At 55.9% G+C, this 140,398-nt stretch overlaps 1 protein-coding gene across 3 annotated transcripts; it reads right to left on the reverse strand.

Moving 5' to 3' along the window:
* Nucleotides 1-6,096: 6,096 nt before the first annotated feature.
* Nucleotides 6,097-65,723, reverse strand: RUNX3 (RUNX family transcription factor 3). Of its 3 annotated transcripts, none has more exons than XM_086716074.1 (7): nucleotides 65,491-65,723; nucleotides 65,143-65,231; nucleotides 34,101-34,372; nucleotides 32,053-32,209; nucleotides 24,725-24,829; nucleotides 13,792-13,950; nucleotides 6,097-9,170 (listed from the first exon to the last, which is right to left on the reverse strand). In XM_086716074.1, exons 1-7 carry the CDS (start codon nucleotides 65,565-65,567, stop codon nucleotides 8,647-8,649), a joined length of 1,383 nt encoding a protein of 460 aa, XP_086572200.1. In that variant the 5' UTR covers nucleotides 65,568-65,723; the 3' UTR covers nucleotides 6,097-8,646. The 3 variants fall into 3 exon arrangements, with proteins under 3 accessions (XP_086572200.1, XP_086572199.1, XP_086572198.1); XM_086716073.1 differs by having other exon boundaries at nucleotides 65,143-65,290; nucleotides 65,491-65,606; XM_086716072.1 differs by lacking the exon at nucleotides 65,491-65,723 and having other exon boundaries at nucleotides 65,143-65,372.
* Nucleotides 65,724-140,398: the final 74,675 nt, after the last annotated feature.

Raw genomic sequence — 140,398 nt, forward strand, 5'->3', positions numbered from 1 at the left:
GTCGGTGATTTAGGACTGAGTTGTTTTCATGGAAAAAGAAATAGCACTTGTTTGAGGCAAGGTGAGACTGCCATCTCGGCCGATACTTGCCCTGTGTGCAAATCCAGGGCGAGCGAGCCCCGCCATGAGGAGGTCTGGGGCCCACCTCCAGGGAGGCCTCATTCATGGGGCGTCCTCTCGAATGGGGAAGAACGGGCTGGGGGGTCACCAGAGGGCACACAGACAGGGATTTCTGTCTTTCGATTTCGTGCTTCGTGGATGTCAGAACCACAACTCAGAAAGGCAGACACGTCACCCTCAGAGGCAAAGGGCCATAAAGCCTTGTGTCTTTTCTGCTTCTGCTTTTTTTTTAACAAAAGACGAAAAATTAGAAGATGATTTCTTTTTCCCTTTGACGATCAGCCTTTTCTTTTCTTTCTTTTTTTCTTTCTTTCTTTCCTTCTTTCTTTTTTTTTCTTTAAATTTTTTTTTTTTAACGTTTATTTATTTTTTTGGGACAGAGAGAGACAGAGCATGAACGGGGGAGGGGCAGAGAGAGAGGGAGACACAGAATCGGAAATAGGCTCCAGGCTCTGAGCCATCAGCCCAGAGCCCGACGCGGGGCTCGAACTCACGGACCGCGAGATCGTGACCTGGCTGAAGTCGGACGCTTAACCGACTGCGCCACCCAGGCGCCCCTCTTTTTTTTTTCTTTAAAGTTTATTTATTTATTTTGAGAGAGAGAGAGTGCGTGTGTGGGGGGGGCGGGGAGGCTAAGATGGGCAGAGGGAGAGAGAGAATCCCAAGCAAGCTTTGCTCCCAGTGCAGAGCCCGATGCGGGGCTCAATCTCACGAACTGAACCATGAGATCATGACCTGAGCTGAGAACAAGAGTCAGAAGTTTAACTGACTGAGCCACCACGGTGCCCTGATGATCAGTCTTTATGCATGTAGGAGTCGTGGGGCACAAACTCAGGTGTGCAGGAAATAGCACCTTTTCCCTAAAGTCAGTTCTTACTTTGACTCTGCAGTATCTTCAGTGGATGGAAAACAACCTTTTCAGGTATTACTGTGCCCTCATTAGGATTAGGAGGGAATTCTGTCCTTGTTCCTCACATTTCTCATCCATAAAATGGGGATAGTGATAGTACACACCTCAACAAGCTGAGTTAAAAATGGCAAAATATTTACGATATTGCCTGGCAGGGAGTATGGGCTGTTATTGTTGTTATCATTATTATTTCAAAGATAGAGGCACAGAGAAGGCACCAAACCCAGCATGGGGCTATCAAGGAAGGCTCCCTGGAAGAGGTGATGCCTCAGCTGATGTCAAATGAAGTGGTCCAAACTCAATCTTGAACTCCTTTGCTTGGATATTTATCAAGGTCTAGAAGTTTAATATATGATACCCCTAACAAATGTGCTCATTTTAGAGAACTTGGAAAACACTGAAAAACGTAAAAAATGTAAAATAGCTATAATCCTATCCTTCCAGTGATTTCATTCTAGATTACTTCTTTTTTTATTTTTTTATTTTATTTTTATTTATTTGATTTTTATTTTTTTTGTTTTTAAATGTTTATTTTTGAGAGAGAAAGAGACAGAGCATGAGAGGGGGAGGGGCAGAGAGAGAGAGGGACCAGAATCTGAAGCAGGCTCCAGGCCCTGAGCTCTCAGCACAGAGCCTGATGCAGGGCTTGAACCCACGAACTGTCAGATCATGACTTGAACTGAAGTCGGATGCTTAACCGACTGAGCTACCCAGGTGCCCCCTAGATTTACTTTTTAAAATTTATTTATTTGAGAGAGAGAGTGAGTGTGAGTTGGGATGGGGCAGAGAGAGAGAGGGTGAGAGAGAGAATTCCAAGCAGGCTCTGCCCTGTCAGCACAGAGCCCAATTTGGGGCTCAAACTCATGAGCCGTGAGATCATGACCTGAGCTGAAACCAAGAGCCAGAGATGCTTAACTGAGCCACTCAGGTGCCCCTTTTCTAGATTACTTTTATTTCTATCTTTAAAATGCATTAATTGATACACTGTATATACAGTGAATACCTGGCTAGAAAAGTGTTTATTCCTAGAAAAGTATTTATGTATTTATAGAAAATAAAGTTCTGGATGGGGAACAAAACACCCTGAAATGATTAACAATGGTTACCTTTGCAGGGATAGGATTATGGGTGATTTTTCGTGTGTGTGTATGTGTGTGTAATCTGTAATATCTCCTTTTCTCCCGTGACTACGTATTATTGAGTATAATTTCAAAAAATTTTAAACTGTTTATTTATTTTTGAGAGAGGGAGATAGAGAGTGTGAGCCACAGAGGGGCAGAGAGAGAAGACACAGAATCTGAAGCCGACTCCAGGCTCTGTGCTGACAGCAGAGCCTGACATGGGGCTCGAACTAATGAACCGTGAGATGGTTACCTGAGCTGAAGTCGGACGCTTAACCGACGGAGCCACCCAGGCGCCCCGTGATTTTAAAGTTTAATATACAAAACTTGGGAACCTCAAACTCAAGGTCTTATAACTATTATACTTTTGGGCCATGGAGGAGAATGGGGTGGCTGGGCCAGACTTTGAACCCTGAACCTTTTAGTCTGAAAGGCTACATGGTGTGGTGGTGAGGGGGTTGTCATGAGGCAGGAGGACATAAGGCTTCACTGAAAACCTGTGGGGGGAGGGTCAAGTTGAGGGCTGGGCTGTTGTTAATGAATAGCTGGCAATACCAAGAATGATGATTGTGGACTATTATTGCAACCTTGTCTTTGGTGACTCCATCAGATGCTACGAACCCTGGGAAAGTGAGAAAAAGCTGAGGTTGGGGCACAGGGTGCCCCCTGTGACTTTAGTGCTAAAGGTGCCTTAAGAATGTGGAGCTCCTCCCCCGCCAAGGCCTTTTCCCTCCTTTGCCTGGACTGTTGCAGTAGGCTGTGAACACGTCTCTGCCCCTGTAGGCAGCCCACATTCCATGCCACCAGGGCAACGTCCCCTGGAATGTGCTGCCACGCCTCGGCTTGGCTCCCCAGGGCTGCAGAACCAAATCCGAGCCCCTCGGATTGGCCTCCGGCGCCTGTGACCTGGGCCCTCTTGTCTCGCTATCCCGTCGCCGTTACTAGACCTTCCCCGCCGCCACGGCCCTGTCCTTCAGGCCTGTGCACGTGTGGTGCCCTCTGCTTAGAAGGCCCACCTGCTGCTCCCTGCCAGGTGAATTTCCTGATCCCTCCATCTTGTCTCATCCCCACCATGTAGCCCATGGGCCACCGCACCTGTTTTCCTGTCTGTCAGCCCTAGGCCTCAAGAGCACGGCCGGGACTTATCTGCCTTTTCTTGCTGTCTGGCAGCTGATGGTGTGTCGGGCTGTGGGTCTGCGCTTGGCGAATGAGCGAATGAACTCTGGCCAAGGCCTTGCAGACATCAGGCCGAGAGAACAGAGTCGGGGGTGTGTGTGGCCCAAACAGCTGCCACCCATCAGGACACCAACGAGGCCGCAACTGCTTCCAGCGGTCGGAGTGGGCACAAAGGAAGGGTGATTCCGGAAAGCTGGCTCTAGGGCTGATCCACTCCCCTGCGCCTGAAGGCTTCCTCCAGGCCGGGCTCAGGACAGGCTTTCTCTGCCGGTGAATATAAATATGGGAAACGGCACGAGTTTAGCGGCAAAACTAAAAATAGGAAGCCTGGAATCCGGCCCCCCAGGCTCCTGTAGCCGCCGGACCACACAGGTGTGCATGCGGATGTTGGGGGGTGCGGCCCCTCCCCCTGCCAGCTCCCCAGCCCTCGTGGGGAGGAATGGGGGGCACTCTGGGTTTCCACGAGGAACAGTTCATTCTTTCACGCTGGCCGCCCCCACCCCCGTTTGTCTGACAGCTCATTTCATTTACGGCCCCCAAATGAACCAACCCACTGAGGTCCCATTCCTTGCTCACGTGGCAAAGCAGGCGGGTGTCCGGTGTGCCTGGGAGCCGGCCCCTGGGCCACGCTGGGGGCACAGGGGTGCCTGTGTTTATGGGGTCTGCGTCCAGCCCCGCCCGTCCCCAGAATACCCGTGATGGCCCCACAGCTGTCTCCTCAGACCCCGGGCACACGTCACCATCTCCGGCCCCGTAAAACCCTGCCAGGACGTCCACCTCTCAGAAGAAAGGCCAAAGCCATCCCCATGGCCAGAATCCCAGCAGTTGCAGGACTGTTCTGAGGTGGGCGGTCGGTGCTCTGTCTGGGGGCCACGTCAGCCCTCGGGAGGTGCCAAGCACAGCCCCGTGCCCACGAGGTCACCTCCGAGGCCTGCTCTCAGCCCATCGCCAGGCCCGCGGCAGGCTGTGGGGTGGCCGTGGGGCTGGTGAGACTGTAGGCACCGCGCAGCCCAGAAGGACTCCTGGAGCCTCTAAAAGGGAATCCTGGAGGCCAAGGGTGTCCCAGACCCTGGGACAAAATGGCCTCCTCCAGTTGGACAGGACACTTCACGTTCTAAGCTCCTGATGGTGCCTCAGGGGAGGTGGGGGCGCCTGACCGGGGCTCCAGGACGCTGGGGTTGCCGAACTAGGTTTGTCAACCTTTCCTTCAAGCTGTGTAAACCCCTGTCCCAAAGCAGGGCCTTTGGGGATCATGGGACCTGTGATTCCACTGTGCACTTGACACAGTGTGTGCTCAGGTACTCTTTGAATTAAAAAAAGGAAGCTCAGAGGGGGGACAGGGACCTCCCACTGCCACATAGCTGAAGGGGGTAGGTAAGCAAATCCTTCTTCCCACGAAGACATTTCCCAGGCCCTTCTGAAGATGAACCTTCCACGGGTAGGAAGCTCCTTGGAACAACGACCCTGAGGGGAGGGGACCCTCGGTGCGACCCATCTGCTGCCACCTGCAGGCCACTGTGGTTACTGCAGCGCTTCTCACACAGCCCTCAAACCCTGGGACCCCTGGGGGGGGGGCAGGGGGGTTAAGTCCAGGACTTCTTCCTGCCTCAGTTTCCCGCCTGGGTGCAATGGTCTGTGCCTGCTGGGTGAAGGTGTGGAGCTTTGCATCAGGGGCTCTGGAGGCCACAGCTCCTCTCCCATCAGCTGTGGCCCCAGTGTGGCTGGTGGGGAGGGGCTTGAACTGTGGTCCCCTCATAATCTCCATCCTTCCCTACAAAGTGACCCAAACAAGCGCATCTATGGAAGCAGAGCCTTGGCCTGTAGATGCTGCTTCAGGCCCAGCCCCGCTCATCCCGGGCAGACGCCGCTGGGAGCACCCTTACAGAGAAATTCTGCAGCGGTGGCTGGGGCTGCTGGGAGACGACCTGCCACCCCCTGGAGCCCAGGGGGTGCTGCAGGGCAGGGGGCTGGGATCAAGGCTTTAGGCCGAGGAAATGGAAACTTCCTGTCGGGTGTTGGGTTTCAGGCAGACCGACCTAACGGAACGGGGGCAAAGCCTTGGGATTAGTTTTGAAGTATTTCCATTAGAAAATCGGGTCGGTTTGATGAAAATTCCCCTCCACAAGTCCCGCCTGGACGGGCACAGTGGGCCAGGCCCTTTTGCCGGCAGGGACCAAGTCAGGTCCGCGTGCAGTCACGCCCACAGCCCCCGTCGCCAGCCACAAACAACTCTGAGGAGACGTGGAGCCAGTGACACCCCCTCTTTGCACCTTAGTTGTGCCATCTGCAAACCGGGGGAGCTGATGCAGCTGCCTGCTCTGTAGTTGTGATTGCGGCTAAACTGCCTCCGTTCCAGCAAACACAGGTCGCAGCGCGGGCTCTCACTGAGGCTCCCACCCCGCCCCTGCCCCACTCTGGGGAGCGAGAGCCACATGGGGTACACGGCTTCTACTTGTGAAAAGTCACAGGCCACTTGTGAAGGGGGAAGAGGTGGTGGCATCTCAAAGGCCTGATGTCCCTCTGGGGTGCCAGCCACGGCAGGAAGGGGCCTCACCAGCTGCACTTGCCCAGGGTGGTCTCTGTGGTCATTACTGATGGAGCTGCATGCAGGGAGGCCAAGGCGCTGGGTGCGGGGGGGGGGGGTCTCCAAGGCAGGGGGTTTAGCCCTATTCCTGTCCCCAGGCCCCGCCCTGTTCCTCCTTGGCCATGGTGGGAGGTCCCCCCACCCCCGGCCCCCGTACACGCAGCCCTAGAAGTCTGGCATTGGGATCCTTCAACACGTCTCCGAGTTATATTATGGTAACAAATCAGTCAAAATTCCATTTTACAGTTAAATAGTACAGAAGACAGACAGTTTACTGTACAAGCAAGTTGTGCATTGAAAACAAACACATCAAGCAAATTATAGTGCAAAGCAGTTTCCACCCCTCCCCACCCTCTTCCCGGCTCTGGGACGGATTTACTGAAGATAGGTGTGTGGCAGGTACTAACACCTCGACGTGACAATATGTCACAAAGGATCTGTACCCGCCACCAACAGGCTTACAGTAACGTGGTATCACAACCCCTCGGTTTCCTTGTGCTTTCTCAATCAGTGTGTTTGCCTGATACAACTTTAAAGCAGCCTCGTAAAGAAGGACCCATTTTTAGCAGCCCCTGCTCTCTGTACCCACTATGGGCCTTAGAATCAGACTCGGCATGGCTATCATCACTTTCAGTCAGGGGGCGGAAGGGGGGATCAATTTATTTCCTGTCTCTGCCCCTAGCAGGGCTTGGCTATCAGGAAGGGCTAGTAATCCAGAGTGGGGCTACAAAGTGCTGGGCGCTGGGAACCCGAGGGTGCCTCCCCCCCGCGGGCCTGGGGGCCGGTCTGTAACCACAGAGGACAGGAGTGAGCAAGGTCCAAAGGTGATGGGTCTGTAGCTGCTTCCTGAGAAGGGGTGGAGAGCCCCCCTGGGTGTAGGGAGTCAGCAGGACACCCCCCGCAGCCATCGTCAAGAGATGGAGACTGCTTTTTCCAGTGAGGACAGGACGAAAGAAACTGTAGCAGGGGAGGTCTGAGTAAGGTTACCAGAAGGACTTCCTAACTTGCCGGAGTGTGTATCCGGTGTGCATCATCTGGCTGCTGTTACAGGTCGGGGGCGGTACGGCAGGCCGAGAGCTATTACAGAGACGACAGCTAAGGAGGGGAGATTGTCACATCCACAGAGGATGTGGCTGAAACTGACGAGAAACCACATGCTGTCTAGCCCTTAAGGGTTTTCTTGTCCTTTTCCATTTACGCCTTTTTAGAATTAAACTCAGACATGAGACTCTATGCAGCCTGAACCCCGAGGCTTCCCCATTTGCAAGCTAAAGGGGCAATACTTCACCTCTGAGCCCAGGGGGTGCTGGGCTGAGGCTGCTGGGCCCTTTGTGGCTTTTCTGTTCCGCCATCACGCGGCCACGGCTCTCCACCCCTACAAATGTCTATGAGCCACGGATGTGAATTCCAGCATCACCTGGGTTTTCCTCTGGTCCCCACCAACGTGGGCCTTTGGTGGAAGTCGGTGGGACGCTTGCTGGAGGAGCATGGCCTCTGGGGGAGGTGTGGAGGGCTTAACAGTTCCACACTCTCAGAAGGCAGAGGGGATGTTGTTTGCTACGATAGGGCTTTACCTGTGACAGACAGTGTGTCTGAAAACATTCGAGGCTTCTTTTTCTAAAATCAGCTTTCGAAACTGGTTTTTGTTCCAGACCGCTTTTGGAGCACAGACTAGTTAAAGACGGAGAACTGTCAGAGGCTCTGGCCGGGCCTGCCCACAAGGTTGGGGGTTGGGGGCGCACAGCTTGGCTGGACCTACGTGGGACAGGACGCTGAAATCCGGCCCCACGACCTCTCACCCAATGTCTTCTGCTAGGACCTTTCTGGTCCCTGCGCTCTCTCCAAAAATGGCAATTTCGAGACCAGCCTAGAGGGAAGGGGGGATCCCTGGCCCTCCACCAAGAGAACAGAGGGTGAATGCCTTGGGCTGGTAAAGTGCATGGAGGACCTGCCTGCAGGTGTCTTTCCTGGTTTTAGGGACCTGCTGCCATTGGCTAGTCTACTCTGGGGCCTGGGACCCACAGACAGCTGGGGTGGCGGGGGGTGGCTTTGGGCTGCTGGGAACTGTAGGGAAGCAGAGCTGGGTGGGGAGCTGGCTCGGGGGTCTTATCATCTCATCTCTGCCAGCGACTTCCTGGGCCGCTCGGTGGGTCCCTTCCCCATCTATACAACGAGGAGAAACCCTCTGAGGGGTGGGGAGGCCTTCCAATTCTGACTCGGTTTGTATGAACGTGGAGGGAGGGCTGGGCCCGTGGGGTGGGAGTGGGGGTCTCTGAGGAAGGTGGGGTGGGGGCGGGGAGGTCTTTCCAGGGCCCCGTGGGTAGGAGGCCAAGCCATGCGGGCAAACGTCACCTCTGTCTGGAACAGAGATGGTCTCCGCCCCAGGGGACCTGGGCCCTGTGACAGCACCGGGCGTAGCTGGGGACAGCTAGGTCATTCCGGGGGAGGCGGCAGGAGACTTTCCCCACGTGGGGTGAGATGATGAGGATCTGGGCCGGGGGCGGTGACCTGACGGAGGTCCCCGCCTGTCTGTACAACGACGTGGCTGGACTACATGCTCTCGGAGCCACCTGCCGGCTCTGGAGCCCAGGATTCGCGGACCCCGGGCCCGTGACCGGCCCGGAGCGTTAAGTCTCATTCCCGTCCGGGGCCTCAGAGCTGCGCCGGCCACTTGTCGGGAAGGTTCGTGGGGCCCCTGCCTCCGTTGGGAGCAGTGGGCCCTGACCCCGGGCCGGTCAGTAGGGCCGCCACACGGCCTCGTCCACGCGGCCCGGCGTGCTCAGGGCGGTGGGGGAGTTGCTGTGGCTGCCGTCCGCCTCCACGCTGTCGCTCTGGCCGCCCAGGCTGGGGTTCATGAGGTTGCCGGCGGCGACGGAGGCGCCGCTGGGGCAGGAGGCCAGCATGCGGGTGGGGGAGCGGTCGCCCCCGCTGCCGGCCACCATGGAGAACTGGTAGGAGCCCGAGGACGCGCCGTAGTAGAGGTGGTAGGGGGACGGGTTGGCCTGGAAAGGCCCGCTCTGGTTCTGCGGGGCCCCCGGGTAGGGCGGCGGGAGGTAGGTGTGGTGGAAGCGGCCGGTGGCCGGCACGCTGGCCACGCTGAGGCTGCCCGAGGGTGTGGCGCTGTAGGGGAAGGCGGCCGACATGGCCCCCGGGTAATGCATCCTGGGGTCGGGGAAGCGGCTCTCGGTGAAGGTCTGCAGCGCCGGGAAGGAGCGGTCGAACTGGCGGGGGTCGGAGAAAGGGTTCAGGTCCGAGGTGCCTGGGGGACAGCAAGGGGGACAGTCAGTCGCAGCCTGACACCACCCCAGAGGCTTCCGGCGCACGGGCCCTTCGCGGAGCCCCTGCTTCTAGATCTGCCTCTGCTCTCACTGCCCTGGGCTGCTGGTGGGCCGGAGCCTGCCTGACTCCGAGGCCGGCCCCGGCAGGGAGGCGGGCGCGAGCAGGTGCCCGGGCCACAGGTGGCCCCGGGGGCCTCCCTGGGCGGGCGGAGAGCGGGGAGGGCTTTTCTCTCTCCTCACGGAGTTCTCTTCACAGCCCAGCTGCAGAGGCCTGCCGAGGGGGTGAAGGTGGCCCCCACCTGGGGAAGCGGCTTCTGCCTTCCTCCCTCCCTGTCAATAGCTGGTAAGACCGTGGGTGCGCAGACAGTCTCCAGTGACGCTCTGAGCTTGGGAGCTGGGGCTTGCTTTTACAGATAAGGAAACTGAGGCAGAGAGAGAGAGAGAGAGAGATTGATTTTCCTGACGTGGCGCAGAAAGGACTAGAACTCATCGCGAGGCCGCTGCTTCCCGCTCTCTGCTGCTGGGTGTGCGAACCTCTCCTGCCCAGGTGGGGCTGGTTAGCTTACCTGAGCTCCCACCGGTGTGTGTGTGTGGGGGGGAGGGGCGGGGCTGGGTCCCCAGCAGCTGTCTGTCCCCCACCCTCACATCCCTCACCCCGGGCCTGTGTCCGCGGGGCTGTCCTGTAGGCCGGAGCGGACTGAAGGCCAGACAATGATGAGATGCCACCCTCCCTGCCTCAGCAGCAAAGCGAGAGGGCAGCCAGAGGGGCTTAGCGGCCTGGACCCTGTCTTAACCTGGAGAGACCCAGAGTCCAGCCCAGGCGCTGCGCTAGCTCCCCCGAGGATGGCTCCCCGCTAGACTCCGAGACAAGGGCATCTCAGCCTCTGCCCCCTACTCTTATAGTCACAGACCCGCCAAACCTCAGCATTCAAAGGGGCTTCAGGACGGAGTCTAATCCCTTCAGTAGGAAAACTCAGGCTCAGAGAGGGTGAGGCACTTGCCCAAGGGTCACACAGCACATCAGACCTGGCACAGAATCCTAGAGTTCGGGTTCTGAGCCCTGACAGGTGGCTGACAGGCAGGCAGCTGTCCCATCTCTGAGGCAGCACAGCACCTGTCCTGGGTCTGACACTTAGTAGCTGTGTGTCCTTGGGCAGGACACTTAACTTCCCTGTGCATCAGTCTTCCTACATGAAAAATAGAGACAATAATAGCTCCTGGAGTTAATGCACGTAAAGTGCACAGACCGGACGCAGAGCAGAGGCCCGAGGAGGGTTGCTGCAGTAGCTGTGACCCTCTGTGGCTCTGAGTACCCAGGAGAACTGGCCACTCCAGGGGCTGCAGAGATAAGGCCCTCCCCCTGGTCCTTCCTTGTACCCTGGCCGAGGGGGTAACTCTGGACAGCAGCAGAGAGGCGGGTGAGCCCCTGGCAGTGGTCCTGAGGGCAAGCCTGTCTGGTCCCCACCCCTCTATGCCACCCACCAACTAGGACTCAGGAGGAGACCAGTCGCTGTCACCCGGCCAGCTCTAGGCAGGCACTGCCTGCTCTGAGGACGGACAGCTGCGGGTACCCTCGCGCCTCTTGATTCCCCAGATCTGCCCGACATGCCGTGTGATGTCAGGTGAGGCCCGTAACTTCTCAGGGCTTTGGGGTCTTCCTGACTCCACTGGGGAGAGCTGCCTTAGCAGCGGGCTCTAGTTCTGGTCCTGGCTGTGAATCAGAAGGGAACAATGCTCCCAGGCCCGAGGTGGGTGGATGTGGGGACAAGGGTCCGGATGACTGCAGCCTTCTGGAACATTCTAACAGGTCCCTTGGCTGGTCAGTGCTGCCTTAAAATGTAAGGGGCCAGAGGTGCCTGGGTCCCCACCCTCGTCCCAGAATGCCAGTGCAGAAGGCCCTGTCGGCAGTGCCTGGCACCCTGAGCAGAGCCAAGTGTGGGGTTGACAACTCGACTCTGAGCCCAGGAAGTGAGTGGTGCCCACCGGATGGGAGCCGCATTCTCCAAACAAAGGAAACCCGAGCAGGGGCCCCAGGATGTGACAGTAGGGCTGCAGCCCAGGACACACAAGGCTGTGCAAGGTGGCCCCGGGTCCGGTGCGTGTGGCCTGTGGAGACCACGTGGCCCTCGGAGTTGCCTGGCCTGCCACTGTCCTCTCCTGCGTCCCTCCCGGAGCGGTGGGGGAAGCGTCTGCCCTCAGCACCCCTGTGGCTGCTGCCCCCCCACCCCACCCCCAGCCCAGTAGCCCCAGGAAACCGGAGCTGGCCAGCTGTGGAGCAGCCAATCCCAACACTGGAAGGAAATGTTTATTTTCTTCTCCAAATTGCCCCAGCTGCTGCATGGTGGCTGAATGAGCCCTTTGAGCTGTGAGAAGCCCCCACTGTGGGCCCACAGCTGAGGGGGCCGGGGGCTGGGGTATGGAGGGCTGGGGGCCTCGGCACTGCTTGCTAGTGACCAAAGCCAGGGGGGTCAAAGGGCACAAGGGGCATCAAGAGAAGCGGTTGGGGGGGGGGTCCTGAAAATGATCCCAGGATAGATTCTGAAGGCAGAGGCTCATCCCACCAGAGGGGGAACACCAATGAAGGGGCCCCAAATCTAGCCCTGCTGACACCCCTCTGCGGCCAGTACTTTCTTCCTCCCACATTACAGATGAGAATACCGAGGTTCAGAGAGGTGAAGGACTTTGCCTAAGATCACAACCGAAGCCTGGCACAGCCCCTAGCCAGGTCCACCTGACTGCAAAGTTCATGCTCCTTTCCTGGTCCCGGTCATCAAGGGCCCTTCCTTCCACTCCAGAGAGGACAAGCCCGTGGATGGGGAGAGCTGGCTGGGGCAGACGGCCACAAAAGGCTGCTGTGGATGATTAGGGAGGGGCTGGGGGGCCCTGCTTCAGGATGCAGTAGAAGGGGAAGGACCGGGTCAGCCCTGCCCCCAGGGTGCAGGTAGGGGTTCTGGCCTGGCCCTCAGGCTCCTGTAGCCACATCCACACAACTGTGGCAGCGCGGAGGAAGGCTTTCCTTCCACAGGAGCTGCTGGACAGGAAGCCACTGTTTACTCTCACCTTCTAGATTCCGGGGCTCCCTGGGTCCCAGCTCTGCCTGTAGCAGGGAAAGGCCTAGAGTGTTAGGCTACTGTACCTTGACAAGTGCTGGCCTGTGGGAAATGGAAGCATGCACAGCTTTGGGCAGGGGTGGGCCATGAGCCCAGAGAGCAGAGTACCTCCCACTGGTTCTTGAGGTCAGACCCTTGTGCAGGAGCCCCCTGGGCTCAAGAACTACTGAGTGTCTCAAACTCACCAGCCCATGGGTCTTTCCCCACCCTGGGGGCTCAGTGTGGAAGCTTCCCACACCAGAATAGAAGGGATCATCTCTTCACCCCGAGGGACTATCGTAAGTCCCCCTGCCACTGCATCGTGCCTGGCGGCAAGGTCCCTCTTAGTGGAGAGCCCCGGGAAGCCCTCATATCAGCCTGGAGCATGGAGAAGGCAGTCAGTTTGTGCCCCTACCTGGGCTCTTCCTGCTTGGGGCCCCCTTGTCTGTGCCCTCAGAAGTGCAGGAAGCTCCTGGGGGTAGGTGCAGGGGGGCCCTTGGACCTGGTCAAAGGTCCAAAGTTTTGGGCTCTGTGACCCAAGAGTGGCCCTTAATCTCTTAAGCCTCAACTCGCTCATCTGCCAGATGGGTTCTAAGCAGGCCGAGAAAGAACAGTCACATCAAGCAGCAGCAGCTGGCCCTCCCGCCTCTGTCCAGCACTGCTGACCAGGGCTCTCGGCCTCTGCCTGGCCAGGGGCCAGCCTCGCACGGTCCTCTGTGCCCCGACCCGCTGGCTGAGAGGGCCCGGAGTGCAGAGTAAATACTCACCACCCAGCCACTTAGTGGGCACCTGCCATGTGCCAGGCATCCTGTCTGCTCTGCAAGGCCCCATCGTACCTGCTGCGTCCACCCAGGCAATGGGGACAGACACACGGTCTGGGGCTTCGGCCTAGATGCCTCCCTCCTCTTCTGTTTGGAGAAACTCCCTGGGGCGGGGAGGGGGTTGGGGGAAGGGAGGGCTTTCCCCAGGGGGTGCTGTGTGTTTCGGGGGCTGCCACATCACTTTGCTGTTTACGAAGGTTGTCTGAGTGCAGCCCTGGCATTTGAACATCTGACGCCCCGGGGCTGAGGCAGCTACCACTGCCTCTCTTTCAGACGACACAGCAGAGGCTCCGGCGGGGGCCACTGGGACTGGTCTGTCACAGGCTCCTTAGACAAGTCGTGCCCCAATTTTAATGGGTACACACACGGTGGGATTAATGCCCATCTCCCTCAAGGGACAGGGAGTTCCTGGAGGGCAGGGACCGTGTCTATTCATGCTGACCCTCCAGGCACGGCACATGACCCGTGGTGGGTGTCAGTAAGCGTCTGCTGAGTGAATGAACGAAGGGCCCAGCCCAGGTTGGGGCACATCCCTAGGAAACACCTGTAGGAGCAAATGAGCACCAGCGACCTCCTCCAAAAAACAAGGCGGTGCAGCGAATGACCTTCAAATGAGCTTTCGGTCCAGAGGCGCAGGACCACGCCCCGGCCCCCCGTCCGCCTCCCCACTGCCCTTCCCGCCAGTGCCGCACCTTGGATGGGGGTCTGGGCCTGGCTGCTGAAGTGGCTGGCAGTGCTGATGGAACCGCGGGGACTGGGGGCGCTGGGCGTCACGCGCATGCGCAGTCGTTCCAGGTCCCCGAAGCGATCGGGGAACGCCTTGGTCTGGTCCTCCAGCTTCTGCCGGTGCCCTGCAGAGAATTGGGGGGGGGGGGGAGCCCGTCAGCAGCTGGTTCCTGAGAATCTCAGGGGGACGGAAATGCCTCACTCTGCTTGGGGGGGGGTGGTGAGGTTCTCCCTGACACCTCTGCAGGGACAATCCTCAGGTTACTACCGACCTCTTTTCTGAGGTTCCCCAGAGACCTCGTGCACAGAGAACAGTCATTATGGGCTGCCCTGGGGCTGCCGTGATGGCCCGCCTCACCCCTACCTGCTGGAGCAGGCATATGTGCTCTTCTACCTGGCCTGCCTCACCCCTACCTGCTGGAGTAGGCATACGTGTTCTTCTACTTGAACCTCAACAGCCCACTGTGCAGCACAAGCGTAAACTGAAGCAGCAGCCGTGTGAAATGGCTCAGGTGGGCTCCCGTGGGCGTGAGGGAGAGAGCCCGGGGGCAGGGGGTGCTGCCACCCTTTACCTCCCCCCCCCCCTCGCAAGAATAATTGGCCCTGGCCCGGGACAGCTGGCTGCTCTAGCCCTCAGCCGTCCCGAGACCCCCCAGCACAGCCCTTGTCCTCGCCGGGCCCCAGACAGAAGGGAAAATTCACCGGGACGTGTGGAGGAGGCATGGGGAGGGCCCGAACTCCCACCTCTGAATGGGAGCTGGGGACAGGGGACCGGGGCACCTGGCTTGGGGCATTACACGCGGAGAGACTGCTAGCATCTGCCACCACTTCTCTGCCACAGCCCACCCGGGGAAGGGCCCCAGCCTCGTCTCCTAGGCCCCAGAGGTGCGGGCAGGGCTGCGGTGGCCATGTGCCTGCCTCTGTGCAGCTGGCTGAGGGCTCCCCGCATGGCTTCTTGAATGACATCGGGTTTGTGGGGACCACCCCTCCCCTGCCACACCACATTTTCAACTATTCATTTTCCATTTCATAAGCAACACATGAATCTCTACAAAAACAAACGCACTGCAGAATTACAGAGAAGGCTAATGACTCCTTCGACCCACCCTGAACCCCTCCCCAGAAATCTCCATGTGATCAGTTTGGGGGTCTTTCTTTCCAGCCTCTTTTTGGTTTCACATGCATGGGAAACACAGAGCAAGTTTCTCCCGAAAACCTCTGGAGTGGTCTCAGGCTGGTTTATCATTCTGTAACTCGCTCTTCCAGCCAGGTGGACCACCTGTCTCCTGACCTGTAAAATGGGGGGAGTAACCCAGCCCCACAGAAACAACAGAGCTCCTGCTGAACCCCGGGGGGCCTCCTTGGGGCTCGGTGGGGGCTCAGCAAGTACGAGGAGGGCTGATCACTATGGCGGCAGATGTCCCTTGTTCCTGCTGGTCACAGCCCCTGGTGGCTGCCACTCGCTCAGCCAGTCCTCTAGGATGCTTAGGTCGTTTTGAAATTTTCTCCACTCTCCTTCACATGCAATGTCCCCGTCACGGCCCAGAAACATCCCTATTCACACCTCTTTGTGTCTGGGGATCTCTCCAGGCACAGACACTGGCATGGGCTGACCAGTCAGACACTAGCCGTGAGCCTGACACCCGAGGCTGGCCTATTCCACTCCAATCAACCCTGAGGGAGGAGGCCAGGCCAGGCAGGGAGGCTAGGTTCTCTTTTTTACCAAGAGAATTGCAGCTCAGAGAGGCGAAGAGGCTTGTCTGCAGTCACACAGTGAGGAAGAGGGAACGATGTTTTGGATCCGGGACCCCTTGGAGAAGAAGCATGGGGAGGGGCTGAGGGAGAGGGAAGGCTTGCCTGAGTCCTCGGGTCTGCAGGGGCATGCCGAGTTTTCTAGATTGACAAGGAGAGAAGAAGAGGGAAGTAGGTAGGGAGTGAAACAGAACTCCTCACCATCCCTCCTGAGGCCTGGAAAATGGCATCCTGGGGGCCTGAAAAAGCATGAAATGACTGTTGACCTCCCTTGGGAATGAGGGGACAGAGTTGGAGGCCTCAGAACAGGTTTGACTTCTGATTTCCAAAATGGGGATGCAACGGATTCTGGCACCACAGACGCCCAGGCTCCCTGCACACCCCTGCCTCGCACGGGCATCTGAGGGCTCTTGGGGAAGAACTTGGAGTCCCGGGAGCCACGGTGGGCTCGGCAAGTCACCAAGGAGCCGGGAACCCCCCTTCTCCCCCCAGGAGGCCCCAGGCCTGGAGCCCAAGGGACATTTGTCTGCCGCGGCCTCCCAGGACCTTTGGCAAGGGGGGAAATGTACGCTGGGTAAGTTCAGCTGGAGCCAGGGCTATGGGCTCTGAGGCCTCTGGGGGCCGGCAGGCCACGAATGAGGCACTCGGGGTGGGTGGGGAGTGAGGCGGACTGGAAGAGGGAGTCCTTTGCAGGAGGGGCAGTTGTCCCCCGGGTCCAGCCGACGGGTGCCCTCGTGGGGGTGGACCCAGTGTTGCCAGACCCACCAGTTTGGCAGGAGAACAATAAACTTGCTTTTATGTGAAATCTCCCATGCTTTCTATGCTGGCAATTCACTCCAATACCGAGAAACCAAACAAAACAAAGAAAAGGAAAGAAACATCCCAAACCAAGTCATAGGATGTGTCCTGCTCAGGGGCTGCCAGTTTATAGCCTCCAAGTTCGAGATTTCAGAGTCCGGTTGGTTGTGTAACCTTAGCCCCTGAGGACTGCTTCATGGCTACCCCTCAGGAGGTGGTCTCGAGGGGGGTGCCGCAGGGCTCGGCCCTGATAAGCCTCGGAAGAAATGTTGTTGCCGTTGCTGCTGCGGCCACCGAAGAACCAGCAGGGTGGTGTGGACAAGCTGGAGGACAAATGAATTCAGAACGATCTCAACAGGCAGGAAGTCGGCCGGATAGACGTGGAGACTGCAGACTGACCTGACAGCAGCTTGGGTGCAAAGATTCTGGGTGTCTTAGTCGACCACAAGCTTGAAGTGAGACAACGGGGGCTGCACAAAAACTCGTGCGATACGTCCGGCCTCCTGATGATCGCCATTGTGGAACGAAGCCCCGTTTCTGAGTCACGCTGTGTACGCGGCATTTGTGGCCCAGCGGAAGGAGGGCAGGGTTCACAGCCAGCCTGGGTTCGAGGTTGGACCCAGCCACTTGTGCAGCTTGGTGGCCTCACTCAAGTCACACGCCCTTTCCCCCACCCCAAGCCGCAGTGTCCCCATTGTGGCCACACAAGGTCTATAAATGCCCTCCAGCTACATGGGTTACTTCTGTACCCCGGCTCCTGCCAAGGGAGGGTGAGATTATCACCCCCACGTCAGAGATCAGGACACCGAGGCCACGACGGTAAGTGTGGGACAGAAAACGGGGACAGCAGAGCCAGCACTGGTGTGCAGACCCCCGAGACCAAGTCCCTTGACACTTTCCTTTTTGCTCCCACTGTACAGATGGGGCTACTGAGGCTTCCAGAGGAGATCTCGGCTAGAAGTCAGGTAATCTGGCCCCGAAGCATATACTCCACCACGCGCTGTGCTGCCGTCACAAAGGGCCCGCCCCCTGGAGTGTGGGAGTTCTCACAGGGCTTTGGGAATTGCTTCCTTGTTGCTGGGGAACAAGGGAGGGGCAGGGGGAAGCTGAGGTGGCTCCGCGTGGCCCGGGCGCCGGAGAGTCTCAGAGCCACAGGGCCCCGGCCTTCACACTTGGAGCAGAACGGAACTTCCTGTGCCCGAGGAAAGATGGGCCCACAGAATAGACCTCTTTCATTTGGCCACCCACAGTGGGAGCCGGTGGTGGTGGTTGTGGTGGGCGGGGGGGGGGGGGGGGGGGGGCTTGGCCTCGCTCACTGGGTCATCTGGGGCTCAGCCCTTTCACACCGTGCCTCAGTTTCCCCTCTGCACAGCTTGCTCACTGGGGCCCCTCTAATCTTTGAGAGTCCCTGGCTTAAGATGACCACTACCGGTGGGAGCCACCGGCCATACTCGGGCCTCCAGAAGAAAAGGAGGCAGGGTTGCTTGCTCCATGGGTCACCCACCCCCCACGCCCCCACCCCACCTCTCTCCTCTTGCTGCTGCTGTTCTTAGAGTTTCTCAAGTATGCTCTGCCTCTCACACTTCAGAGCCACAGCTCAGGCACAGCCCCCGCCAGGAATGCTTTCCTGTCCTTTGGGGCTCACCCCAAGAGCCCCTCCCTGGCAGGAAGACCCCTTGTCCCAGCACCGAGCCTCTGCAGCACCCCGTAGGCTGAGAGCAGCAGCTAGCGGTGCCGGAAAAAAAAACAGCAGCCCCTGCTTGCTGAACGCTCCCTCCACTCCGGCGTCTAAGGTGTTGACATGCGTTGCCTTGTTTCACCCTGCATCTTCTCACTGTCCCTACTTTACAGGTGAGAAAACTGAGGCTCGGTGAGGGGCAGTGACATGTCTGAGGTCACACAGATGGCTTGAGGCCACCTTCTCTCCCTGGAGTCCATCCTGAAAGCAAGGAGCCTGGGTTTTGACAATCATGGGCTCCAGATAACGGGTGTTAGGGCCGAGCCCAGGCCCAGGGCCCAGGGCAACTCTCTGCGGGCCCAGGAGGATGGGCCTGGGAAGAAGAGGAGAGGGTCTCAGTGGACTCCACCAGGAGCCCCGCCCTGCTCTGCAGCTCAGTGCTGAGCGTCCAGCTCTCTAACCACACTTTGCTCTGACCCACCAAGTCTCTCTCCTCCTCTGGGCCTTAACCACCACGACGGTCAAGTGGTTTTCTTACTACCTAACCCCCAAGGTGAGGATAAGCTGCAGGACAGACCCTAAGTGTTTAAAAGTAAAACACTTTGCAGGGAGGATGGGGGCCACCTGGTAAGGCCCCACCTTGGCCCACCACACCTGTCAGCCTCCAGTAGCTGAGCTGAAGTCACTGCCGGTCCCTGCAGCATGCCTCGATTAGTGCTGTGACCCTCATTTATAGGAGGCCGAGGTCCCAGTGGCCCAGGACTGGATGAGGCAGTTCTCACCCACTGGGGATCTTGGGCAGGTCACCTTCTCCCTCTGGGGCTCAGCTGTCTCATCTGTAAAATGGAGATCACATTGGAACTCCAAAGGGTGTGGATAGGCTGCAGGAATTAAACAGGTGGTCTGGCCTAGGCCCTCAAGGAAGGCGTTCTGGGCGCCATAGTTCTTCCTTAACGTGTCTATACGGTAGGCATGCCCAGCCTCGCAGGTGTAGGAGAAGGGCCAGAAGCGGGGGAAAGGAATACTGTGGCCCAGCCACGCTGAGTGATTCACCCAGGGTCACACGGTGCTGGAGGAAGAGAACGAGGGCTGGATTCTGGGCTGGGGGCTCCCTTCCCACCAGTCCCTAGGCATCCTTCATCACCACCAGCTGGGCCGGCACGGGGTCCCTGCACCTGCCAAGTACCTGGTGCTTCTTGGGGACCGTCAGGGCCATCCCCCTGCCTTCGTGCTGCCCCAACACAAGTCCCCGTGATGAGAGCGGCAACCACTTTTGCAGGCACCTACGAGGGGCCAGGCACCGTGCTAGGTGAGCCATGCATATCGTTTATAAGGGCCATAACCCTCTGAGGGGCTGCTACCATCACCCCCATTTTACAGGTGGGAAAGTGGAGGTGCGAGGTCAAGGTCAAACCTGGACCGGTCAGCACGTTGCACGAAGCTTGGCGGCCGAGGTCTCGGCTTCCCAAGCGCTCCGAGAGAGGAGAGCTGGGCTGACTGGCGGTGAGGTCTGACTGGCAAGCGACCAGCTCGGCGCTCGGCCTCAGCTGGGTGGGAGAGGGACGGGGAGGCAGGGGACAGGGGACAGGGAGAGGCAGAGCCGGGCACAGGAAGAGCGGCGGCTGCCGGGAACAATGTGGGCCCCAATTACGGGGCCCTTCACCCATCCGAAGCCACTCAGCTGCCTCCTCGGCTGCCTGGCCCGGCTCTGGTGCGGTCACAGCCCAGACACAGCAGCCACTGTCCGCCCAGCTGCGGGGTGGGGCCCCCGGGCCCCAGGCCCGCTCTGTGGCCTGTCAGGAGATTTACACCCGACTCTTAACAACCGCGGGGAATCGCAGGCGGGTGCTGGGCCCCGGGTGGTCTGCCTTGAATCGGCCCCCTGTGAGCAGATGAAAGCCGGTCGGTGGCTGGGCTGGGAAACCGGCTGGCCGGGGGCCAGCGGGCAGGGAGGCAAGCGGCTCCCTCCCAGGGCCGCAACTGGGGCTTCCAGCAGCCTGGGGTTGATTAGGGGAGCCCGGGAGGTCTGACGTTAACCCCTTCCCTCCTGCTGGGTGCACTCCCCTGGGGACCTAGGGGGTCCTGGGAGTACGGGCCTCTCCTCAGCCCAGGCCTCCCTCTACCTCCCCACACCTGGAGCGGAGACCAAAATTGTGGCAACTCTAGGACCCTGGAAGGCCCCGCTATGGGCTTAGGGTCACGCTTCCTGCCCGTGCCCTCCGGAGCCTGTTTGCTTACTTCCTTCAGGCCTCTCTGGTCAAATGTCACCTCCTCGAGAGGCTTCCCCGGTATCCCCTCCCTGCCCACATCCCATCCCTGTGCGCTCTACCCCTCCCCCCGGCTTTGTTTTTCCCCATAAGACTTCTCACAACCTGAGATTAAGTCGGCTAATCATTTAGGTACTTCATTTATTCAACACGTATTTACGGAGCACCTACTAAGCGCTCATGTCTGTATTCCAGGGTCTATGCCCGCACGTGGCAAAGCAGAGGAAAGAACTTCTGCCCCACGGAGCGTATGTTAATAGTGAGCGGAGATGGGAAATAAATGACATAAATGAGTGAACTCTATTGCATCTTGGAAGGTGATCAGGGTTCTAGGTAAAAATCAAAGCTGGTAAGGGGTGGGTGCGTGTGCACGATTTGAAACAGCATGACGGTGGTGGGGGTCTCACTGAGAAGTTTGAGTAAAGCCTTCATTCAGGGTGGGAAAGTACAAGCCACGCATCTGGGGGTGTCTGTGTTTCAGAGAGAGAGAACAGCAGTGCAAAGGCCCTGAGGCAGGGATGTGGCCGCCCAGTATGAAGACCAGCCAGGAGGCCAGGGTGGCCAGAGTGGGGTGAGCAAGGAGGATGTCAGAGAGGAAGTCAGGGGGTAACGAGCACAGATCACGTGGGGTGCTGTGGCCACAGGGACAATAGAACTATTTACACCATCTTTCCCCACCTCTAATGTAGAAAACCCAAGTGGGACGGAGCCTGTCTATTGGGCTCACTGTGGCATTCCCAGTTTCTAGAACAGTGCCAGACACATGAAAGGTGCCCAGGAAAATATCTGTTGAAATCATTCCATGTAATTTTTGGGAAGAAAGGGCCCACAGGCAAGATGCTCAACTGTCCCCCTTTGCCTCCGGCCGGATTAAAAACTTGGGTCCTACCCTTTCAGGTGCCAGCACCTGCTAAACCCGGAAGATGGGGTGAGTGGTTCCATGCCAGAATCGCCAGGCACCGGACTGCCTCCTGCCTGAATCCTGGACCCTGCTCAGCCACCTGCTTTTTAACCAGCCCCCGGTGACTGTGAGGGACACCAGCATTGAGAACCTCAGAAACCAAGGCCACACAGGCAGGAAGCCACCAAACTAGCCTTCAAACCCAGCCAGCCACCTGGCTGCGTATCGGGCATGCTCTGCAGGGCACCAGAGGGGAACGACCCAGCCACAGAACCCACAGCTGGGCCTCAGGGATCTGCAGACTCCTACTCCTTGGCTCCCAGGACCAGCCCCTACTCCCACCCCCACCCCACACAAGGCTCAACCCTCACATGGGGTTGGGAGTCACAAAGCAGGAGAAAAGCCCAGAAAGGAAATCCTGTGATAATCCGTGAGGGTTTGGGTAAGTCCTGCGGGCTGTGCAGCTGCAAGCTCCTTTAACGCTCAGGGCAACTCCCCAGAGCAGATGCTACTATCCTCTCCATTTTACAGATGAGGCACAGTGAGGCAGGAAGGCCCTTCCAAGTAGCCCTCACTTCCCTGAGCCCCAGACTGGAGCCCATGGGGTGCACTGAAACTCACCCTTGGGCAAGTGGCTCTGCCTCCTGGCCTGTCTCCTCCCGGGTGGTTGCAGACCTGTTAATGGGGACCTGGCACACGAGGAGTGCTTGGTGACCAGCAGCATTGATCGGGTCTCTCACCTCTTACAGGTGGGGAAACGGAGGCCCGGAAAGGAGGAGGATTTGTCCAAGATCACAGACAAGGCCAGGGTGGGGATGGCAGCCAGGGTGCGGGTGAGACCTGACCTGAAGGCCTGGTGGGCGGGGGCACAGGCAAGCAGGCCCTCAGGACGGGAGACCTGGAGAACTGCCTCCTCCCACAGCTGCTCTTTTCTATAAATAAGCTTCTGCAAAGATTTTGTTTGAACAAGTCTCGTTAATGAGACTTAAAGGCCTAGAGAGGGGTGCCATTTGCCTCGGGTCACACAGCCAGCCTGGCCTCGGACTCCGGCCCATCTCCCGGGGCTGGCTTCTCTTTCCTTCCTCTTGCTGTCTCCCCTCCCTCCGGCCTCGGGTGCCTTGTCCTGTGCAGTCCCCTGCCGACCCCCGCCTCCCACTGCCTTCCCCTATCAGCTCACCCCCAGAAGGGCTGTCTCAGGTCTGGGGACCCCAGGAGAGAAGAGCCGGCAGGGGATTTGAACTGGGGGCTCCCAAAGGCAGGGCCACACCCCTGCCCTTATCCAGGGCCCTCAAGGCGGGGCGGGGGGGGTGGGCAGCTCTGGGCTGAGAACGGCTGGACATGGGGGGTTTTGAGGGATTCCAGGCATTGCTGGGCCCCTGGGAACCTTCCTAGCAAGCTCTAAGACCCCCTGCCACATGCCTCTATGGACTGGGTGCTCACTGCTTTGTGGAGTGGCTCCTAAGTGCTGCATCATCACAGTGAAGCCGACTGTGGCTCCCGTCCGTCCCGATTCTGCCCCTGGAGACAGAGTGGTGTGCCACTTGTTTGATACCTTTAGGGCCATGGCTTGGGCTGCCCCCCTGCTGCGGACCAAGAGTCACCACCCACCGATGGTGCTCGTGGTGGAAATGCACGGTGGTGGCCAGGTGCTGGGGATAACCGAACACCATGGCTCCAGTGACTCACCAGGACCCTCCCCCTGCCACAGCCAGATGCTATCCACATGCCATCACTGGTCTCTAGGCCTGTGGTGTGGATGGTAGCACCCCAGTTCCTGGAGGCAGGGGGGCTGAGGCTGAAAGAGGCCAGCAGTTTCCCCAACATCCCCAACCAGGCAGGCTGTCTTCTGCATCCTGGTGGCTTAAGGCTCACAAGGGTTTCCCAGACATCACCACCTCGAGACTCTTAGGGTCACTGACTCAGTTCACAGGTGACAAGACTGAGGCCCAAAAGACAACACGACTTGTCCAGGGTCATGGATCCCAAGGCCAGGGGCATGGACCCATCCACATCCAGTCCCGGCAAGAATCTGGCCAGAGCAGATGCCTGCCTTTGGGTCTGACGACCATATGAGGGAGCTAAGGGAGGCTGGAGGAGGGGGCCCTGAGGGCCTTCAGGGAGAGTCATCCGGGGACACCAAGCCCAGCTTTAAGCCTTCCCCAAGTGGCCAGACACCGGAGTGGGCCCCGGAATTGGACAGATGGGGAGCTAGGTCAGTCTGATTCCCCAGGAGGAGGGGCCAGCCCTGGGTGGCCCTCACTGACGACACCCTGGCAGAGCCCCATCTGTTCTGAGCCTCCTGGGCTCTGGTCCCCACTCTGTCTTCCTGCCCCAAGTCCACCCAGCTTGGAATGGAAATCGACGACGACGACTTTCTCTGGGAAGACAGGGCCCCTCCCAGCACCAAAGGCCATGGGAGGCCCTGGCAGGTTCTCAACATCCCCTGGCCTGGACTCTCTCCCCACTGGAACTGGGGTGACCCTTTGGCTCTGCTGTCGTAAGGATCCCAATGGACAATAAATGTGAGAGGGTTTTCTAAACTCTAAAGGGCCACGAGTAGGAAGGGAAAGGCAGGGTAGCTCCTGATACCACACTGAGCATGTTACAAGTTGGGGGGTGGGGTGGTCCAGAATGAGCACTCTGGTCAGGGCTCAGAAAGCAGCCAGTCCAGAAATGGCCAGCTGGCCAGCTGGTTCTCTGTTTCTTTCATTCATTCATTCATTCATTCATTCACTCATTTAGTGAACACAGACCTCTGGCCCATTCTGTGGCAGCTGCCCCTCAAGTGCCCATAATGTAAACCTGCAAACAGCATTATCCTTCAGCAGGCAGAAGCAATTAAACACAAACTCTCTTTGATGCTAAAAGGCACACATCAGGACTCCCTGCGCATAGTAGGTGCTCAGTAAATATCTGCAGAACCAAGTTCGCATTCTTGAGTGTGGGTTGTGGGGTCAGAGTGCCCAGGCTGCGTGTGACTTAAGTCACATACTGAGACCCAAAGAAAGTTTCCAAGGAGGGGATGTGGCCTCACAGCCAGACCAACTCCTGTTTTTGATGGCTCCCTCCCTCAGCCACTGGCAGAGGAAGCTGGGACGGAGTAGAGCAAACCTGGCCCGACCTCCCCCCACCCCCAACACTCACAAATACCCTATTGGAAGACTTTTCCATCTAGTTCCTTTCCCTAACAGATGCCAATCACAAATCCATACTCTCTCAGCTGGCTCTCAGTGGGCAGTCCTGGGGGGGGGGGGTCAAGCTGATTCTGCCATTACCCCTTCCTATGGTCCTTGCTGGCCTCCAGCAGTCCAGGGATAAGCACAGAGGGTTTGGGTTTATTGGCAGGCACCCGGAGTGTGCAGGGATGTAGAGCCCAGGAGTGCAGCCCCCTGATGAGAGCGTTTCAGGGGACCACTGCCATCTGTCTGACCTCGGCTGCTGCCCTTCCCCCTGCTGGACCCTCCTCCCCACTGCCCAGCGGGCTCAGTGGCTCGGGCACTTACGTCTGGGTTCCCGGGGTCCATCCACGGTCACCTTGATGGCTCGGTGGTAGGTGGCCACTTGGGTGGGGTTGGTGAACACGGTGATGGTCAGTGTGAAACTCTTCCCTGGGGGAGGGGAGTGGAGAATAAAGGCAGGAGGTTGGCACCTGGAGCTGTTAACAACACCCCGTCTCCCTCCCAGAAGGGGCAGATCTCTCTCCTTCGAACATGGGCAGAAGATGGGGCTCTGGGTGAAGTTCCAGCTGCTGGCCTTGGCATTCGGGGCCCCAGGAGGTCTGGCACCAACTTTATCACCTTCCCCCTCCCCATGCTCTGGCCACCCTGCTAATTTTCTCCCTGCTTCCTGGCTTTTGTGCTGTTCCTTCTGTCCAGCGACCCTTGCGATTTGGGGGTGGGGAGCACCCCACGTATAACTACAAAAATATGTATAAAAACATATTTTTATACATATTGTTTCCTAAAGGTAATGAGTGATCTTTACGGAAAATTTGGGGAACACAGAAAAATCACCCACGGTTCAACTAGCCAGGAATAAACACTATTAACATTTGGGTGTTTTCTCCTCTAATCCTTTTTTGTGTGGGTTATGTGTATTTACAGAGTTGCAATGATACCAAAATACATATTTTCATACCCTGGTTTTGTTTTCTTTCATTTAACCTCACATCATAAGCACTTTCTCATGTCGTTAAAAATTCTTCATAAACTTCATTTTTAATGGCTGCAAAATATTTCAACTCACAGAAGCCTCATCTTTTATTTATCTCTCTTACTCTCTGACGCCCCTGCTGACTTCTCACTGGTGTGTGCAGCTGGGGCTGAAAAGGGGCTGATTTGGGAGCTGCCGACATTTCATTTGTACACGCAACTGTTATTTCCAGAACCCTGTTCTATTTTTAGACAGACATTTGGCTCCAAAGTCTCCATTCAAAATTCCTAAGAGAGGAAAAACTTTTAAAATGATAATTTTTTTTTAACCAGTTAGAATAAAATGAAAACGACCTTTCGTTTATAAAAATCTTTGTCTCCATCTCTGCTTATTTCCTCAGAAAAGATTCCAAGAAGTGGTGAGTGATTTCATCGCAGTCAGAGGGTTGGGACGTATTCAGGGGCATTGATCTCTCTGGCGAGATGGTGCTCCAGAGAGTCACCGTGACCGTGACAGCTGTCAGCGCGGTGCCATCGGCAGCATGGCCGCCTGTCAAGGTGGAAGGAAGATCTTACTGCCCCTGACTCCGTTTGCCTTTTGGCCATGCCCAGTGAGACTGAAAGTTTTGACACGTTCATCCTCTGTCCCAACCCAACGCCAACTATCGCCTCGATGTTCCTTTATGCTTTCCTATTGGCATTTCGGCGCCTTTGAGAGATCGCTCTGCAGTAGCCTCTGAGCGCTTTCCCCGCCCTTTGTGTGGCCATCAGTTTCTCAGCTCAGTGGCCTTTCTGTCTTGAGATTTGCTTTTTGCCTTCTGACCCCGAGCTGGTTTGCATTTCCAGTGCTTCCTCTCGCTGGTGCTTTCTCCTACTGTCTTATGTTGAGGCGGGTTTCCCCGTGTAACAAGCGAATCAAGGCTTCCCCTCGATAAACAGCCTTCTTCTCTACCTTCTACCTCTAATTCTTTGGCTCTTCTGGGGGTATAAGTGGTGGGTGGGGTATGAGGTCAAGATTCTCCTCAAAGGGCAACCCAATTCTCCTCTCACCTTCGCTGAAGTGGGCCTCTCCTCTCCTGCCCTCTTCTCTAGTAGCATCAAAGCCCCCACACGGACTGAGACTGGGGAGGGTGCGAGGGGAGCCTCGCTGATCCCCTAATGCCGGCCTCCTCCTTCTCTGCCCCTGAGCATCCCTATCTCTGCACCCCAGTTGCAGACCCAGGGGCTCCCTAAGGGCAGGGGCCTGTGGGCCACGGGCGGGCACCGAGGGAGGCAGCCTGAGTGGACCCCTCTGCAGCCCCTGTACTCCCGGCAACTCTCCAAGGCAGGCAGGCAGCCAGTCTTGATGTCCCCGCTTCACAGGTGGGAGAGGAGCTCTCAGGGCAGGGAACGCTGCTTAGCGGTTCTCTTTGCACGGTTGGGTCCAGTGATCCATGAAAACTCTAGCCCCCGAAACAGGAGATCCAGAGCGGAAGGAAATCAGGCTTCCAGGGCCCCGGCACGGAACCCTCGGGCTTCTGAGACACCAGGGGGTGGGTTACATTGAGGTGCGGCTCAAACTGGGGAAGAGTGGGGCCTCTCTGGAAGAATTTTCCTGAGCCAGTCCGCTGGAGGCAGGGACGGAAATGCAAACAGCGCCTGCTCCTGGACTCCAGGGTCCGCAGAAATCTAACCCCTCACGCTCAGACCACAGGGGCACTTTCCACAGTTTCTGGAGACTGGAAGTGCAGAAGGTCTAGGGAAATGCCAGGCCGCAGGCTCCCTGCCTACCCCCTCCTGGGACCTGCCTTCCCTCACTCTTTGGTCCCTTTTCTCCTGGACTCCTCCCCCTCCCCAACCATCTGGGCACTTTCTGGGGGCGGGGGGGGTCCCCAGGCCTCTGCCACTTCCAATGCCTCCTTGAACTGCCGGGTGCCTGGCTGGATGGACCCCAATTATTGAAGTGCTCCTGCAACTCTCTCTGGACTCCACTGAAAAGTCACCTCCTCCGTGAGGCCCTCTCTGGTCACTTTATCAAAAGCAGGCATCTTAAACCTGGCCTCCGAGGCTCCTTCTCAGAATTAAGTGGGCCCGTGAGCAGGGACAGGAAAACAAAAATGACAATTGTATCGTCCCTAACCTCTGGCTGCAATTTAGCATCTCCCTCAAGTATGACTGTCGGCAGCAAACCACAGAGGTATTACAGAAGTTCCTGTGACCTTGTCACCAACAGACGTCACAGGTATTTACATATCACATTACTGACGTTGCAAATTTCTCTAAATATCTTTTGTGCTCGTCACGACCTCAGAATCGTGGTCGTCATCAGACCCATTGCCACATCTTACCATTTAATACGCTAATAAAGCAGCACATTTATCTCAATTTTAAAAGACATTTTGCTAACTATGTTTTATTGTCATTGGTTTCCATTGCAATCCTTTGTGTTTTATTTGATTCGGTAAAACACATTATTCTGAAACTGTCAGGCGGGCCATAGGGTAAAAAAAAAAAGGAAAAAAAAAAAGGTTAAAGACCTCAATCTGAAGCATCAGAGACCCTCTCGCTCCCACCCTACCTTGGGAGGGAGCTGCTTGTCCCTTGTTCACTGCTGCGTCCCCAGCCCCAAGGATAGCATCTGGCACAATAGGAGATGCTCAGTAGATGTTGGTTAAATTAAGGGAGAGACGACCGTTCCCATTTTGCAGATGAGAAAACTGAGGCTGATAGAGGGGCAACGAGTCATCCACGTCACACAGTATTTGGGCAGGGCCCAAAAGGTTAGAATGTGCTGGGGCCTGTGCCCCCACCGCATACTAAGGACCCGCTCCTGGGGAGTGAGAAGCCCCCACTCTCACCAGGCACTAAACGGTAAGCCATCCCTGAGGTCATCGGCCCTCCTCAACAGTTTCCCCCCACCTTTCCAGGCTTGGCACCATCGTCCCGGGTACCCAAAGAGAGGAGGGAGGGAGAAGTAGCTGCCCTGTGGGGCCCTGAGTGACCCCAGACATTCCCGTAGGAACGGGGCGGGGGGTGGAGGGGGGCCCTGGACCAATCAGCACAAACAGCCAGGTCCGGGAGTGTGGCTTTAGGCAAGTCCCTGTCCCTCTTAGACGGGTTCTTGGGTCATAACCCCTACCACAGGGGGATTCATGGACAGCAGGAGGGGACAAGTCTCAGGGGACCTCGGGGTTTTCTCAGTGTTGGCCAACAGGCCCTCTGTCTCCTCTCCCAGCGGCAGCCGGTAAGCCACACCCTCATCTCTCAACCCAAGCCTCTCTCCACAAGCTCTGGCTGCTTTTTAACCTGCCGGTGATAGTTTAGGAGCTCATGCTTTCTTCATTTTCACCTAGGCCGGTGGCTGCCTCCTAGAGGACGTTTAGGGAATTTGTGGCGTCTGGTCCTCCAGAGGGGGGATGTGGGGGGCGGAGGACGTAGATGTCCAGCACTGCCCAGGGCACGGAGGCAGTCATTCTTCCTGTGTGTGGAGAGCTTGTTACAAGGAGTCTCTGAGCCACGAGCCTAACTCCATTTGACATAAAGCGAAGGTTTTTTTTTCCATGCTTTTAATATCTACTGAATTGTCCAGGATGGGAGACGGGTTTTTTTTTGTTTGTTTGTTTTTGTTTTTAACCCTGCCAAGAATTGCTCACAACTTCAGAAAACTATGTCATCGACAGCGATGCTGCGTTCAGACCTCGGGTCCCGTGTGCCTGGGCTGGCGGCGTGCCGTCGCGGGCACGGGGTGTTGTGCCAGGCACGCAAGCGCCCACTCAACCCACAGTGTAGTCTTGCCCAACATTTACGTGTTCAAATGGATATTTTATCATAAATCACTTTCTCCTTTCTTCCCCGTTATAGTTATGGAATTGTATAGGTTTTGAAACTGCGCGTAAGTAGGTAAGTTACATCGTCTACGCGTTTCACTGTAGGCTGGTGAAGGGGGAGGAACAGAACATTCGTTGTAAGAAGGGCACTGTGTCTGGTGGGGTGGGAACCTCGGCCCTACTGGCTGCAGGAGACACCGATGGCTTGGTTTCTTTCCCTCCCTTTTCTTGGGCCCCACGTTCAGGCTTATCGCGAGGGCTCTGTGGCGGTGGTGGTGGGTATGTGTCCTTCATGGAAAGCTATTTTCCTAGAATTAAGACAGAATCAAGGAAACAGGCAGAAGTTTCCATCTGGCTTCTCGGTCTTGGCAGAAGTCAGAGGGCCAGGGAAAGGCTCGGGGTCCCGAACTCCAACCTGTCCCAGCTCCCAGAGTGACCCACTGTCTGTGTCAATCGCTGATGTGTCCTCTCAGTGGGAATTTCCCATTGGGCAACATGGGCACAGCAGATACGCCGCTCCGTGCCACCGGACCCCGGCACCCTCCTTCCCCGCTGCCAGCCGCCTCCACTTCTCCCACTCGACGATTCACACCTTCTGGGTTTCCCCCACCCCCGGCCAAACCGCACCACAATCACAGAATCAGTGACTATACCGCTCAAAGCGACTTCAAAGATCTCCAGTGGCAGGCATCTGAAGTAACAAAATCTGTAACATGTATCCCACTCTCGATGTGTGCAAAGTTGACACGCTTGTGCAGATTTCCTTAATCCTCACAAAGTCTCAACAGGGAGGGATCATCGTTGTCCCCGTTACCCAGATGGGGAAACCGAGGCACAGAGAGGTGGAGCCACGCGCCCCATGTCATCCAGCAGAGCTGGGACTGAAATCCAGGGGGCTGGTTGTTGAGCCCAGGCCGTTCAACACCATGAGCCTCTGAGGTCTGAAAGTCTCATCAGGTTCCCTAAGTACTGGATCTCCCATTCAGGCCCCCTGCCTGTCCCCCGAGTCCCACGAGACTGACGGGAGAAGGGCAGTGAGAATGGCTTACAAACTCAGCTCCCTGCGTCTCCCAGATGCACAACTTCAGCCTCCAAGAGCAGGCGCCTGAACACTAAACAACGTTTGGGGAACCCGACTCTCTCCCCCAGGCCCTGCAGGGTAAGCGCAGGTCTGTGCGCACAAACGGCATAGAGAAATCATCTTCCGTGGCCGAGTGGCCAGCTGGCCGGCCATGCCCTCGGTAACTCTGGGAATCACAGGGTCCCCTCTTCCTCCCAGGACAGGGAGCAAGGTGCCACGTTCCTGATGCCTTGCTGGCTCCGGGGACCGACCTCTCCTTCTGCCAGCCTCATCAGGGGCCACAGCTTCGGTGGGCCTCCCTCGGCCTCCCCTACACATCCTCGCCCCACCTGGGCCTGCACACCTGGCCACCGCCCCCAAGTCAAGCTGCATCCCGGCGGGCCACCACCGACAGGTGGCGAGTGACTCTCCACTCAGGGCTGCGGCCAGGATTAAGTTGCAAAAGGCCTGAGAGATTGGGGATGACAAAAGGGGCTCGGAGACTAACTAGGAGCAGCAATGAAAGCTTAATTCATAAAAGCAAACATTTTCCATCCATCAACCTGCAACCAGTTAAGGGCAACGTTTGAAAGAAATCTGTGCATGGGGAAGGGAGCCAACAGGAACAGGAAATGTTTGAAAGAATGTAAACTATTTCAGTTTCATAAAAAGTAACAAGTAAACAGTTATTACATGCAAATAATGCCCTGGTTTTAATTAATGCTGAAAAGTCAAAATATGTTTGACATTTGTATGTATACATTGAACGGTTGGAGAGGAAAAAATGGTGCCCAGATGCCCGTTTCTGAGCAGGGCTGGCGGCTCAGAGGGAACTAAAACCTTGAGAAGGTCTTGTTTATTGGTGATGAAAAGTACAATTCTGCCTCAGCCTCTGTTGAGACTGGCGGCAGAGGAAACCTAGCCTACTTTCTTAGCGAAGCTGGAGGGGCAGGCTGGGTCTTGGGAAGGGCACTCCCCACTTTTCAGCAGGCTGGTCTTAAAGGGCCAGCGAGCCCTCAAGCCACCATTTCGCTGGGGCAGGGTTTCTAGGACTTCTCCACCCACAAGTGATGATGGGTTTCGGGTCCCAGAAGCCTCCCACTCAACAGCCCCGGGCGGCAGCCACAGTGGCCGCGGCTGGTCCTGCCTTCCTCCTGCTTCCAGAGGCAGATCACATAGGCAGGGTGGCGGACCAGCCTTGATTCTGGGGTGGGGGATGGCGGCTTTCCAGCCGCGCTTTCCAGCATTCGGCATCCTGCACTGCATTCACCTCTGTCTAAACCACCCTAAGGCTCATGGGGCTGGGGAAACTGTGGCTTGGGGAGACCACAGCTGGGGAGAGGCAGCCTCAAACCTCGAAGCTCTGGGAGATCCCACCCCCGTGGGGAGGGTGGCTGGGGTGCTCGCCCCCCCCCCGCCCCCGTCCCGCAGACCAGCCATTTGTCTAAGCCAGCTGCTAAACCCGCCTGCCACAAAAGACCTACGAGGCTGTTAATCCACGATCTGCTCCCAGCATCTTTTATGAGACCAGAAGACTCGAAAAAGGGGTGATGTGGATGGTTTTGAGAGTCAGTAAATCCCAGAAACTGGGAGAGAATTGTGTCTTTCTCTGGCAAAGGACCCTAACTTTCTTCACATCCTCAAAGGGGTCTGTAACACCCCCATGGGGTTCCAACCCACTGTTCTAGACCAAGTCGGGCCTGGAGACTTGTTTCTGGGGCTCCCATTGGGACCCCAAGGGATTGCTCTCAGCTGCCTTCCCCCCCACCTCTGCCATTGCCAATGTCAGGGTGCGCAGTCTCCCTTCGGCTCACCTCGCCCACTGCGGCCCACGAAGCGAAGGTCGTTGAATCTGGCCACCTGGTTCTTCATGACTGCCGAGGCATTGCGCAGTTCAGCAGAGTAATTCTCGTCATTGCCTGCCATCACAGTCACCACCGTCCCATCAGGCACATCCCCCAGCGCCACCACCTGAGGGCACAGGGGCAGAGGAGCAGCTTAGGGAGGTACGGGGGACGCAAGGGAGAGGTGGGGAGGGGCCGGGCAGCTCCCCTAGGTCCCAGGCGCACTGCAGGATTTCTCAAAGGCAGAGCGGACAAGAGGCTTAAACACAATGGACACCTTCCCCCCCAGATAACAAAAGCAAGAAGCCCAAAGCTCTGCCTTCCACACCCAAATCCTAGATCGACTGGTTAAGCCGTGTCCTGAGAAATTATTCTTTCAATTAAATCCAAGCGAGAGCTGAGAATGAGCTCCATCCCTACAGCGTGGGGTGCAGTTCCCTCTTGCCTTCGGCTTGAGCAAAAGAGGAATCGACATACTCCTAGCAACAAAGTCCCTAAATAAAAATAATATCAACAACGGTAATGACGGGGCTCCTTCCCAAGCTCAATTAATGCAAGAGCCGTTTGGGGTATGAAATTTGGTCCTGAAATGTGGGCCAGGCCCAGGTTATCGGCCTCTGCAGAGCCTGAATTCGTTATGCAGGGAAAATGCACAATGTAAAACAAACCGGTGTTTAGAGGGGGGTTGTACAGAAAACCCCTTTAAAATGAGAGAGGGGTTTCTGATAGCAGGAGGATGCACCTGCTGGGAACTGCAGGATGGGGCTGGAGATGCCTTCCTGATTCGTCTCCCCCAGCCCTCACCCCAAGCAGCGGGGAGAGGCAGATGCCTTTTGAAAAGGAATCAGACTGCAAATACAGTCACAGCCATTTAAACGTGGCCACCGCGTGCAGGGACTAAGGGATCCAGATGGTAAAAATTTCAAGGAGAAAATGTTTGGGGTCTGATTAAAAAGGCCAGATTTCCTGTCAACATCCTGTCTTCTTTTAATTTCAAAGATTCCTTTTAAGCTCCAAGTGACAGTAAAACCTCCGATCTGGGGATTAAAGTCACACGGGCCTCCCCCTCCCCCTCCTCCCCGGGAGATTTTCCCCACTGGCATTTTAAGATGTCACCCGGGAGACCTCCAAGAGCCACTCATCCTTTTTTTTTTTTTTTTTCAATTTGGAATCGTCTTAATGGGAGCAAGGACGGCCTCAGCTGACAGAAGCCGCGGTTTCCAGCCACCTCGGGCACCCACCACCCCCAGCGCTGGCCCTTCCTGCCCTGCCCTTTCTCACGGCAGCTGTGAGAGGTTTAGGGGAAAACCAAGGCGTTTTCGTTTCATCTCGCTGCCCCCTTAAAAAAATGAAAATGAAACAGTCGCCTACTCCCTAGCAAAGGGAAAAAAAAGATCCTCTGAATGGCTGGGGTCTGCCAGGGGTGGGAGCGCCCCCCTCCCCATTTCGGCCTGACATTCGGGATTCCCGCCCGCAACGGTTTAGGGTTCGGTGCCCCCTTCTCAGCCCTAGAGTCGCCCGGTGTAAAATTTCAGAAGCCAGAGGTTGAGGGTGTGAGCAGGAAGTGTTTCTGAAGCGGTGCAGGAGGAGGGGTGCTGGCGGTGAAGGGTAGGCCCTATCCACCCTCTGCACCCCACCTCCGGTGTCCTCGCCCCGGTTCCGGGGCTCTTCGTCCCCTTTGCCCGCAAGGCTGTGTCCGCGGGGGTCCGGACCGGAGAGGAGCGAGGCCCCTTCCGCCCGTTTCCGCATCAACGTCTTTCAGCAGGGCTCCCCGAAGGTGGAAGGGGCAACCCTCCCAAGAGTCGTCCGTGCCGGGTGCCTCTGAGAGGCAACGCCAAGGTCCCCAGGCGGAGCGCGCGGCGAGACCGAAAGCGCCCTGGGCCCGGCTGCTGGGCTCTCGCCGCGGGGTGGCGGGCACGTCCCCTCCCTTCCCTTGCCTTCCCGGGGCCCTGGCTCCTGCAGCCGAGACGCCCGGATCCCCAGGACCAGGGGCCGCCCGCCCCGGGCCCGGCACTCACCTTGAACGCGACGGGCAGCGTCTTGTTGCAGCGCCAGTGCGAGGGCAGCACGGAGCAGAGGAAGTTGGGGCTGTCGGTGCGCACGAGCTCGCCCGCGTGGTCCGCCAGCACGTCCACCATCGAGCGCACCTCCGGCCGGGCGCGCCCGCCGGGCCCCACGGGCGCCTGCGCGCTCAGCGCGCCGCTGTTCTCGCCCATCTTGCCGCCGCCGCCGCCGCCGCCGCAGGGGAAGGCCGTGGAGGGAGGTGTGAAGCGGCGGCTGGTGCTCGGGTCTACAGGAATACGCATAACAGCGGCCGTCAGGGCGCCGGGCGGGCGGCGGCGGCGCGGCTCCCCCGGGGGCGGCCGGCGCGGGCGCCTCCTCGGCCGCCGCTGCCGCGAGAAGCGGGAAAGCAGAAGCAGCCGGGCCGCGGCCTCAGGGCGCAGGGGGCGGCGCCCGGGGACGCCCCGCCGGGGCCCGCCCGCAGCGAGGCCTCGCTGCCCCGACGGCCGCGCGCAGCCTGCCGGCTAGCCCCGCATCTTGGGCTCCCGGCCCGCGTGCGGCCGCCCCTCGCGGCGGGACGTCTGCCTCGGCCCCGGCGGGGCCCGCGCGGGCTGTCGCCGCCGCCGCCGCCGCCCGCCCCCGCAGCCCGCTCGCGGCCGCCCCACCGACCGCGCGGCCGCAGCCCCAGGACAAATCCTCGAGAATCAAGTGGCGGCGCCGCGCGGGGCCGCGCGGGGTTACTATCCCGGGGCCCGCGGGGGCGGGGCCGGCCCGAGCGACGCGTCGCTCAGCCAATCGGAGCCCCCATCGCCGGCACCTCGGCCGCGCTCGGGGAGGGGGGGGGGGAGGAACGGGGACCGCCGAAGGCCGCCCAGCGGGGAGGGGCGGAAGGCCCCGCCCCAGGGAGGACGCCCGGGTCGGGGGCCTGGCGCGTGAGCCCAGGGCTCCTCGAGAGTTCTGGGGCGCCGGGGCCAATGCTAAAAATTTGGTGAGAACGCCCGGGACTCTGCAGGGGGCTCCTTTGCCGTTGTCTGCAGGGCCGCGGCTCCCTGATGCGCGGGTCGCAGGTCCCCTTCTCGCGCCCTTTCCCCGCCGCCAGTGGCGGCACGTTCCCAGCTCCAGCTGCTTTCGGCCTGTGATGCCTGCACGCTCAGCTGGGGGACGCGGGGGGCTCCCAAGGCCGGTGACATCGAGCGGGGAGCTGCCCCAAAGAGGTTTTTCACCCTTCCCTGGCCCCTTCCCGCAAATTATTTTGACCCATGCGCTTGCACCGCGCACGAGATTCCGCGACCACCAGCGGCCTCTGCAGCTCCCAGCCTAGTGCGGCTTTGGGCCCGGCCTCTTTGGCCCCGTCGCCAACCGGGGACAGACGGAAGTGTGTCCCCTGCGGGCCCGTATCTGGCTTGGGGGTGACTAACCCCGTTCCCTTCCTCTCTGCCCTCAATGCAACTTTCAGCACCGTGCAGGCCCCTTGCCTCGTCGTTCTTCGTTGTGGCGGCCTTCGGCCTTCGCCACATTCTTTGAAAAATACGATGGGGGCTGAAAAACGCGAGTGTTTCCCCCTGATTTTTGCCCGGCGCATATAGCCACTGTTCTGCATGGTGCAAGAGGACCGAGTCACGGACAGAAGAAAACTGCGGAGAACGCGGGAATGGCTGCCAAGCTAAGGGCGCCGGCTTCCAGAGGAGGCAATTTTCTTCCTCTCTGTGGATGCAAACTGGCCCCCGCGGGCCCATGGCCTCGTCTTCCCCGGCTGTGTGCTGGGGCCGCGCCGCAGGGACACAGACCGCTCTGCCGAAGCACTGTCGCTTCAGTCCCGGCCGCGCGGCCCAGCGACTCCCAGGGCATCACAGCAGTCAATCCTGTCCTCCTCTCCCGCCTCCTAGGCCAAACGAGCGGGCCTAGGGAGAAGCTACAGCGGGGGGAGGAACTGGAAAGATCGAGCCCCCATTCATTCTGGATTATCGCCCCAGATGCGCTCCCTGGAGTCTAGGGAGCGAACGAACGCGTGCGGAATCTCCCCGCCGTCTTGGAGATTGGGCTGAATATTCGTTGTTCCCGGGCTTGACAGGTGCAAAACGACGAATTCCAAGCTTCGGATACCAAGAAGCATAGGATCCGAAGGTGGCCGCAGGATCGCGCCCCAGATCTGAACCCGGCCCAGTACGTGCCATTTCGTTCTCTCCAAACGAATTCAAGGCCCTCGTGTGCCCCAGGGGGGACAGGCCGTGGCCCAACCTCGACCACCTGGAGAGCCGGTCCCTGCCCCCGTCATAGCCTCACATCAGCCCCTCGGGCCATTTCGAAGGTGGGAACACCACCGAAGGACCCTTGCGGGATCCTTTTATGGAGCCTACATCTCGGAGTTACAGATCGCGAGGGCCAAGGCCCTTGCAGTCTCGGGAGCGCTGGCAGTAGCTGCGGAACCAGAAGCAAGCGAGGGACCGGGGCCGTGGCACGTCCGACCTCTGGGAGCTTCCCGCCTGAAGGCCCACCACGTCGTGGCCAGGTACGGCCCAGGGCCAGCGAGGGCGGGCGACGCGTGTGGCCCTGGAGTGGCTGAGGGGGCCAGGACCCGCTGCGTCTCGGGTTTGTAAATTTGATTCGTCTAATGGTTTCGGTTTGCACCCGTGCCCTTGCTTGTCCCTCCGCCTGATTTCTCCCTCATCCTACGGCGGCGGGTTTACAAACGGATATCCGGAAAACGCGGTTCCTGTGGGTATCGGCACCGGGCACAGGATCCGGCGTGCTTCCAGCCCTCGGGAGGGTGCTCACTGCGGATGGGGATGGGCGCGGAAACCAGGGGAAGCTTGGGTCTCCAGCCTGAGGTCGGCGGGGGGCCGCCGGGCCGGGAGCAGTTTCGGGAGCCACCGCTAGTTGGCGCCTGCACTCTGCCCGCCGCGGAGTTGCCCGGCCGGCCCTGCCCACAGATGTGCGCCAGCTGCAGTCCCGTGTCTAGAGGCTTGCCTCCTATGTACTGCCCTTTCTGGACAGACGTGCGGTACGATTCCTCACCATCTGTGCGACCAGGACAAACCAATGGCTTTGTGTCAGACGGAAGGCTCCCCTACCTGCCCCTGATGGGCACCCCTGGCACCCCAGGGTCCCTGTGCCCTCCGACGCACAGAACATTCTCCCTGCCAGAAATGCACAGTTGCTTCCGGTCCCATTCCGGGGGGCCAGTGGGTGAGGAGGACAGCTTCTTCCCAATTTCTGCCAATGGCCAGCCTACATCCTTTCCATCCCTGACTGACAGCCTCAGGGTCACTTCTCTCTCTCTTTCTCTCCTTTTGATGTTTCGAGAGGCAGTTGGACAGCTCCCACTCCCTTATGTGGGAAACGTGGATACCCTCTCCCTTCCCCATCTTGTATGGACAGACATCTCCTTTGCCTCTCCCAACGGGCCGCTGTACAAATCTGCTTTTTCTTAAATGGCTCTCACCTAAGAGCACCCTAAATTGTCCGCAGCAGGGCTAAGAAGCTGGGAGGTCTGGGCCTACTTTGGCCCAGAGCTGGGTGAATAGCTGGACCTGACCTGGGGTCCGCAGAACTCAGGATCTGGGGGCCACTCCTCCCGCCAGCATCCTTTGCCCTGGGAGTGGGAGCCATGGGGTCAAAATAACCCTGTGTCAGGGCGCCCTCCTCGGGCAGCCCGAGGGTGTCTAGGAGTGCGCTCTAGGTGGGATGGTGGTAGTGAGGTGCTTGCTTGTGTCTCCCCACAGGCCAGAGAGCTCACAAGGGCAGGTCTGATTCCCTGAGAGTCCAGTGCCCGGGGAGGGGTGAAGATCCCCCCAAGCATGCCGGACACTGGACGTACGGGACATGGAGAGTCTTCTGAGCAGCTCACTGGTTGTGGATGGAGCCTGGCGGTTTGTCCAACTGCCTCAGTTTGTCTTCTCCCACCGTCAACCGTGACCCAGGGAGAATTGCTTAAAACCTGTCTGACTCTTGTCTATTTCTTCTGTGAACTGGGGGTAAATGAGCCGTCTCCTCACAGAGACGCGTGAAAGGTGCTTAACACAGGCCTGGCACATAGGGGGTGCTCCATCCATGCGAGCTATCGCTGTTGTGAGAAATAAGGCCCGGTCACCCCTTGTCTGGGGCCTTTGGCAAGTCTCTTCCTCTTTGTGGGCCTCACACTTCCCATTTGTGAAACGTCCAACTTTCATGTTCAAAGCTTGCCAGGTCTCAGAGCCTAGTCCATTGCCCTGTCCCCCTCGGTTTGCCTAGAGGCTGCCTGGGGCAGGTGAGGACCATCTGTGACCTGCCTCCAGGCAGAGGCCACTTGTGGGAGGGTTTTCCAGCAACCATCACAGGGCGGCCTGAGCCTGGATCTTGACAAGACTCACCTTCTTTCCCCGAGGCTCTCAGACCCTCACTCTGGAAACCCATTGGTCCCCACCTCCCACCCCCCTACAGGCAGACAGAACTCTCTCCGCTAGAACCTGGGCTTAGCTGATGCTGTTAGCCTCCTCCCCCTCCCCAAGGACACTTGTGCTCCCTTTATCCTGAGTCCTGGGGGAGCCAGTCCAGTTACTAGCAGAGGACTGTCTTTTAGAAGTTAATCATTTCTCACAGTCTGGCTTCCACACCCTCACTCTGGAGGCACCTATGGTGAAACCCTCCTGCTTCGGTGGCCTGGAGCTTAAGGTGGGACATTTCTGTCCTTCACTGAGCCTCAGTTTCCTTTTCTGTGAATGGAGTGGTTCTAATCTCTCCATTTCGTAATCCAGAGGATTTAAACGCTCCCTCTAGAAAGGCGGGGGGGGGGGGGGGGCGGCATTGCGTTTCACCACATCTAAAATGTCATCAGTTGTTCCATGTGAAAGAAAAAGGAAGAAAATCCTGCTAATTAAACCAAGACTTGCCTGCATCCCGATTTCAAATATGTGTGTTTATGCGTATATGTTATTACACACACATATGTGAGTTAGTGACAAAGGGTCATGAAAAACAACAATAATACGGTCAAGAGATTGTCGCTGATGGGGTTGGGAGCCCTTATCCCCAGACAATTTCCTTCTGGGCAGCCTCTCTGGAAGGCTCCTGAATGTGCAGAAGAAGGACCAGTGTGCTTCTCAAATTACAGGGTGCCTTTTTCTTTTTTGGAAAGGGCCAGCCTCTGAGGGAAGGGAGGGGGGTGCTGGAGAGAGCACTGTGGTTAGGACACCACTACTGGCTCTGCCACTGACTGGCTGTGTGACTTTTGCACCTCACGGAGCCTTGGTCCCCTGGCGGGTAAAATGGAAAGAACAGCACGAGCGACGAGATAGCCCAGGTGTCCTGGTGCCCAGGCACTGCGTTTGTGCTTTAAGCACATCATTTCAGGGGTGCCTGGGGGGCTCAGTCAGCTGCGCATCTGACTTCGGCTCAGGTCATGATCTCACAGTTGGTGAGTTTGAGCCCCGGAGCCCACTTGGGTCCTCTGTCTCCCTCTCTCTCCGCCCGTCCCCAACGTGCTCTCTCTGTCTCTCTCAAAAATAAACATTAAAAAAAAAAAAAATAAGTACATCATTTCATTCCATTCCAGCAATTGTGTGCGGGAGCTGTTATGCCCATTTAAACCAAGAGTAATGGTGCTCCAGGTTTTCTGGGCTAGGGAGAACCAGAGTGGGGTTAAAATCCTGATCAGACTCAAAACTTGGGGCTCAGAGGCACTCCCTGATTATGCCCCCCTGCACCGGTTGAACAAAATACTGGGAAGAGCCGGGGTACAGAGAGCGAAAGTGCACAATACACGTCAGCTCCCGCGATGGTGGTGGAGCCGGAGGCACAAAGGCGTGGGTCAACAGCCACAGGCGTGGAAATCAGCAGACCTTTGAACCCAGGCTGGGAGGCAGCAAGGGGCTGCATGGGCCACCTGCTGAGGCTTCATCACCTTGTGCTCTCCTCCGGCCTCCGAACCTGCCGGTGAGGAGACAGACTCGGCTGTAGTCCCCAATGTACAGACAGGAACACTGAGGCCCAGAAAGTGGGAGTGACTGGACCTGTTTCACCAGGGAAGAGGCAAGACTTGGGACTCAGCTCTGGCAAGGCCAGGGGCGGCATGGTGCGACCGAAAGCAGGGCGGGCTGACAGCCGCCCCTGACCTCTGCCCACTCTGCCTCGGCCAAGTAGGTGAGCCAGGCCAGGACCCGCATGATGGTCTCCTGGTGCCGCCTCACAGCCTGATGAGACCTTGGGCACCCGTTGCTCCAGGGGAGATATCAGAGTCTGTGAGTCTTCTCAGGTCCTCAGTGTCCCCATCTGGACAAGGAGAGTGCCCTATCATGGTCCCTGTAGGTGCCAGGCTGGCTCCCCTCGGGCCTCCAGGTAAGTTTCACTGTGACTTTGAGGCCAAGCGCACGGGGCTCCTTTCCCTACCTCTGCCTCCTCAGCACTGGTCCTCCTCCGGTGGCACTGGTCCCCTCTTCCCCACCCCCTCCTCGCAGGTCCTCCTGAGAGGGCACTCAGCTTGGGGAATTGCAGAGACAAGAGGGAAGGATGGAAGAGAGTGTGGTCTCAGTGTGAGCCTGGCCGGGGGAGAGGACCCAGGCCCCATCAGCGGTAGGGGTAGGGGGCCCTCATTCTGGCTCCCATCAAGGGGTCTGGTCTTCCTACTGCCTTCCCTGCTCCTCACTTTGGTCATCTATGAAATGAGGAAATAGTTCTGGTAGAGCCTCTTGGTCTATGACTAATAATTGCCCTCATTTGGGCCTCAGAATGTGAGGGCCCTTCTTGCAACGCAATTCCTTGATCCAGGTTCTGTCTCTGCTCTGCTGACTGGTCAGAGTGCCTTAGACTCTCCATCCACATCAGCGGGTAGGTGCAGAGCTAGCTGCTGGCGGTCATCAAATCAGAGAATTCTTCATCGGGAGGGGGGAACAGAGAGTGGTGAGAGGGACCTGGGGAGCTGGGAGCCCAAGAGGGTTCCGGGAAGGGTGTACTCTTTCCCCGGCCCAGGATGGGGCTTCGGCTCTGGCAGTCAGGGAGAGAAAGGGCTCCTCTCAGTGGCTGTCACCTCTTGCACTCCCTAGAGTGGAGGTTTTTCAGGTTTAAAATGCCTCCAAACCTTAATCAGATGGCAAGGAGAGGAGCCAGTCAGAAACCAAGTTTTGGAATTGAATCGGAACCACGGGATTAGAATCTTGAGCCCTGTTAACCATTACTGACAGCAGTTAAGGTCTTCTGGCGTGCCAGGCGTGAGCCCACACTTTATGCTCATTTGTGCCTCACAGTGCTCTTACTGGGGAGGTACGGTCACCCCCATTTTACAGGTGAGGGAACTGAAGATGTAAACTCGCCCAAGGTCACGCAGCTGGATCCCAACCAGGCAGCCTGGCCCCACGCTCTGTTCTCATGGACCAGAATCAGATGCCTGAAGTTACAGTCATGGAAGAGAATTAGAGTCAGAATTTTATAATGTCAGCCTCAACAGGGCTCTGAGCTACCCTGTCCAAGTCTCCCGTTTGTCCAGTGGCAGAACCGAGGCCCCGGGGAGGGAGAGGGTCTCGCTCAAAGTCACAGCCTAGGCCAGGGGCAGAGTCTGGAACCCCCTCCCAGTCCCCCACCCCCCAGGTACTCTGGTCCAGGGGGCCTCCCTCTCCATGGCGGGCCCTCCTCGCCCCACCGCCCACCCAGCGGCTCCCTGGCCCAGTCGGTCCCATTAGGGATTTTCCACCTCCCCAAAAAGGTCCTAATGACTGTCAGTCCTTGTGAAGCCTTAATTAATCTCAGAGGCTGATGGCTCTGAGGAGACCGGGGGCTTTGGCCTTACGCAGATGAAGATTACGGCTCCATTTCATGTGGTAGAGAAGGAACGCCTCAGACATTCCTGCCAGCAATAAAAGCCACATGGCTTTCCAGCGTCGCCCTTGGAAAAGAAAAAAAGCGCAGCCCTTTGCGGAAAGAAATCAACTATGTGCTGTATGCATGGCATGAGATAAAAACGGTGGAGAACAGTTGGCCTTTTATGCTGCTTCTAGTGGCCACCGAGAGCGGCAGGGCCCAGCGGCCATGATCCCAGCTGCAGCCCTGGGGAGAGGCAGTGGCCCTCGGCACAGCGATGGCAGCCGCGGTGGAAGGGCCTCAGCCCCTCCACCTGAACTGGGTTTGAGCTGCCCTAGACGTCCCACAGGCAGGGCTGGCTTCCTGGGCCTGCGCCCCGTGGGGTTGGACAGTGGCCTGCTTGCAGAAGGGTCCTATGCTTGCTCTCCTGCTCTGCCGTCACCGCCCCTACATTCTCGATCCTTTTTGAACAAAGGGCCTGCATTTTCATTTTGCACTGACCGCCACCCCCCCCCAAATTATGTAACCGGTCCTGCCCACGAGTCACCCCGACGGCCAATGACAACATCTCCCCTATCACGGGCCTGGGCCTGGGCCCGGGGAGCAGTGTTTTTTTAACACCTACTTTGCTGACATTATCTGAGACGAACTTCCAACCAATCTTGTGAACCTGGCAGATGTGGAAACTGAGGCTCAGAGAGGCTGCCCCACGGCAAAGGAAGCCCGGGTTTGGAATCTGGTTCCTCTCGTGCCAAAGCAAGTGTCTTCCCCACCCCGCGTTCCACAATATTTTATCTTTACCACGCTCCGCGGGGGAGGGTGACACACGCAGTCAAGGTTTTTTTGTTTCCAAATAGCAGAGGGGGTAACGGAGGCCAGAGAAGCAAAGGTACTCACGGCACACGGGGTGGCTAACGGAACACCCAGTACCACGCTGCGCGACGGTGACAGGGGCCTGGATCCACTGGGCTGGGGCTGGGGAGGGGGCGGTGTGCCCCAGTTTTATAGTTGTTTGTTCCCCTTGTGAATTTATTAGCGCTCTCTGTGGGTCGCTGCCTCGAGTCTGGCCTGGGACGTGTAGCGGGAGTCCCGGACTCCCGCTACCCCTCACCGGTTAGAAGTTCTCCTTCTAACTTTCTCCACTCTTTCGTGTTCCGGTTTTCCTCTGCCACCCTCATTGGCTGGAGAAGGAGTTGCACCTTGTATCTTGATAAACTCAAAGGCGTCCCCGTCTTCAACGAATCCTAGAAAACTGGGGCTGCAGGAGGCCTAAAGGCGGTCGTGACCTATAACTTGGGCTAAGCCCAAGACTCATGGACCTGGCTGCTGGCTCCAGGGGAGCCATCCCCTTGTTTCTTGGTGGGTGACCCCAGACATGTCCCTTCCCCCTCTGGGCATCCGGGAGATAAGGGCACTGGACCGCACTTGATCCTCAGGAAGACTGTCCATCGTCAATGTTCTGGAATTCCTTATTACTCTATGACAGTTCTGGGGATACCGCGGTCCAGGAGAGGTCAGAGACTTGCTCAAGGTCACATAGGATGCTCACTGGCAGCTGGAGCTGATCTGAAGCCCCTGCCTGCTGGCCCAGCCCTCCCCTGCACCAGCCTTTGGAGGGCCCAGCCTTTGTCTCGTCCTTCTCAACCTCTCAGGCGCCTTAAGTGCCCAGGTCCGGAAGCCACAGCTAAGGGTACCTGGATGCCTGTTTCATTATTATTCTTTAAACAATATTTATATTTTATATACTCTTCTGTTACTATATTTTACAATAAAATATTTTAAAAGAAAAGCAAGAGATAGAAAAATAGAAAAAGGTCCCCCCTCCCCCTGCCCAGAGCTCTGAAATGAAAACGGACAGAAATGCTTAAATTTGTATACTGTTGCAAAACTGCCCACAGTACATCAAAGCTGGGGAGTATTTATTATTGGCAAGATCACTGTTTCAAGCAGATCATCCTGTCTACCAGCTCAGTCTCAGCCGAATGATCTGGTGGCCCTTAAAGGCATCCTCACTATGGCAACACCCCCATGTGGGGCATTTCTGGGTACCCAGACCCTGCTGAGCATGCTCCCTACTGAGCTCCTTAAATCTTATCAGTAGTCCTTCAGATATGTGTCGTTGGGCCTCCTTTATAGGCGGGGAACTGAATTTCACCGAGTGACTCTCCTGGATCCAGTCAGGAAGGGGCAGAGCTGGGATTCGAACCAAGATCTCTTGATGCTGAAACTGCACTTTGCTCACCCCAGGAGCTTCACCCCAGGGCCCGGTCCCCTCAATTAGAATAACAATGCTGTCTACACTTGTCATGTATTATTTCATTTGATTCTCATGACCACCTTACGTGTGAGGCCCCCTGTCATCATCCTCGTTATAACGCTAGAAAAACTGAGGCACAGGAAATTTGGGAACTTGCTCCAGTTCACAATGTGGGTAAAGGGGAGAGCTGAACGTTGCACCCAGGCAGCTTTGCTGCCCGTGTGGCTGCGTGGAGACCACAGACGCCATGAAAGCAAGACAGAGCTGTGGCCCAGGGTCCACAGATGACCCCCAGAGGCCAAAGGCCAGCAGGGCTGGATGGCTGGGGTTGGGGGTGCGGCCAGGGAGATCTGCCCTTGCGGAGGTGTTGAGGATGTGGGCAGAGCCAAACAGAGGCCCGAGCAGGCTCATAAATCCCTGCCTGGCATGTCTAGGCCACAGGCTCAGACACTGGGCACTCTTTGTCATTTGCTGTTGGCATGCATTTGTCACTGGCAAAAGTGTGATGTTCATCACCTGTGTGTCTCTGGCCGTACCTGAGGGGGCTTCTGGAAGGGGATCATAGAAGGTGCTCAGACCTAAGATGGGGGCTGGGCCCTCTCACTGCCCCATCTTTGAGGCTCAGTTCAATCAGGGATGGGCTCGATGATGTGAAGTTCCTTTAGGTCACAGAGGCCTGGCCCCATCCCTAGGAACACAGGCGAAAATGTTGCCAGTCCTATCCTCGGGAAGCCCTGCGCTCGATGGGGGGTGGCTGGGATGGAAAAGAAGCAGAGGAATAAGAAACAGATGGGGAGAAGGCACTAGATTCGTTTGGTCAGCAAACACTCGTTGAGCATCTATAGTCCATGTGCCAGTGGTTCGTTTAGGTGCCAGGGACACTGCTACGGACGAGACAGGGGACTCCATGCAGCTTTGATTCCAGCTGGGAGGGCAGAAGATAAACAAGGAGGTAAATAAACAGACGTGCCATATTTGATAGTGTCTTACGATGTTGGAGGAAACAGACGAGGACAAAGGAACAGAGAGTGACTGGGTGGGGGGGGCGGTGGTAGGGCAAGGAGGTGGTCACCGATATTTAGACAGGGTGGTTAGCACAGGTGTCTCGGAGGAGGTGACCTCTGAGCCGAGACCTGGAGGCAGAGAGAAGGACCCAGACGGAGGAAGGGAGAACTGTTTCCCCGCCCCCCCCCCCCCTGCTTTCTCACCCCTCCTCTCTACCGGGCATGTCCACGGTTTCTAAGACATTTTCTGCCTTCTGTCTCTGTTGCTTTTCCCACAATGGCCCCGAGAACCCAGATGGGGTGAATTTAAGTAGCCCTGTGTGCAGTTGAGGCAACTGAGGCTGGAGATGGGAGGGGTTTGTATGGATTGATTCCACCCCTGGCCGGTGCCCCTCCGTCTGCCCCACTGCCCAGCTTGCTCGTCAACGTCCAGGTCTGGGCGGGCCGCAGCCAGAGGGGAGTCGGGCCGTGGGCACCCCGTGTCTCAGGGGTCACGGGGCTAGAAACGTGGGCTGCTGGACAGGGCCCGGGAGGGGTGGCAGCTTGAGGCTGGGCGGGGGTCCGGAGCGGAAGGCGCCCAGCCCTGATTGGAACAAGGTGTCTGCACTGGGAGCCCGGCTTCATTGATCTTGCCCGGTGTTCTGGCCACCAGGCGGGGCCAGCGCCGGGCAGGCTGCTGGTTTTCCCAGGTGTGGGGACACCCTGGGGGAATGGCTTTTCATGTGGTTGTGGGGTAGGCATGCCACCCAGCACGTGGGGGAGGCCAGGGCGTCGGGGGCACGCTGGCAGTTTTGCGGGGGGGGTTGGTCTGGAGACTTGCAATCCCACAGCCAGCAAATCTCAGGCTCCTGGAGACGGGGTCGCAGACTTGAGGCTCTGAGACCGACAATGTTAGAATCCTTGTCACTGGAGCTCACATTTATTGGGCGCTCCCTGTGTGCTTAGCACAGTCCCCATCACCCCACCCTAGGAGGTGGGACTGGCGATCTTCCCCACTTCCGGCGTGGAGACTGGGGCTCAGCAGGGTTAGGTAACCTGTCTGCGGTCACACAGTTACAAGGTTTCTGTCCCAGAATATACGATCCCTAGAATCGGAGACTCCTAGGGTGTGGGAATCACAGCGGGTCCACACTGGAAGAGCCTTGAAGATGCTTAAGTCCAACTGCCCTGCATTGGAGAAACAGGTCTGGGGAGGGGACGTGGCTTCCTGAGGTCACAGGATGGCCAGTGGCCATCTCCTCTAGGTCATCTTGGGGGCTTGGCTGGCCCCTGAATGTGGGGTCTCTGGGGCACTGACCCCCCCGACCCTCAGTCAAGACCTAGTCTCTCACGTGTTACCAACCTTTCTGGTAGAAACTGATGATTTCCCACTAGCACACGGGAAGCTCTTTTAAACTTCTAACCTGAATCCCTCATGTTGCAGGGAAACCTTCCTTCTAATCTTGCAACACCTCTGGGAGGAGTTTGGCCTTTGATGGGAGTACTCTTGGAGTGACCGTCAGCTCAGCAGAACAGGATGGCATTACAGACAGGGTTTGGGGAGTTGAGGGCCAGGAGAGGGGAGGGGCGTCACCAATTAGCTCTATGAGTTCTGCATGACCAGCCCCCGCTCCCCCTTCCACCTCTCTGTCTTCATCTCCTTTCGCTCTCTCCCTCCCCGTATCCAGCCACACTAGCTTCCTTGCTGCTCCTTAAATACCAGTCATACCCTCACTGTAGAGCCTTTGCACATATGTTTCCCTCTCCCAGAAGAGCCCTGAACATTCTGTCTGTATGGCTCCACTCGCCGCCTCATTCGGGTCCCTGCCCCACTCTGTGAACAGCCTTCTCTGAGCCCCTGTGTTTCAACAATGGCAGAATAATGACCCCCAAAAATGGCCACATCCCAACGCCTATCATCTATGAATATGCTCCCTTATGTGGCAAAAGGGACTTTGCAGACGTGATGAAGGTTAAGGGCTTTGAGATGGGGAGCCAGTTCTGGATTCCCTGGGTGAGCTCGATGTATCGATATATCTATATTGTGGAAGTAATCACAGGAGAGGCCAGTCAGAGGATGATGTGATATGGACAATTGACAGGGGCTACCATCCAAGGAAAGTGAGTGGCCTGGAGAAGGTGAACACGGTGAGGAGATAGAGTCTCCCATAGCTTCCAGAAAGAAACACGGCCCTGCCGATACCTTGATTCCAACCCGGTGAGACTCACATAGGACTTCTGACCCCCGCCCCCCCCCGAACCATAAGATAATATATGCATGTCGTTTTAAGCTCTGAAATTTGTAGTAATTTGTCATAGCCTCACTAGGAAACCAATACATCCCTATTTCTTGATTTATACTTCTTCAGCACATTTATCATCACCTGATAAATTATACCTCTCCTCATGAATGGTCTCTTTTCCCCTGTAGAATGTCAAGTCCAGGAGGGTAAGGTTTTTGTTTTTTAACTTGGTGTTGCATTCCCAGTTAGAGTTGCCAAGTTTAAGCAAATAAAAATATAGAACTTTCAGTTAAGTTGAATTTCAGATCAACGACACAGACTTTTTTCTTTTTTAGTATAAAGTGGTCCCCGATATTGCGATTACTTATTTGTCTGAAAACTCAAATAATCTGGGTGTCCTGTATTTGGTCTGGCAACTCTATCCCCACTGCCTAAAAAAGTGTTTGGATACATACGAGCGTCTCCATAAACATCTATCGAATGAATGAAGTACGTACATGAATGAATGAACATTCATTTCCAGCCTAAAACTCCTTTTGGTTTCCAGAACGCCTCCTGGATAAAGTGTGAATAATAGCAAATAATCAAAGCAAACCGTGTTATAGCCCTGCTTACACAGCGGGTGCTGTTCGGAGTGCATTGTAGTTGTTTCCTCGGTTGCTTCTTATAGTAACTCCCGTGAGGTCATTAGCTCATTTTCCAGGTGAGGAGACTGAGGTCCAGAAGGTTTGGCAACTTTCTCAGAGTCACATGACGGCTGAGTGGCACAGTCAGGCAATTCAAAGCCCTTGAAGAACCTGGCTTGCAGAACATTCTAGCTTCGTCTCCGGACACACCTCCCTGCGCACAGTAAGTCCTCTCTAATAGCCCATGATGCCTTTTCAAGGGGTACCGTCCCCCGATCTGGGACCTCAGGACACTTGCTTTTGCACCAAAGCCCTGTAGTAATTTCCCTTTGTTATGAGACCATCTCTGATGCTCCCAGGATGACTCAGCCTCTCTCTCTTCATTACTCTGTGGCCCCTTGTCTGAATGCATTGTAAGGACTTGCCATCGCGTCCTTTACTCCCCCAGACTGTGACCTCCCTGAGGTCAGAGCTTTCAGCTCTTTGGCTGTGGAGCTTAGAGCCTGGCTCTAGGGAGGCATCTAGAAGCATTGAGCATGAATGAATGAATGAATGAATAAGTGAATAAGTATCTTTTTCACACTGGGCCTCAGTTTTAGAGTCTATGAAAGGACGACAACAATCTTTAATCCCCCACCCCGTCTCTTAAAACACATTTCTTTTTGATTATAAGAATAATACACATTCATTAAAGAAAAATTGGAAAATAATAAAATTATGAGGAAGAAAATTAAAACCATCCATAATCCTGCCACCCAGGACAATTGTTAGCATTTTGGTTTTTAGCCTTCTGGTACTCCTACTGTATGTATAGATTTAATTTCTTCTCTCCTCCCCTCCTCCTTCTTTTCCTTTTTAACACTGGGAACGTAGAGTGCATGCTGTTTTCAACCTGCTTTTGAAATGCACCAACATACTGTGCGAGTTTCCCGCGCCCCTCGTGAAGTCCTATCCCCGATGGCAGGGGATGCGTCTGTGCTGTCGGGCATGGGGACACGGGGTAGGAGTGTGAAGATTACTGCCCGCCCCCCCCCGCCTTCCCCAGACGGACCACCATAATGCTCCCTTGGGGCCGGCCCTTTAGGGTGTTTCTGCATTTGTCACGAAGACGCTGCCGGGAACACCCTGGTATACGCGTCTCAGTCCGTCCCAGATTCCTCCCTTAGGACCAGTTCTGAGCCAGCCAGTCGCACTGGACTGAAAAATACCCATTTATCCAGCCATCTGTCCACATGATGGTTGAAGGCTTATGGTTTCCACCCCAGATCCTCGGTTCCAACCAGAATAGCCTCACAGATGACAAGAGGCTGAGGGTGCTCGTGACCTCAGGCCGGGGCAGACATCTTACTTGTGAATAATTTGCTACCTGAGCTCACCATCACCATGTCCCAGGCCTTGTGCATCTCCGTGTGTCCTCACGATCACTGTCAGGGGCAGGGATGCTCCCATCTTACGGATCTCAGACTGAGGGTCTGAGAACTAAGTGGCTTGGCTGAGGTCCCAGAGCAGGGAAACAGGGCCCCTGGGAGCCACCTCAGGTCAGCCTGACCTCACGTGAGGCTGACTGTCCCACCCTCCAGGGGCCACACCCATGTAGACCACCAATCCTGCTCTAGGGAATTGTGGGCTTTGTAGTCTGGGGGTGCAAATATCCTGTCCCACCATACCAGCTGCCTGCTCTATAAGGGGGGGCACAGTCCGGCATCCCCGGGAAGCATGGACAGGGCTTTGGCCTAAAAGCTGGTGGCCAGATCCTGCCCTATGTCCTGACTCCTCTGTGCCTCAGCCTCTCCATCTGTAAAATGGGTAGGCAGAGACTCAGATGACAGCCCCCTGGGCTTTAGGCTGCTTCAGCAGAGTGGTAGTGATACTCGCTGCTGAGTCAGAGGGAGAAAAACTCTGTCAGATGGGTCACTTTGCCACAGACAGCCGAGCCTGGTCTTGGGCGGGGACAGGCGGCGGGCGGTGTTGGAGTGGGCAGGTCTGAGTACCAGGCTGGGCTAGGGGGACCTGACAGCCCCAGATGGAGCCTGGCTGCACCCCCCCCCCCTCCCCCAGCCCCGGCAGATGGGAGGCTATTTTTTAACTGACCCCACAGGAAGAAGAGGCCAGAAATGAGTTCAGGGGGTTAACCCAGGTCCCTAGGGCCCCTTCCTATTTGCATCCTCTTCCCCCACCACCCAGGGAGCTGTGTGGACTTCACCAGGAGCTCCCTGAAGCCTTCCAGAGCTCCCAGAAGATCAGACTGCTGGAGCTGGAGGGTCCCCACGTGGCCCCGGTGACATGTGGGGGGAGGGGGGGAAGCCGAAACCCAGAGCCTGTCTTCCTCACTGCCATCCCTGCTGTGGGCTTCCACTGGGCCAGGCCGTCTCCTCCACTGCCACCTTTCTGGGGACCCTGGGCAGCCCCTCCCTCTCCCGGCCTCAGCTTCCCCGCCTTGTCAGATGATGGGTGCCCTGTAGGCATCTCTGAGGCCTCTCCCAGCTGAGAAAATTTGTTCTGGGCTGGGGCCTGTACTCTGTCCCATCTGTCCTGGGTTCCTGGGAGGCCTCCTCCCTCAAGCTCCAGCCCAGTGGACAGGGGCCAGTGGCAGGTGCTGGGGACCCCCCAGGAAGAGGAGGGATTTCCAGGTCAGAGAAGCAGGACCAGCCTGGGTAGGGGGGTGAAGCAGCTTCCCCCTGCGGCCTCCGTCAGACCACATCACCAGGTGTCCCTCGGTCCCCGCAGGCAGGGGTTCCTGAAAAGTTCGGTGTCTGTTGCAATGGGTGTAGCCTCTGATGTGTGTTTGCCCGTGTGAGCATGTGCGTGTTCATATGCGCACGGTGGGGGTGGGGCGAGTGTGGGGGTCGCTGGCACACAGGCGTGGGGGCCTAAGGCGGAGGTGGGGCCTTGCCGAGCTGTGGCAGAGGCCGCACCACCCCGGCAGATCCTACCCAGAACCCCTCGCCGGGGCCGGTCTGACTTGAAGGCCGAGTGTATGTGGGGGAGGGGCGCACGCAGGGCAGGGGTGCATGCCCGGGAGGGCACAGGGCCCAGATGCTCTCAGGGTCTCCAGAGGCTGGGACCCCCGTGGGTGCTCGACAGATGCTGACTGTGACTCGCCTCCTTTCATTTACTGTCTACTTAAAACCACGCTGTTAATACACAGCATGAATTGAATCCCTCACCCAACCCACCCCTGGCCCTGTGACACAATTAGTTTTGGCCCCTTGAACCATGTGAGGGTTAAGGGGCGCTGACCCCGTGCAGTCAAAACTCTGCATATGGATTTTGATGCCCCCAACCCTTAGCTACTGTTGCCTGGAAGCCGCACCAATAACATAAGCCGTCAATGAACATGTTTCTTGTGTGTCACATGTATCCTATATACTCAAGTAAGCTAGAGAAAAGAAAATGTTATTACGAAAATCCTAAGGGAAAATGCTTTTACAGCACTGTATTTCTGGGGGGAAAAAAATCCATGTAGAAGTGGATCCTCAAAGTTCAAACCCGAGTTGCATCAGTGTCAACCATACTCCAAGGACACTGGAACAAATTGGAAAATATAGAAAACCATTCAAAAAATGTTGAAGCCTGAAATCTTAGAGCCAGAGTGAATCCTCCGGGCATCTTTGAGGAGGTAGACGTCTGCGGGCTTCTTGATATAATCATATTCATTCTCCCAGCTGAGCGTTTCACATGGGCTGCTGGTGGAGCTGAGCACTTTAAATACTGTCTTAGTAAGTTCTCTGAACTGTCATTTCTCCCCATTGTGCGGATGAAGAAACTGAGCAGAAGGGAGGGTAACTAGCTTTAGGGAGTGAGGGCAGAGCTAAGATTCCAGGCCTGGCTAACTAAAAAGAAAATTTTTTTTTAATGTTTATTTACTTTTGAGAGAGAGAGAGGGGACAGACAGAGCATGAGCGGGGGCGGGGCAGAGAAAGAGAGAGGCACAGAATTCGACACAGGCTCCAAGCTCTGAGCTGTCAGCACAGAGCTCGACGTGGGGCTCGAACTCATGAGCTGCGAGATCATGACCCGGCTGGCTAATTTGAAAAGTGCAGATCTTCTCAGGGTCCAGGGCTCAGCTCTCTGAGCAGACTGTGTTTCCCCATTCATCCTTCCAGCTGTATTTCCTGAGCACATCCTATGAACTAGACCTAACTCAGCTGTGAACAAGACAGATAAGGCCATAATCTGAGCCCCCTAAATGGTCACAGACTGAGCTCCAATCTTGACCACAGCTTGATTGCAAGCTCTGGTTGTCGCTGGCTGAGCCATAGTCCTGCCTCCCCCAGGCAACAGGGGCTTCTATGAGCTTTTCATCAGCCATGATATATTTAAAAGCCCAGGTCAGGTGCCTGTCTGATCAACTCATTGTTCACTTGGGCAGGGAGGCCATCAGGAGCCCCACCCACCACTTCCGGCCCACTATTCTGGGCCAAGCTTCCCTGGGGCAAGGGGCTGGGTGTTGGCGTGGGGCCTGGTCTGGCAAGGGAGGGCGTAGAAGCCCAGGTCCCCTCTTGCGCTTGACTGATTGCCACAGTACCCAATTTGTGCACTCAGTGCAAAACAAAGATACAGAGCCCCTGTTTAAAAAGCAGGAAAACAAAGCTTTTAGCTTTCTTTCGTGATCTCTCTTAACTTGTCGTGGCATTGGTATTTGGTATTTAACGTTGTACCCCTTGGACACGGGGCCACTGTGGGGTGCGTGCAGACCCTCATAGACATCCGGGCCCCCACCCCAAACCTTGGTGTATGGGTCATGTGCACCTGTCCTCCCCATGCCCGCAATCATGCCCAGCCCCGCCTGTGGCAGGGGCGGGGGGCAGGACTGAGCCCACCTCTGTCCCCGCATTCTCCTCTGTCTCTTCCGACTTCACTTACAAAGCATAAAGGCAAAGATAAAATTAAGAATTTCAAGATGGCGGCTGCAGGGCAGTAACCCAAGTGTGGGGTCCCCTACTGAACTTGGAGCTTTGTGCCACCCCATAGGTTACAGACTAAGAAGCTGGCCCTGCCTGAGGGAGGGACCCAGCTCAGATGTGAGGGTCAACCACCCAACTCCCACCCCAGCAACAGAGCCCCTGACATGCAGGGGTGCAGGGAAGGTGTGGGGTGTGTAGGTGAGCAAATGTATTCAGGAACCGCCTCTCATGCACTGGGCTGTGCCTGCGGGAGGGGCGGGCAGAGGCTGGGTTTGAACCCCAGCTCTACCGCTTATAGACTATGTGACTCGAGCCAGTGACTTCATTTCTCTAGGCCTCAGTTTCCTCCCCTGCAAAACGCAGATGAAAATGTTCACCTCGCAAGGTTGTGAACATTAGCAGTGATGTATATAAAGTGTGGAGCCCAGCCCTGGCACAGTCAATTTCAGAGGTGACTCAGGGCAGAGAGATGTATCACCAGGCAAACCCGGGGGTCCCTAACCAGGGGCAGAGGCATGTCTGTGTATCCCGCACCCCACATGGGGCACCCGAGAGGGGAATTCCAGGGGACTTCTGCAAGATGCCCAGGCCAGTAGGCTTGGGCATGACGCTGGGCCAAACAGAATCCGCACTCGGTGGGAGAGACCGCTTAGGAGAGGAACCCAGAGGGAGGCGCCCTCACCAAAGTGCTCACGGTGCTGTTATGAGAAGGATAGCACGGGCCCCGGCCAGAGAAGAAAGAAGCCCTTTGTTTGTACCACATGTGGACCTGGGCCAGCCATGGGATTTTGGCCTGGCTTTCTGGAGTGTTTGCAAGCTCCTCTTTGGCCGTGTCCTTCCTTGACCTCCCTGGACCTCAGTTTCCCCATCTGTGCCCTGGTGAGAGAGAGGGCCACCGTGCATCAAGTGCCTTCTGAGTGGACCGTGCATGGTGCCTTACCAACCTCCCCTCTTTGGTCCTCAAATGTCAACTGGTCCATCTCTCGGATGAGAGAGCTGAAGCCCAGGGAAGGCGATGACTCACCCAGCAAAAAAGGGACGGAGCTGGCTCGTGTCGGCCAGGCCTGGTGCTGGCAGCTCTTCCCAGGAAGGGGACCAGTGCAAGCGAAGGAATGTTCCTCAGCCCGAGAAGACCTCGATTAACTCAGAGCTGCTGTGCCGTGGTAAGGTGCACAGGCTCTCCAGACGCAGGCTGCCTGGGGTGGAACCCCAGCTGGGTGGCCTTGGGCAGGTGGTTTAACCTCTCTGGTCTTCAGTTTCCTCATCTATAAAACTGACTTAATAGCATTTGTCTAATAAGGTTGTGAGGATTCACAGAGGCATTAGTGAGAGCTGTATGTTAAGAGTTTGCTGCTAAAGTATAACTACTTAAGAGTTGAGTTGTTATAATTAGGTTTCCTAGACAATTACGCCTTTATCAATGTCAATTTTGTACTTTTCCTTTTTGTATTGAGCACCCAGCTAATTGGTCTTTCAAGTCTTCGACAATTTCCTCTCTCCTTGAAAAAAAGAATTCCCTGACCCCCCCCCCACCCCCCCCCCCCCCCGCAAAGCACCTATAGCCAAGGTAGGTTCAAAGGCTCTTGCTAGAGCAGCTTTTCCCAAAGTGGGTTCCTCAGCACACCAGCCCCAGGAGGAGCCTAGGTTCATTAGCATATTAAAGGCTCTGAAAAGTCCTTCAGCAAAATACTCGACTGGACCTTGTTTGATACAGCCTTCCCCAGTCTGGTTTGGTCACAGAGCCCCTTTATTTCTGCTCGACACCTGACAACATCTGCCGAACACACACGGTGGGAGATACCCCCCTCATTTCCTGGTTTCTAGGAAATGGCAGACGGAGCGGAGCGAGACGGATGAGTAATGCCCCTCACAGAGATGCGTGGTTACCCGACCCCTGCAGAAATCGTCTGCACCGAAGCTCTTCCCTCGCTTCGCTGGTCCCCTGTGCACTCACCTTCACTGTCTGATTTAGTCCCCACAGCAGCCTGGGGAGGTCAGTAGCGTCAATATCCCCATCTTACAGATGAGGAAATTGAGGTTCAGGGAGGTTAAGTGGCCACACAGACAGTAAGTGGCAGATCCGGGAGACAGACCCACAGGTTCTGATTCTAAACCCCACATTCTTTTTATGAGCATTGATAGGAAAAACAAAAATAGATCTCATTCTGCCAGGATCAATCTTCCCCAGTGACATGCTTTTAAAAATCTAAAGTGTTTTTCCCCCTATACACTGAACGTATCACAAACTTAAAATCTTTAGCGGTTTTTTTTTTCTGATTACAAAAGCAACCCGTGCTGGCTGTGTGTAAGACTTTTTAAACACTTTGAGTTGGAAAAAGAGAAAGTCCACATATTCCCATGCAGCGAGGGGCTACAGCATTGAGCAGCACAGACATAGAACATTTCCGTCATCACAGAAAGTTCTGTTGGACGGAGCCACTCTAGCCTCTTCCTAGAATCCCGACGTATATCCATAATGATTCTTAACATTCTTGATGAGGTTCCCGGATACGTTTATGTCTCTGTATGGCCTCACCCATAAAGGGAAGAGAGACTCCAGAGGCAAATACTAAAAATGGGGGAAAATAGTCTGAAAGGAAATAGATCGAATGATAGTGGTTTTCTCTGGGTGTTGAGATTATAGTTTCTTTTTAAATTTCCTAGATCCTTTAGGAGATCTACAATATAAAATACAGGGTTTCTGATGGATTTGTAGTTTCCCTAATGTTCTTGGTGCTTCTAAAATCTTTAAGCTCTGATCTTACCCTAGGCTTAATTTATCATTATTATTTTTTAAATTATGCACTCATGCGGGCACCTGAGTGGTTCAGTGGGTTAATGTCTGACTTGGGCTCAGGTCGTGATCTTGCGGTTCGTGGGTTCGAGCCCCGCGTCGGGCTCTGTGCTGACAGCTCGGAGCCTGGAGCCTGCTTCGGATTCTGTGTCTCCCTCGCTCTCTGCCCCTCCCCTACTCGTGCTCTGTCTGTCTCTCTCTTTCTCAAAAATAAACGTTAAAAAAATAATAATAAAAATAAATTATGGACTCTATGAAGAATGGAAGCCTGCACAAGTCAAGGGAAGGAGACAGAGGTTTCTTCTCGGGCCCTGGGCCCCTCCGGCCCGGGGCTGTTCTAGGCAGAGCTGGCATTACCACATGCCATCCGTGCAGCCTCTCAGGGTGCTTTGCTCAGAAGAGCCCCACACTTGGTGTAATGTCCCGCGGTTGCCATCCTGAAACTCCTAGTGATTTTTTGTACAAGGGGCCCTGTATGCCTTTTGCACTGAGCCCTGCAAACTGTGTCGCTGCCTTGGGTGCCGGGATTCTCCCTGGGATGGGTTGCGTTTTGACTGCTCTGCGCCGTCGCCCTTGTCCTCATCAGACCAGAGATGTGCACATCCATGGAGTGCTCTACGTGCCTGAGAACAAGAATGCTTCGGTGGCTCGGATGTATGTCTAGGGAGTGATAAAAATAGGGTTTGCAAGTGGGTGCGGGAGGGCCCCTGTGGTCTCTGTTCACACGCGTACACGCGCTCAAGGCGCACGTTTGCACTGGCCTATTTCAGAGGCGGCCTGGTGCATCATGGGATGCCTTGTCCCACATCACTGCCCAACTTGGATCCTGCCTGGACTCCCCGCCTTGAAGGCCATGCCCAACCTCTAGGCCCGCCTCCCCTCCAGCCTTTTCTCCCTCAGCCTCTCCTCAAGACCCCCAAGCTCTCCCATCTCTAAGAAACCCTTTGTATGTAGTCTTTCTCCGTCCCTTAGCCAGCACTGTTAATTCTGCCTGGACCACTGATGTTCCTTCCTTTCCAGACCTACCCACCTCAGACTCTACCCTTTCTGTGAAGCTTTCTGGAAGCATTTGACAAAGAATTGCACTGGTTGCGTAGAGGAGAATATGAATCACTTTGCCTGGAGGTGTCAGGGAGGGCTCCATGGAGGTGGTGAGGCCAGGCCTTAAAGAGGAAGAGACGTCTGCCAGGTAGAAGGAAGAGCTTTGTTGGGCTGGCTTTGATGTCAGACAGATGATGACACGTATCTGGGCTTCACCCGCTACTAGCTGCGTGACCTTGGGTGAGTCCTGTCTCTTTGCTGAGCCCCAGTTTCCCCATCTGTAAAGTGGGGATAATAACAATAACCCCCTGCTACATGGATTGTGGTAGAGATGAAGTGAAATGAGGTATTCTTGGAAAGGAACCGCGCACAGAGCCTGGCACACCATAAGTCATCAAGAAGTGTGGTTCCTGTGTCCCTTCCTCACTGCCTTCCTCCTCCTAAATATTACTTTCCGCGGGTCACACCATCACCGAGTCTGTTTGTTTATTCATTTCCGCTACGGGGGTGAAGATCCTGTGATGAATATCTAACGGGGTCATGGGAGCATTTATGGAAGTCCTGGAAGGCTGAGGCTCCACATAGATAAGAAGGGCACAGGCCGAGGGGTGCTGGCCTATCTCCCCGGGGCATTTTCCAGAGGTGAACTCTTTCCACTCGTCACTAAAACATCGGCTCCGGGAGGGTGGGTGTCTTTGCCTTTTGTCTGCTCCTGTATCCCCATTTCCCAGTACAGTGTGTGGCGTGCATGCAGTTGGTGTTTAATAAATGTCCACCGGAAGGTTAACAGCACCAACTGGTCCCCATTACTTCCCAAGTCCTGGGCGTTCCGGGAAAACGGTCTCCCCATGAGGACCACAACACAGGCCACAAGCGTTTCCTGAGCACCTGCTGTATGCGTGGCTCTGCCCGGCCCAGGGCAGACCCTTCCTTCACAGCCTGACAGGGCTAGGTCCTGGAGGAGGATGACAGACGCGGTGATTTGGCGAGAAGAAGAGAGAGGAGGGGTGGCCAGCGGGGCCCAGGCTGGGCAGGAGCAGGCTGGCCCCACACTGTGGTGTGTAGGCTGGCAGGAGGCCCAGCTCAGTGTTTAAAGGTTTAGAAAACGCTCAGTCACCCAAAGGGTTAGTAACAAAGGCTCCCCGCCATAAGTGCACCATGTAGCATTGACTATGACATTGTAGTGTTTTCCTTCCAGTCTTTTTTCTAAAGTCTTATTCTCAGGGGTGGCTTCCCTTCCCCTTCGGGAAGGTATACAGCGGCTTTTAAGGGGGGAAACAGGCTCTCCTTTGGGTCCCCCACCACCGCTAACAAGGGGCTCCTCATTCCCACCATCGTGGCTCTGACACATCTTCCTGAGACATGAGAGTGTCCGGAGCTGTGTGAGGGGCTTCAGCGGGTCTAACCTCCTGCCCCTGCTTCCTCCGTGGGCAGGGGCAGGACTCAGGTCCGCTGAGGGATGACTCAGGGGAAGCCTCAGAGTGGGGGGCACTTCCCAGGGCTATGGGGGTGTCGGTGCTTAGCCATGGAGCACGCAGGTGAGGGCATGGAGGAAATGGACCTTTCCTCTCCTCCTCACCCCCTTCCCTTTTGCTCTCTTTTCCATTGGAACGCCCCCAAGTTTCCTCTTCCTTTAATACCTTCTGCTGCCTCTGCACCCAGCCACCTTTTCCTCTGAGCAGAGATTAGCAGACCAGTTGGATTCACTGATGCTAAAGGGTCATGGCTACGGGGTCCCGGATGGGCACCCCAGAGGGGCTGAGTGGGATTTCAGTCACCATGTCATGCAGTGCAGGACGTTTTAAGGGTGGGGGAGACTTTGGTCACCTCTGCAAATCATAAGTTATGGGCATCCACCCTTTCCGCCCACATGTAAGTCTGAACCTTTTGCCAAAAACACTTTTCCCAGACGCGAAAGAAAACCCCAAAGAGGAACCTAAACCATCACACTGCGGTGCCGATCGGACGGGAGTGCCCAGGCTCCCACCAACAAGCGTTTCAAAGAATGAGCCAGACGGTAAAGGGGGAAGTGAGGGGGCCACTGGAAACCTCCCAGGCTGGTCAGTCTTGGTTCATTCAATCCCTGGTCCATCCATTCGCCCTTCTCTCCACCTATTTAGCAAGAAACGCTGGGTGGTCCTTCTCGACAAGTGGGGGGTGGGGTGGTTAAGAGTGGGGCAGGACACTCCCAAGGCCTGGAGGGGACAGGGGAAGGCCTGGGAAGGCACCCCAGGGGGAGGCCAGAGGAGAGAGAGGCCACTTTCTCACTTTGCCTATTCTGCTCAGAATCAGACAGGAACTTCCCCCGGGAGGAGGGAAACATTAAATAGCCATAATTTCCAGCATTTATGGAGGGCTTGACTCTGCACTAGCCGTCTGCACTTGACCCTGCGTTAAGCACGTAATATATATCCTCGTTGAACCCATCCAACAAGCTTTGAATTGGCTACTGTTTGTTCTCCCCATTCTAAAGATGGGGAAACTGGGCTCAGAGAGGAGCAACGCTTTGTCTAAGGCAAGCCTCGAGAGGCTGCAGCCTGGGCTGGTAACCACAGTTTATGTTGCCTTGTCCCCATAGAACGCCTTCTTCTCTGCCACCCTCCCAGAGGGCCGTTGGCAAGGGGTCTCATGGTCCCCCTACAGCCTCTTCCGTGCTTACCCCTTTCTGGCACTGAGAAAACCAGACGCGGGGATATCTGCTGTGGCAAATGATGGAATTGGAGGCCCAGCCGAGTGGCCCACGCCCAGCAGGAGACAGACCGCTGAGTGAGCCCTTGCTGCACTCGGGCCAGCACAGGGCTGCGGGACAGGCCCCATTCGCTCTTGGAAAGCACCCTTGGACGGCAGTGCTCCCAGACCCATCTCACAGAGGAGGAAACTGAGACTCAAACAGGTGAATCAACATGTTGGCTACAAAACCGCTTAAACCCGGTCGGCCTGACTCCTAACCTATGTGCAGGGCGGAAGGTTTGTCGCTGGGTGGGCAAGAAAACTTGGTTTCTTGTTGCTGAATTGGACCTTACCCAGGCCAGACCCCTCTTTGGACCTCAGTTTCCCCTTCTGTATAATCAGGAGGTGGCACTCTCCATCTGCCAGCTCCAACGTATCCTGCACGGGCTCACTGTTTTGGGTTCTCTCAACTTCCCAAGGTATGACGGGGTCTTACTCCCATGCTAGTCCCACAATTCCCAGAGCCCCTCCTTGCTTGGGGCTGGGGGGTGTGGCTGCCTTTGGGAGGTGTTCTTTCAAGGCCAATGACAGAGGGCCTGGGCTCCATGGAGGGGCTAAAGCTCTTCCTTCCACCTCCCTCCTCCCTTCTTATTTCTACCAGGTAGGCGGATACTCAGCACCAAGCTGGGCACCAGGGCTGGCCCTGGGAGGCCAGGGCTCCTGGGTGGTTGCAGGTGGTCCCGGGGAAGACTCCTGGCAGAGGGGGTGTTTGAGCTCAGTTTTGAAGATTGGGTGAGACTCCCCAGCTCCCGGGGCGGGGTGGGGGGGGGCACACGCTGGGTGGTGGATTTGAGAAAGGGTCTGCCGATGAGGCATCTCAGGGGACAGGAGTAAGGACGGGTGTATCTGCTGCCCCTTCCTTCCGCCCAGCCAAACCCTGAGCCCAGGCCTCAGTTTCCCCACCTATCGAGCAGTCTGGACTGGCTCAGAGGCAAGGCTGGGATCCGTGGAGGCTGCTCTCCCCTGCCTCTCAGAACCTTCTGGAGGGTCAGGTTTTCAGGCCCTGTTGCTCAGGGGCATCCTTCTCCCAGCTCCGCTCCCCTCCGTAAACTCCCCTACTCGCTCAGGTAACCAAGCAAGCCTCGGCTTTGATGCGGCCACCTCAAGGCCGAGGCGTCAATGGGCCCTCTATGTGACCAGTGGGGCCGCTGGGGGCCGCCAGCTGCCGTAGAGGGCGTGGGTGAGGCCTGGACACACAGTCCCACTGTGTGGGGCTGGCTCATGCCCGCCCAGACCCTGTGGCTGGTGGGGGGCTCCCAGGAATGTCTCCCCGGGGGGCACTTGGGACAGACAGGGTGGTCTGGGGAGACGGGTGTGTGCAGGGCAGCCCCGGGAGCCACCGTCAAAGGGGCCCAGCAGACGTGGCGCCAGCTAAGCACCATAGTGGACGCAGGATGGCTGGCGGTCAGTCTGGTCAGTCCGTTCATCTCCCAGGGCTGGGGAGGGAGGGGGATGCTGCCATGGGCACACCGCTGAGGGTGACCAACTGTCTTGAGGTGCCTGGGATTTGGGACTTTCAGGGCAAAACCCAGGAGAGTCCCCTGTTGTTGGTCACTGCTCAGAGCTTAGGAAAGGACAGTGACTGACCTCTCTGGTCTGGGCAGCTTCCTCCCTGTCCGGTGACCTCTGAGTCAGACCATCCGGGCTAGATCTGCCCAGTGCCATCTTGTCCACCCTCCGCCTCCACGCAGCCCTGCCTCATGCCTAAGAGGCCATTTTCCATTTCTCCCGGGTGTCTTCGGGGGGAGGAGCTGCGAGTCAACTGCCCACCCAACCGCGGCTTCGAGAACCTTGGCCAGACTGGAGGCCCGACAGACCCGCCGTCCATCCACTTCAATGCTTCCGCCGGCTCCAGCCATCCCGGGGGTGGGGGCGCCCAGAGTCATCTCAGTCCTGTCTCCACACCTTTGCCCCAGGCTGTTCTCTCTCTGCGGGATGCCTTTTCCCCCCTTGTCACCTCTTCACCCCGCAAGACCCAGCCAGACCCAGCCTGAATGTCTGAAGTTCTCCAGAGGAATTGCTGTCTCTTCCCCCAGCTGGGTTAGTACCCCTCTTTAAACTTCTAGACTTCCGTTCTTTCCCCCTTATAACATTGATCACCCACACCCCAGTGCAATTTTCAGCTTACTCATCTCTTTCCACACCGGACCTTGAGCTCTTCAAGGACAGAGAATCCGACCCAGTCACCCTTGTGTCCAAGATCCCAGCGCAAGGCCAGGCTCGTGGAAATTATAAGAACGAAGATGTTTGTGGGGCATGTCGCCCGGGCTAGGCGCCCTGTTCGTCTAATACTCTCCAGAGCCCCGTGAGGTTGGTATAATCATCACCCCCATTTTACTGACGGGGAGACAGGTACAGAGAGGTGAGGTGACTTGTCCCTGGCTGCGGAGTTAGCGAAGGAAGGGCAGAGTCAGGGTCCACAGCCTGAGCTTGAATCTGGGCTGGGCCCTCTACTCCCTGATAGGCTTTTGCAGAATTACCGGGTAAACGAGAACCCCTACCTCCCCAGGGTCTCCTAAATCCCGCATGTGGCAATTCAGGCTCATCTCCTCCAGTTTCCTCCCCAGAAGGCTCCCCTCCTTCAGTGTCCTGAGGGGAGCGCTTTTGCCTGCGTGGGTGCCCTTTAGGGGTGTGCTGCCAGGGGGGTGCCCCAGAGAAGGGCCTCATGCGCCGTTTAGCTCAAGGGCCCTGGCCTTCAGTGGAGCTGCGGATGGGCCCTTGGGCATCCTCAGAGCCATCGCCTGCGTTTGTCAGATGGGGAAACCGAGGCCCGAAGAGAGGAAGGGACTTGCCCGTAGATGCACGGTACGTCTGAGTCAGAGTTAGGTCTCAGGGTCTCCGTTTGCCAAAGAGAAGAATAAATACCCTGTGTCCGGGTCTAGTCCCGGCAGACGAGGAGGGAGAAGGACGGAGACCTGTGGAGGGTTCAGGGGCCACCCCAGGAGGCCTCTCACGCCTTCCGTCCTGGTGCCTGGAATTCTGCCAGCAGCCTGCCAGCCTTTCGAGTTGAGCATTGCCCTCTGCTTTCCTCCTCCCCCATTACTTCAGGGTGGGAACCGAGCGTCTCTCCACCCTCTTCCCCAGCCTCTTCTCCAGAGTGACCTGAGGTGAGTTTGGGAACTGGGAATCCACGTGTTTCAAGGCTCCCCAGGGGCGGAGACGTCCTGAGAGCCGCTGAGGGACCGGGGCCCGAGGCCTGGAGTTCTGCTTTTGCACGGAATTCAGGACATCTGTGGACTGGGGTGGGAAACACGTGACATCCTTCCTTTCATGAATCTCTAACTAAAATTCAGCCTCTATTTCCACCGTGATTTTGTCGCCAGTGGAAATCCTAGGTGTGCTTCTGTCTCCTCGGGGCCCGTCCCAGATTATCCAGAAATAACGTTTCCGCTCATCCACTGGTTTGCGGCCGCTCCTGGGCCTCCTGAGGTCTTTTCACTCAGTGTGTCACGACAGAGACCTCACCCCTTGCTTTTTTGTCGTTTGATAACCGTATTTCCACAGGTTTGGTTTCCTGAACTTAAAAAGTGTGATTCTGAGAAGGAGTCTATAGGCTTCCTGGGACCCCAGAAAGATCTGTGACTCAGGATAGGTTAAGGACCCCACGTGGGGCAGGCAGTATGGAGCCCGGGACTTTACGGCCCAGAGGTTGGATGTCTCTGGGGACAGAAGTGGCAGATTGGGGGAGACAGATCCCCCAAAGTAAGCGTGCCGTAAACGGAATGTGGGAAATGGAGCTGGGCAGGAGAGAAGGGGTCGGTCAGAGAGTGTGGACGGACGCCTCGGGCCCCAGACCTTGAGCCCTCCCCGCGGACCCTGTCTTACAAAGCACATCTGTGTCCCTGTCCGTCAGGAATCCCGTCTGTGGGCGCACGTGGGGCCCAAAGCCGCCAGCTCTCCCTCCCGCTCCTTGCTGTTGGCTGCCCTCTCTCTCTCTCTCTCGGGCTCCACGGCGTCAGGAGCCCATCTTCGGTGGCAGGTCCCTTCATCTCGCCTCCCCAGATTGCTTTGTTTTAAACTCTGCAGCCCTCCATCTTGCTCATGGAGGGAGAAACACCGATTACAAAGACCCAGCAAATGGTTTTTATAAACTCTTATTTTCTTGCCACAGACTGCCTTTAATTAGCTCCGAGGACTACAAAGGGGAATTGCGTTATAATAGGAGCAGCTTGAAGGAAGGCTGTCGGCTCCCAGACCTGAGGCTGCTGCTTGTCACCAGCCACAACCAGGTTTGGCGGGAGGGTGTCCGCCTCAGAGGTGGCGGCCCCTCCTCCCCCCGCCACGACTCTGTCCCCATCTGCAGCCATGCAGCCGGCCTCAGCCTCTCTCTAGGGAGGAGGAAGGGGTCCCACCTCAGACAAGCCCTTGCAGAAACCTTTAAACAATAAGCACCCAAATGTGCCTCGGTCCCTGCCCGGAGCTGGCCGCCCAGGGACGGTCTCTGAGTCACTCCGTTAGCCGGCAGTGGGACAGGCCGATGGGCAGAAAGGCAGACAGACAGTCAGACCAACTTCGGTATCTCAGTTGACCACCTCAGCTGAGAAAAGGCAACCCCAGCTCCCTGAACCTTGGAGTTGCGGACCCCACGCAGCTCCTCTCTCTATTCTGGAGGAGAACCCGTCTCCGTGAGTCACCCAGAGGCACTGCCCTCCTGCACGGCCCATCCACAGCCTCAGACGGTCGGAATGTCCCAACCGGAGGAGTCACAACAGAGAGGTTAAGTTACTTGCCTAAGGCCACTGGGCAAGGTAGCCACTGACCTGGGACGCAGGCTCAGGGCCACTGGACCCCCAGTCTCAGGTGCCACGGCCCCATCTGGACTCCTGCTGGGGGTTGGCGGGGGGTGGGGGAAGGCAGCAGGGGGTTGCCTGAGACCATGGCGCATCAGCCTTACGAGCCGGACAGAGGCAAGAAAAGTCTCTCCCTGAACCCTAGCCTCCATCAGCGGCCCCAAGTGGGGGATCCTGGAACCCTATCTTTTTTGAAGGACACAGCCCAAACCTCTGGGTCACTCACTCTAGGCCACGAATAGAGGCAAATCCAGCCAGAAACACTTTCTTCTCCTCTGTGACCAAGGTTATAAACCTCCCCCAGTCCTGCTCCCCCCGCCCCCCCCAACACTTAGCCAGTTTCAGTGCGCCCCAGAGCTATGCAAGCTCTCGACAAAAGCCTGTAGCCATCTCTTCCCTCTGCTTCCCTCAGTCCGGGACGACTTGGAAAGCACTGGAGAAGTCCTCAGAAAGATCTTTAGATCCATGGCTCTTGACAGAAGCTGGTCTGGCTCTGGGGGGACTGAGTGTGCCCCAGAGCCCGCGTCTGCCTGAGCTCAGGGGGAGGGTCCAAGCTCTCCGGGTGGGCCAGGGGCGCCGTCAGTGAGGCAAGAAGCCTCAGGTCACAGGGACTCCCTCCATGTCCTCTCCGCCCCAGGACCCTTCGAGGTCGGCCTTTGAGGTCTTGTGGTATCCATTTCCCCTACCACTTGCTGTCCCCACCAGCTGAGGATAAAAGTCCCACGAAAGTCCACTCCAGGAGACCACGGAGGCCACCAACCCCTCTTCCCACCTCAGGCTTTCAAGAGTCCGCGGATTTAGGTAGGCAGGCCGTGCCCTTGAAGGCAGCCAGGGTGCTCGGTGGAGGGACGCGGTCCGGGGCCTGGCCACAGCTCCCCACCCGAAAGGCTCAGCCCAGGGCCCTGGGCAATCGTTACTCACCACGGATGAAGGTCGGCGAGTAGGTCGGGAAGGAATCGAAGATGCTGTTCGAAGCCATGCCCCTCTCTGAGGAAGGCGAGAAATCAGACCTTCAGGGGGTCGGGTTGGGATTGACTTGGTTGGTTGTTGTTTTATTTTTTCCTGGCTACTTTTGAAAATAAAAGGGGGGGGGGTGGTGTCGCTTTTTGTTTGTTTTTTTGTTTTGTTTTGTTTTGTCTCTTTTCCCCCCCCTATTGCTACGAAAAAGAAAAAAGGAAAGAACGCGAGAGTGTGTGTGTGAGCGAGAGAGAGAGAGAGAGAGAGAGAGAGAGAAAAAAATCCCCAAGGAAAGTAAGTTTCTGTTTGTACCCAAGAATTTGGATTCCCAGTCCCACAGGAATGTCTAGCCACAAATTTTCAACAGAAGCGTATGCAGAGTGTATCATTAGATGGCGGGAAGGGGCCTTCAGCAGCCAGGGCGGAGAAGCATGTAGGGCAGGGAGAGCAGAGCCAGGCCCAGCATCAGCGCCACGGGGAATGAATGAATGAGGCTCACCCCCGACGGAGCCCAGGCTCCAGTGGGTGCGAGGGCGGCCCGGGGGTGGGGAGGACCGGGAGCCAACCAGCTCCCGCGCAGGGCCCTGAAGGCGGCTGAGGGCCTGGCCTTGTGGTTCTGTGGTTGAGGGACCAGGCCTTCACAGTGTCAACCCAACCTCAGCTCACAGGATACAAGAAGCCAGCTCGCGGCCTTGGCCCATTGGCTGGGCTGTGGTCACCTGGGCTGTGATGTCACGGCCTCTTAGAAGATCTTGTGGTTGCCTCTCTCTCTTTTTGGAAAAAAGAAAAAAAAAAAAGAGGGAGAGAAAGAGAAAGAGAGAGAGAGGAAAAAAAAAAAAAGTGATGGCTTTTATTTGTGGGGCTGGCCTCAGCACGCGGCCCAGGAGCAGAACCGAAAGCAGTTGGAGGGGGTGGCCGGGCGGTGGTTTGGATCCTGCAGGAGACTCATTTTTAATTAAGGCCAGTGTTGGCCTGGGCGGGCCCGGAGGCCCGAGGGCCCTCCCCAGACCCACCGGCGGGTGGCAGGGCTCTCCTCCGCGCCACCCAGCCCCTGGGCTGCGGCTGACACCCTGCCACAGTCCACCGCCACCGTTGCCGGGGAGAAGCGTCCACATGTGTGGCACTGGAGGGGGATTTTATGGGACGTGGGATTAATACACAGGGAAATTCGTGGAGTGGCCTCACCAGGGCTCACACCCCAGCGCAGCCTGCACGCTGAGGCCTCCCTTGTGAAAGCTGGCGGCGGGGGGCCCGTCCAGGCCAAGGAGCCCTCAGCAGGGCTCGGGTTCTGAGCCCCTGAGCTTGGCATTCAAAGCCCTTTGCTCATTTTGCCCGCTGTCACGTCCTCGGGGTTCTCTGTTGCAGCCTAACGTGCCTGGGCTTTCCGGCCTCCAGGGCTGGCCCCGCCCCGCCCTGCCCTGCCCCATGGCCCTTAATCAGGGCACTTTTTGAATCCTTTGTGGCCCAGGAGGTTCAAGGGATTCTGAAGTAGAAAAGACATGGGAAATGATTCACTTCTACACTTCTGTGTCCCCAGGGGTGTGTGTGTGTGTGTGTGTGTGTGTGTGTGTGTGTGTGTGTGTGGCGGGGGAGAGGGTGGTGGCTTTCACCATTTCCCTTGCAAGCTGTACTCGCCCATTGCATAGGTCAGACACTGAGGCGTAGGATGTTGAAGTCAGCTCGTGCAAGGCCACAGAGTATTGTAGTGGGATTAGAACCCAGCGTCCGGTTTATGAGCCTGGGCCTCAGCCATAGTAGCACACAGCAGCCTGCAGCGCCCTCTAAGCTCCGTCCTGAGACTCAGAAGCCCGGGCACTGGCCCCTGGTCCCTCTCAGGGAGCCTGAGTGTGGAGCTGGGCCCCAGCAACCATCCTCGGACTCACGGTGGTGTCTAGGCCGACGCAGACCAGGGCGGGCATCTAGAGAGAGGAGAGGCTTGTCCAAGGTCCCACGGAGACCTGTTTCCGCCCACAGCCAGGCTGGTCACTAGGGAGCAGGCCGCCCTCGGAGACTCGCTGCCTGTGCCTCATTTGGAACCCCGTGAAGGCTCAGTCTTCTGTTCCTCAATGGCGAGTTGGCGGTGGTAGAGTCGGTGATGGGTTGTCATTTCTCCAGGGAGGAAGCAGGTTTATGGTGAAAGCCACAGGGCTCTCGAGTCAGATTTGAGTTCCACCCTCAGCTCTGCTGAATCCCAGCTGCAAGTCCTGGGGCAAGTCATCTCCCCGCTCTGGGCCTCAGTTTCCTTCCCTATCAAATGGGGATAACACATTTCTCGGAGGGACAGGCGACCGGGTGAGGACACCGTAAACATTTCCTTGCCAGAGTCTCCGTGACGTAATTTGGGGTCTGTTATGAGTAGGCCCAGGTAAAGAGGCCTCAGTCACATCGGAGGGCAGACTGCCCCCACTGGAAACCCACCAGCTGGCCTGGCCTGGGCAGGGCTACTTGAGTCAGGAGCACACACGGGGCCCCGGCCTCCTGGTTACATTTGGAGCGTTTTGGGGTCTGCCGCGTTGTGAAATAGATCAGAGACAGACACGGCAGGAAAGACCCTCTTTAACCGAAGTGGAAACTGAGGTCCCCGGAGGGGCAGAGACTCAGCCAAGCTCACCCAGTGAGTCAGTGGAACCCTGGCCCCCTGCTTCCCAGCCCGGGAGCTGTTTCTGACATACCAGCACCACCTCCAGTTTCTGTCATCCCACCCTACACGCTTTGCTGTTTTTTCCACGTGTCAAAGTGAGTCCCCCTATAATACCTGTAACTTGGTCACCCCGAGGGACTTCCCCTTCCCCGGAAAGCTGAGCCCGGGCCCAGGAATGGGAGGAGGCCCAGGAGGCTGTGTCGGCCCCAGGGGCACCTCCGCACAGGGGGTGGTTTAACGCGTCCCTGCGACAATGCAGCAAGCACACGCCGGGTACCACGCTTGCTCCTGCCCTCGAGAGGCTTAGAATCTCCGCGTGGCCCTCAGAAGCATGTGCCACACTGAACGAACCTCTGGAGGCCACTGGGGAAGCAGAAAGAACATTCCTGGAACCTGACTTTGGAATATTCCTGACGCCGCGAGATTGTGGGCGAGAGGCTTTATTTTTCCGAGCCTGCTTCCTGGCCTGTGACACGGGGCCAACTGCAGTACCTACTTGCAATTGCAGAGAAGATTAAATGAGAAAATACTGTGAGTGTGCCTGGCACACAGTTTCTCAGTTTCTGGAGTTCCCTCCTTTTAGCTCAGACTGCGCACTCCCTTGGCGTGCAGCGGACAGCTGGGTTTCCTCCGCGCGTTCGACGGTCTTCCTCCTGTTCCGGCTGACGCCAGCCCAGAAGGCATCTCCTACAATTTCTTCTTTAAAGAATGGGGATGTAGAGATGCATACGAAGCCATCAGCACCCAGGAGCATCTAGATTTTGCTATTCCCCCCCCAATCTTTCACAGTGTCCCACCCATACCAAATTCAATGTATTCTTTAAAAAAATTTTTTTTCTATTTTTAATGCCTGCTTATTTTTTGAGAGGCATAGAGAGACAAAGCCCAAGTTGGGGAGGGGCAGAGAGAGAAGGAGACACAGAATCTGAAGCAGGCTCCAGGCTCCGAGCCGTCAGCACAGAGCCCGACGCCGGGCTCGAACTCACGATCTGTGAGATCCTGACCTGAGCTGAGGTCAGATGCTTAACCGACTGAGCCACCCAGGCGCCCCCGAATTCGATGTATTCTTAGCACCTTGCCTTCACCAAGTCTTTCCGAGGTATTCAGCCTAGTTTCCTAGAAAGAGATGCTCCTGCTTTGCGTCGATGACTTCACATCGCTGCCAGTGAGGGTCCCGTCGGAAAAACAGAAGCCACTTTGAGTACTGGAAACAGAGGAAAGTTAATTCGGGGGTCGCTGGCGACACAGGTGATGGAAGAGCTGAGGAGCCAAACACTGACGGTGAGGAGCCCCAAGATCAGCCACGGCAGGAAGCCGCTGCCACCCTTTGGCGAGAGAGACGCGCAAGGAAAGGTGTTACCAGCACGCCCTCCCCCACCTGCAGAAGCAGGACGGAATGGCATTTGCTGGAGCCACAGAGGAGACTCAGCCGCCACGGCAATGCCCCCGAGACAAATAAGACGGGGGCTCTCTCTTCCTCCCATCCTTCAGTGTCCTCCCAGTGCCTCCCATTGGTGGAGCGGAGCTGGAACCAGCTGACTTGGTGGAACCAGAGCCTTGCATCGTGCAGCCAAATGGGGGAAGAGGGGAGAATGGATCTGAGGGCAAAATGGCCCCCGGACCGGCCTAGTGGCCAATGAGATTTTGTAACCATGAAAACCCAACTGGCAAGAAAGGGTTTGAGAACAAACCCGACTGCTGTTTGGCAAGTTGATGGCTCAGTGGGTTGGTGGGAGCAGAAGGTGTGGATTCCAACCGGGGATCTGCTAGCCAAGGGGATCGATGGGCATGTAACACCAGAGACGCTAGGAAACCCCAGGAGCTGGTGACATGGAGAATAGTTAAGAAAGCACCTACTATGAGTGGTGATGAAATCTGTTTTCTCAACCCGTGTGAACAGCTGGTACTTCCACAGTAACCTTGGGCTGCTGTGAAGGTCGGTTATGCCATCAGTCACGGGCACTGGCCGCAGGGCCCGTCCAGGAACTTTGCAAAGATGGCACCCTCCCTGTACCCATTGGGCCTTCCCAACAACCCGGAGGATAGGGGCAGCTCCCTTCACTTTTCTGATGAGGAAAAGACTAATCCCAGGCATTGACCCCCAAGTTCTAGCCTTTCGAAGTCAACACAGCCAGCTTGGACGAAACGGGCAGCGGAATGGAGGCCGGCACTGGTCTTAGAGTTCCGATTCCGGCTTTCCACCAGTGAATCACAGTGCTGGGCTCACGGAAGGTGCTGGAGAGACATCTGTGCAGGCTGCCCGGGAGGGCAGGGGGAGTGGAGGGGGGCGGGCTCCACCTTCAGGCCCCCGCACGGAGACATCAAGAAAATGTTCCCCTCCCTCCCGGTTCTCCCCAGTCTCTGCGGGGTCCACCCCCTGCCGTAGCGTAGACCCACATTCAGGCTGGAGGACGAGGCCACCCAGGGGTCAGGATACCCAGGCCAAGTCAAAAGATCAGTAGCTAAGGACCTACCATTCGGCAGGCGCGTGCTGAAAGCTAGGTGAAGAGACCCACCCAGGGTCATCCACTCCGCGGGTGGAGGCAGGATTCAAACCAGCCTGCCCTCCACCTGCTCTCTGGGCTCCTTCTCCCCTCCCCACCCCCAGCCTCTCTCTTTCCTGTTGTTTGTTTCATAAAACTGCTCATGGTGCCCCCTCAGAACCAAACCCCTCCCGTCCCCTCCTCCCCCTTCCTGCATCAGCCCCCTTCTCCAGGGCCCCTCTGTGCTGAACCGCTCACTGCCACGTCCGTGTAGCTGCAGGGTATAGCCTAGGCCGTATGTTCAGCTGTCTTTATCCCCAGCACCTGCCTCACCAAGGACCCCCGCCGCTCTTCTCATAGCGTTTCCTCCTGCCTGAAACTCTACCCTAGCGCACCTTTGGGTCGGGATACGTCGCAGTCGTGAGTCCTCTGTTACAAAGGCGGACGCGACCGGGTCGGGGAGCAATGGGGGGCCCGAGAGGGGTGAGCCGCCTGGGGCGGGGGGAGGATCGCAGGCTGAATTCCACCCCAAACGGGGCCGGGGCAGGCACCCCTCTCTCTGGTGAGAGCGTCCCCCATGCCCAAACCATGCCATCGCTGCTGCTCCCCCACCCCACTGCCACCTACACACAAAGCCAACCAGGCAGACGCAGCAGGGATGGTTCTCCCCATTTCGCAGCCAGGAACACTGAGGCTCGCGGAAGGAAAGGTCTCACACACCGGCCGCTTGGCGAGAGGGGATTCAACAGCAGGGGTGCTGCTGCCGTGTCCCCCAGCCCCAGGGTCCCCCTTGACCTCCCCTCTCTCCCTCATGTCCCGTTTGGGGAGGTCCAGGTGCTGGGGACTCGGAGTCAGAAGAGGCAGGTTTGATCCCAGCTTTGGCAACTTCCCAGTCCCGTGGTGTCCGTTGATCCTGTGAGCACCTCACCGCCTTCACCTGTAAAATGGGGAAAATCAAAAGCCCCTCTTTCCCAAGGTGTGTAGATACAGGGGATCCCCGGGAAGGGTTCGCAGCAGGCACTGGGCAGGTAAGCTGCTGACACGAAGAGCCCTGGGCAGCCAGAGGGGTGGGAGGGGGGCCTGTGTGGAGAGGAGGAGGGGGAAGCTGGCGGTGGGAGGGCGCCTGTGGCTGCCCCCAGCAGAGAGGGGCCCCAGGGTCCTGAACCTGGGTCCCAGGCTGCAGGACAGGGCACTGGAGAGGTCCCTCCGGCCACAACACATCCTCCCGGAGATGCTGGTCGGCCCAGAGGCCTCTTGTGTTCCTCTGAGACCTGGAAAATCTTGCCCATAAGACGCTGCCCTCCCTCAGCGTCCCGGGCCCCTCAAAGGAAGAAAGGAAACCCCAAACTGCAGCCCCTTTTGGCTCATAAAACCATCTTTCTCTGGGTCTTTCGGTGGAATAACCTATTTTTAACATCAAAGAGCTCTGCCAGGGGCCTAGACCTGCTGAGGGACCAGCTTTGTGTGACCACAAAGGGGCGGGAGGCGGGCACTCCTCACCGGCTGGGGCGGGCAGGAGGGTGGCAGGAAGGGTGCTCCCACCCGAGGGCTGGCAGAGGGGGGCCTCGGAGGGCCGCCAGCCGGGCTTCCTCCCTTCCCATTCAGTGAGCTTCTCTGGGCCCGGCCTGTGCCCCCCGCGCCTCCTCCCCCCTCCTTCTTACACATTCTCCCCACAAACCTAATAATAACAACCATGACAATAATCATAAACTATTGCTCACCATGTGCCAGGCATTCTTCCAAGAACCTTATGTAAATTAATTCACTTAATTCTCATGGTAATCTGATCATTTCACAGATAAGCATCCTGAGACTCACAGAGGTTCATGGACTTGTTCAAGTTCAGCCCAGAGGGGTGGAACCAGGACTTGAACCCAGACAGTCCATTTCACCATTATTTAGTCTCACTTTACAGCTGAGGAAAAGAGGCTCAGAGAAAATGATGGCCTTGCTCCAAATAACCTGGGTGAGAAATGGTGAGGTCAGGGGGCTCCCGGGTGGCTCAGTCGGTTAAGCGTCCAACTTCAGCTCAGGTCATGATCTCCCAGCTCGCGAGTTCAAGCCCTGTCAGATCTGTGCTGACAGCTCAGAGCCTGGAGCCTCCTTCGGCTTCTGTGTCTCCCTCTCTGTCTGCCTCTCCCCCTGATCGTTCTCTCTCTCAAAAATAAACATCAAAACATTTTTTAAAAAAAGAAATGGTGAGGTCAGGATTCACGACTGGGATCTCTGACCCCAGACCCCTGCCTCTGGGCTCCTAGAGCGTGGCACCCTGGACCTCGGTTAATCCTCTAACAGATGGGGTGTGTATGGGCGGGGTATTCCCATCGTACTAAGAAGGAAACTGAGACCCAGAGGAAAAGAGACTGCTCTGTGCTACAGAGCTGGGAAGTGGTGGAATTGGGATTCCTGAAGCCTTTTCAGCAGACTCCCCCATCCACCCTGCCCCGCCTTCTGCCCTGCCCCCGGCCCCTGCTGCTTTCCTTAAGGCGGCTGGGCCCCTGGGGAAGCCAGGATCGGTTGTAAATTTTAAAAACTGATTTGGTCTTAGTGTTATCCCCCCCCCCCCCCGCTTTATCTCGTTCCCTTTCTCTCTCTCTCTCTCTCTCTCTCTCTCTTGCAATCGTAATGACCCCGTTTGCAGGGGTGTGCCGGCCAGCAAATTTGCTGACCCAGGCAAAAGGAAGGGGGGGTGTCATTATGTGGTTGGGAAATGGTGGGGCATTTCATATGCCACCGATCTAGCATCCCAGGAATTTCAGAAACCCTCAAGGAAATTAGAGAATTAGCTACCATCCCGGGCTGTGGCTTCCTTGTCGCTGTGTGTGTGCATTTTCTTGACTTTAAACTAGGGCACTTGGAGCATCTGTACATAAGGGGCAGCGTCCCAGGCAGAGGGGCTTTCTGAGGTAAGGAGAAAGCCTCTCCAGCCAGTGAGGCTATCGGTAGAGGCTGGCACTTGGGGGGACCAGGCTCAGAGAGGGGCGGGAACTTGCCCTGGGCTACACAGCTAAGGTTAAGATCTACTGCATCAAGTGACTCACAGCTTGAGTCACTTTCTGTGACGCCAGGCTCTACAAGCAACTTGCTGTGTGGAACCAGAGGAGTTTTCTTCCTTACCTGGGTCATTTCTCCTCATCTGTGGAAGGAGGGAATGGGATTATGGTCTTAGTTTCAGCTCCCCCAAAGGCAGACCCTGAGTCTCAGGAATACGTGTAAGCGGTGTATCCGGGAAGTGATCCCAGGAAGCAGGGATGAGGGAGGGGAGAGTGACACAGGGAAGGGAAGACAGCCCATCCATACAAGGTGCAAGGGCAAGCAGCTGCTCTGGGCACCTAGAGCTCTGCCCCACCGGGAATCCTCTAAGGAACTGGCTGGAATACCATGCAGAACTGCTACCCCAGGGGCGAGGGAGCTGGGGTATGAATCCACCAGCACGCATCTCTCAAGCGTTGAGGGTCGTTCTAGGGATGACGAATCTCTAGCAATTCTTGCTTCTCCCCCGCGGGCAAAGCTCACTCAAGGCCGGAAAACATCCTCGGGCCAACCTGTCCTGGAGGGGAGCGATCTATTCAGACCAGTGGGTGATTTCTAAGGCATCTCTTGGCTCTCATAGGCAAGGATTCATGGTTTCACGTGCACCTTCACCAGTATCCTCTCTTATCCCTCCTAAACTGCCATGACATCAGGGAAATGATGTGTTGGGACAGTTGGTGGGGTTCAAAATCGCTCCCTCACCACTTGTCCCAGGGCCTGAGATTCCCCTATCCGTGCTTCGGCTGTTAGCCACTGGTTTTTAAACCTACCAGAACCCCTGGTAGGCAATAGCTTGGGGTGGCCCTGAGGAGGGATGTGCCAAGGATTAGGCTGAACGGGGGAGAGGGGACTCTGTTGTGTCCACTGTTTCTACCAGAGAAGTCTGCTTTGTCTGTCTTTTTATTTTTATTTTGGCTTTTATTTTTTTCTTTAAAGTTATAAATGCTCATGTTTAAACAGCCAAATGTTTCTAAAAGACTTTCCTTCCCACTCCTTACAGAAACCACTTCCAACTCCTTTCACGGTTTCTTTTAGTATTTATTCCATTTCTCAAAAAAACATGCTTACGAAGTTCATTGTGATTTTTTAGTCCTAGGCATTACCTGTTGACCTTCCACCATGGAAGAGGGTTTGGCTCCCTTCTGTCTGGCCCTTTTCATACCATGTACCCTTTCCATCCACCCAGGGTAGTTATTTTAGTTTTAGATTAATTATTTTATTAATTGTATATTTTTATTTTAGGTTAATGACTACTATTTACTCTATTACTATTTTATTTTAGATTAATTATTACTATTTGCCTTTTTACAACCGGATTTTTTTTTTTTTCACAGCTGAGTTATATGTATGCTTTGATTACATTTCCTTGCTTGTACAGCTTTTTGTTTTCCCTGGAGTTGTAGTTTGTTTAACTTTTCATTTGCATAATTTTCTGTGTACTTACCACTGATTCATCCCCAAACTCTCCATGAGTAGTCCAAATCTCCTATTAGGAAATTCACTAACAACAGGTATTTTGTTTATTTTAGTTTTTGGAGTCCTCTTTCCTGGAACCCCCTACCTACTCCAGTCTGGACTGGTTGCTCTCTAGCCTGCTGCTCAGTTGTCAACCTGGGATCTTCGTTTACTGGAATTCTGTTTGCCCCTCTTACACTGAAGCCCTTGTTTTCTGGATTCTTTCTCTTTCTTGGTTTACTCCTTTTGGTGGAGAACATCTTCCAGTAGCTTCCTGAGAAAGGGTGCATGGGAGGTAGATTTTATTTGTGAGCTTGTTACATTTGATGATAACTTCAGCCATACTTTATGGATAGTTTGAAATAAAATTTCCTTTTCAAAGGTATTTTTCCATTCTCTTTTTGCTTTGTGTGCTGCTATTCATAAGTCTGATGACATTCTAATCTCTGAAAATAACCTATTTTCTCTCTCTCCCTGAAGGCTTTGAAGACATTCTCTTTGTCCCACGCATTCTGAAATTCCACAGTGCGATGCCTTTGTGTGGTTCTATTTTCATCCATTGTTCTGGACACTGAATCAGCCCTACGATCTGGACATTCACAGTGATCATTCCCAGGTAGTTTGCATGGATTATTTCTTTGATCATTTTCTCCCTTTCTTTTTGGCTGTTCCCCCTTTTTGTTGAGCTTTCTAAAATTCTAAATTATTTAAGAGTTTAATACCTTTTAAAATTCTCATTCTTTCTTATTTTCTATTTCTTTAGGTTGTGTGTTTTAGTCTTTGGGGGGAAGATATCTTTATCTTTTTCTTTCAGTGTTCCTATTGAGTTTCTCGTTTCTGTTATAGTAATTTGAATTTGTACTTTCTGGGTTCTAATTATTGCATTTCACAACTGCCTATTCTTATCACATAGATGTGGTACCTTCTCTTATCTTTCTGAGGATATTAGTGATAGAATTTTTTAAAAGATTTAAACTCTCTGCCTAGTGGGCTTCCTTTAAGTTACTTATTTTATTTTATGTCATTTCATTTTATCTTTTATTTATTTTGCCTTGTCTTTCCCAGTAGAGACTTTCTTCATATGACTGATGATCCTTCTCCATATGCTCTATTTTAATCGTGGGGTACTAAACTCTGATGGGAGGCTCTGTATAATTGTGTGGGACTGCCCGACTCTGGATTTCATATAGAGGGAGGCTGGCTTCATCATTTCCTCATTTAGTATCTTTAGATCTTTCCCCTTAGTCTGCTGAGATTCCCTAGGGTAGATGCTTCTACTGTGTTTGGAGGTTATTGGAGTGGCTGCTAATGTTTTGGGGGAAAGAGGGTTCTAAATTCACATATGTAATGTTCCCTTGATCCTTCACTTTCAGTGTGGTGGCCTCTGCCTTTTACGTGGCTGGTGGTCACCTCCTGTCCAGAGTCCCTCTGCTTTTTTTCTCTCTCCTAAAAACAAGCCTCAAATATTCCACTGGGGTGAGGGAGAAGATCTGGGGGTCTAACTACTTCCTGCAGATTTTCAAATATGCCTCCTGTTCTCAGTTCCTTCCTCACCTCCATTTCCAGACACATGGCTTGTGCCCAGTCGCTGTTTTGCCGGGTAAGAGGTCGGGCTGCTTTCTGGCTTTCCCCACTGCTCTATCTGGGGAGATGCAGTCTCCCAGGTCTGCCAAGACAGTGACTTCTCAGGCAGATGCTCTCCAGGTTCCTACGCTCTGTTACTGTTATCTTTCTTCTTGTTCTCCTTGACCTTGTAGGCTCAGGCCTAAAAATCCTCCCAAACTGAAACACGCACCACCATCACCCAGCTAACTAACAACACTCTATACGTAGGAAGTGACGGTAGATGTAAGCCTTTAATCCACTTCTTTCTGTTTTTTAGATCATGGGGGACGATTTGGTTTGGAACAAAGATTCCGGATACATCTTGTTTGTGTTTGTGAGGACTCCGTTTTTAAAAGATGCAAATACTCCCCAGATTAACTGATAAATTATACTAGCAAATCCAATCAAAACGCCAACAGGATTCTTTACAGAACCTGAAAGACTGTTCCTAAAGCTCCTGTAGAAGACTAAATGGCCAAGAAAAGCTGAGAGGAGTCTGTAAAAGGGGAACGAGGACAGGATCACTCCGCCAAACACGAGCATCTAGGATATTACGATCCTGAAGTCAGAGAGGCACCAGCACGAGACTGCACAACCAGCCAAGGAGTCCAAATAAAGAACCCAGAACCTGATGCCGCTGTAAGGGTGTATCGGTCAGGATCCCGCAGAAAATAGATGGGGCCTTAAGGAAGCAGTTTTTCACAGAGGTGTGGGCAGGGTTAAGGGGGCCGGCTAGGGGTCCACCAAGGTCCCGGCGCCGATGGGAAGCCATCTTTCAGCCTGAAGGGACAGGGGAGGGGAGATGGTGCAGGAACGCTCTAGTAGTGGGGATGACTCAGAGAAGGAAGGCAGACCCTTCCCAAACCGTGGCTGGCCAGACCAAGCAGCACCTCCTGCCAGTGGCTCCCACTGACTGAGCCCAGCCGGGAAGCCAGAGGGCACAGAGTCCAGACAAGGCAGGCCATCGGCGTCAGCCTCCAGGTGCACAGAGCAGGTAGAGAGAGGTGGGGAGCAGATCTGGGCGGGGGGGGGGGGGTGTGCGGAGAATGACCAACGCAAGTGGAAATAGCCAACCATCTACCAGATACTCTGAGTTCCCACAGACAAGGCAAATATCCCAGCTCCCAAAGCGACTCCATCGGACGCCTCCCCCCCCCCACTTCTGTGAATGACACTGCCATCCACCCTGTCCCCCCACTGGATCCTGGATTTACTGGTGGCCTGACCCTCGAAATAACCCTCCTACCGCCTCCTGTCTGGTGGTTGGAGCGACACTTCCTCCGCCTGTCAACCAGAGATGTGGAAAGTCGGTGGGTACCCCGCCCCAGCTTTTCACAGCTTCTCATTTCTGACAGGAAACCCTGGTCTTTCCCTCCACCCATTCCTCCCAGCTCCAGCCTCCCAGACCACGCACGGTGTTTCCAACGCTCCAAGCCGCTTCACATCTCCGTGACTTTGCCCCTGGGTAACCTCCCTTGGGAGGCCTGCCTCCTCCCTGCCCCGGCTTCCTGTGGAGGGCCTCCTCCAGACTCCTTGCCCTCTCCGTACTTCTAACCGAGTCTGTTCCTGTGTCCAGCCCCTTCCACCAGTCCGAGCTGGAGAAGACAGGGAGTAGGTCCCCAACTCCCAACACAGGCACCCACGAATGTTTGTTGAGTGAAGACACGATTGACTGACCCAGTAAGGGATCCGATGAATGTCCCGCTTTTCTGAAACACCGAAGAAAAGGGAGCTCGGGTAGCTGGGCTGGACGTTCCTCTCATTTACCCAACAGCTACGTCCTGTGCACCTACTATGTGTCATACCCTAAGCTCGGCGCTGAGGATACAACACTTAACACAACGGGTATGATCCCGCCTCTCGTGGGACCTAGAGTCTGAGGGAGGAAACAGACATTCGCCAAGTGATTTCACCCAGACTTATTTTATTTTAGTTATGAGGGCTTCACGGGTGCCGTGACGGTCATACTTCAGGGGTGGTGTGGACCCAAGTGTGGGGGGCAAGGTCTGGGCAGAGTGGGCCTGGCGGATGAACTTCATGGGCCAAGGACAGAAGAGGGCAAGAGGCTGGTCTGGTTCAGGAAGTGGTGGGAGGTGCAGCCCCGGGGAGAGAGGAGTCGGGATAGGCAGGCAGGGGCCAGCTGGGGGGCGAGGTGTGTGAAAGTGACCACAGGTGAGAAGAGTGGTGATAAGCCTTTGGGCGAGGGTGTGACATGGCAGGGGCACACTTGCAGAATCTCCTCTGGGGGGATGGCAGACTGGGGTCGTGCAAAGCTGCGGCCCCTGTCGCTAAGCACAGGCCGCACGGGGACCCCCACCTCCACTCCCTTCACCAGCTTCTGCTGGTGGCTTCCTGCCAACGTTAGCCCTGGGGTTCCCGTCCCAGCCACCCTGGAGACGAGCCCATCCCCTCTGAATCCGCCCCCCTTCCCAGCCACCCCTCCTGAAGGCTTCCCTGAAGGCCCCATGTCCTCGGAGAAAGGGGCACTTTCCCAACTCCCCACCCGGGCCAGTCTGGCTAGAGTGGGCTGAATGGTGGTCCCCAAGAAGATATGTCCACATTCTAATCTCCGGAACCTGTGATATTACCTTACGTGGCAAAAGGGTGGCTATTACCTTATGTGGGAACAGATGTGATTTAAATTAAGGCCATTGTCTGGGATCCTCCAGGTGGCCCTAACTGCTGTCGTGTGTGTCCTTGTAAGAACGAGGCGAGGGCAGGCAACACGGAAGAGAAGAGGCAGGGTTTGGAGGGATGTGGCCCCAACTCAAGGAATGCTGTTGGCCACCAGAAGCTGGACGAGGCACAGAAGGACTCTCTCACAGGCAGCGTGGATCCAACAAGGCAGAGGATGAAAAGAGCCTGGGCCCTGAGGAGGCCACACCTGCTGCCAGGCTCCGATCACCCATGGCATCTGACAGCACAGGGTTTTACCTGCGCCACGGGCTAGCTGTGCACCTAGGGCCGGTACCTTAACCTCTCTGAACTTCTATTCTCAGCTGAGGGTCAGGAAGGCGTCAGGGAATTGCACCGGGGCAACTAGTTGGCAGGCAGTTTCAGCAGGTCCCGTATGCCCCAGGGATCAGGCCCACAGGCTCAGACTTGCCCATCAGCCCTCCCCGGGGGGCCAATCCCTTGGGGTCCGTCCTTTCAGGGCCCATGCATCAAAGACCCTCAGAAAATGGTCCTCCCCCTGGGCTGGAAGGTACCCTCCAGGTTTCTTGAGGGGCTGTGGGGAAGTTGCCCCCCCTTGATTCCCCACCCCCTCCCCACCTCTGCCCCTCACACAGGATGTTTGGTTTCCCCCTTGCGAGGAAACGGATCAAAGCACCTGAAGTTACCTCCCGAGAGGCCTGGGGCAGGACGGGAGAGCTGATGGCGGGGTGTCGAGGTCTCTTCTCAGTGCACCGTGCGCGCACACGTGTTATCAGCCCTCCTCTTCACCCTCACCTGCGGGCCAAGACGGTACAATCTGTGCCCATTTAATGGGTGGAAAAACAGAGGCTCAGGCCAGGCAAGTCCGTGACCCTGAGGGCCAGGGCCACAGCGGAGCTGACTCCCCGCCCTGGCCCAGGACTAAGCCACTCCTCCTCTGCTTTTCTCCCTCTAGTTATGCTCCCCTCCCCTCCCTGACTACAGACGTCAGCTAAGTTCAATGCCGCGCAGGTGGACAGACGAAAGAAGATGTGGAATTGCCCCAGTCCTATTACCCAGCATTAAGCCCTGTCAGTATTTGGGGACACAGCTTCCTCTCGAGTCAATGTCTGTCTTGTTCTCTCCTTCCTTTCCCCAAATGTCATCATGTCTAAATGTTCACGAATCTTCTCCCGTATGGGTAGATACTGCTGTTCAGCTGGCATTCCTTCCCCAGTTGCACAAGCTTCAGGGGGGTCTGGGGAGCCCTGAGATCCACACACGAAATCATGGAAAATATGTAGAAGGGTCCCTCGCTTCCATAAGATTCCCCGAGGAGCCTGGGGCCCAAGGAAAGATTCAGAGGAAGAAGGCTCAGCTCACAGACAGGAGCTGTCCTGTGAAAGGCTAACCATTTGAGCCCACATGGGGGGATGGCCACCCCGGAAAGCTGGTCTCATTTGTGCTAGAGGCGCCTCTGCAATAAGGGCCTCGATTACACGGGTGTTTTGGGGGCAGACGTCTGTGACCCACGTGTGTCTGGCGTTTGTGAAAACAGATTCCCAAATTCCCGGCCCGGCTTCTACCCGCCCTTGTGTGAGAAGCCTCCAAAGGGCCCTCCAGCTGTAGCCTCCTGTGCCTGGGAATGTTTAGAAAGCGCCCACCGCTCTCTCTGAGGTGCCCTTTAGCTTTGAGGAGCCCAGGAGGCATGTCCTGCCCCCTGCCATGTGGCTCCTAGGGTGGGGGGGCAGTGAGCCGGAGGGCAGGATGGACCGCTTGCTTCCTCACAGAGATTTGTCTAGACCTACGATGTACCACGCGCAAATCTCCGTTCTAAGAGCCACAGTGAACAAAATAAGGTCTCTGTCCTCCAGGAGCTGGGTTCTCATCGGGGAGACAGATGGTTAGCCAACCGAGCCACCCAGGCACCCCCAAAATTATGGTCGTTTTTACATTAACAAGGGAAGGGGCACCTGGGTGGCTCAGTCGGTTGAGCGTCCGACTTCGGCTCAGGTCAGATCTCGTGGTTCGTGAGTTCGAGCCCCACGTCGGGCTCTGTGCTGACAGCTCGGAGCCTGGAGCCTGCTTCGGATTCTGTGTCTCCCTCTCAATAATAAATAAAGGTTTTGTTTTTGTTTTTGTTTTTTTAAAAGAGCTAATGTAAACGTGTGCTGGGCCCAGTGGAGTCCTGCTTCCGGGAAGCTATCGCAGGAAAAGGCGCCGAGAATGAGGGGCGGGCTAGCTTAGGTAGGTGTTCAGGGAGATCACGCGGCAGGGGACACGCAGAGACAGGGGAGAAGAGTGGGGAGTGGTGGAGAGGATGGAGGGGTGCCAAATGCACGTGGGCACAGGGAAATGTGCTCGGGCTGAGGCAGCAGCAGGGACAAGGCCGTGCAGAGGAACAGTAAGGAGGCTCCCGTCTCCCTGCCTTCCCGACGCAGTAGGCTGGCTCTGGCGTGCCCAGGGAACAATCTAGGCAACCCTCGGTCGAGGCCATTTGTAGGCAGGGGGCACAGCTTGGGCTGGCTCTGAACCCATGCGTTGCCAGATTTGGCAAGTAAAATGACAGGATGTGGGGTGCCTAGTGGCTCAGTCGGTTAAGCGTCTGACTCTTGATGTTGGCTCAGGTCACGATCTCAGGGTTGGGGGCTGGAGCCCGGCCTCGGGCTCCACCTGGACCAGGAGGCTGCTTGAGATTCTCTCTTTCTCCCTCCACCACTCATGCTCTCTCTCTCTCTCTCAAAAAAAAAAAAAAAAAGAAAAGAAATTAAAATTAAATGAGTAAATTAGAATATAAATGAAAATTTATAGATGTTGCATGGGACATACTAAAAAAATGATTCCTTGCTTATCTGAAATTCAAATGGGCATCCTGTATTTTATTTGGCAATCCTTTCTGGGCCCGGACTGGGGACAGGTGGTCCTTGCAGCAGTAAGGGGCAGTTCTAAAGACACAGCTGATGTCCCCTGCACAAGCATTTGCACTTAGTCCTTGGGTGGGCAATGGGGAGCCATGCAGGGTATTGAGCAGGGGGCCCCAGAGGCTCCGATTTGCGCTTGAGCAGAGAGTTACTTGGGTGGGAGGAGGGTTTGGGTGGGAGAGGTAAGGGGACACCTGGAGGCAGGGAGATGTCCGAGAGGGGGTGCCGAGGCCGGAAACAGGACAATGCTGGGAGAAAGTGGGGGCTAGAGATGAAGTCAAGAGGCATTTAGGAAGCTGGGAGTTTGTGGCCTGGAGCCTGGGGGGGGGGGGGGCAGGGTGGCGGTAGGATCATGCGGCGGAGCTCATCGAGTCCAGATTTGTGACGGTCCAGGCTGGTCCCGCCGTGTCTGAGCAGAGGAAGTGTCCAGCAGGCAGGTGGGCATACAGCTCTGGAGCCCACAGAAGACCGAGGAGGCGTGTGGTCATCACCTGCCCGCGCATGGCCATGGAAATGCCGGGTGTGAAGAGATCCAGACCGAGGGCAGGAAGCTGGGTGCACCGGCCTGAGGGACAGGGAGGGGAGGGGAGATGAGAAAGTGACTGGGAATGCGGAGGGGGTCCAGGGCAGGGTCTGGAGGGGAGGTCCCATCAATGCCGGCAAATGCTGCAGGGAGAACCTGAGATAGGACCGTTGGGCTGTGGGGCCGGGGATGCTGGGGACTCATCAGCTACAATTTCAGGGGAGTGGGGTGCAGGAAGGGCAGGAGAGGCAGCAGAAGCCAGACCAGATGCACTTACTCACTCATTCATCCATGGACTCATTCATCCTTTCGGGCTTGGCGCACAGAGGAAAATAGCCCTCCAGGAGCCAAGGGCCAGGGGGCTGGAGGGGTGTGACCAGGGGATGGGGGGAAGGGGGACCAGGAGGGGGATGGCCTAGAGGAACAGAGGGTTCAATGGGAAACCAGGCGGGAGTTGTCTGGGGCGGCATCTGGAAGTAGCCTGGATAGCGGGGAGTGGACGGAGGGGCAGGCTCTCCTGGAGGGCTGCAGGGAGGCGGTGCCCTTTGGGGATACCCAGATTCAGGGCAGGTGGGAAAAGAAATTTCCTGAAGATCTTGACTCTTCAGAGAGCTGGTGAACCATGGCCTGGGAGACCCAGGATGCTGTGGCAAGGTTTGGTGTGGCGGGGAGAGAGGGGTTGCAGGCCCAGGAAGTTCCGGCGACCAGCAGGGGAAGTCTGCCCCAAAGAAGGCAGAGACTGGCTTCACGAGTCCCAGAGCCCCAGTCTGCCCCTTACCCTGCCAGATTCTTCCTGACCCCGCCCCCCCCATCCTCCCAAATCCCTCTGCTCTCTCGCCCTCTCCCCAGCAGAATCTGCACCCAGTAGGCGGTAGAAATGACTTCCTCTGAGGTTTGACCACAGAACTACCTTCCCGGCCTCAGCCCCCACCCATGGCGCCCTACCCCGCATTCTGGTGAGTGGACAAAGCAAGCCGAGGGGAGGCAGCGGAGATGGGATTCCGGGCAGGGGTTGCAGAGGCGAGAGGACGGTCCTCCCAGCGTCTCAGAACCAGCCACTCTAACGGTGTTAGGGGACTGGGCCTCCTGTAATCCCGGGGCTGGCCACTTTGGGTCGCCTAATGACAGCCCCCTCTCCATCCCGGCCAGTGGGGCGACAGGAGTATTTCCAAGGCAGAGCAGCCTTGAAGAGCAGCGAGAGAGAAATCAAGACACTCCCCTCGCCTGCCCCATCAGCTCTGCACATTGAGGCACATCAGATAAGCTTCTTGTCTTGTATGTGGTCGAGGTGTCAGACGGGCTGGCTGCTGTCTGCTTCCCTCCGTGGTTCTCACGGCTCAGCTGGGCCTCCGGGAAGCCCGGGGAGGGTGTGGGCTGAGGCCACTCGCTCTTGGAGCCAGGGCCGGAGTGGACTCCTGGGCCCCGTTGCAGGCCCAGAGGATGCAAACTGCCCGGCCCTCTCTTGGTCCACAGTCTCCCGTGGCTCCCTAGGACCGGTAGCATCACCCCCGCGCTCTTCAGCCTGGAAGTGGAGGCCTTCCCGGTAACCCCCTTGCTATGTCTCATCACCCATGTTGCACTGGGAGGACGGAATACTCTGCACTTTTTCACTCTGGAGCTCAGTGTTCGCAGGGATTTTTCCTCCTGCAGGTTTCTTCCTTGCTTCTGCATTGTCTGAATCCCGCTCATCCTTCGTGGCTCCGCTTCGACGCCCCTCCTCCAGGAAGTCCTCCAGCTGCCAACCTGATTCTCTTATTCTGCTGCGCTCTTAGCAGCCGAGATGTCAGCCTCCACGTCTGTGTCTCCCCTCAGCGCCCGGCACAGCGTGGTAGGTAGCGTGGGCGTCAATGAGTGCATTCAGTGGCTTTTCTACCTTGTTCGGATTTGGCTCGCAAATATTAAGCGCCTATTACATACAGGCCTTAAACTTCACATACCCAGTCTTCTTTAATATTTGCACGAGAAGGTGGTGGTATCGGTGTCACCGGGTCCGTTTTCCATGTCAGGAAACAGAGGCTCAGAGAGGCGAAGGGAATGATCCATAGTCACACAGCCAGCAAGTATCAGAGTTGGGATTACTCTGAGCCCCTCCTGAGTTCAGAATCTGGGTGTTTCTACTCCGCGCCTTGTCCTTCCAGCGGGATCACTCCACGGCTCTTCTATCCAAAGGGGTCTTGGAGGGAGCAGAGAGGAGAGAGGTTTGCTGTTGGTTCCCTACTGACTTTGGTTTCAATCTGCTCTTTCTTCATTATTCTTTTTTTTTTCTTATAACAAAAGAAATCTATGTTCAGGTCTGGCTCTTTAATCCAGTGCTCTTTCCAAGACACTCCATCCACTGCTTCTCTTCCAGGTGGAGTGCCCGAGCTACAGAGGAACAGAAAGCTCACCTGGTCCATCCCCCTGCCTCCGGTCGGGACCCTTGGTCATTTCAAGTGAAAGAACCCCAACTGTGGCGGCTAATACTAGGTGGCAACTTGGCTAGGACATAGGACCCAGACATTTGGGCAAATGCCTGCCTAGATGTTGCTGGGGAGGTCGTTTTCAGATGCCACTGACATTTAAATCAGTAGCCTTTGAGTAGAGCAGATCGCCTTCCATCATGTGGGTGGGCCTCATCCAATCAGTTGAAGGCCTAAAGAGAGAAAGACGGACTGCCCCAAGGAAGGGAGAATCCTGCCAGCAGTCTGCCTCTGGACTTGGAGCTACAACATCAACTCTTCCCTGGGTCTCCAGCCTGCTGGCCCACCCCTCAGATTTGGGACTTGCCAGCCTTCACAATAGAACGAGCCAACTCTTTAAAATCTCTCCCGCGTGCTCTCTCTCTCTCTCTCCGTTCCGCTTTTGTCTGTGTTGGCTTCATTCACGAGCAGGCTCTCCTCAGGAGGCGCAAAGAAAGATGCCAGCGGTTCTGACATCGTCTAAGCTTAGCAAACCACAGAAAGGGAGGGCTGCGTTTTTAATAATTCCAGCAAAAGTCCTGGGGTTGACACTCGCTGGCTTGGCTCACGTGGTGTGATTATCCCTGAGCCAAGTGCTGGGACTCTGTCTGGGCCAGGGGGCCCGCGGTCCCTCCTTTCTGGGGCCTGACCTGGGTTCCCACATATTTGTTCGCGCCCTGCCTGGAGTTGCAGATCTGGAGAAAAAGCAAGCTAGCGCGACGGAGCCTAAGGATTCATCGAAGGGGGTTGGGGGCAGCACCGAACTTTAAACATTCTCTTGGGAAGCAGTTTGGCCACAACTGAAGTCTGGCTCATGACTCCCCCTCACCCCTCACGGAGCTCAGAAGTCCTCTGCCCGATGCTTGAATCCCTTCTGTGGCCTTTCCAAGTGGTTGCATACCTCTAGTGACGGGGAGCTCATTACCTATCGGGGCAGTGCGTGCTAAATTTGTCAAGCTCTGACTAGGAGAAAGTTCTTCATCGTGCCGAGCTGAAATCTGCCTCCCTACTTTCACTCATCAGTTCCCATTCTGCCCTGTAGCCACCCCCACCCCTTCCTGTTCCAGGCCAGCACGATGCTAATCCCTCATCCACGCCAAGGCTCTCCAGGCCTCTAAGTCAGCTCTTCTATTCAGCTGTTCTCCAGATGCTGAGCCAAGCACATTATTCGTATTATCTTACGTCTGCCTCTTTGAGATGGATGCCGGTATTGTTCCCGTTTTACTGAGGAGGACACCGAGCCTCAGAGGCGTGAGGGGGCTTGCCTACCTAAAGTTACCTGATGAATATGAACTGAGCGGGAGGCCTGCTCTGACCCCAAAGCCCATGTTCTTTGCCGTCGTATTCCCCCACCTTCGACCGTGCCTCAAATGACATGGTTTCGAGAAGAACCCCCTGAGAGATACCCTTGCCTTTTTCTGGTCGTGATCCAGTAGATCAAAAGTTCTCCAGGTGGGTTGTCTGGGACTGAATCGTATGGGTAAAGACTCCATATTATGGAACTCTCTCTCAAAGCGGCTTAATTATTGGCCCATATAACTGAAAAATTCCAGGGGGTATGGCTTCAGGCATGGCTGGATCCAGACGCTCAAACAATATTATCAGGACTCAGGCCCTCTTACTCTCCTTCTGCGGTTCCCCATAATGCCATTCTCTGTCTTAGCCTCAATTTCAGGCTGCCCTTTCCCTTCGTGACCTTCAGCAACCAAAGTTTTATATTTTATCAGTTTAGCAAGCCCAGGGAAGAGAGCAAAGTCCCAGGACTGATTCTCATTGGCTTGGCGTGGCTAACGTGCTCTTCCGTAAGCCAATGGCTGCATGTGGGAGCTAGCGCTCCGACTGGTCAGGCTTGGGTCGCAGGCTCACCTCTGGAGCTGGGGAATGGTGTCATTTCCACCCAAATCGCATGGACTGAAAGTATGTGTGTATTTGTTGGGGGAGCGGGTGTTGGGAAGTTCCTCAAAGGAGAATAAAGGTGGCGTTTAAGAAGAAGCAAGAATGGGTTTAAGAAGAAGCAAGTGGGACCCAGAGGTCCACTCGTGAGCCAGACCTCCCCGATGGCCGGGGACTGGGGATAGGGGAGAAGGTGATTTTCATCTCCTTCATCTGGGTGCCCTGCCTTTAGTAATGCAGCTAAGAATCCCAGTGTCAACGTCAGGAGCCATGTCGGCCAGTCGATGAATCTCCGAGGGCTGGGGCGCTGCCCCGCGCATCGCAGCTCAGACCCGCCTCTTCCTGCTGTACTTTGGGTCCGAGTCAGCATTTCCACGTGTCTTGTAATGCGCAAGTGGAAGTTCTCCAGAGGCTGGGGTCTTGGTTTGTCTTGTCCTCTGTTGTGTCCCCACACCCAGAACAGTGCCCGGCCCGTGTGGATGCTCAACGAACGCTTGTTGAATGAATGCATGAGACCAGCCAGGCCTCCAGCCGGCCGAGACACCACAGCTAGCTCCCGACCAGAGCCCTGGGAGGCAGGTGCTGCTTGCTTCTCTGGCAGGTGAGGAAGGGGCTCGGAGGGGTCACGTGACTCGCCCAAGGCCATGCATCCAGGGTGTGCGGAGCTGAGATGCAAACCCGCACAGGAGGGCAAGGCTGGAGCCCCATCCCACGCAGCTGCCATGAGGAATCATGGAAACACATACTGAGCACTCATTATGCATTAAGCATCCTACTAAGGGTTTTGCACGTCTCCCGGCATTTCATCTCGTCTTCACGGCAACCCCGCGGGGTGGACGCTGTTAGATCGTATTTAACTGCGGAGGAAACCGAAGTGCAGAGACATACGGTGACATATCGAAGTCACTAGTAAGTGGCTGAGCTGGGGTTTCATTCTGGGTTCTTCACAGCCGGCCAGGGCCACCTTGCCCAGCAGTGACCCGCTCCCGGCTGACCCTCGTCTGATGACTGTGTCAGGCACTAGAGATACAGACATGCAGAATGGACGAAGGCTCCTGACCTCCCAGCCAACACTCTGGTGGAGGCATCAGAGAGAAATCGTAAGGCACAAAGCAAAAAGAAACATGGGACGAAAAGAGCACTGGAAAGGAAGCAATGCATAGGGTAAGAGGACAGAGCGGAGGTTCCTCAAAAAATTAAAAATAGAACCACCCTACGACCCAGCAATTGCACTACTAGGTATTTATCCAAAAGGATACAAAACTGCCGATTCGAAGGGGCACGCGCACCCCCATGTTTCGAGCAGCGCTATCGACGAGACCCCACATGTAAGGAACGGAATCTTGCCATTTGCAACTACGTGGATGGACCTGGATGGTGTTCTGTGAAACGAAGTAAGTCAGTCAGAGAAACATAAGTGTATGATTTCACTCGTGTGGAATTTAAGAGATAAGACAGATGAGGGGCGCCTGGGTGGCTCATGATCTCACGGTCCGTGAGTTTGAGCCCCGCGTCGGGCTCTGGGCTGACGGCTCAGAGCCTGGAGCCTGTTTCAGATTCCGTGTCTCCCTCTCTCTCTGCCCCTCCCCTGTTCATGCTCTGTCTCTCTCTGCCTCAAAAATAAATAAACGTTAAAAAAAAAGAGATTAAGACAGATGAACATAGGGGAAAGAAAGGGAAAATAAAATAAAGACAGAGAGGGAGACAAACCGTCAGAGACTCGTAAATACCGAGAACAAACTGAGGGTTGACGGAGGCGAGGTGGGTGGGGGGATGGGCTAAATGGGTGATGGGCCTTAAGGAGGGCACCAGTTGGGATGGGCACTGGGTGTTAGATGTAAGTGATGAACCACTAAATTCTACTCCTGAAATCATCATGACACTAGATGTTAAGTAACTCGGACTTAAATAAAATTTAAAAATCAATAAAAGAGAAAAAAATAAAAAAAAATAAAAATCAATAAAAAGAGAGAGAAAAAAGAAACCTGCAGGATAAGAGGACTGAAAGTTACATGGGGGTCAGGAAGTCTTCCCTGACGGGAAACATTTGAGCAGAGGGGTGACCTGGTCTGACTCATGAGGAGGTGACGCAGAGCTGCACCCAGGGGGCACGGAGGAGGGGCAGCCCCTCACAAGAAAACCCAGATACTGTTTTCAAAGGAAGGAAGGACAGATGCTGAGGGCACTCGAACCCCAGGCACCCACTGCAGAGGAAGGCTGGCACGTAGGACCGGGGCTGCCCAGCCCGCAGGCGTGATATGCGGGAGCCTGGCCTCCAGTGACCCTCCGCCCCCCACTTTCTCTCTTTACCCTGCCAGGCTGTGGGCGTGCTCCTGCTGGATGGCGTAGAAGGGTCCTGTCTCAGGCACTCAAGGGCCTGACTGTCTTTCCAGCTTCCCCGTGCCCCCCTGCAGCCTCCTCACTGCTCCTGAACGTGCTCTGTCTAGTCCAACCTCCCAGCCTTTGCCCGCGCTGCCTCCTCTGCCCGGAATGCCCTCCTCGCCATCCCCACGGGTTGCAATGCCACCAGCCTGTAAGGGGGACCACGCTGCACTACAATTGGCTGCTGGTGGGTTTGTCTTCCCCACTTGCTTGAGAGCTCCTGGAGGGCAGGAGAACGTGTTGTTTTTCTGTGTCCTCATCACCTTGCCTGGGCAGGTGGGCAGTAAACGTTGGCTGAATAAGGGAGCGAGGGAATGAAGGAAGGAAGGAAGGAAGGAGGGAGGGGAGGAAGGAGGGAGGGGAGGAAGGAGGGAGGGGAGGAAGGAGGGAAGGAGGGAGGGAGGGTGGGGAGGAAGGAAGGAGGGAGGGGAGGAAGGAGGGAGGGGAGGAAGGAGGGAAGGAGGGAGGGAGGGTGGGGAGGAAGGAAGGAGGGAAGCAGGGGAGGAAGGAAGGAAGGAGGGAGGAGGGAGGGAGGAAGGAAGGAAGGAGGCAGGGAGGTGAGGAAGGAGGGAAGGCGGGAGGGAGGGAGGGAGGGGAGGAGGGAAGGAGGGAGGGAGGGAGGGGAGGAAGGAAGGAAGGAGGGAGGGAGGGAGGGGAGGAGGGAAGGAGGGAGGGAGGGAGGGGAGGAAGGAAGGAAGGAGGGAGGGAGGGAGGGAGGGAGGACCACCCAGTTCAAATGTGACCTTTCTTGGGAGCCTCCCCTGATTTCCATGTTTCAAAATCACGTGTCGTGTGTTTCTTAGCACCAGTCATTTCTGGATGTGCCACCTCAACTCCCTTTCTTGTGACTCCATGAAATACGTCTTAATCATCTCTCTCTTTTCCTCTTGCCTCCCCATCCCTTTCCCATGCCCTCGCTGACATACTGCGCTTACAAAGAATTTAATAACTACGCGCTGAATTAAAATGACGAAAGGCCTTAGAAACCTACGAGTGTCCTCCCCTTCCAGGAAGACCAGTGCTCTTCTGCTGAATGCGGGTGAGGCTCACACCCGTTTTGTTCCGGCAGGGAGACCTCAGCCGTGGAGGGGAGGTGAAGAGGGTAGGGGGGGCCGGCTTCGGAGTTCTCTAAGGGAACGAGGGCACGTGCGTTGGTGCCCAGGTACCGATGCTTCATGCAGACTCCGAGTTTATTTCCCCGGCCGCCTGTGGGATGGCTCGTGGTCTCCTAAGTGCACAGGTGGGGAAACTGAGGATCGCAGAGTGCCACAAAACCAAGGTCACTCCGCTCTCAGATGACTGGGCTGGGATTAACCCCAGGGGTGTGTGGGTGGTAACCTGGCTCTTAAGAGAAGAAAGAAGGACACGAAAGAAAAGAGTCCTGATGGGCCAGTTTCCGTGGTGTAAATACTCCCACCAAGGCCAGTTCCCAGCTACCAACCACGGGCCTGCGAAATTCCCAAATATGTCACGGTTGCCCCTGGCAAGGGAGCCGCAGCCCAGGGTGGCCCCGGCCAGCCGCCACCCGGAAAGGTCTGTGTGACCACCCAGCCAGGTCTCCTCCCACCGCCCAGACTGGGCCAAGGCAAGGCAGCGGGGGGGGGGTGGGGGGGGGGACGGGCCGGTGGAAGGCAGCTGGTGGGGGGGGGTAGGCGACCCCACCAGCCTCAGGTTCCCCCACCCCACTTCTCTCCTTCTCGCTGGCTCCCCTCATCCCACTCTGCAGGTGGCTCCGGAGGGAGGTGTCCCCACTCCAGCCTCCCTCCCAGAACCCCCCCCTCTGCCTGTCTTTCTCTCTCACTCTTTGTCCTTCTGACGAAGTTCCCTCCCACTTTGCTCTGCGGGGCTCTCTATCTCTCCTTCTCTCGAGCTCTCCCTCCCTCTCAGGAAACATTTCAAAGTCTGTTTAAAAAACAACACCGCCACTGACTTTACAGGTTTTTTTTTTCCCCTCTTCTTGAGAACAGGACGTGAGAAGGCCAGGTTGAACTTCCTGTGTGAAATGATGTGGGGGGGTTTCTGAGCAAAACAAGGGTCAGGCTGTTGGACCCGGAGGGGCCGATGCCAAGGTCAGCTGGAATCAAGCCTCAGACAGGGCAGCCCACGGGGTGCCCAGGCCACTGCCGCCCTCCCTGGGGGCCAGGTTTTCTGGACGTGGGCCGGCGGGGAGCCGGGACGGGCACAGAACATTCCACCACACGCCACAATTGTGCCCCGATTCATCCAGGCCCTCACCACGGGGCAGGAGGGCCCCCCCCCCACCTCTTCCCGCTGCGGGTGTGGCCCAGGGTGAGTCACTGCCTCCCCAAGCCTCAGTGTCTTCATCTGTGAAATGGGGTGATGAGCCTGATGTCGGGGTCAGGCCGGTAAGCCTCGACGTACGTAACACACCCAGCAGCATGCCTGGCAAGCCGGTGGGGCCAGGGCAGTGGTAGTTATCCGTCCAGCGGGGACGAGGAGGAAAGGAGGTGTTTTATATAAATACGAGCCGGAGTCTACCCTGTTAGCTGGCAAGACCGTGGTTGGTCGAATTCTCTTAAAACTTCCAATAACTGGCTGTCGGGCCTTAAACACATTACTTAACCCATTCGTGCCTCAGTTTCCCAATCCGTAACGTGGAGCTTATGATAGGACCTACCGTGTAGGAGTGTTGCATGGGTCAAATGAGTTCATAGGTAAAAAGTGCTTGACACAATGCGTGGTATATAGTAAGTGCTTAATTAGTGTCTTCTGTTAGGATCAATTTACACATCTCTAAGGGCCACTGGACAGAAGAACATGGTGACGTTTCTCGGTTAAATTCAAGGAGCCTCCTGATCGGGACAATCTCCATGCATTTTCCTCCCAGACATCATCAGTAAGAGGCTCTTAACCTTTCCGTGCTGCCCCGGGGTCCTCAGCTGTGACTTGGGGTGGTAACAGTCCCCACCTGACAGGATGGGAGTGGGCGCCCCCCTTGAGCAGTGCTCGGACGCCGTGGGAGGATTATTGTTCTTCTCTTCCCGGCGGCTTGGATTCCACGAGCCACGGACAGGAGGCTACTGCCTCCCTGTGCTGCATCACATGACCTGCGTGGACCGGTCCCAGGGGCTCAGGTGGACCGACCTGGCCACCCCCTCGGGCCCCCCTGCCCCCGCAGCCACCAGGGCCTAGACCAGGTCTGACCCAGACCCAGCCACCCGGGGCCCCTCTGATGGGTGTGCGGCTGGGCACGTGACCCAAGCTGGGCCAAGGAGAACCCCGTCCGGGCAGAGCGGTCCCAGCAAGTGTGATGTCCGCCCTCTGTTAGGGGCTTGTCGCCGTCCTATGCCAGTTTGTGCGTGAATTCGTCGACCCTTCTCGGCCTCTTTCTGTGCCTTTTACAGGTGGAAACAGGAGTCAAGGGGCCTGATTTTGGTCCGGGTCCCACCACTGACTCCCTCTGTGATCTTGGGGAGGTCCTCTCATTTACTGACTCAACAGTTACCTCCGTGTCAAGTGCCGAGGAGTGATAATACCCTCGAACATTTACTGAGCCCTCGTTGAGCCCTAAACACTTGGCATCTGAGAGAAATGCTAACGTTCCCATGTCACGGGTACCTGTGAATGGAGACTCCCCAAGTTCAGAGTAAGTGGTTGAGCTGCTATTTGAACCCGTGTCCGGTTCCTCGTTGAGGCCCCCAAACTGCTGGCTGTCCCATCTCTACAGAGCCGGACGCCCAGCATCTCTGTCCTCATGGAGCTCCCGTGGTAGCTCCCGCCCCCTCTCTATGGTTTCCCGGTAGGCTCTAGTTTCAAGGAGGAAGAACGGGCTGTGTCCCAGATCTGGGTGTCCCAGCTCTGACCTCACTGACGCGTGGCCCTGGGCAGGTCTTGGCTCCTCTCTGAGACTGTTTTCCTCTATTAATGAGATACGTTCTCAAAGATGCTTCACGGGGCGCCTGGGTGGCTCAGTCGGTTGAGCGACCGACTTCAGCTCAGGTCACGATCTCCCGGTCCGTGAGTTCGAGCCCCGCGTCGGGCTCTGGGCTGATGGCTCAGAGCCTGGAGCCTGCTTCCGGTTCTGTGTCTCCCTCTCTCTCTGCCCCTCCCCCGTTCATGCTCTGTCTCTCTCTGTCTCAAAAATAAATAAACATTAAAAAATAAAAATAAAAAAAAAATAAAAAAAAAAGATGCTTTATGTTCTTCCCACCTTCTGGCGACAGCTGGGCTCTTAGCACCCCTCCACACTCTACCCCTGTCCCAGGCTGTCCATTCGTCTCATCCCCAAAGTCTGGCTGCTCCTCTGGGGACTCAGTCTTAGAACCAGTAGGCTGTATGTCTCCCGGTCTCCCTTCCTTAACGGGGGCGGGGGCAGACAGCTGGGCCAGGTGAGATGCCAAGGTCCTGGGTTGGGACGGATCCACTGCCCCCAGCCGCACGAGCCTGTCTGGCCTGGCGAGGGGCAGGGCTGTTTCTATTGACTGGAGCTGTCAGCACGGGGAGAGCAGCTGTTTTCTTCCAAATCTAAAATCGATGGGGGGCGCCTGGGTGGCGCAGTCGGTTAAGCGTCCGACTTCAGCCAGGTCACGATCTCGCGGTCTGTGAGTTCGAGCCCCGCGTCAGGCTCTGGGCTGATGGCTCGGAGCCTGGAGCCTGTTTCCGATTCTGTGTCTCCCTCTCTCTCTGCCCCTCCCCTGTTCATGCTCTGTCTCTCTCTGTCCCCAAAATAAATAAACGTTGAAAAAAAACAAAAACAAAAACAAAAAAAAACAAATTTTAAAATCGATGGGGCTCGACCCAGCAGATACGGGCGGAGGATTTGGAGCCAGGAATAGTACCCCTTGAGTTTCAGAAACACTGGGAGGGTCAGCTGGTGCGGCAGGACCGCAGAGCATGCTGGGAAGCCCTGGCCTGTGGGGAGGAAGGGGCCAGGGCCAGGGGGCACCTTCTGGGCTTGGGTCCGACCCCCGCGCTTTGGCAACTTTGTGCTTCAACTCATTGCTGTCTCCCTCTGGTGGGTTGGTGGTGCAGGTCTGATGGTACTGGTCTGGGGTCATCAATCTGGTTCTAGCCTCCCTCTGACACTGACCTGCTGTGTGGCGTTGGGCAAGTCTCCGTCCCTCTCTGGGCCTCAGTTTCCCCAGCTGCCAAAAGAGGAGGTCAGAACAACGATCAGTCACGATAGTCCAGCTTTGTCCTCAGTGATGGTGGCGGCACTGTTCCCTCCTGTCTGGACGCGCCGTACTCCCCAGGGAGGGCTCACGGAAACGGACATGGCCCTTGTGGGGGCAAAACTGGTCTGTCTCACACTCTGGATCCTGCCATCCCAGAGTGTCGATTCCCGTCCCCTAGTCACACGTTCTTACCCCCTCTTGGCGACTTCCCTTCAAAAAGCCTCATGATATCCAACCGCCATCCTTGGGGCCTACCCCTGTCTCCCAAGAAGGCTGTAGCTCCCCATGGGGTTGGGGACTGGGCGCTGGGTTATTGGCTATTTCTGTGGTGACGAGGCTGGTGCCCAGAAAGGGGATCTCAGGAGCTGGGCCTTCAGATAGGATCCTTACGATGCTCTCTGCAGCTGGGCTCCAGTGTTTGTTGGGCAGCCAACACTGGGTTGATGGTCTACACTGGGTCCCAAGCCCTGGACACACCCCAGTTTCTGGCCCTCAGTGTCCCCCTCTGCAAAAGGAGTATGCTGAGCTGGGACAGCTTGAAGGGCCCTTCTAGACTGAAGTCCTCACATCACTATCACTCTCGGTCCTCTCTACATTTCCTTGACTTCCTGCCCTCCTCTCCTCCTCTCTCCCTTCTCTGCTACTCCCCTCTTGGGATCTCCTCCTCCGTTCCACCTGTGGCACCCTCACGGCCTCCTGACCCAGACTAGCCCTTCCCCCCACTGTCTTCCCCTCTACCCTTTAAGAAGAACTTTCAAAAGCACCTGCGTGACCAGACCCTAATCTGCCCAGCAACCTCCCTGGCTCCCCGTTGCCCAAGACCTAGAGATCCAGTCCCCCAGACCTTCATGACCTATGACCTTCTGTGCTCTGCTCCCAGCCCACACTTCCATTTCCGTCCCCACCCTCCCCGTGTGCCTCCAGCTCCCCAGCCACAGCAGGCTGCTCCCACTAATCAAGCAGGGTCCACGGCCTCCCTACCTCTTGGCCTTTGCTCTGGCCCTTCCCTTGTTTTCCCTTCTGTCAAACCCTGCTCCTTCTTCACGACCCACACATAGGGGCGTGTCAGCCATAGTTCCTCATGTTCAGAGCTCCCCCAGCCCTGGCTGCAGCCTCCCCCGTGCTACAGGCCTGGGTCAGATTCCAGGTGGGCCCCACAGCGGGAGGATTCAACAGCATGGAGGCCATCGACTCCTCCCGAATTCCAGGACACTGTGAGGTCCCTGAGAACAGGGCCTTGGTCCTCTTCATGATACCCCTCAGGGCCTTGTTTATATGGAAGGAATCACCTGCTTCACGGAGCTGAGTTGCCCTTCGATTGAGAGCATGGGTAGTCTGTCTAGAATGGGGCCGGGATGAACGGGATCAAGCTGGCTTGGAAGGCTTTATCCTAAACCAGGTGGATTTGAGTTAGATGGGCCCGGCCACCCAGGTTGGGTTAGGCTGGGTTATCTGGGCTCAGTTGGATTAGTTAACCTGAGTGCACTGGATTGGGCTAGTTAGTAAAGTTGGCTGAGTTAGATTGGGCTGGTCAGGGGAAAGAGCTTGTTGAGTTGAGTCAAATTGGATTACTTGGATTGGGAGAGCTGGATTGGTTTGAGCTGGGTAAACCGAGTCGGATTGTGATAGTTGAACCAGGATATTGGGCTGGCTTTATTTAGGTGAGTTCAGCTGGGTTGAGTGAGTGGGATTGGTTTGGGCTGGTTTAGATGGAATTGCCTGGTTAATTGGATTCGATTAGGTTAGTTGTGTTAAACCGTTGAGTTGGGTCTTAGGCTGCAGAACAGAAAACCACAGAATACCGTAGACGGAGGGGCTTAAACAACAAACACGTAATTCTTATAGTGGGGGACACTGGAAGTCCAAGATCAGGGTGCCAGCACGTTGAGGTGCTTGGTGAAGACCCTCTTCCTGGTTTGCAGATGGCCATCTTCTTGTTCGATCCTCACAAGGTGGAGAAAGCTCTGTTGTCTTCATCCCTTTATAAGGGCACTAATGCCATCATAAGGGCCCCACCCTCATGACCTAATTATGTCCCAAAGACCCCACCTCTAAATACCGCCACAGTGATGGTTTAGGCTTCAACATGTGGATTTAGAGGAGACACAAACATTCAGTCCATGGCAAGTTGGGTTGGCTGACTTGGGATGGATTAGCTGAGTTTGGCTAACCAGTCAAGTGAGCTGGGTTAGGGGGGCGAGGCAGGGCCACTTGAGATGGCCTGGTTGGTTGAGTGAGGCTTGGTTAGATGGGTCGAGCTCATTACTTGGGTTGGGTGAGTTGGTCGGGTGATCGGTTTGGGTTGGCGTGGGCAGGGTTAGTTGGGTAGAGCTAGTGGGATGGGATCGGTCACTTGGGTTTCTAGAACTGGGCTAGCTTAAATAGGTTGGGTTGGTTGGCTTGTCGGGCTTGGGACAAGCTGGCTCGGTGGGCTGCGTCCTGGGCTGGCTTGGTTTGGCCTGGGTTCCAGGCTGGCTGGGGGATAGCCACAGTGCTCTGAGCTCCGCTCAGTCTCCAGCTCTGAGCCAGGGCGTGTGGGGGGTGGTGGGCGCCTTGGCCACAAATAGCTGTGGGGAACACAAACAGTTGGGTCTTGAAAGACCTCAGCGGTGGTGGCTGTAACTTTCCACACGGCCCCAGTAAGCACATCTCTGAGCCTCGTGTTTGGGCCCAGCTGCTGCTTCCTCTGCAAGCAAACCACAATGTGGGGGGCGGGAGAGGTGGGGAACATGAGGGCTCGGAGCCCCTCCTTGTCAGGCATCCCCCAGCTTAGATGCCAGGTGCTCTCTGCCAGGGTAAGAGCGAGTGACCCCGTGGTGGGGAGCTAACCCTGCAGCGGCCCCCCTGTGCCAGGCCTGGAAGGGGAGGGTGAGACCAGGAAGGACAGTGGAAGGCAGGAGCAGAGAGGGGGCGATGGTTAGACAACAGGCCTGGGAGAGCTCAGGGGTCCCGGGGACTTTGGTTTCTACGTAGCTGTGGTGGGAGCTGGGCTGGACACTCATTCATTGATTCATTCATTCACTCATTCATTCATTCATTCATTCACTCACTCATTCATCTATTCATTCATTCATAACACTATTTCCTGAGCGCTCATCGAGTGCAAAGAGCTGGCAGGCAGGAGTCACAGGAAGGAGTGATACTGATGGCTACAGAGACAGACTGAGGCTTCCCGAAGACCTGTGTGGCCCAGCCAGGCCCCTGTTTTCTTGTTCCCACCACTTAGACCCCTCTGCTCTCCTCTGAAGGCACCTGCTGTGTGAACAGCTCGGAGCCCTCCTGTGCCCAGGTGACATATGCCCCGTGTGCAGAGCCACCCCCTTGGCCAAGCCCAGACCGTAGGGCCTGGCACTCACCACTACCCGCTCCCCACCCACAGCTTCCCTGCCTCTGACCTTGTGCCACAGCCCACCTTCCCCCTCACCCCGGCTGAGCTGCCCCTGTCCTGGTCCCCGGAAAGGCAGAGCATCTAAACCCAAGGGTCCTCATGGACAGTCAGATCAATGCCTGCCCTTTAGAGACGAGGAAATGGGGCCCAGAGTTGAAGAGTGCCTTGCCTGGGACACACAGCACATCGGAGGCTGGGCTGCACGCAGAGGTCCTGATCCCCATGCCAGGAGCAGCCACACGGCTCAGGGAAAAGTCCATGTATTTGTGATTCAAATAGTCCTAGGCTCGCTGTTTACACCTCCGTGGGCTTGGAAAAGTGCCACACGGCCTCAGTTTCCTTCAGGGTGGTGGTTCTGACACTGGACAGTCTCGCCCCTCAGGGGAACGTTGGGAAACATCTAGAGACACTGTTGGTTGTCACAAGACAGGCGTCAGGGGGTAGAGGTCAGAGGTGCTTACAAACAAGCTACCGAGCACAGGACAGCTCCTTACAACCAAGATGAGCGGGTCCCAAGTGTCAGTAGCGCTGAGGTTGAGCGTCTCTGGTCTGTGATGACCAAGTGTCCCAGTGTTCCCAGAACCGAGGGGGTTCCTGGGACATAGGACTTCCTGCGCTAAAGCGGAGACAGTCCTAGGAAAGCAGGGCCTCCTTCGCTGGAAAAGGGGCCCCTCATCAGCTTCCCCCACCAGGCCGCCAGGACATTCCTGTGAGATTCTGCATGTGGAGGGCTCAGCACTCCGTGGACCAAGTGCACATCACATTCACTGCACGGTGCTTCTCAGACTCCCCCTTCCTGAGGTCCTTGTTTCGAATTTTCCCTCCTTTATGCCTGGCCCTCCTCCCAAAACTCCCGGATGGAGCTCTGCCAGGAAGCTATCTTGGACCGGCCGGCCCATCTGCAGCCACCTCTCCCTCCTGGGGCTTCCTGCCATCCCCTTGTTTGTCCCATCCCGTGTCCCCGTTAGCCGTCAGGTATGCTGGGGGTTAAGGGTCTTGCTTCTTTCTTCCCAGGTAGTTCAGCTCTTTGTCCTGGTGTTGTCTGACCTCCTGCCCGTGCCCCAGCCTAACTGGGGGCGTCCCAAGTGCAGGAGCCCCGTCAGGTATAGGTGCCCTGATGCCCAGCCCAGGGCCTGGCACAGACAAGAGCAAGCATCCGCTGGATACATTTCCTGAGCCCTCGCCGGGCACCGGGTGCTGCACTCTACAGGTGCTGGAGACACCGTCTTCTCCGCCGGCCCCTCCCCTGCCCCCATCATGCGTGTCATGGGACAGGGCACCCAGCAGAGGCTCCACCCGGACCTGGGTTTTTGCAGCCTTGATAGATGTCAGGATCGGAGTCAGTAAGGTGGCAACAAGTTCGCGGTACACAGAGCAAAAGGCTGATCACAAATAGGTCTGTGGGTGTGAGCGCATCTTGGTAAATTACATCCAGAGGAAGGACGGGTTGTCTCGGCATAAAAATGCACTTTGACCCTCAAGGGCAGAGGTGACAGCTCTGGCCTGGTGCTTCCCTGCTGTGTAGCCTTGGGCAAGTTTTTTTTAACCTCTCTGGGCCTCAGTTTCCATATCTGTAAACTAGGGATGATACTCCTGCCTCCCTTCCAGGGGAGCTGGGAGGGTCCGATGAGATAATACCGTAAAGGGCCTTCCGCACAGTCAGTGCTCAGTGGATTATTAGGCCCTGCTCCGATTATCACAACTCGGAGGAGAGGCTTAGAGGCCCTGAACTCCTCTCTGCTTTCCCTCCGTCCTGCCTCTCATCCCGCCTCCAGCCCCGTTATGCCAGGACCCCACAACAACAGACGGCAGATAACACTGAGGCTCCTGCAGCCACATCCCAGTGGAGAGCCGGCTCTGAGCACCCGTGGTCCCCTGGACCAGGACAGGAAGCTGTGGGCCTGCCTCCCGGCACCTCGGAGAGGCCACACCAGAACCTCCACAGCATCTGCTCTGGTTCCCCCAGGCGGCCCCTGCCGCACACCCCACTATGGCCACTGCCTGCCTGCCCACCAGGAACAAGGCGAGCCTCTCTGCACGGGCGCGGGCTGGGAAGGGTGGATTTATTTACTCTTTGCTGATGCTGGTTTGTCTGTCCCTGAGGTGGAGGCCCGCCGGTTGCCCATGTTTCCTGCCTGGGTGTTCCCTGCCTGGTGCTGGACTGACTTGTCTTCCAGCCACCCCACCCGGGCCCCCTCCACCCTTGCCACAAGCTCTCCCTCCCCGTCCCCTCCCTGGCCACCGGAAATCAGACCCAGGAGCCTCTGGGGCCCCTCGGGTCTTTCTAAGCAGGAAGTTGGTCCCCGCGGGCAGCGGGCTCGGGCCAGCTCGCCCTTTGGCCCCGGTTGGGGTGGCCGCAGACAACACACTGGTCAGCCCCACGGAACACAGCCGAGCCACTGTCCTGCCGGGGGCCAGCCAGGCAACTGGGCCTACAGAGAGACACTTTCTGCTTCTCTACCTCCGCCCATTGTTAGACAAGAGCATCCTGAACTTGGTGGTTGTGGGGGGCAGAGACCCGGCTTAAACTCCTTGACTTTGGGCTCGATGACTCAGGAAGAAACAGAGACGCACCCCACAGACTTGGGCGGGAAGGCCACTCTGTGGTGAGCCGTCCTCCCAAAGATGCTCTTTTTTTTTTTTCCCCAAATTTCAGTTTTTCCGGTAACAACCTTATGACTTTTCTTACTGTAAATTCATATCACACATAAGATTCCTTATTTAATGTACATTTTTATGCCCCCGAATCCTTTCTGCTTAAAGAAACTTAGTCTCGTCCTTACAAATCTTATCTGTGGAATCATAGATTTGACTCACTACAGAAACCACGAAACGGGTACACGTCGGTCAGCATACCGTCTATAAGGCGGTCGCTTGGGAGCAGTGGATGAGCCCCCGGGCCCATTTCTTCTCATACCCCTGAGATGACACAGCCTGGTGCCTTCTGAGCCACCCCCAACATCAGGAGCCCTGAAAGCTACCTGGTGTCACAGGAGCTGCGTGGGAGCCGAAGGCCGTCCGGCCCGGCTGCTACGTGAGGCCAGAGGAGTTCTGAAGTCTTGCCTGGCTCGGCTCAGGAGGCAGGCCTAGCGATGATAACCCCACGTATTAGCACTGCACTTTACAGTTTGTGGAGCTCACCATGACCAGCCTAAGCTCACATGGTCAAAGAGGACGATGCTGAGACTGACGGCCCAAGTCCTAGCATGCAGCTGCTGGCAAGCCCGGACGCTGTCTGTCTCCGGTGTCCCCGAGGCTGGTCTCTGAAGCGGTCTGAGGGGCTGTCCAAGGGGCATTGACTCGCTTGCAAAGGAGTGTGCTTCCCGTCCTTGCTCACGCTTCAGTCACCCTCAGGGTGGAAGCCTCAGTTGGGTGCTGGTGTTTAAGACCCCTCTTCTACTTGGTGGCCTTTCCCCTCCCCCCGCCAGAGCTAGAGGCTTTGGCCCAAGAGTCTCTAGCTGGAGCTTTATGACATTTGGGGCGGGCAGCATTTTCCAATGGCCCCGGGACTCCCAACATGAGTCGTTCCTCTTGAGTAGGGACAGGACCCGGAGAATGTGACTTAGTTCATCAAAGGGCGTGTGTCCTGGGTGGGCCGTGACTAATCAGAGGAAACCTTACAAGAAGGCGAAGTGTCGAGGGGTGGGCTCCCGGTGGCCTGGAAGACACCGGACAGCCCTCCTGTGAACTGCCTGTGGGCGGCCACATAGGAAGGAACTGTGGGCAGTTCGGAACGCTGGGAGGTGAGGGTGGTCCTTGGCTGACAGCTAGCGAGAAAACAGATGAAGCCACACAGCCACCGCGGACTGAATTCTGCCACCACCCGCGAGTCTGGAAGAGGAGCCTCAGCCCCAGTGAGGTTTCAGCTCTGCCAACACCTTGCTTTCAGCCTGGTGAGACCCTGAGCGGAGGAACCCGCTCACCCCTGCCTGACTCCTGGCCTATGGGAACTGAGAGATAATACATTCGTGTTGCTTGAAGCTGATAAATCTGTTACACAGCAATAGGATAGTAATACCGGTTTTTTGCTTCCCTTACACGTATTTGGGCAGGTACTTGATATTATTGGTTTTCTTTTTTTTTAATTTTTTTTTCATGTTTATTTATTTTTTTTGAGAGAGAGAGAGACAGAGCGTGAGTGGGGGAGGGGCAGAGAGAGAGGGAGACACAGAATCCGACACAGGCTCCAGGCTCCGAGCTGTCGGCACAGAGCCTGATGCGGGGCTCGAACTCACGGAGCGTGAGACCGTGACCTGAGCCGAAGTCGGATGCTTCACCGACTGAGCCACCCAGGTGCCCCATATATTATTGGTTTTCTACTTAGTGTGGACATATGATGTTTCCAAAAAATTTAAATTCATTTGATTTTTGTTTTTATTTTTTAATTTTTTCCCGTTTATATATCATTATTATTTTGTTATTAAATATAACTTATTGTCAAACTGGTTTCCATACAACACCCAGTGCTCACCCCAACAGGTGCCCTCCTCAATGCCCATCACCCACTTTCCCCTCTCCCCCGCCCTCCGTTCATTCAATTTTTGAAATCAGTGTGGCAAATTAAAATTCTTTGACATTCATACCACGAAGAGGTATATTATGTCCCCTCTCCCTGAATCCAAGGGCTGGGTGGGGGTGGCTGTGTCTGCTTCCACCAACAGAGTAAGACACAAGTGACAGGATGTGACTTTTGTGTTAGGTCATCAAACAACATGCAGCTTCTCCTTGGTTCTTTGGGGACACTCATGCTTGAGAAGCCAGCTTTCACAGAAGACCTCTGACTATCTTGGGGCCACCATGCCGGAGACCCACGAGTCGGTGCTCTGGTCACCAGCCCACCTGTGCTCCCAGCTGCCAGCCAACATCAGCCACCAGCCATGGGAGTGAGCCAGCTCGGACATCCAGCCCAGTCGAGCCTTCAGATGAATGCAGCCCTAGCCTTGCATACGAGGCCCCAAACAAGAAGCACCTTTCCAGGCACTTCCTGAATTCCTGACCACAACATCATGAACAAAATCAAATGGCTGTTTTGAGCTATTGCACTTCAAGGTAATTTGGTTTTTTTAATTTTTTAAAAATGTTTTTATTTATTTTTGACACAGAGAGAGAGAGAGACAGAGCATGAGCGGGAGAGGGGCAGAGAGAGGGAGACACAGAAGCTGAAGCAGGCTCCAGGCTCCGAGCTGTCAGCACAGAGCCCGACGCGGGGCTGGAACTCACGGACTGCGAGATCATGACCTGAGCCGAAGTCGGATGCTCAACCAACTGAGCCACCCAGGTGCTCCCACCAGACAACCGTTCTAAACATGTTAGAGCATTGAAATCTATTTAAAGCCAATGGATGATATTCCTGCCATCTCTATTTTCAGATAGGACACAGAGGCTCAGAGAGGTGAAGTAACTTACAGGAAGGAGGCAGAGGAGAGGCTGGCACCCGCACCTTTCTGAGCCCCGAGCCCAAATCCAGCACCTGTCCTGCTTCCCGGGGGCACAGGAAGACTGAGGCGGCAGAGAGGACACTCCAGGTGGGGAAACTGCAGCAGCAAAGGCTTGGAGGCTGGAACCTGCTTGCTGGAGCCTGGGGGAGGGGAGGCGAACAGGAGTGGGAGACGGGGCAGGGTATGAATGCCCGCTCAGGATGTCTGTATGCAGTTGCGACGTTTCTGGCTCTTTCGACCAGAGCCTCCCTTTCCTTGCAGGAATGTCTTTTTTTTTTTTACACTGCAAATGTCTAAATACATACACGTGAGTGTGTGTGTGTATGTGTGTGTGCGCATTTTTTTCTTCACAAGGTAGATGTCTTTAATCAAAGCAGGCCCCCCTCAAAGGTATTTCGGTGTGCCAGACGTATAGAGAAGCTGGAACCATCTTCTGGTTCCCAGCCCACGGGTCACTTTGGCCCAGGAAGGGCTTTGTGACAGCTGGGTTTATGAGAAACAGTCTCCCTGGCGGCCTGAGACACGTGGCCCAGGAGGAGGGGCTCGAGCGCCGGCCAAGAGGCCAGGCCCTCAGGGCACAGCACGGTGGGGCCCCTTCTCCACCCCTCCTGAGACAGTCCTAGGCCTCCCGCTCTCCCGGGAGGCACAGATGAGCATTGTCTTCTAGAGCCGGAGGACGGAGGGGTCCTCCGAGGTTGTGCAGTCAGACCACAAGCCAGACCCCTAATGCAGGGCTCTCTCCTCTGCACTGGGCTCATTCATGCTTAGCGATAAAGGATCATCAGAGCTTTAGAGTGTCCTCGGTCCTCATTTCCACCCCATTGGCAGGAGAGATACATGTGTGGGGAGATCAGTGTCCTGAGCCAAAGGGCTGGAGAGGTGATGGTGGGGTTTTAGACATGGCTCTCTCCGTTCTTGGCCATACCACTGGGCGGTAGTCTAGATCAGGTGAGCCTTAAGTGGGGTCCTGGTGATGCCTCTCAGGGGTGGGAGGATGAAAGGAATCTTAGCTGGCCATGGGAAAGCCAGGAGAAAGCCGAGGTGGGAAAAGTCAGCCTTTCCGGGGGACATCTGAGGCTCTGGGAGGAGCGTGCACGGGGAGTCAGAGGCCCAGGGTCTAGTGTGGGGAGGCCGCCGTGCCTCTCTGCGAGCGCAGACATTCGTTGAATCTACTCAGCGAATATTTGCTGAGGATCCATTTGCCTGGCTCTGGGCGAGGGAAGGGCAGAGGGGGAGACGGAGCCAACGTGGGTAGTTCCAGGAGCTCACTGACCAGCAGGGGAGAGAACAACAGATGGGAGCACTGTTACGGTGTAGAGTCTGACCAGGACCAGGAGGGAAAATGGAGAGGGCGGGCTGTGGGGGTTGGGATAGAAGCGGTGGGAGAGGAAGCTGATCAGGGGAAGTGTGGAAGGGCATCCCGGCGTGGCACAGCATGGACGGAAGCCTGGAGGCGGGGAGTGCAGGACGGGTGCGGCCCTGCTCAGCTGGGACAGCCCTCGGGAGGGAGTTAACATCTGGAAAGTGTGCTTGGAACCAGGCCAGAGTGGTTCTTGAATGACCGGGGAAAGATTTGGGACTTTAGGCAGCAGGAGCTCTTGAAGGTTTTTGAGGCAGGACATGTCACCAAGCACGTAAAGCAGGAAGAGTCACCTCTTGAAAGTGTAATGCCCTCTTACCTCTCCAGCGCTTAGCTTCTTTTAAAAAAAAAAAAAATTATCTTGTTAATGTTTCTTTATTTTTGAGAGAGAGAGGGAGACAGAGTGAGAGTAGGGGAGGGGCAGAGGGAGAGGAAGACACAGAATCCGAAGCAGGCTCCAGGCTCTGAGCTGTTTGCTAGCACAGAGCCTGACGCAGGGCTCGAACCCACGAACCGCGAGACCATGACCTGAGCGGAAGTCAGATGCTCAATGACCGAGGCACCCAGGTGCCCCTCCAGGGTTTAGCTTCTTTATCAGTAGGTTGAGGGAATTGGACGAGGTTGCAGATAGCAAATACCTGGCATACATATCCCTGATTCCAAAACCGCATCCATAGCAGGCATCACTAGTCGATCCCTGCACTTTCTCCCCCTGAGCTCTGTTTAGGCTCCACCGCACACGGGCCAGTCTCTACCATCACACGGAATTGGCCTGAAGGGTGGTGCTGACTGGCCATTTCTCAAAAAGGTGATGCCGGTGATGCTGATCGCAGTGAAGACGCCTCACAGAAGAGCTTTTGTCTAATCTTCTGGTCACTCACCACTGGGGTCACTATTTCCGGCTGCAGAGAGATGGAGAGGCTCAACAAGGCCTTTTTGCAAAAAGGCTCACATCCAGGAACCAAGGGCTTGACCCCACCTCTCGGCTAAATCCCACCGATCCCGCCCCCCCCCCCCCAAGCCCAGACAAAGGAGGACGATTTAGGGGGTACCTCCAGCCTTGCCACTGTCCCTTCTAGGGGCTCTCTCCCAGCCCCGGCCGTGGCCCTGGTGGTCCTAGACACGGAGTGCAAGGAGCTCCTAGACTTGGCACAGGACAGACGCCCAGTTAGTTAGAAAAACATGTGGCTTACCCTTCCCTCTCTGGGTCCTCCAGCCACCACCTTCTAATTCAATTTCCCTTGAAAAACAATGGTTTCAGCGGAGGGAGAAAGAAGATTTTCCAAAACTTCGTAAAGTTTTGCAAAATAATTACCCCCCAAACTGGCAGACTCCCTCCCAGCTGGATTTGCCCCTTGCTTCCCCCTGAAGTCGTCCTCCCAGATCAGATCCTGGGCATCAGCTGGGCATGGGGTCCCCGGAGGTTACCACCCTCCCTCCTGATTTCTCACCTCCTCTTTCAGTGAGGACTGGTCCAGCAGGAGAGGAGGGAGGAGATGGTCTGTCTGCCCCTCAAGCCCGGCCAAGGCAGGGACCAAGCCCCTGGTGGAAACTCCCTGAGCCGGCTCCACCTTCCTGGTGCCCTCGCTGCCCCCCCGGATGGGACTGAGCCCCAGGGAGGGTGCATGACTGCAACGTCATGAAAGACCCTGAGCCAGAAGTAAGTGGGCAGTGAAATGCTCCCCAGTTCCTGACCCGCAGAAATTGCAACATAATAAATGTTTATTGCTTTAAGCCACTAAGTTTTGGGGTAATCTTTTACAAAGCAAAAGATAATATACCAGCCAAGCCCTCTGCCTGCAGAACTTCCTGCCACTTCTCGCTACAGCCATTTGCCCAGCTTTGTTAAGAAAATCGTCTAACTCTTGGAAATAGGCAAAGAGAAGGCAACATGCCTTTTCAGTGTCACAGTGGGGCACCATTTACCAGGGTTGCCACGCGGACTTAATCATCTAGAGGGGGTGCACCTTTGACTTAGTGTATGCTGTTAAAAGACCTAACTTTAGGGGCGCCTGGGTGGCGCAGTCAGTTAAGCATCCGACTTCAGCCAGGTCACGATCTCGCGGTCCGGGAGTTCGAGCCCCGCGTCAGGCTCTGGGCTGATGGCTCGGAGCCTGGAGCCTGTTTCCGATTCTGTGTCTCCCTCTCTCTCTGCCCCTCCCCCGTTCATGCTCTGTCTCTCTCTGTCCCAAAAATAAATAAAAAAACGTTGAAAAAAAAATTTTAAAAAGACCTAACTTTAGTGGCGCCTGGGTGGCTCGGTCAGTTAAGCATCTGACTTTGGCTCAGGTCACGATTGTTTGTGAGTTGGAGCCCCGCGTCGGGCTCTGTGCTGACAGCTCGGAGCCTGGAGCCTGCTTCACATTCTGTGTCTCCCTCTCTCTGCCCCTCCCCAACTCACACTCTGTCTCTGTCTCTCAAAAAAAAAATAATATTAATAATAATAAATAAATAAAAACATTAACAAATTTTTTAAAAAGTCCTGACTTTGGAAGTTGTATGTTAACTTACAGATCTCTGTCTAATAGAAAACCCCAAAAGGTTGTGGATTGTTGGCCCTTTAGGACATTAACTAGTCTTGTATCTAACTGAGCCATTTTATTCTAACATGCTTTCTCTAGTATCCAGGAACTATTCCCCCAGTCCTCCTTCGAAACAGCATTACCATCTTACGGCTGCTCTCATAGCTGAATTAAACACATTTTTAACATTTGTTCAATCTACATGTGAGTGGGAGTCATATTTTAAAAACATATACATCTAGGGGCGCCTGGGTGGCTCAGCCAGTTAAGCATCTGACTTCGGCTCAGGTCATGATCTCACAGCTTGTGGGTTCGAGCCCCACGTCGGGCTCTGTGCCGACAGCTCAGAGCCTGGAGCCTGCTTCAGATTCTGTCTCCCTCTCTCTCTCTCCCCCTTCCCCCACTCACACTCTGTCTCTCTCTCTCTCTCTCAAAAAATAAACATTAAGGAAAATAAAGTTTTAAAAAATATATATCTATATATACTTTGACAGCTTACACACCTCTGGGAATGGGGAGCTCACTACCTATTAAGGACCCCAGGAATCTTAGGACGGCTCTGAGAACAGGCTTAGGAGCTCTTCCTTATCCTTCTAGCTACATCCCCAGGCTCTGGTTCTTCACTGGAGGAGAACCTCAGGAAGTGAGCTGAATCCCTAACTCCCATGGCATCAACTCACCACTCAGAGCTCTATTACTGGATGCAGAGAGAAGAGGCTTCTACAAGGCCAGTCAGCTTTCTGCGGAAGCTTTCTCCCAGGCTTACATTCCAGCCCCAAGGGCTTTTCACTATAGAGTACCTATTTTGTAACCAGAAAAATAAGTTATTAAATTAAGCCAAAAAAAAAAAAAAAAAGAATGCTATCTAAATTTTGCATCTGTGAGTTGATGGAGAACGGATATGGGGGGGAAGAGCCATTTATTGGCAGCGGTCTACTCTGACCCTCTGCCTCCTCTCTTCTCTAGGATTTGGAGGGCTCTCACTAGGCAAGATCTCACTGGTTCCCATTCTGGCCCTGTGGCTTTGGGGACGAAGGCCAAATCTCTACTATGCCCCTCTCTGTGCGGCCCGTCCCTGCACACCTCACCCCTTTGTCTCATGCCAACCTCCCCCTGGCCCCTTTCATCCCCAGGAACATTTTCACCCCCTTGAGCTCACCATGATCCCTTGCACCCCCTGGCCTTTTGTCATGCTGTCCTCTCTCCCTGTGACGCAGGCTTCATCCTCCCTGCCTTGACCATTTCCCGCTCTCATGGAGGCTCTCGGAGCATCTGTACCCTGCTCTCATTAGGTGGCAATTTAATATTTCCCTGTGGAATGACTTGATAATGCTGGCCTTCCCCGTTGGACTGCAGGTCACAGAAGGATGGGAACCTCCTCTGCCTTGTCCTATATATATATATTTTTTTTTTTTTTAATTTTTTTTTCAACGTTTTTTATTTATTTTTGGGACAGAGAGAGACAGAGCATGAACGGGGGAGGGGCAGAGAGAGAGGGAGACACAGAATCCGAAGCAGGCTCCAGGCTCCGAGCCGTCAGCCCAGAGCCCGACGTGGGGCTCGAACTCACGGACCGCGAGATCGTGACCTGGCCGAAGCCGGACGCTTAACCGACTGCGCCACCCAGGCGCCCCTGCCTTGTCCTATATTTTGCCCTCCACCCACCGCCCCGCCAGGGCTCACAGTGGGCTTGGTGAGCAGCGGACATTCAGAGCCCATGGGGCACAGGGCCTGGCAACGAAGAGGCATCCGGCAGGGTTTGCTGAGCAAATACGTAAAGGTTTCGTGGCGAGTGGTGGCGGAATGGGAGGTTAACACCTAAGTTGCTGGGCTCGAGGTCCCGGGCTCCCTCTGCGGCCCCGTGCGCGCCGTGGGGGCGAACTCGTTGCTTGTTGAGCTGGATGGAAGTGCCTTGGCCTTTCGCATACCCACAAGCCGTGACTCAGGTCATATGAAGAACAATCAAATGCTCCCTCTTTTTTTTTTTTCTCTAAAGACAGCAGCTTACTAGCCACAAGAGACCTCCTGACGCCTACTCACGCCTCAGCTCAGCCAGAGGGTTTTCTTTATTTGAAAAAAACTTGTATAGAACAAGACGTAAATGCTCATTGAAAAAAAAAAAAAACAAACGTAAAATGCTACTGAAGTGTGGTGAGAAAACGTGGAAGGCCTCCTGCCGGGTCGCACTCCCAGAAATAACCACTGTAACAGCGTCCACACGTGTAAAATAGCCATAACAATGATAACAGCTAACACTGACATGGGGCTCACTCTCAGGCTACTTTACATATGGAGCGTCACAAAAGCCCAGATGGTGGGTGCCTGATTTTCATCCCCGTTTCATCGACGGAGAAACTGAAATGTGCAAAGAGCTTGAGTAAGTTGCCCAACGTGGCGGGACCCGGGCACTGGAATCCAGGGAACAGGCTGGAGAGTCTAGGAGCTTTTCTAGAGACTTCCTCCTTTTATGCAAGTGTCGACACTTCCCATCTTAGAGCACGGTCGTTCAAGGCTGGAGTCTGGACTTAAGCCTTGACCTAAGCCTGGACTTAAGCCTTGACTGCTCCTTCCCAGCTCCGTGACCTTGGACAGCTTACCAAACCCCTCCGTGCCCCGGCTTCTTCATCTGTGAAATGGATGACGGCAGGGCGGTTCCACTTTTGGATGGTTGTGAGTCAGGGGAAGGAGAGTGACTGCAGCACAGTTTGGCACAGTGGTGGGTATGTTGCTGGTGTCACTGCCACCTGCTCCAGGCGTGAGCTGTTCTCCGGGCACCAGGATGCACACTTCTCGCTCCTCCCCCTGCAGCGAGCCGCTGTCCCAAGCCGGCAATGACCTCCCACCTCCTTCCCTTTACTGGCAGCCCAGGGCCCGAGCCCAGGCTTTCTGAGTTCTGGCAGACATTGCTTCACAAGAGCACAATGTGGCGACCGCTGCGAGCCCGGAGCCCCGCGAGGGCCTTTCTGCCCAGTGGACTAGGGCTGTCGTGGTTGAGAGCTTGGGAACCTGACGGTCCTGAGTTCAAATCTGTACTCGGGCGCTTCCCGCCGCTGCGCTGTGGACGAGAGGCTTTGCCATTCAGCCTTGCGGGGAGCTCAGAGCAGGTGCGTCGTGAGTGAAACGGGTCTCACTTTCTCATCCGTGAAGGGCGTGCGGTGAGCACCAGACCGGGGGGATCGAGCAGATGAACTGATTTGATAGGTGCCGGTGCTCGGCCGTACACGCACCTTGTGATCTACAAGATGCCAGCGTGACCTCCTTTTCTCTCCACTATAGCCTCAGAGGTAGAACTTACCAGTGGGGAAACTGAGGCTTCCTGAAGGCAGTCACTTGTCCAAAGTCATATCTCTGGCATTTCCGGAGCTCTGATGGCTCTGAGGTGGCCACGCCCAGCCCCACAGAAGCCAGCAGCCTTCTCTGGCCCCAGGATGGGCCCACAGACCCCGCTCTGGTCCCCCTCCTCCCATCACACCAGGTACCCCTTGCCACTTCTATGACACCCCTGACCCACAGGGCCACTGGGGACGGTGGGGATGGGAAGGGGAGCCAGAGGCTGCCGTTGCCAAGAGGGAGAGGCCAAGGACTGGCCAAAGGAATTCTAGACTCCCCAGATCTTGGAGTGAGAGAAGCAGACCTTCTTGAGATGGTTGGGCCCCCATTTCTGTCCAATCGTCTTCGAATACGCCCGAACCAGCCTGCCCCCTGGTCTGCCAAGCAGTCATCCAGCCTCTGCTCGCCCCCCTGCCAGCACAGAGCTTGCTGTCTCCTGAGGCCCCCACTGCGCCCGGGGCTGCACCCCAGCTGGCGGGAGCGCACGAGATCACAACCACAGGGGCTCCGACAGTCGGGTGGAAAAGAATTGGTTCCGAGAAAGCCCTGGGGCAAAGCCCACCGCACCCTCCCTTCGTGCCCAGGGACAATTGACCAGCTGAGGCCCCCTTCCCGGGACTGTCAACCCCACTCTTTCCACACCAGCTCGTCCAGTCCTTCCTCTGCACAGAGCGGATCTTCACACAACCAGGTTAGGTAATGCTCCCCACACCTCATGTGGGGAAAGCTAGCGCTGTCCACTGATGGAGAAACTGAGGCACAGAGCAGTGAAATGGCATGCCCAAGCACCCATGGCAGTAAGTGACAGAGCTGGACACTGATCCCTACACTCGGGTGAGATGTCAGAGCCAGCAGGCCCCAGACCCAGGATCTGTTCAGGGAAATTCAACTGGCCACTCAGCGGAATCCCCGGGGGTGGGTCGCCTACCCCAAACTTAATGAAGTATATGTTTTAAAGGATCCCCAGGGAAGCCAGGATCGAGGATCACTAATGGGTCCAAGCCCCGTCATTTTTTAGGTAAGGCAACAAAGGCCCAGAGAGGCCAAGTCACCTGTCCAAGGTCGCACAGCAAATCCATGGCACTAGAACTGGGTCTTGGGTCCCTCAACCCGGCAGGACTCTGACACTTTTCAAAGTTGATGCTAAATAAACTGATTGCATTTCATTGGTCAGTGTGCTGCCCACACCCACCCCTGGCTGCAGCAGCCCAGCCCCCAGCCTGACTTCTCCTCCGGATTGGCTGGGTCCTCTGCATTCAGAAGCAGAGGGAAAATCCACCAGGGAAACTGGCAGGTATGGGGTCCTTTTGCCCGTATCTGCGGGTTTGTCTTCCCCTTACCTCTCGCGAGATGGGCTGGAGGGTAAACAGAGCAGTGTTCTTTGTATCTCTTTATAGATGCTAGGGCAAGGGGGCTGGGCAGGAGGGGGGCCCCTCTGGGGCACCCCCTGGCCAGGACTGCAGCAAGCGAGACACCTGGGATAGTGTCCAGCAACCAGGGTGATCTCACCCCTTCCATTTGCTGGTCGAGTGAACGTAGCCCGAAACCGCCCCCGCGAGTGGACACCCCTCAACAAGCTGCGGCCAGTGGTTGTGTGGCCCTGGCAGGATTAGATGAGATGAGCCACATCGGGGTCTCCCCGCAGGCAAGTCTAAGCACCTGCTGTCATCACAAGGCATCTGTGTCAGGGCCGAGTGTGAGCTTGAACCTCACTGTATGACCCTGGCTAAGTCCCTTCTTCCCTGGAAGCCTCACCTGTCTCTTCTGTAAAATGGGAAGAAGATGATTTCTGGGGTCCCTTCCTGCCCAGCTGTTCAGGGTCGATTTTTTTTTTACTGCTTTCAGAGTGTGCTGTAGTCACAAGTTTAGAGCAGACAAGGTCAAGAGCAACACCTGGAATCTGACCCTGATTCTTTCAGCACAGTCAAGGCAGGCACTGCTGACTATCCTCCATGCAGGACGGGCTGGAGGGGCACTTCCCTTGGGACACAACTTGGACACCGAGGCTGGCTTCTCCTGCCTCAACTGTGCAGTGTTTTCCTGACCCGGAGCCTAGTTCTAAAACCTACCATTTGTCCAGACCTTCTGAAGCTCCCGTCTGTTAACCACCTGCTACGTGTCAGCCCTGTGATGTGATGTGACTTGTTCAGAGTCTCAGTGGCAAGAACAAGCCTGACATGGAGGCCTGTGTGGCCCTGGGTTTCTGCACTTCGTCCCACACTGCCGTACTTTGCGAAAATAGTGCTAATCCTACCTTTTATAAATGCCTCACTATGCTCTTGGGAGTTTACGGCAGTTGGTTAGAAGTGTGGCCCCAGAAGCCAAACTGCCAGCGTTCAAATCCTGGCTCTAACCTTTGCTGTGTGACCTGGGGCAAGTTACTTAACCTCTCTGTGCCTCAGTTTTTACACCTGTAAAATGGCTTACTGACTTCCTTCCAAGGAGAACAGCGTAGAGAGGGAGGGGTCTGAGGGTGGGGAGAGTAACTTGACAGTGGAGAAGCCCGATAAACACCACCTCAGCTTGCCATCAAGGTCAACATCACCATGTGGTCATGGGGATAGTGTGTGCTTTTTATATGATGTGATGAAAATGGCATTTTACCTTGTGGTCTTCCTCCTCAAATCCTATAACTCCAGGCTAATCGTGAGAAAAACATCAGAGAAATTCCAACAGAAGGACATGCTACAAAATACTTGACTGTCAAAGTCATTTAAGAAAAGGAAGGCCTAAGAATCTGCCAGGGCCAAGAGGTGCCTAAGGAAACATGACAGCTAAATGCAATGTGGTGTCCTGGGCGGGGTCCCGGACCGGAAAAAGGACATCAGGTGAAAACTATGGAAATCTGAATAACGTGTGGATGTTAGTTAACATCAATTCATTAGTTGTAACAAATGCTCCATATTAATGTCAGATATTGATAGTGAGAGGACTGGGTATGTGTGTGGGGGTTATGGGAACTCTGTATTATCTTCTCAATTTTTTCTCTAAATCTGAAACTTCTAAAAACTAAAGCTTTTTTTTTTTTTTTAAGTTTTTTAAGCTTATTTATTTATTTTTGAGACAGAGAGAGAGTGAGAGGAGGCAGGGGCAGAAAGAGAGAGAGGGAGAGAGAGAATCCCAAGCAGGCTCTGCGCTCTCAGTGCAGAGCCCGGTGTGGGGCTTGAACCCACAAACCATGAGATTGTGACCTGAGCCAAAACAAAGGGTCGGACGCTTAACCAACCGAGCCACCCAGACGCCCCAAAGCTTTTTTTTTTTTTTTAATGGGAATAATGATAGTTCTCACCTCCTAGGGTCATTGGAAGGATAAAATGAGTGAATGCATGCAAATTGCTTTGAATAGAACCTGGTGCATATAAAGCCCTCAGAACTGTTCGCAGTCATTATTATCATTGTTTTGGGGTGGGCACACACGCCCGGGGGGGGGGGGGGCAGGTAGGTCAGCAGGTCACATGATGGCAGCCAAGGTTCGCTCCCTACTGCCGGGGAAACCGTTTTCTCCTGCGATTCTGGGAAGGCTGGACTGGCGCATCCCCGGCTGGGTTTGCTCGCCCACCCTGTCCCAGTCAGCCCGTGTGTGCTCCCCTGGGGCCAGGATGGGCAGAGGAGAGGAGCGGGCCCCAGTGGGGTGTGTGGGGGTGGGTACAGCCCCAGTCTCAGAGCCAGCGAGTCTGGGGTGAGCCTGGCCCGATCCCAGCCAGCTGGTGACCTGGAGGAAGTGAAGGCACCGGTCTGGGCCTCCCCTTCTCGCTCAGAAAGTGGGGGTATTTGCCTCAGCCTCATATGGCCTGGCGTTGGGGTAAGTACTCAGTAAAAGGAATCGTTCTGGGCAGGGCAGGGTGGGTTTAGCGTTTCGAAAAGTGCCCTGGATTGGAATGATGCTTAGCACCGTCCATTGATCGGCATCCCCATCCCCCACCCTGCAGAACGACCCTTCCCCCGGCCTCCTTTTGGTTCCTCTCCTGCCCATGTGAGGCCAGATTGGGCTCTGAGCACAGGTGGACCCGGAACTGGGGGACAGTTGGCTCTTCTGGTCCCATAGGAGGCAAGTCAGGAGAGAGGAGGCGCCTGGCTGCCAGCTGCTTGTCCACAGAGGATAAGCCACCTCCGTGGGATAAGCACCCACCCCTTGGTGGGGCCATCCCGGGGGAGGGGGAGGGTAGCCAGACGCTGCCCCTGTCTGGGCACACCTGGAGCCGGGCAGTGGGGTGTGAAGGAGGGCTGCGTGGGGTGGAGAGCCCCATCTCCTGCCCCCAGAGGCTCCAGGGCCCCGGTCCAGAGGCTCGCAGCCCCATCTCTGTCCTAGCCTGTCCCAGCTCCTGCAGCCACACCACTGCAGCCCTGGTCTCGGAGCTTGAAGTCCATTTGGTCATCTGGAACCAGTTCATTGCCTCGGAGGCCTTGGCCTTGACACCAGCCACAGACCAAGCCCTGATGCATCCGGGCACATAGCCTGGGCCACACGGAGCCCCGACCCTGGTCTCACATGGACCCATAACCACAGCCCCAGCATCCAGGCCCTAAGCAGCCATGTCGGAGATGTAGATGTGGGTCCTGGAAGGACCCAGGCCACTCGCTCCCTGGGGCTGAACTGCCGGGCCGGCAGTGTCACTCCCGGACGTGGAGGCCATCCACACGGCTCCAGGACAACCTGGACACACAACTTCGTAAAGCCCTCGGCTGACCCTCGGGACACATGGGTCCTGCACCACCCCCTTGTGACCCTGGACACGTCCCACGCTTCTTGGCCTCAGTTTCCCTTTTGCCCTCTGAGGGATGAATGGATGACCTTTGAGGACCTTCCCCGTTCTGACAGTTGGTGATTCGGGAAGACGGGAAACATGAAATGCTCTTGTGGGCGTGTTTCCAGACTTTTCCTGGCTCTTATTTTCCTAGTCTGAATCCCCTCCACTCTGCTCTCCTGGCCTCAGGCTCACAGCACAGTGCTTAGAAACAGCCCCTGGAGCCACACAGACCTGGCCTCGAGACCTAGGGGGACCTCAGCAAGTTTCTTAGCCTCTCAGAGCCTCAGTCTGCTCATCTGTGAAATGGGGATTTTGAATGCTGGGAAATCTCGTGCAGGTGATGAGAAGCCGGCACAGAGCCTGGCATGAGCAAAGAGTCAGTGAGAGTCAGAGCCAAACGCTCCACCCTTGCATGGGGTTTCTGGGCTTTACTTGGGTCCAATGGTGACTTAAGATCCTGTAACACCTTTTTCTTCCCTTTCCCAGTGGGGAGGCTGAGGCCTAGAGAGGTCAAGCTCCTCGCTGACAGAGTGGGATCAGCATGATCCCATGGTCCACCCCCGAGGCCTCTTCGCTGCACTTCATGGAAACCATCACAACCCTGGGCAGGCCGCCGCCTCTCTCTGAGCCTCAGTTTCCTCCTCGGTGAGAGAAGGGTGTGGGCCGGTGGGACGTCCCTCTCGGGCTCCCAGAGCTTCCCCGGCTCAGCTACTGAAGAGGACAGGAGCGTGCTGGGGTGGGAGGTTACGGCTGGATGGCAGGCCTCGAGAAACCTCTGGAATGTGGGTTTGAAAGTTTGGGGCCCGTTTTTGCTACAAGGGCCCCCCCCTCCCCTCCTTTCTTTTCATGACTTTTCACCAACTGTTTCTTCCCTTAATCCAAACCATTGTTTTTCCAGAGTGAAATTTAAATCAAAGCCACATGGTTTCCCCAACACACACACCCTTGCCAAATGGAAGCGTGTTCTGGGGAAACAATAGCGACCCTGTTGAAGGGGACTCTGATCTCTCTGTGGGGATCACCAGGCAATGGGAAGACTTGGGGGGCTTTGAGTTGGCCAGACTGGAGTGGGCTTAGAAGTTTCCAGGCCCAAATGTGGCTCAGACCAGGGACAGAGGATGGGCCACAGTTCCTTCATTGGGAGGGCAGGCAAAAGCCCCTTTCCTGAGCCTGGGGTCTCTGCCATGGGCATATGGGATGGTGCCCAGACCCCTGAGCACAAGGCGTGGGTGGGTTCACAAGGTCAGCCCAGCAGGGCTTGGCCGTTCAGGGGACTTGAAGCATGGCAGCAATGTGGTCTGGTGGGTAAGACGTCTGGACTGGGAGCCTGGTTTGTGTCTGCCTCTCGCTCACTTGCCGTGTGACTCTGGACAAGCTCCTTAACTTCTCGGAGCTTCAGTAAAATGGAGCTTTTGCCAGGCCTCTCTCTTCGGGGCTGTGGGGAGAATGATCCAGGCAAACTGAGGCCGGCACGGGGTCGCTGGAGCACGCCTGCTGCGCGGGGCAGCTCACAGAAGCAGCTCAGGAAGGTGCAGAAGTGAGGGGGTCTCAGAGAGGAAAGGAGGGAGATGCCGGGCACAGTCCCAGGACAGAAGCTAGAGAGCGGGAGGGGTGGGGAGGAGGAGGCAGGGAAGTCTAGGCACAGGGTTGTGGAGTGGGGTGGAGGGTCACAGCCCTCTGAAGGGGGCAGGCGGCTCTACTTCGGGGAGTGGAGGGGGGAGGGGTACGGGGGTGGGGAGGGACCCCGGGGAGCGGGGAGGAGTCCTGGCCAATCCCCAGGGACCTCGCTCCAGGGGCTTCCCCAGGCCCGGCCTCTGCTTTGCATAGTCTAGCACCCCCAGGTGTGCCCATAGCTTGGAGCCCCTGGGGAAGGGCGAGGTCAGGAGAGCAGGGGGCACCCTCCCCCCCCCCCCCCCACACACAAAGAGTTAACCACCTGCCCCCAGGCGTATGTCTACAGAAGGCCTGGACACCTGTTGGGTGAGCACACTCATACACACAGGTCCCTGCGCCCAGGCACACAGACTGAGACAAACATGCAAATGGACACACACTAGACTCATATGCAAAATACAGACCCAGACAGGCCGAGGCACAGAAACACATTCCACGCTGGGTCCAAGCCACGTCCAGGGCTGTGCGCGCATGGAAACGCACACACGTGCACGCGCATGTGCGTGCGTGCTCGCACCCTCGTGCAAAACGAGAGCCACGGAGGCCTCGTACGGCACAGCTACGAGAGGAGAGGCTCTCCCGCCCCCCCCCCCCCCCTTATTCTCTCCACAAACACAAACGGCACCTCCCAAGAGCCAGGATACAGAACAGACACGGTCCCCACCCCTGGAACTTACATTCTAGTGAGACAAAAAATCAATAATGCTTGTTGAAATTATTCTTCTTCTTCGCGTGGTCATGTGATTTGATTCCTTTAATCCTCACAATGACCTTGTGGAGTTGGGGGTATTTGCCTGACAGATGAGGAAACGGGGAGGGGGTGCCTAGAGGGGTGGTCCCAGAGCTGACAAGCAGCGGCCTCTCCCTCGGGGGGCTTGGGACGGGGCTCTCTGCCAACCGCAGCGACCTCCACGCAGTCCTGGGGACATACCCCACCCGGAGATGTGACCATACCTCACCTGTGACGCTAGCCTAGCCACTGTCCTCATCCACTGGGAGAAGTCCTTCTGCCCGTCATGCAGTACAGGAAGTGGAGTCCCCGAGAGGACAGGTGGCCTTATGAGGGGGCAGAGCTGGGCACTGCGTGCAGGACCAAGGGCTCCCTCAGCCGGAGGGTCAGAGAGAGAGGGGAGCATTTCCGGCTCCCGCCCCGCCCCCAGACCCCTCAATCAATCAGTCCAGGAAACCTCCGAGACCCTGGTTCCAGCTGCACATGGTGCTGGGCTGAGTGGCGGACATCAGCAGGGGCCAGCCAGCTCCAAGGGCTCCAGGCTCCGCCCCTAAAATCCAGCCGGCCCAGCCTGTGGGCTCCGCATTGCTTCCCATGTCACCTGAAGAGTCACCACCAAGCGCTGCCAGGCTGAGAGAGCCATGCTCCTTGAGCGCCAGGGCACGAGGGGACAAACATTTGGCCCCGCAAGTCCTGATCCCTTTTTCCCTGCAGCCGGGAGGTACGGGGGCATCATTCATCCAGGCCCCTTGTAAGTGATGCGTCATTTCTGGGGGCCTCTTGGCCATCACCCTCTTGTGGGGGCAATACCTGCCCTCTAGCCGCTCACAACCTATCCCAGAGTTTCTTAGTCAGCCGATCAACTGGAGGAATCTTAAAAAGCTCACCTTCCTGGGCCCCATCCCAATCTACTAATTTGTAGTCTCAGGCCTGGAGTCTTACAATCCGCACTTTTTCCCCAAAGCCCAGAGATCTAGAGAACCTAGAGAGCCAGCACCAAGAACCCCTGGCCCAGGGCCCTGATGACTGCTAGTCGTTATGTTTCTGACTTATTAATCAAAATGTTTAGTCTTATTTAATCCGGGGTCAACCCCCAAATGATCTAGTAGGTGCTCGAGAAATGTCTGATAGTGACACCAGTGGGCTGGCCAAGGTCGTGCAGCAGAGAGGTGCAGCTGTTTTGCCACTGGCCTGCTGCGTGACCTTGGGGGCAAGCTGCTGCCCTCTCTGGGCCTTCGCTCTGATAGTTTCTAAGGGCTGACGGTGAGCCCCTCCTGGCTACCAAAGGCTGCTTAAACACTGGGAAGTGATCTAAGTCCCAGCCTGGGATGGGACTGATTTCCCAGGCATCTCTGGGGTTTCCCCAGGTTACCCTCTGAAAAATGGGCCTAGGCCATCGAGTCACCCTGAGCTATACTGGGCACAGCCTGGACATAGAGGGTGTTATTCCACACCTAAGGGGAGTAACCTTGGCTGGTCTCTGAACACCAGCCTGGGCCCGGGGGGGCTGAGCTTGAGAGAAGCGAGGGCCCCCCACCCTGCCCCCTCCCTGTCCCCTCCCCCATCCCCACGGGGAGGCCGAGATGGTGGGCGAAGAGCAGGTGCTCAGTCCTCCGCTTCTTAGAATCCCTGAGAGGACCGGGTGGGTGAGCTCATTTACGGGAAAGGGGGATGGGGGCTTGCTCTTCTCACCTGGCCCTCCTGGGGGGCAGCAAGTGCGTCAGCAGCCCTGGGCCCCGGCCTGCCTCCGGAAACGCCGCCCAGGGCTCAGTCACGAACCCAGGCAGGCGGGGGGGGTGCAGCCGGAGCACTGAGGGGAGTCAGGTGACCTGCAAGGAAGCTTGGCTGGGGGCCTGGAGGCTGCAGCGGGGTGTAGACTGAGGTCAACTTCCCCCTTCCTTGGCTTGTACCCCTACACCCGCCTGGATGTCTCTTCAGCTGTCTGTCTGTCTGTCCTCTGTCCTCCGGCCCCCCATAGGCTCAGGACCTCTGCTGGGCCCCCCTGGTGCCTGTGAGGCCTGAGTTCCCTTCAACAGGGGCCTCCCGGGGCCTTCAGGTCAGAGTCCTGCATGCGGTGGGGTGCAGACCCCAGCCAGGGCCTGGTGGGGAGAGCCCTGTCTCCCCCCAGCAGCCCCCCTCCCTCCCCCCACCTCTCTGCAGCTATTTAAAGCAACTGGTGGCCGTGGGAAACTTCTTCAGATGTGTGGTTTCTTCTTCTTCGGCACAGGGACAGGGCGTCTTCTCTCTCTCGGTCTGGTGACTCATCCAGAGTGAGAAAAGCCTTTTTGTTGCTTGACGCTCGCTCGAGGCTCTGTGGTCTGAGAACCTGGCCTGATGGGGCCTTCCCTCACTGGGACTCCTGGAAGAACTTGGAAGTGCCCGGAGCGGCCCTTCGGTCCCATCAGCGGACCCAGGGAGGCCAGGGGCTGACACGTCGGGCCGGGGTCAGGGCCTGCCTGGCTGGGAGGGCGCCTGTCTTCGAAACTCATCGCAACCACCGCTTCCTCCGAGAAGGTGCCCCTGGTTCCTCCAAAACCTCAGCCAATCTCCACCTGAGCGACTCAGTCCTCTGCCCTCAGTCTTCTCATCTGTGAAGTGGGGCGGTGAGGCCAAACTTACAGACCTGCACGAAGGTTAACTGCAGAACGCGTAGCATGGTATCTGACACACAGTAGGTGCTCAGTGGGTGTGGCGGATCACCAGTGAGAGTTGCCAGCATTTCCTGGGCGCTTCTTTTGCGCCAAGCCCGTTGTATGAATGATCCCATTTACTTCTGGGAAGTGCTTACTGGTATCACTCCCATTTAACAGATGAGCAAACTGAGGCACAGAGAGTCAAGTAACTTACGCATTATCTCATACCCAGTTAAGGGCAAAGTGAGATGCAAACCCAGGTGATGAGACCCCAGAGCACGAGCCATTAACCCCTGCACCAGCCTCTCCCAGGAGCGTGGCACGTGGTAGCTGATAAAGGTCTAGATTCTAAGAACCACGAAGAGCCCTTCTGCCCAGAGCCTTGTCCATGCTGTTCCCTCTGCTTGGAGGCTGAACCCATTCTACTTGTCTGACCATATTCTCCTCCAGCTTGAGACCTCAGCTGGAAGGTCACTTCCTCCTGGAACCTTCCAGGATTGCCTGTTAGGTGCCCTCGTGGCACACGACACCTCCCTGCCTGCTTATGGTAACTGCCATCGAATCAAGATCAGTGCAATTTTCTGCCTGGGTGCCTCCCCAGACTGCGAGCAGCCCTCGTGTGTAGGGGTGAGTCTGGACTCCCATTGCTACATCCCCAGGGCGAGCACAGTTCCTAGCACACGATGGGTTCTCAAGGTTGTGGACTGAATAAGTGCCACCAAGGTGTCCAGTGGCGGGGTGGGGCATAGAGGGGCATTCGCCGGGCAAGTTTTCCAGGGACTTGTCTTTTCTCTCGTAATACAGAAACCCCTTTGGTAACCTCTGGGGAAAGCAGTCCCTTAGACCTGCCACTCCATAAGGTTTGGGGGGAGACAGGAGGGTCCCAGGGGGGTTTTGCAGGAGACCCAATTTCTCAGGACAGCCGGTGGCCACCCCTCCGTGGATCTGGGCCTCCCAGGCCATTTGCCTATGGCCCTGGAGCATCGTGGAGGTCAGAGGGAGGGACACCCCCTCTTGTGTCCCCACCACTCCCTCCTGGAGGTCCAGAGGTCACCAGGGTCAGGGCAAATGGTGCACATCAGAGGTGGGGTTGGGGTCCGAGAGACGTTCCAGGGAAGAGGTGAGCACAGGGTCTTGGGTCTCCAGGGTGTGAGGGGAGCCGGGCGCCCTGAGTGATGGAGCCGAGAGGGAGGCTGGGCTGCCCCAGCTGAAGGAGCAGCCGCTACTGTCTGCTGATCTCTGGTGGGTGCGTGGAGAACTGCCATGAACGCAGAAAGTTGGGGCCTCAGACGTGGACCGGGGGAGCAGATGATGCGTAGAACCCACGCCAGTGGGGGGCGGGCAGTGGGGGGGGGCACAGCCCATCTGACCACGGGAGCAGCTGTGTCAGCCAAGGGGCCGCCTTTCTGTCCACGGAAGGGGCCGTAGCCACAGCAGCCACCAGTGGGTGTCACTGCACCAGCAACCCGCCAGGTAGGGACCGTGCAGAGGCCCAGAGCGGCCACACCAGCAAGAGTAGCCCAACTGACCACAGAAGCAAATGTTCCCCCTTTGACACCAAATGCTCTATGTTGCGTGCGGATGCTGGGGCTTTGGCCACCGCTGTTCCCTCCTTCCTGGGGCTCTGGCTGCCTTGCAGGCCTTGCAAGAGTCAATGCGGGCCCATGGAGGCAGGAGGACCGTGGGCATGAGGGGAAACCGCGGCGGGGGAGCTGGGGGTGGCAGGGGAGAAGCCCGGGCTACTGGACAGGGTGGGGGATGGGGAAGGGGGTGGGGAGCGCAGGGCCGCCTTGGGCATTGGCGTCACCGCCTCCTCCCTCTGGTCCTCCCCTTGCCCCGAGCACAGATGAGAGCTCAGGGCCTTGGGAAGCTGGCAGACTGGAAAGCTGAGGATCCCGGAACCTGAAGCCCCAGACACAGGCTTGTCACTTGGGTGAGATCTTCCCCATCCCTCGGATGCTCTTGGAAGAAGGGGGAGGAAGGGCGCAGCGCAGTGAGTAGCTGCAAAGAGAAACAGGGCACGGGGAGTGGAGATAGCTGGCCTGAGCGGGCCCCTCATCTCTCAGGGCCTCGGTCTCTGTCTGTAACACTAGACGCTTGGCCTCACCGTCCCAAGCACTCTCCTAGCTGGTGGCTAGGAGAATAGGAGGGATGAGACCTTTGCAGCTCCATTACCCCACATGGAGGCCGGAGATGTGGAGCTACTTGGCCAAGGTCACACAGCGACTCGGGGCGGGGGTGGGGGAGGGGAACTTCACTCGACAGGGGGTAGAGACGAGTCCTGGGGGCTCAGGCACGTGGGGATGGACAGAAGGCTGTGCAGCTGAGCCCCCCACCCCCACCCCGGCGTCCCTTCTTGCTGAAACGCTCAGACACAGGAAGAGCAGTCTTCTCCCGGGTTGCAGCTGCCTACCTCATGTGGAAAGCCACAGATTCACCGAAAACCCAGGTCCCTGCCCTGTCCATTTCCGACTCCCTGTGCCGGCCTCAAAATCGAAGGTGTCTCCCCACTGCACAGAAGGGAAGGCTGAGGCCAGCAAGGGCAAAGGACTTGTCTGAGCCCCCGCCCCCCGCTCCCCCCAGGAGACCATGTCTGAGCAGGGACTAGAATCGAGGTATCTTAACTTGTGATTCTCTGGCCTGGTTCCCCGCCCCCGACCACCATCACCACTACCTCTAAAACTAAAGATTTATCAAGGGCTCCAGAAATTACCTCTGGTCCATCTGGGGCCTGCTCAAATATGTGCCCAGCCAGGTCGGACTCCTTCGTTGCAACCCCTTGCCTTAGGGTTCAGCCTTGCCAGCCCTAGGATCCCAGGTGCTGCCCCGCTCTTCTGTTACCTGAACAGCTTCCTGCAAAGCCCTGGAGAGGCCGGGCCGGAGCTGAGCGCCAAAGCTCCGCCAGGCCTTAGAGAGGCCAGCAGCTGCCTTCTGAGATCAGCCTAAGGAGGACGCGTCCGCAGTTGTCCCTTTACGTTTGCAGAGCCAGAACTTATCCTCCAGACAAGAAGCCAGAGGCACCTGCTTGGCTAAAACACCATGACTGACCTCAGCTCCTCTCCTCTTGGGCACTGGGTTCAGGGGGCTGCGTTATTTAAGGGCAGAAATGCTCCAGAGAAAGTGCCCTGTGGATCCCAGAAGGGGAGTTTGCAAAGGACTCTGAGGCACTGGGGAGCTGGGGGCCAGTCGGGGTGAGACACCCATCCAAGGTCACATAGTGAGTTTGGGCAGGGCTGGTAGGGGAGATCTATCTGCTGTCCCTGACCCAGAACCTGGCTCTGATCGGACAGCTGGGCTGACCCAAGGCCCGGCTGGTGCATGACCCCAGGGTGGTCCATGCAGGCGAGGCTGGGAGTCTCCATCCACAGCTCAGAAGCCCATCAGGTTCAGAGCACCCCCAGCCCCAGGGAAATCCCAAAGGCAGACAGTTGTGGGAATGAAAGGCCCCCTCCCCACCCCACTTACACACCCTCTGCCCTTTTGCATAAGACTGGGAACGTCTGACCTGGAGCCCTGGCCGGATTCTAGTCCGGCCCAGTCAAAAAATTTCCCTCGCAGTTTGGAATAGACCATGGTCATCACTTCCGGGACCCAAGGGGAGGTGAGGGTCAGGCAGGGGACTGGAAAAGGGGTGACCCCCACCATCAGGCTCACAGGGACATGAGTTGGGGGGGGGGGCATTGGCATGAGAGTCTGCACACAGGCATTGGCATGAGGGTCTAATCCTGGCCGGGCTACAGATTCACTGTGTGACTTCCAGCAAGTTCCTCTCCTCTCCGCTCATCTAAAACGAATGTTGCCTCACAGCTCTTCCTGTCAGGGCATCTGTGGCTCTGAATACTTGACTCTCTTAGCAAATAGAAGAGACACAAGGGAGACTGAGGCAGTAGGTGTTGGGAAGGCGTGGGGCTTTGGGCCACAGAGATCTAAGATCAAATTCTGGCTCTGCCAGGTACTTGCTGTGTGGCCTTGGGCAAGTGACTTGGCCTCTCTGAGCCCCCATCTCTGCACCCGTGACACTGATAATCACGTGATTTAGGCCCTATCTCTCTGCCACTTTTCCAAGCCGTCCCTCACAGACAACCCCAGCCACCAGTGGGGTAGGGGATCTTACTACCCCTTGTAGGAGACGAGGGAACAAATCTTGGTGGACCGGGATCTGAACCCCGACTGTCTGACTCCAAATTCCAGGGTCTTTAGCACCTGCTACGCAAGGGGGGTCATTGTGAAGATGAAAGGACAGCATTTGAGCCACGTGCCTCACTCACTGTGCTCAGCAATGGAAGTGACTATCATCTTATTATTTCTGTTCATCTCGCTCTGCTTTTCCTGATTAATGCTGTGACCCTGCTTCCTGAGATCAAGTGACCGTCTACTGCTTCTCTCTGGAGTGCCCACCTGCCCCCGATCTGGGAGACTCGAGCTGCCCTCTCTGCCCTCTAGCCCACAGGGCTGTGCCCCGTCATGGGGCAGGGGGCTGGGGAGGCCGGTTGGAGGACAGGCCACTTGCCCCAGACTGCACAGCGGCTCTCAGCCCATGGAGCCGCCAGCCATCCTCTGGAGTCAAGTACATCCAGGAGTGCGCTGGAAACTTAAGCAGGTGTGGGGAACGGGGCAGTAAGAGTTCAAGGCAGGGTTGCAGAGGACCCACTGGCCGGGAGGGTTTGCAACCTCACCTATCTGCTGAGTCCTTGAGGTACCCCTTGGCTCTATGTTGAGTACTGGGGTTTGAAATTTAGACAGAGAAAATTAAGGTTTTTTTCCCCACCCCCGCCCCCCCACCGAGATTCTTCCCTGTACCCGCTCCCTCAGCTGGCTTGTTTGCTTGTTTGTTCATTTGTTCAGGCAGCAAGCATTTATTGAGCACCTACTGGCTGCTAACACCCATGAGCCCACCTGAATCCTGGCATGTCACCCAGCTGAGCCTGCCCCGTCGATGTCCCTGCTCTGCCCCCCTCTCCTCGACTCTCCTGTTCCTCCTCCATCAGGCCGGGGGGTGGGGGAGCCGGGGTGGAACTCAGAGGGTCGCGGTTGTCACCAAGAGGGAGACTGGCTGGTGGTCTTCAGCTGTGAAGTCGGCTTTGGTTTTTCGGTTGAGAATCACACCCACACTTGCAACCTGTGGGAAGGAAGGTGACTGGGGCCAGATTCTGTGTTTTCTGGAAACACCACAGGGTGGTGAAAGGTTTTCCAGGCCCTAACCTCAAGCCAAACTGGCAAGATTTTAATCACTGAACGGTCATCAGGTGTCTCCCATGGCCTGGATCCGGCTTTACAACTTGAGGACACCAGGAAGAGAAACGCCCTCGGCACGGAGGCCCCCGCCACTTACAAAGAGCACAGCAGAACGCTGGCTGTGCCAAACACTTTCCGTGCATTTGCCCATTTAGTTCTCAAACCTGTCCCATGACAGGTGTGATTCTCACTTAACAGATGGGAGAGCCAAGGCTCAGAGCTGTCAAGGGACACACTATGGCCACACAGCCAGTAACTCAGATCTGCCCCTTCCAAAGCTCAATTTCTGAGTTGCTAGGCCACAAAGTCCCATGTTCCTGGTGCCCACCTGATTCCACACCTGCAGTGCCCCAGGAGCACTGCATGGCCTGGCAGCACCTGGTGATAAGCCAGGAAGAGGAGCCTGTGGGCCAGGAGGACCACGCTCGGCCCCTGCTCAGGAAATTGTCTGTTGACAGATGATCCTATATTCATAAAAACAAAACTGTGGCTAAATGTGCACAAAATGGGTACTTGAAAAGAAAGAGAGAAAGAAAGAAAGAAAGAAAGAAAGAAAGAAAGAAAGAAAGAAAGGAGGGAAAAAAGAAAGAAAGAAAGAAAGAAAGGGGGGAGGGAGGGAAGAAAGAAAGGAAGGAAGAAAGGAAGGAAGAAAGAAAGGAGGGAGGGAAGAAAGAAAGAAAGAGGGAAGGAAGGAAGGAAGGGGGGGAAAAAACAAAAGGGAAATCAGATGCTCACCCCAGAGCCCTCCACCCAAGCCGGAGCTCAGGGGGTCTCGGGGATGGGTGGCCCAACATGGCTGTGGTTGGCAGGACAGGTCTCCCAGTGAGGGGAGTGGTCATTGGGCTCCAGACACAAGAGAGGACAAGGACCAGTGGCCCTGGAAGCCTCCAACGTTCTCTCTCGGGGCCAGAAGACACCACTTTGAGCATCTTGGGGCACAGGTAGGTGGGGTAGACCGAGTAGCTTTGGGGGCTTGTGGTCAAGGATGGGGACTGTGGGGTCAGGCAGGCCTGAGGGGCCCAGCTCCCCCTTTAACTCAGAGGACAACCTGGAACAAGTCGTTGGCCCTTTGAGCCTCAGTTTCCTCATCGGCAAAACAGGGCTCGAGAAGGCTGTCAGGAGGACTACATGAGCTCATGCATACAGAGGATCTTCCAGTCCCTGACACGTAGGAGGGAGGCGTCACACAACGGCAACTCTTACTCCTTGGTCTCTGCTTCTGAGCCCCAGTGGCCTTTGGGCCAAGCCCTGGCACTCAGGTTGGGAACTGGTTGGAGGGGAATTGGGTCTAAACCCTTTGCTTAAGGTGCAGAATCTGAGGCTCGGGGAGGGGAGAAGGTGGGACCTCCACCCTCCACCACACCCGGCTGCCTCTCCCAAGGCTCAGTGCAGCTACACAGAAAGTGTGGGGCTCGGCTACTCCGGGAGATCTGAGCTCTGCGTCACTGCTCCTTATGTGCGGTCCAAACACCTTCCTTGTGATGGATATCTCCCCTCCCCACCCCACCCCCCTCCCCGAGCCCTGCCCAGGCTGGGTTTGGGATCTGAGGACCAACAAAGTTCTCCTCCTTGCTCTCCTTCTGAGTCAGCCCCACCGCACCACGCAGGTGACTCAGGGGAGAGAAGGCCCCAAACCACACCCCATCTATCCCTGGAGAGGGGAGCTTCACCCCAGGGCCGGGTTTCCCAGAGCCTGCCCTGCCCTGCTCCACCTACGTCTCTCGGCCTCCCTCGGAAGAAGGGGCTGGAGGGCGGAGGAATGGAGGGATAAAGAAGGAGGAAAAGGAGCAGGAGGGGGCTGGGCACCAGGCCAGGCTGAGTGTTCCAGACCTCTCTCCGCTACAGCCCCAGCCAGGAAGTCGAGTGTGGAGATAGCGAGAAATCCAGGGCTCCCCAGTATTCACACTTGTTCCGTGGCTCAGTTGTCCAACAAACATTTGTGAAGCGCCCACTCGGTGCCAGGCGCGGGGCTGGGCCCTGGGGTAGGAGATGAATCAGACCCAGTGCCTGCTCCCCGGCGGGGGTGGGGGTGGGGGTGGGGTCCCAGTCTGCTGGAGGAGACAGACATGGAAACAAATCATTAAAGACATGAATGAAACTCTTTGAGATAAAAATACACGGGATCTGTGAACACAGAGGGGCCACTGAGATGATAAACTTGGTGTTTTACGCAAATTTCACTGGAGGGAGAACTCATGTACCAGCCCGTAGGGGGTGGGAGGCCAGGGTGGGGGCTGAGCTCTTCAGGGGTACCGAAGGCCCCACGCACTGTGAGCCATCTTCCCACCCCGCCTGCATTCCAGTGCCCTTCCGGGAAGTGTTAGCCCTCTAAAATTCGGGACCAGGGAAAGAAAGGCCTTCCAGAATGCAGGAATCAGATTCAGATCCGAAGATTCCATTTCTAGGCCTTGATCTACAACCCACTTACTCCGTGGTCCTGTGCCCGTTACTCATCTGCTAAGCCTTAGTTTTCTCATCTGCCAAGTGGGGCCCTGGATTGGAATATAATTCTAATAGCCAATACTTGGCTGAATATTTGCCGTGTACCAGGCACTGGGCCAAATGCTTTGCATACGTTACCTTGTTCAGTCCTTACATCCGCCCTGTGAGGTAAATACTATTAATAGAAGAAATCTCGCACCCAATGAGAGCAAAGCCAGTGGTTGGCTAATAGAAAAAATATTTAAAGCAGGATATCTTATGATACATAAAATAAGCATTTATTGAACGTAACACGTGTGCATGTACATTTATTAGACGATCTTTTGATGCAGGGCCAAACCTCTTTGAGACCGAGGCCTCTGGCCAAAGTCCTACCTTGTTTTTCTTGCATAAAACAAACCTGTACAGCAGCAGCCATGGTTCCCATCTGGGTTTCTTTAAAGCCAGGGGAGACCTTAGAGATGCTTGTGAAGCGATCTGGAAGCAGAAGATTTCTGGATTTTTAATAACTTCTCCCCAGTTTTAATTTCCACCTAATTCAACCAAAGGTTTTGGTGGATTTTAACAATTGTATTCCCAGTCTTTTGAAGTTTGTCTTGCCCACACTTAATTCAGCAGCACGTTTTTTTTTTTTTTTCTTTTTCTTTTTTGGACAACTCTCCTTTATTGGATCTTTCCAAGGCTTTTTTCTTAGTTTCCAGAGACAAGAATTCTCTGTCCGGCTCTCATTCAAGGCCTGCTCGACGGTTTAGCAATCCCAGCTGGCAGCTCCAGGTTTGGGGAAAGACCTCCCCGAGCCCGCACGAGCACCTTGATGGTGCCCAGCCTGGAACGTTCAGAACGCCGTGGCATCCACGAATCGGCCTTTCAAAGGAATGGAGAACGTTTCTAAATCTAGAGAATCCGTTGGCTGGAGGCCAGTTAAGGCAGTCTGTGGTGTTTTGTCCCCATTTTACAAATAAGGAAACCAAGGTACATGAAGTCATTTCCCCAAGACCACCCTAGGCTTGGCAGAGCTAGGATCTGAACCCAGTCCTGTCGTCCGACTCCACGTTCTTTATTCCTTATGTTCTGCTGCCCCTTTAACACTCTGAGACCCCGTGAGCCCCTGGCTTCTCTGCTCATTAAAAAAATTCACGCACTGTGCACATCCATGGATGATGATCGCTGCTCTCGGGGTATGGCCGTGATTCCCCCAGGTCTGTGTCCCCAAGCCCAGGGCTTACGATGGGAGTGGTTAGGTTGCCTCGAATCTTTTTGTAAGTGTGCTGGGAGCAGACACTGGCCTGGGTGCTGGGATATAACGGGGAGGAGAGACAGATGCGATTGCCGCCTTCGTTGAGCTCGGTGTCTGGTGGGACCCTTCCAATGTCTCTCACATCCAAGCCTCCTCTGGCTCAGACTCCCCCTGGGGTGGGGGGGGGTGGGGGGGACACGGGGGACAGCGACGTACAAAGGATGCAGATTTGGGGGTCAGATAGATCCGAGTTCCAATTTTGGTTCTGCCACTTACTGACTGTGTGACCCTGGGCCAACGGCGACCTGAGCCTCAGTGGGAATGATAACTTCTCATCACAGGCCCTCCGTGGACAGACACCCGCAAGTGCCCGGCACACAGTAGGGCCAGGAAGGAGAAGCTCCCGGGAGCCTCTGGGATGAGCAGGCCCGCTGGCCAGGAGGCGCTCAGCTGCGGTCAGGGGACCAAGCAGGCAGCCAGCCCCGAGCGGCTTCCGACAGTTGGTGGCTGTGGAGAGGGACACGGTGAATGGGGGCAATGAAAAGAGGCCAGACGCTGTCCAGGCCACAGCACGCAAGGGGCGCTTCACTCAGCCACCTCCCAGGCTCAGAAAGGGGAAGGCGGCCCAGACCGGGAAGTGGTCGACTTCTGATGACCACCTCACGGGGACCGCGCCAGCCCGAGCAGGAAGTGGTCGGCCCCTTCCCGCCCCCCACGCTAAGCCGGGCCCCGCCTGAGCTCACACTGGGAAACAGCTGGGCCCGAAAGTCCCTTTCTCTGGTCTGCTCTGGGAGCAATGCTTTATTCTTAGAAACCCAGCTCTGGCTGGGGCCCCCGGCTTTGTGGCTGGGGGTCTGCAGACCTGGGTTCTCATCCCAGCTCTGCCACTTCCTTGGACTGAGGCCCTTGCCAAGTTCCTTCCCTGTCTGGACCTGTTCCCCATCTGCCATGCGGGGTGATAATCTCCCACCTGCTACCTCAGAGAGATCATGAAAATTGAGTCCTGAAAGGTCAGAGCTGGAAAGTCCCCAAGGGCTCCTCTGGTCCGATGTCTTCTTATGGATGAGGAGACCGCGGCCCGAGAGGGAAGGAGATCGCTCACATGAGCAATCACAAGGGATCTCACGTAGCAGCGGCATTTGAGATTCGGGGGAGAGCACTGGATTGGGAGTCTTGTCTGCAGCGGGATCTTGGTCGAGTCAAGCAGCCTTTCTGAGCCTTTTTCTGCCACAGGAGACCAAGCCTTATCTCCCAGGGTTCTTGTGGGGCTCACCTAAAATGATGCATGTGGGGGTGCCTTGTAAACTGTCATGTGCCTGACCGTGGAGCCGGACCGGAATACAGACCTCATGGGGCCTGCTCTTTGCCGCCCCCCGTACCCGAGACTCCACGTACAGGGAGGGAGGTAGGGCTTCTCCTGCTTTTCTCCAGCCTCTTGGGTGAGAGGTGACAACTCTCTTTTCCTTGATTCCACTGAGTCACTGGAGGCTGTGCTGCTGGAGGGGCTGGATGCGAAGAAGTCACCTTACCCACGTCAGTAGCCAGAGATGCTTATCATCACCGCCACCCAGCCCATAGCTTATTTTATCCACCGATGCCACCTTTCCTGCAGGCTCCCAGGGCCCTCCCAGGACCCTGGAGCCCAAACAGCCTTGGTGGTGCGGGTTGGAGGAGTGAAGAGGCAGGACCAGCCCCCTCCACACCAGACCTCCCCGATGTCACCTGGCCCAGGCCGCCCAGGCCTTGGGCTTCAGGAGAGGGGGCCTCAGTGCAGGGAGTCCCCTGCTGGTGGCGCTGGCAGAGGAGTTGGCGATTAGCCCATCCAGGGGGCAGAGCTGGGGTCCGCGGGTCTGAAGGAGAGCTGGAAACCCCCAGACCACATACCGGCTTGTGGTTATGTGTGATGTGTGTAGTTGTGTGCCTGTGCGGTTGTGCGTATGTGTGACTGTGTGTGTGAGCGTCTACCCTTCCCGAGGGAGGTGTCCAGATCTCATTACATTTTCAAAGCAAAACTTACAAGTTCAGGATCAGTGTGCTTCCCCCGTGTTCCCATTTTGCAAATGAAGAAACTGAGGCACAGAGCGACGAAGTGACTCACAGCCCTTACAGGCAGGACGAAGTGCGGTAGCTGGTGCTCCAATTATGACCTCCTTTTTTTTTTTTTTTTTTGGCTTAAAAATAGGCCCTGAGAAGTTCAAAGGAAATCTCCATCCCATCCCCCCTGTCCGAGGACTTTGAGGGTGTCTGGGGCTGGGGGAGATTGGGCTTTATCCAGGGAAGTGGAAGGTTAGGTTAGATCCCTGCACCAATCCCCAGAGCTATGACCATGACCATGACCACCACCAGCACTGCCAGTATCATGGGATCTGCCTTACTTACAGGCCGGACCAGTCTGTCACCACCAAAGTAGAAGCTGGGAGGCCTAGCTCGGGTCTCATCTGGAACCCTGTGGGGCTGGCCCAAGGGTGGGATGAAAACCAGCCTCTGCTTCTAAGGTGGGTAGGGTCTTCTGAACTGAAAATGAGCTCAACTGACCTGACCCTCATAGAATATCCCCTTAAAGATCCATAAGACGTGTAAGCCCTTACCCAATGGAGATTGGGAAAACGTATGCGTTGTCCCTTCCATCTTTCTACAAATGTGCATTTGTTATTATTTTAGCTGACACCTCTCCAGCACCGATGGAACACGGTTCTAAGTGCTTTGGAGACAATGAACTAATTTAGCCCTTGCAGCACCTCGGAGACAGGCCATGTTATTCTCCCCATCTGATAGTTGGGGAAACAAAAGCACAGAAGTCAAATAACTTGTCCAAGGTCACACACTTAGTAAATGGCTGGGTCAAGATTAGAACCCGTAGCCTAGTAAATGGGTAGGCAAAGATTGGAACCCATTGCACTACGCGGTCGGATTGGAAGAGTTTGGAGGAGTCCCAGGGGAACCCCAGAGGCACAACCCCTGCAAATGATTGTGAGCTCTTGGAAGGCATGGGCTGTATCATTTCCACTGCTGTGTTCTCAGGGCCTAGCACGGGGCCTGGTACACAGAAGGAGCTCAATAAATGTTGGCTGAGTAAATGAATCAGCTGATGACACTGGCCTGAGCCACACTTGAGGACAATCCAACTGAAGCATAGTTCTTCTTCCAGCCAACAGGGGGCAGCATGTATAATAAGGTGAGACCTCCTCTAGCAGCCAGGAAGAAGGAATTAGGAGAAAAAGGAGGAAATACTTTGTGGCAGGCATGAACAGTTATCGATTAAAAACAACTTGAAATAAGCCCGGGCTCCCACCATGATAGGGTACCATGACTGGTGTTCTTAATCTGACAACTAAAGGGTTGGAGATCCAGAGGTGGGGAGGTTCTTGCCCAAGGTCACACAAGTGAGTAGCAGGGCCAGGCATGGTATCCAGGTTTCCTGGGCTCTTTCCTCACCAGAGTGGTACAAATAGCTGAAAGGTTAGAATATGGACCAGACCGCCCCTTGTCTGCCAGGACAAGGTGGGCCCTGAAATGGCAGGTGTTACAAGTTACCCTTTGTGCACATAGCCAGGTTGCCCCCTGGTGGCTATAACCGGCAGGTACCCGGAACCACAGTCAAGATTTTGTCAATGTATCAGCCAATGGGATGCATTGCTTCCTTACCAGTCCCAGTTTGGCCTCTGGCTGTTGGAAAGACAAAGAACCAAGAGGATCAGGTTCCAGTCCCTCTCAGGACATGCAGTCCAATGGATGAGGCAGGATGACCCCTGGAACGGGGCAGAGAGCCGGTGTGCCTGGGCCCCAAGGACCACAGCCGGTGGCCGCCCTGTCCATCTGTACCTTGTTCAGCACTGTGGATGCCCCATATCTCTCAGGCTCACGTCATTCTGTGGGGCAGCTACTCAGACTTTCCCCATTGGCTGTTAGGAAGCTGAGGCTCAGAAATGAGCCATCATTTTGCTCAAAGTCACATAGTTAGGAAATGAAGGAGCTGGGAATTGAACCCCAATCTAGCAGATTCCGGGTCTGGGCTTGTTCAACTGCCCCGTGTGATCACCTGCTGCAGCTCTGAGCGAGTGTGGTCAGCTTGGTCCCGGAAGGCTGTGGGGAAGGGGGCTGCACCATGTCGAAGGCCAAGCCAGCTCCTTACGGTGACATCACCCACTGATGATGATGACAGCCCCCACGCAGCAAATACCATCTAGTCGGTCTTCGGTGCTGCGTGCGGTGGTTTAAGTACTTCCCATAGGGTCCTTTAGTTGCTCGCCCGCTTAGCAAATATTCATCAAACGTCTCCTTTGCTCCTATGTTTTAGGTGTGGGGGGTCACAACAGTGAACAAAACGGAGTTTCCTGCCTTCCTGAAACTTGTATTCTGGACAAAGGAGATAGATCATGAGCCAAATAAGTAATTCATATACTAGTGTGCCAAGTGGTGATGAGTTTTGGAGAAAAAGTAGGAAAGAGGGATGGAGAGAAGTTTTTTTTGGTGGGGGGGGGGGGTTTAAATGGTGTGGTCAGAGAAGGTTCCCCTGAGATAATGTCGAGCAGTAAACTGAAGGAGAAGGAAGTGAGCCACATGGTGTCTGAGGGAAGAGTGTTCCAGGCAGAGGGAAGAGAGAGTGCAAAGGCTCTGAGGCAACTGTCTCATTGATTCTTCTCAGTCAGCCTTGAGTTAGAACTACCATTGCCCCCATTTCATTGATCCTCCAGGTTAGGCCCTTTCCGTGTCTGGTAGGGAAGAGACGGGGCAGATGGAGAAACTGAGGCCCAGAAAGCTCATGGCCAAATTCACCTATGAGAGCCCCCATTAGAGTAAAGGGGTTCTCCTCCTTAGAGGGACTTGTACCTCAACCCACTGCCAGGCAGGCTGGCGGAGGAACATCAGTGACTAATCTTAGCCTGACCAGCCACTGCCCAGGAACCAGAGGTCAGTCTGTGGTTGGGGTCAGAGGTCAGCCTTAGTCTAAGGTTTGTGGCTGGATCTGGGGTCAGTCTGTGGCTGGGATCAAAAGTCAGTCTGTGGCCAAGTCAAGAGCCTGTGTACGATTTGGTTCAGGGGTCAGTCTGGTCTGCGACCCGGAAGAGCAACCAGCCTGTATTCAAATCAGGACGCTGCTTGTCATTAGGGTCAAAGGCCAGATGGACCAGGCCAAGGTCAGACCTCAGTCATGGCCAGAGTTGGGGGTGTATGTCTTTGCCATAAAGACTGCCAGCTAAGCTGCATCGGGCCCAACTATGACCTCAGAGCCAGGCCAGGACAAATCATCAGGTGTCGTAACCACTGAGCGTCAGCCACGTGTGAGGGGGTGGGCAGGGCCCGGACAGCATAGGCCACAGCCACACACACGCTGTGTGCTCAGGAACCATGAGTTGCCCACAGGTTTTCTCCTGTGACTCCCACAGCAGTCCCGGAAAGGGCATTCTGCCCACTTTACAGATGAGGAGACTGAGGTCTAGAGAAATTATCTAGGCCTAATAAACTAATCAGCAAACAAACAAGCCTCTCTAGAGTCTCAAACTAAGTCAGACGATAAAGACCAGGATCCAAGAGGCTCTTGTTTTCCTTTTTATGCCCAGCCACCTCCCCACAGGGCCAAGCGGTCTGAGCCTAGAGATAGGCCCCCACCTGCTCAGCCACTGCTTGAGGCGGGGGGGGGGGGGGGGGGAGAGTTTCGAGGGAGCCAAGGCCCTGTGGGGAGGTGACTGGACGTAAAAGGGAAAACAAAACCTCAAGTGGGAATCAGGGGCTGTTGGTTCTGGTCCTCATTGACTGACTCAGTTCAAGACTCAAGAGAGGCCTGTTTGTTTGCTGATTCGTTTATTCAACAAATGCCTTCCTGGGTAACTCCTCTAGACCTCAGTCTCCTCACCTGTAAAGTGGGCAGAATGCCCTTCCCAGGATTGCTGTGGGAGTCACAGGAGAAAACTTGCGGGCAACTCATGGCTCCTGAGCACACAGTGTGTGTGCGTGGCTGTGGCCGATGCCGTCTGTGCCACGCCCACCCACTCACACACTCGCCCGTCTCCACACAGGCCAGCTGGGCACGTTCCAGCCGTGGCACCTGCAACCCCCACCTGACAGCTCTCCCTGGCCACAGGTGTGGGTCAAGCCAGAGTGCCCAGGAGTTGGCACTTGCCAGGAAGGGGTGCTCAGCCAAGGACTGGCAGGAGCTGGGGAATAAATCTGGAATGATCTGGAATGATCTGGAGGGTCATCTGGATGGACCCGAGGGCTCTGCCTGTCCCCTTCCCACAGCAGTAACTTACTCGAGGTCACACTCCTGGCACTTCCCGCCCTCTCACTTCCCCAATCCCCCTGCAGGAGCTCCCTGGGGTCCTGGCTCAAATGGATGGCCTGCAACTCACACCCCAGTGTTAGAGTCTGCCTTTGAAATTTTCTTTTTAATTTTTTTTTTTTTTGAGAGAGCGAGAGAGAGAGAGCAAATGAGGGAGGGACAGATAGAGAGAGAGAGAGAGACACAGAGTCTGAACTGGGGTCCAGGCTCCGAGCTGTCAACACAGAGCCTGACGCGGGGCTCGAACCCACGAACCGTGAGATCATGACCTGAGCCGAGGTCGGACGCCCAACCGACTGAGCCACCCAGGCGTCCCTAGAGTCTGCCTTTGGATCAGCCCAGCCCAAGGCACGAGTACCTCATATACCTCGTTTCATTCAGTCTTTGCAACGACCCTGAGAGGTAGGTCTCACTGCCCCATTCCACAGAACCAAGATTCAGAATGTTGAAGATGGGGGTCACGCAGCAAGTAAATGGCAGATCCAGGATTCCTTTCCAGGACTGTCTGTCTCCAGAGCCAACACCCCCGACTATGATGTTATGCAGCCCCCCTCAGGGACCTCCCTGAGAGTGGAAGCAGAAGCCAGGACTGAGTGTGGAAGGAGGTAAGTGCTGGTGACAGTGTTGTCATATGGGCAACGAACGGTCTCTCAGCAAGCTAAGAGTGCTTCGATGGAGACATGAGACTTGACCTGCGTGTTGACGGATGCATAGTTGTCCAGGTGGTGAAAGGAGAATGCCCTCCAGGCAGAAGGAAGAGCATGTATAAAGGCTCAGAGGTACGTGAGTGGATGTCATGTCTACCCAATGTCGAAAGGCAATGGGGCCACATGCAATGTGATGCATTCAGGGGAGTGGTGGGAACCTTTGCTGAAGTGTTGGGCGATGCATGACAGGGGGTGACCTGGGGGCCATGGGGCTCAGGAGGCACTGGAAGGCCAGCAGAGGCTTGAGTCAGGAGCACGATGTGGTCGGATGGGGTGGCCCTGGTGGCAATGTGGAGGGGATAGTGCTTGATGCATAGTATAGGTTCAACACATGTGTGTTAAGTCTTAGCTACTAATCCTTTATTTTATGATTTGAGCTTTTGCATATCGCCCTGAAAGCCTTTACCCCAACGTAATGAACAAGTATTCTCTTCTAAAAAGTTCAAATTCCGGGCACCTGGGTGGCTCAGTTGGTTGGGTGTTCCACTCTTGATTTTAGCTCAGGTCGTGATGCCAGGGTCATGGAATTAAACCTCACATCCTGCTGAGCACAGAGCTTGTTTAAGATTCTCTCTCTCCCTCTCTCTTTGCACCTCTTCCCTGCTCACTTGAACTCTCTCTGTCTCTCAAAAATAAATAAATAAATTTTAAAAAATGAAAATAAAAAAATAAAAATTTTGTTCTTTCTCATGTACAGCTTTAAATCATCTGAAATTTATGTTGATGTTCGGTGTAAGGTAGGGATCTCATTTGACCTCTTCTATCTGGGTAACCAGTTGACCTAGCACCATTTCTTTAATCACTAGGTCGCTCTATAAATGCTGATTTCTGCCGTATGCTATGTCCCATTTATAAGTGGATATATTTATGGGCTCTCTCTTTCACCATGTAACTACTCTCCCTTAATTACTATTGCTTTATAATAAGTCATGGTATCTGAAAAGGCAAATTCTTTATTCTTCAAAATTGGGTTGGTGCATTTGTTTCCTATTGCTGATGTAACAAGCTACCATAAATGTAGTGTCTGTAAACAACACAAATTTCTTCTCCTATGGTTCTGGAGGTCAGAAGTCTGGAATCGGTTTCACTGGGCCAAAGTCAAGATGGCAGCAAGGCTGTGTTCCTTCCTGGAGGTTCTGAAGGAGAATCCATTTCCTCACCTTTTTTGGAGTCTAGTGGCCACCTGTGTTCCTTGACCTTGAACATCTTTCTCCATCTTTACGTGCGCCATCCCTCTCCAACCGTGGGCCTCTGAAACTAGAAGACAGGTTCTCTGCTTCCCAAGTACAAAGGTGAGACAGGCATAGGGTTCAGGTTAGAGACATTCCCACTCAAAAAGGGGAGAAAATGAAAGAAGAAAAAGCAGTCACCAGTCCAAAGCAATTTCAAAATCCAACAGGGCAAACCCCACTATGTTTCAAGGCCTGGGAAAAGGTGTCTATGGTTTGAGGTCTGCACTCCATATACAAAACAACACAACTACAAAACTGCCAGCCTTCCCTCACACCATATATAAATGTAAACTCAAAACGAATTAGAGACCTAAACTATATTAAGTGAAAAGGCCAGACACAAAAGAGCACGTAATGTACAATTGAACATATATGAGATTCTAGGAAAAACCCAAGTTACGGTGACGGAAAGCAGACCAATGATTGCCAATGGCCAGGGAGTGGGAGGAAGGGTCTGCCTGACCACAAAGAATGTGAGGCACATTTTGGGGGGTGATGGAACGTTCTGTGTCTTCATTGTGGTGGTGGTTTACAATTGTGGAAAGAAGTAAAGACGGAAAGAAAGAAGGGAACAGGGGAGGGAGAGAAGGAGGGAGACAGCGAGGGAGGAAGGGGTAAATGAAGGAAGGAAGAGTCAAGTCTAGCAGGCCTGGGGTGGGAGGTGGCCTCTGTCAGCCTGGAGGGTCCTGCGGAGGCAGACCTCAGGCTGCTAGACCCCCGGACAGGTCTACTGGAGTTCCGGCCCCCGGACCTCTGGGGAAAGCATCTCCTGCCCCCACCTTTCCAGAACAGAAAAGCGATCAGAACACCTGGATTTCTCCCACCAGGCCATCGTGCCCCTTAGCAAGCCCTTTCCTCCTTGCTGTGCCTGGTGCCTGGGTGTCCTCTTGAGGGCAGAGATTTTAGGCTGTTCTGCTTACTGCCATGCCTAACTCAAACAGTGTCTGGTGTGCATAGTACATTCTTGATCAGTGCAAGCCGCTTGTGTTATGCTCATCATGTCCCTAAGCCAACTAAGGGTAGTGAGCATGTCCCAGGTCCTGCAGCAGAGGGGAGAACCACAGTCTGGCCTCATATCATTTGGCCCCGAAGTCCAGCTGTTTAATTAGCACACGAACTGCCCCCAGGGGGGTCCCCTCCCCCCCGCCGCCCGGGGCTGAGTTCAGGCCTCCACCTACAGAGACAGGCCCTCCGGTGGACGCTCACCCACGTTAGCCTTGGTCCCGCAGCAGCCTCTGTCCACCCCAGGATAGGCCTCTAGCTGGTCCTCATTTCCCCTCAAAGCAGGTATCGAAGCACAAAGTACTCCGGGCTCTGGAGTCCACCAGCCTGAGTTCAAACGCTGGCTCTGCCGTTGCCTGTGTGACCTTGGGTAGGGTACACAGCCCATGCTTCAGTTTCCTCTCCTGTAAAGTAGGGACAGTGGGATTGCGGACTCCAAGAGTTGTGACGATCCAATAAGCGAACCTGAGGAAGATGCTCGGAGCAGAGCGTAGGCCTAGAGAATATTGGCCCTTGCGATCGATCGTTGGAGCTGCTTCCGAAGGCCCCACCCCCTAACCCGGTGACCATGACCTGCAGGGCTGAGCAGAGACTAACTAACTGCTTTCCTAGAAGGGCCGGCCCAACCCCTCCGGCCCCATCTCAGAGCCCTGCCCCCCAGGGGGCCGTGGCCAGGCCCTCAATCAATAGGCCCAGCTGATTGTGGCGTTGGGGTCTCAACCACCAGCCGTGGGAGTCCGGCTGGCCCAGACCACAGTGAGCCAGGGTTCCCAGGCACCCTAGAGCTGCTGCCCAGGGTCCAGACTGGTCTCACCACACCTTGCCAATGGGGACCCTGAGGCTTCCTTGTGCCTAAGAGCTTTGTCTTCGGGGAGGTCAGTTTCACCATGCAGGTCATTTCACAAATGGGGACGCTGAGGCTCAAGGAAGTAACCAGTCTGTCCTAGAGGCTTCTTGAAGGAGCCCAAGTCCAGGTTCAAGAAAAAATTAGTTTCTTCCCAGCCACAAGGTGAGCAAAGACCTTGCCCCACGCCCTCCCCCACAGGCCCTTTGTTCACCTGGAAGTCAGCGTGGGGACTAATTTTTTTCACTTCCTGTTTTTCAAGCCTAACCCTGGACCTTCCCTGGAGAATGTCGGCCTCCACCACTAGCCCGGATCTGCTCTGCTCTGCCCAGCCCCTGCCATGGTGCCAGGGTAGGTATTTATAGAAACCTTTGCCCAGGTTGGTCATCGTTCAGGGCAGTGGCATCTCAGTGAACTCTCCACCCCCTGAAGATTCGTTGGGGAAGGGGCTGCTGAGCCCCTCTGCCCGGGCTGGAGCAGGGGCTGTGAACATCGCAGCCTCGGTCCAGAGCAAGGATGGCCTCACCCTCTCATCCAGCTGCTTCCTGCACACCCGCTCTTGTGCACACCCCCACACCGCGTCCAGGGAGGCCGGCGGTGCCCAGACCCAAACCCCCGGCAGCGCGGGCTTCCTGGGGGAGGCAATGTGTCCTGGGCACGGGCTCTTTCGAGGACATTTTCAAAGTCCTCATCCATTCTCCTCCCAGCGTGAAAAACTCTGTCATCCCAGCCTAGCCCCCTGTGTGGCCATGCATTTCTGAGCTCCTGAACCCATAATGAATAAGGGGATGGGGGGGGGGGGACAGTTGCTATCTATTCAACCCCTAATAAATGTCAGGTGCTGCACTAAAGCATCATCGCATTTTAATCCCAAACAAGCCTATGAGAGAGGTATTGTGATTATCCCCATTTTGGAGACAATGGAGATTGAGGCTCAGAAAGGTTAAGAGACTAACCCAATGTCACCCAGCTAGAAAGTGGAGGGGCCAGGATCAGAACCCACTTTCTATAAGACATTGCCCCCCCCCCCCTTCCCTCCACACTCCCTGCTGGACCATCTCTGACGTTTCCCTGGACACAGCCCATCGTACCCCAGGGAGACACTGTCCTGAGCAGCAAAGTGGCCGCACTAGACCGGGCACGTGGCAGGAGCCTGTTCTGCCGTCGCTCCACCCAGCCCCGCGAGCCCCTCCTCACTCCCCTTGCCCTGCTCTGACCAGGACTCCTCAGGCCTAGAGTAGGGCTATTCGGGTCCCCTCTTGACCCTCCCATCCC

This window comes from Puma concolor, chromosome C1 (genome assembly GCF_028749965.1).
Source record: "Puma concolor isolate L17-30 chromosome C1, mPumCon1.1.hap2, whole genome shotgun sequence".
Lineage (NCBI taxonomy): Eukaryota > Metazoa > Chordata > Mammalia > Carnivora > Felidae > Puma > Puma concolor.

Bases quoted from the DNA above. Each gene is read 5' to 3' on its own strand.
- RUNX3 (XM_086716074.1), bottom strand. From the start codon at position 65,567: ATGATACACTCTGCATACGCTTCTGTTGAAAATTTGTGGCTAGACATT. The intron at 32,210-34,100 runs GTGAGTGCCGGG...CTGTGCCCTCAG, and splicing joins CGCTGCCCGTCGCGTTCAAG to GTGGTGGCGCTGGGGGATGT. The intron at 24,830-32,052 runs GTGAGCCGAAGG...CCCCTCCCCCAG, and splicing joins CGTGGGCCGCAGTGGGCGAG to GGAAGAGTTTCACACTGACC.